The sequence below is a fragment of the Muscardinus avellanarius genome, assembly GCF_963383645.1.
Source record: "Muscardinus avellanarius genome assembly, chromosome: 5".
NCBI classification, from domain to species: domain Eukaryota; kingdom Metazoa; phylum Chordata; class Mammalia; order Rodentia; family Gliridae; genus Muscardinus; species Muscardinus avellanarius.
In genome coordinates, this window is record NC_137790.1 from 73,493,529 (window position 1) to 73,637,707 (window position 144,179).

Sequence of the window (144,179 nt, forward strand, 5' to 3'; positions counted from 1 at the left end):
GTGGTTGAGTATCATTAAGTAAATGAGAAATGTCAGCTTAGAATGGATAATGGCTAGGCAGAAGATGGGTTAGGGGAAAACATCTTTTTCTTCTTCTTCTCTTCCCCACATTGTTCTGGGTGAATTATTGCTTACCTCATTACCTCTGTGGGGCAGAAGAGGAACACTGCCAGTCCAGTGACACTGAATGCATAAATAATGTTATGGAATAGCTATCATTTGGCTGGCCTGGGGAGCAGCTAACAGGTGCAGATCAATGTTTTGACACTACGGGACTCCTCACCTTTATCCCAGTCCTAAGGGAGGAAGCTCTTGGGGAAGGGAAAAAAAAAAAAAAAAAAAACAGAGCTCAGGAAAGATACAGGAAACAGAATGGTCAGGTGCAGGCTGAGATAACAGAGGTCAGCATTCTCAAAAGTATTTCCTGTCACTACAGCCCCCCCGCCCCCCCCCAAAACTCATCAGAAGGAGTCTAAGAGTTTGGATTTCATTTCCTCTCTCAGGTATGCATTTGCTTATTTGTTTGTTTCTTCATTTATTTTTTATACTTGGGATTAAGCCCAGGGACATTCTATCTCTGAGCTATACCTCTAGCCCTATTTTATTTTTATTTTCAAACAGGTTCTTGCTAAGTTGCTCAGGGTCTCTCAAAGCTGTTGAAGCTGGCCTCAGTCTGTGATCCTGCTCTCTCAGCCTCTCAGGTACTGGAATGCATGTGCCACTACACCTGACCATAATGGACTTAATAGTCATGCTGGGAGCTGGAAGAAAACAGCGCAGTAAGTGCTGAAAAAAAAAAAAAAACGAGTTTACACCTAAAATTTTAGATCAAAACTGTAATGTCTAAATTTTCTGTCTCTTGTCTTACTCCCAGTTTTGCCTTCCTTTGAGATGCTTTCGTTTTCCTGAAGTTCTGCCAGCTGCTGCTTCTCCTCCTGTTAGCTCATCATTCTGTTTCTAAGCTCATGCTTCTCTGCTCAGTGCTCTTGACTTCAATAGGTATTTAATTGCTTAAAAAAAATCCATGGCCAAATACTTAGTCACAATCTAATATATGTTAGCACTTTACTTTTCTGATTAATGCTTTTAGATTTTCATATTTTCCTTCAAAATATTATAGATTTTCTTGGTTTTGTTCTCCTTTTCCTTCTTTCTCCATGACTCATTTTTTTTAACCAAATAAGGAAGGTTTTTCTGGAGCAACTGTAGAAGGCTTATAAGAAGGGCTAAGAATTTCTTTAATATTTAGTTTTATGCATTATTTTCAATATTTACTTCTCCACAAGGCCATAGGTACCTATGGTTCCCCCCCCCACACACACACACACATACAATGTCAAACGCATGGATTCTCTTCCCACTGTTGCAAAATAAGGATTTTTTTTTCTTGCTGTATTGGGAATGGAAACCAGGGACATTCTACCTCCAAGCTACACCCCAACCCTATTTTTTTTTTATTCTTTATTTTGAAACAAGGTCTCACTAAGTTGCGGAGAGCCTCACTAAAGTACTGAGGCTGGCCACGAACCTGTGATCCTCCTGTCTCAGTCTCCCAAGGACTGGAATTACAAGCTTGCGCCACCATGCACGGCCCCAAAATAAGGATTTAAAACTGTCCCCTCTGGACACTTTAATCTTTTGGAAGAGTGCTCTGCTATCTGCAGCCAGAGCATCCTATTTCCTCTCATATGCATTCTTCTTTGATAACTACTGTTTTGGGCTGTTCTTCCAGCTATTTTGTGGTTTAGTTTTAGAAGCTGTCTCCGGATCTCCCTGAAATGGAGTTTGTATTCTTTGTGTTGGGGTTTAGAAAGGAAAGGGGGGAAAGGGCAACTTTATACTACCATATTCACACGAAAAATCTATATAAACTATCATTTGACTGTGAGGATGAAATAAAAATATATAAGTCCTCAGAGTTACTAGACAAAGATACTTTGAAATTAACATCAACCAGAAGAAAAATATAGAGGGTGTCTAAGATATGAGTATGAAGGAAAACAGGCAGCACTCCAAAGTTAAGATGCAATATAGCACATTATCAGAGCTATGTGCCTAGCTTCTTGGGTGCTTATCCTTGGAAATTTAGCCCTTTGCACTAGAGAAATCCTTGAGATCATCTGTTCTCATATGGCAGGTACTGGGGCTCTAGGATCCTCAAGACACATTTTCGTATCTATCTTTAAATGCTTAGCACGTTTTGCTAGTGTAGAGTCTTTTGAGCTCTTTGTATACTCTGGATATTAGCCCCCTTTCCCATTCTGTAGGCTTCCTCTTTAGGTTATTGATAGTTTCCTTTGATGAGAAGAAACTTTTTAGTTTGATGTTATCCCATAATGAAGACTGATAATCACACTCTATGGTGTAAGGTACTAGGAATGTACCTAGTAAGTACATACTTGAGTGAGTGTCTGAGTGTTTTGTTTCCATATTCCATTTTTCTTATTTCCATTCTTTATGGCCTCTAGGAGTAGAACTGGCTTCAAGAAGAAGCACTTTGCATTTGTGGTAAAATGTGAGCTCTTCCTTTAGGACAGCTGATTACTTATTTGGTTAAAACTTTGAGGAAATGGCTCATTTCTACCAGGACATCAGAAAAGGACAAGCAAGATGGCAAGGGCTCTTTAAATGTTGTCCTAAGTCACAGACTGTATAGTACCCACAGTTTTATAGTACTTTGTCTATATTTATCCCTCCCATAGACTGGTGAAGAAGGCTGGTGAGATGTATTACTCTGCTCTGGAGACATGGTTTATAAAAAAAAATAGTGGGTCCTATCTCCCTTCCACAGCAAAATCATGTACAAATGTTTGCTAAACAAGTGTATTCTGATTCATAAATTGATAACAAAAATAAGTTATAAGGAGGCTAATGTTAACAACTTATATAGGTATAATAAAACCATAATCTATTTCAGGAAATTAATCCTGAAATAGAAAAATTATCAGGAGAAAATCTAATGAAGCCTAGGTGGCTGTCAGTTTTCAACAAATTCAGCAGGTTATTAAATATTTACTATATGGTAGTCACCAAGTGCCAGAGTCAAAAGTGAATAAATCCTGGTCCTTGTCATCCAAAAGTGTACGATGTAGGAAAGGCTGATATGTAAATGTGCATCAGCAGAGCAGCATAGAAGCAGTGCTGTGGGTTACAAGAATAAAGAACTTGGCAGGAGGAGTCTGGGCAAAAGGGTGGTCTAAGCAAAAATACACATGATGTGCTTGAGGTATAAGCAGTTGTAGGTGTCACTGTAGAATGAGATTCCTTCTTTGGGTATGAAAATGAGATATGTGGCTTCTGAAATTCAACTCATAAATCTTTTAGACATCTCTAATCTTACCATCTCTGGTAATTCTCTAGGAAGTCCAGTTCAGGCCCACTGCTTTAAATAAATTTGTGCTCTGTTCTCTATAATTGTGGTATATTAAAACAGTGAGAGCTGAGGACCGAGGATGCCTGTCTTGATCACTGTTGTATTTTCAGAACCTATTGTAACTGGCACAGATTAGAACTTTCTTTTCATTTACTGAATGGATGTTTAGCTGAGGGATCACCCCACAAGGTGAGCATTAGCTACATACTTAGCTGTGATTTGGTTGTGTGCCTTCCTACTCAAAACAGCTTTGCAACTCTGCCCTACTTTACGTGTAGGTGAAGCACTTGACATAAAACACCACTGTTAGTGAAAAGACTTCTGAAAGATTTGGTACACTCCAAGGGTGGAAGGAATAAGGGGGAAAATAGATATCAAGAATATCTTTGGTACTTTAGCCCTGCTTCCTTTTCTCTCCATGGCAGGCCATAAAAACTAGTTTCTTTTACCCAGGGTATATCATAGAAACTAAAAATTTACTTTAACCCCTACAACCACCTGTCTTGGAACTGGCCATTAAAAAAACCACAAAACTCAAACCTACCTTGTCTGATAGTAGATGGTAAGATTCCCATTTTAGTCCTGCCTCCTATCCAGGAAGAGGGAATGTCTTCTAGAGGCCAAGAAGAATCTGAACAGACAAGCCTTGCTGGGCTCCCCACTCATCTTTTAGCATTACATTACATCCATTGTGTCCAACATTTATACATGGTTGCTCATGTGTCAATTATGCTTATGCAAAGCCTTAATAAAACCTCGAAATTGAACAGAGCTCAGAGAACTTCTGACTTAGCACATGGAGAATTACAAGGTGAACAAGACCCACCCCCATGCCAGGATGGCATACCCCAGTTCTATGGGGACAGAAGCCCCTGCACTCAGGACCCTTCCAGATGTTGCCTTATGTATATATGCCATCTGGCTATTTATTTCTAGCCTTTAAAATATCCTTTATAAGTGAGTAAATGTGTTTCTCTGAGTTCTGTGAGCTGCTTTTGCAAACTGAACAAGTCTAAGAAGGGGGGGGGGCTAATTTGTAGCTGGTCAGTCAGCGCTTCTAAAAGACATGTCTTATGATTGGTGTTTAAAGTGGGTGCATTCTGGTGGGACTGAGACTTCAACCTGTGGGTTCTGACTACTTTAGGTAGACAGTGTAGTTGGATTAGAGGTTGTTCTCCTGGTGTCCACTGCAGAAATCAATGCTTGCTTCCTGATGAGGAAAAATCCCCATATATTTTGGGATCACAGAAGTGATCTGTGTTGTGAACATATAACAGGAGAGACATTTTCTTTTCCCCCTATGCTCCCAATTATCATGATACTCTTAAGAATTTGCTTCTGGCCGGTCATGGTGGTACATGCCTGTAATCCAGTACTTTGGAGGATGAGACAGGAAGATCACAGCTTCAAGGCCAGCCCTGGCAACATAGCAAGACCCTGTTTCAAAAAACGAAAAATAAAATAAAATAAAAAGGGCTGAGGCTGTAGCATGGAGGTAGAATATCAAGTCCAATCTCCAATACCACATACACATAGATTTGAGTACAGTTGGTATTTGGAAGTAGAAAGGTGATACAATTTTCTTCTTTGCCTTATTCCATTGTGTTCCTGACATATGTTGAAGAGATGTGGTCTATTGCTTCCAAATAAGAAGTCAATAAATTGATAGATGAATGCTGGAAGTAATACTATTTAACTGTTAAAGAACAACTCTGTAAAAGTAGTTTAGAACTCATTTAATACTTTTATACCTAAAAAAAAAAACACAACTGTACAATCTGGACAGGTCAGAGCATGGTCTTCAGAAGTTGTAGCACCAATTAACTAAAACAAGATCAGGAAGTGATTTGGGGACCAGCAGAGCACTCTCTAGTTCTAAAGCCTGTTCAAGAATTAAACACAACTGTACTAGGTAGATGACATGTATTAAATGCTAGAGACAGTATACGAGTCAGCTTTCTAAGAGTTAAAATGTGATCTTCACATGGAAAGTGGCGATACTGAACAGTTGAACAGTGAAGAAGTGATGAGAGAAAATAACATATTTTGTCATATTTATAAGATAGAAAATGTTCTTAGCTGAATGATGGGGGGGTAGAAAAACTGGTCCAGAAAGCTAGTTTAACAACAAATACTGAGATTTATAAACTCTATCATGTTCAAAGATAATAAGGACAAAATCCCAATTTATTTTAAAAAATAAAATTTTAAAAGTAAAGTTTAGCTTTTCTCTATCAGTGTGATTTTATTTTTTAAAATCATGCATTCAGGATTAAAATAAATGAAATGCCAAGGACTTTACAAACCATGTTAATTAAGGATGTTATCAACATTTTTTTTAATGAAGTGGAACTATCTGTCATCTTTTCTCATAGAAGAAATATTTATAAAACACAGTATCATTAAGAAACAAACAGGTATCATAAAATAGAAAGTAAACTCTAGTTTGAATATAAAATTGTTCACAGCGATTCCCCTTCCCATTATCCTTTAGGACAACCAGAAAATCCTTTCAACCTGCTAATTAGTTAAACAACTAATTAGTTAAATTAGTAAGGCAATTCTAATTGCTAAGTACTAAATTAAAACATTATAGTAATTTCCTAATCTTCCATAACTTTTTTCTTAGCAACAGTTAATTTCTTAAGATTACCTGTTTTTGTAAGCTCCAAAGAATCAAAATATCCCAACAGTACACTTACTACTCATACAATTTGTTTTATACATAATTAATAATGTAAAAAGTTATTTCTCTACAGGAATTAAAATGTACCCTCAATATATATACCCTCAAGTTCTACTCTTGTAAGGTGAAGCATTCAATCAGTTTTCTTCTGAATTCATTTCTCCAGAAGACCAGTCCTTAAGGATTTCTGGAGTCTAGCTATGTTGGCATCCAATGCCGCCAGGCCATTTCTGAAGTCTTGTTCATCACGAGATGTGAACGTTGAAAATGAAGAGAGGCTCCAGTCTGACATCAAGTCAGAATTTAGAAAGCTGCCATCACAGACCACACTGCGTTTCACTTGCACACTGGCAGTGTGACAAGCGGCTGGGCGGTGACTTGCAGCTTGTTCCTCTGGATCCTCAGGGGTAGCAGGAATCTTCTCAATCGCTTCCTTGATTATCTTGAGGAGCTGTTTGTCCTCTGTATCAACTGTTCTGGAAAGTTTTTCAGGTGCATCTTCATTTTTTGAAGAAAAAACTACAGGTGCACATAGTTTACTTTCTGTTTCAGAGACAAGTGCACTATTGGCAACTAGCTGTGTTGTAGGAATACTAATCTGTGGCTGGGGGGATATTCTCTTAGAAGAGTTTCTAGCAAAAGGAATATAAATTGTGTTATCCAAATTACACTCATCCTCTATTAAAGTCATGGTTTCACACTCGGCGTCAGAACCCTGTTTTGAGGGAGTAGAAGGAACCCCAGGTGCAGATGCTCCCTCCATGCCCCTAGCATCACTATGTCGAGGGTCTTTGGAGGGCAGATCACTTTCATAGGATCTGTCTGGCTCTATAGTTTTCTCATTTTTAATTGTGGAAAATGGCTCTGAATGTGTAAAACTGTGATTTGTTTCTAACTTATTTAGGTAGCTCATAATGGAAGTGTGGAGAGGGGCTGGGTCCTGTTGAAGTTGTTTATCATAAATGTTCAGAAGTGATGTGGTAAGATTAGTCCCAGGCTTGCAGCGAGCCGTGTCCACACTAAGATCTGACAGCAGCTTTGCCATACTGTTCTGTAAAGTTCTGTCAAGAAGAATTTAGCACAGTATTTTTTAAATCTGTTTCATTCACTCATATCTCCATTTTTTTTGTTGTTGTTGTTGCAATACTGGAAATTGAACCCAGGGGCTTTCTACCTCTGAGCTATACCCCCAGCCCTAATTTTTATTCTTTATTTTCAAACAGGGTCTCACTAAGTTGCAAAGGGCCTCACTAAGTAGCTGAGGCTGGCCTTGAACCGGAAATCCCACTGTTTCAGCCTCCCAAATACGAGGAAACCTCCATCTTAAAAAAAAAAAAAAAAGATTTGAGGTGTCTCATTCTTAATATGAATACATGGTACTAAACGCCCAAATCACAGAATATGCTCTGCCAAGAATAAATTAAAATAACAAAGGATAAAAGATCTTGATTTGCATCAAACCTCATAATATATCTGAAAGTAAAGGCTCTTATTTTTTATCTTAAGATATGAAAATGCTTTATTATAAATCTATACTACAAACTGAACCTTTGAGTAAAAAACCCCAGCATAATATAGACTAAGGGACAAAGCAAAATAAAAAAATATACTACTCATTTCTATGGATTCTGTTAAAAATTATTTTTTTCTCCAGGCATAGTGGCCCATGTCTGTAATCCCAGTTACTCAGTAGGTTGGGGCAGGAGGATCCCGAATTTGAGTCCAGCCTCAACAACTTAGTGAGACCTTGTTTACAAATAAAGACATAAAAAAATAAAGGGGTTACCAAGCTACCAAACTAATGCTTGTGTATTTTGTAGTTATACAAGATGTCCATCAACAGATGAATGGATTACAAAATTATGGGATATGTACACAATGGAATTTTACTCAACCATAAAGAAAAACACAATTACATAATATACAGAGAAATGGAAGGAACTGGAGAACATTATGATAAGTGAAATTTTTTTGGTTTGTGTGTGGTACTGGGGTGGAACCCAGGGGCTTTTCTACCTCCAGGCTATATTCCCAGACCTATTTTATATTTTTTATTTGGAAACAGGGTCTCAGTAAGTTGCTGAGAGCCTCACTAAGTAGCTGAGGCTGGCTTCAAACCTGTGCGATCCTCCTATTTCAGGCTAAAGGAGATTAGTCAGTCACAAAAAATAAGAAATCGGATACTCTCCCTAATATGCAAAAACAAGGGAGAAAATGGGTCATAGGAGGAACTCTAGATGAAGAAGGGAATACTATAGATGAGCAAATAAGGCAACCTGAGGGGATGGGAGAAGGGGGGAAGAAGGAAATTCTCTAATTCATGATTTACATTAACAAACATATCAAAGTCAATCACTAAGCCAAATATGAGAAGCAGGGAGAGGGAGGAAATGGGGAGGGAATTGGGTAAGGGCTAATTGTGTGATGTGTGCATGTATGCCTCCACCATCTTGTATTCTATTAAGATGTATGACTACAATGCACCAAAAAAAAAGTAAAAAAATAAAATAAAATAAAATAAAGGGGTTAGAGATGTAGCTTAGGGGTAGCGGGACCCTGGTTCAATCACCAGTATTGTTAAAAAATAAAAGCCCAAATCCTCCATTCAGGGAACACACACACACACACACACACACACACACACACACACACACTGCTGGAACAATACTGAGGGGGAAAAACAGATGATTAGAGATAATTTCCTGTTTTAATTAGGTATAAGCAATGCCAGGTATTGGAAAAGAATGATATAAAGAAAACCATTCAGGGTTAGAAATTAGAAAGAAATGGAATCAAATCCCACTGCCATTATTAGCTGTAATCTTGGTCAAGTCAAGTAGCCTTTCTGAATCTCAATTTTCTTAGTGCTACAAAAAAGATACAAGTAAATAAGTTTAAATAGTAAGATACATGGTAGCCAAGCGAGCTTGGTGGCGCATGCTTGTAATCCCAGCATACAGGAGGCTGAGACAGGAGGACCTTGGATCATGGACAGCCTTATCTACTTAGTGAGGCCTTTTGCAACTCAGTGACACCCTGTTTCAAAATAAAGAATAAAAAATAGGGCTGTGGGTATAGTTCGGAGGTTAGAATGTCCCTGGGTTCCATGTTCCATCTCCAGTACTGGAAAAAAAAAAAAGTTTACATGGCTAAATTTATTAGCACAGTTTCAGCCCAAATGGTTATTCATTTGATGGCAGCTTTTATTAGTAGCCCTATTAAAGCCATTTAATAAATAGCCTGAATTTAGTTATTTAAATTGAAGCATGCATGTTCTTACAAATCAATGAGGAAAAAGTAAACATATCACTTTTAGAAAAGATACAAAAGGCACCAACAGGTAATTAACAAAAAATATTAACTGGGCATATTTTAAAAGTTCAGCTTCTAAACTTTTTAATTTTCAGAACTTAGGACCTCACACATGCTATACAAATATTCTACCCTTGAGCTATATCTCCAGCTCCTAACTATTTATTTATTTATTTATTTATTTATTTAGTGGTACTGGGGTTCCTGGAAGCCCTTCTACATCTGGGCTACACTCCCAGACCTATTTTATACTTTTTATTTGGAAACAGGATCTCTTAAGCCAGCGTGCTGGCTTTGAACCTGCACAATCCTCCTGTCTCCGCCTCCCAAGCGCGGGGATTACAAGAGTGTGCCACCACACCCAGCCCCAGCTCCCAACTTTTTAAATGTTTAATTTAAAATTTTATTCAGATAAATTTATTTTTACTTCATGTTTGCCTAATATAGTAAAAATAAGAATAGTACTGGGGATTGAACTCAGTGCCCTGCATATGCATGTGTTCTACCACTGGACTACATCCCCAGTACTTTTTAAGTTTTTATTTTGAGACAAAGTCTTGCTAAGTTTGTATAGGATGACCTTGATCAAACTTGTCATCTTCCTGCCTCAGCCTCCTGAGTGACAACAGAGATTACAAATGTGTGCCACTACACCCAGCATATCCCATATATGTTGACCCAGAAAACTGCACTTTCAGATTTTGTCCTACTAATATACACAAAGAGACTGCACTCAAATATATAGTTAAAAAGACATTTATAATAGAAAATTGATGGATGTATATTTATATTGGAAAATAAATGGGTAATCTCCATCTTTAACTTAGGTAAATTATGGATGACAGCATCATAGCCATTGTAGTCATGTTGTAAAAATTATTTGTTGATGATGGACATTATATAAATATAAAGAAGCCATAAATAATATTGATATAATAAATATCTTTGTAAAAAAGCAGTCAGACATGCAAATAAAAATACTAGAAGAAAATCTCTATATTAAATGGTTAGCAGTGATTATATCTTTGGATAGAAAATGATTTTTTTTCTTACAAAAGAAAAAATTAGAAAGGTAGGAGGAATAGGAATATCTCTGACCACATCACCCCATCCTCAGGCTGGTATATCACCACACAGGGAGGAATGCCTTGAGTAGGAAAAGAGCTGGAGGTGGATGCTCAGCATCTCTACCTGGCATCATGCTTCCCCAGGCCAGGGAACAATGCAAATCTCAGCCAGGAGGGAAAACCATGTTCAATCTCGGAACTTAGCATAAGGCACAGCCACTTGACCTCAGAGCTCAGGCAGCAGACCAGCCAACTTAGAAGACCCCAGAGAAAGGTCTGCCTGCTTATGTTTATTTATTACCTGCTAGTCCACCCAGAATCCCAGGCTAGACTAAAGGTCTATCACCACCACAGAATACCTAGAAAGGCCAGGAGAGATGGCCACTTCCTCAAATGAGCAGATAAAGACCCAGGAGCATAAAGAATCAAAGAAATACAATACCACCAACAGAAACTAATAAACTTCAGTAACGAACCTTAAGGAAATAGAGATACATGACTGACAAAAATACAGAACAATCCTCCTTAAACAGTTCAGAGAGCCGGGCATGGTGGTGCATGCTTGTAATCCCAGTACTTGGGAGGCTGAGACAGGAAGACTGCAGTTTGCAGACAGCCTCAGCTACTTAGTAAGACCCTCTGCAACTTAGTGAGACCTTGTTTCAAAATAAAGAATAAAAAAATTAGGGCTGGAATTGTAGTTTGAAGGTAGAACACTCCTGGGTTCCATCCCCCATACTGCAAAAAAAACAAAAAGAAAAAAGTGATAAAGCACATGCATGAGGTCATGAGTTTAATCCCCAGAACAAAATTAATAATAAATAAATAGATAGATAGATAGATAGATAGATAGATGGATGGATGATAGTTCAGGGAGCCAGGCGTAGTGGCACAAGCCTATAATCCCAGTACATGGGAGCTGAAACAGGAGGATTACAGGTTCAAAGCCAGCCTCAGCAATTTAGTAAGGTTCTCAGCAACTTAGAGAGACCCTGTTTCCAAAAAAAAATAAGATACGACTGAGGGTGGTTCAGAGGTAGAATGCTCCTGGGCTCAATTCCCATAGCTACAAAAAAGAAAAAAAGAGAAAAAGAAGAGCCAAAAGTTTACAATATTTTAGATACTTTTTTTTTTTTTTTTTTGCAGTATGGGGGAGGAACCCAGGGCATTCTACCTCTGAGCTACACCCCCAGCCCTATTTTTTTACTCTTTAAGACAGGGTCTCAATGAGTTGCAAAAGACCTCACAAAGTAGCTGAGGCTGTCCACAAACCACGATCTTCCTGTATTAGCCTCTTGAATGCTGGGATTACAAGCGTGTGCCACCACGCCTGGCTAGACACTGTCTTTCTTTAAAGGTCGATAATATCCAAGAATTAATTCATTTTTCAATTCCTATACTTCTATGTTAGGTAAATGTTAAGAAAAGGCAGGCTCCAGTTATAAGCCAAACTTAAACACTGAAAAGGCATACTGTATGTTATTGTGTAAAAATGAGCAGGTACATGTGTCTTTTCCACGGAAGTGGAAGAGTCCCTCAATACTGGCTCATCTTTACTCATAAACTCATCTTTACTCCTTATAAACAGGAGGCAAATCTGAAGAGAGAATTTGAAACCTGGCCCAGGTCCCAGTCCAGGAACCAACCAGCTGTGAAAGTCAGGTAAGTCATTTCATCTTTTTGGACTTTTGTTTATTTTCTAAAACAATATGCACTATTACCATGTTCTTATGTTTTTATTACCAAATTTTTGGTAAGTGAGCCACACATGTTGAACAGTATTTAGTAATGTTTATCCATTAAAAAAAAAGAAATACATCTCTCTCCATACGTAATTCAAGTACTAGAATAAGCTTTTTGCTTGATGATGTGGACATTTAGTAACTAAAATAATAAAATATTTCTATGTGGGATTCACACATTTATATTTGTAACACAGTATAAGTGTTTGTTGAATAAATGAATAGGCATACAAATCTATCCATTCATCCAGGTTAAAAAAAATGCTAAGCTTTATTTGAATTAAATTAAGCACAGAGCTTCTCGCTAGAAATATATATTATTTTAGCTAAAACCATGCCATGTGTGAGAGGGAAAGGACATTTGGCAAGGAATTAAGAGATTAGAATTCTAGCCCGAGGTTGGCATTAACTCATTTTCTTTTCTTCTTTCTCTCTTTCTTTCTTTCTCTCTCTCTCTCTCTCCCTTTGGTATGACGGATTGAACCCAGGGACATTCTACCTCCAAGCTATACCCCAGAGCTTTTTATTTTTTGTTTTGAAACATGCCTTGCTAGGTTGCTGAGAGTCTTGCTACATTGCTGAGGCTGGTGTTGAACTTGTGATCCTCCTGTCTCAGCCTCCTAAGTACCAGGGTTACAGGTGTGCATTATCACACCTGGCTTATTATTAATTTTTATTAGTACTTTAATTTGCATGGTCTTAATTTCCCCTCTATGAAAATGCAGATATTAAAATCTCTCCAGAGATGAAGACAAATAAAAATAACAGATATGGGAAAGAGAAGACTCTGAAAGAAATCAAAGTACTTTATAAATAAGATGCCAACTTTTGATTTCATGCCCATAAAACACTGGACTTACCCATATGCTGAAAAAGATTGAGAGAAGAAGAGAAAACCACCAGGGAACTAGATCTTCCTCTCTGTAAGAGTTTCTGCTTGGGGCTGAGGACCAGGGTCTTAGAAAGAGGCAGGAGATAACACAGCAAAGCCTAAGCAACCTCTCAAGGCACTGGACCACAATGACCTGTTCTCCATTTTTCCTTTCCTCCTTTTACTTTTCTAAATAGACTGTATACTATGTACACTTTAAACCCTACTAACACTTTAGTGAGAATTACATGCCATAAAATTTACCTCTTGAAAAGTACACAATTTGGTGGTTTTCATAAAATCATACACAACTATCTAATTTCAGAACATTTTTATCACCCACTCATTAGCAGTCACTCCCTATTCTGCCCCTCTTTTCTCATCCCATGATAACTACTACTCCACTTTGTGTTGCTATGAATTTGACTAGCCTGGACATTTTGTATAAATGGAGCCATACAATATATGTGGCCTCTTATTACTGATTCTTTTACCACAAATACTTGATAACTAACAAAGTCCTCACCCCAGTTAATCCTCAGACATTCCTTTGGAAACATTAAAAGTGCTTTCATAAAAAGGGAATACATTCTTTCTTTTGCTTTATTTTGAAGAAGAGTATTATAAGCCAATGTTTAGAAACTTGACCAGAGCCAAATCAATTATAATTCTATATGAATACAAGAAATGTTTTTTGCTTTTTCTACTGTTTAGTAAGTTTCAGTGAAATTATTCTATGAAATATAAATGTGAAAAAATAGTATTTCTATTTTAACATTAAAGTTATTTCAAATATATTTATAAAACTAAATATATTAAATAACACACCCACACCCACACACACCATATATATATATGGTTTGATCTATTTCCCTAAAAGTTTATAATTCAAAATGGTCTCCTCTATTTTCCTAAAAGTCTACAATTCAATATAACTCCATTAATTGGTAATATAATATAGATCGTTTTATATGTAGGTTTGTTTTATATTTGGAACTTTGAACTTCTAAGATCATTCAGAGGCATGGTCAGATCTGATGATTTTCAGGCCTAAAATAACTTCTTCTTTTGGGATTTTAAAGCACAGTTAAAAATCCAATTCTAAGGTGGGCATGGTGGTGCACACTTGTAATCCTAGTATTTGGGGAAGCTGAGACAGGAGGATTGCAGGTTTGGAGCCAGCCTCAGCAGCTTAGTGAGGCTCTCAGCAAATTGGTGAGACTCTGTTTCCAATAAAATATAAAACAGGTCTGGGGTTGTAGCGTGGAGGTAGAAGGTCCCTGGGTTCCATCCCCAGTACCCACCTCCCCCCCCCCACACACACAAAAAAAAAAACCAACAACAAAAACAAAACCAATACTTAGCAAATGTCTCAAAAGAAAACTTTTTAAGTAAATATAATAGAAAAATTGAATAAAGTAATATTACTTATTTGGGAAAAGACCTGTTAGGAGATAAGGGATCTTAGGGACTGCTGCCAACTTTCTCATTTTACTGATAAAAGGAAGAAAATTTAAGTTCAAAGAGGCTAAAAGACTTACCCAAGATCATATAGAATGAAGACTTCCCATTTGAAATGATTTTCATGAATTTTTAGTCCCCTCCACAACAATCCCATTCAAATCCCCACTTTACAGTTGAGGTTCAGAGAAGTTAAAGATGTGCTCAAAGCTACTTAGCTAATATGTGGCTGAACTGAGCTTCTACTCAGGTCTCTGACTTCAGAGCAGAGTTAATCATTTTGCTATACAAGTCTTTAGCTTCTCATTGCAGCCCATTATCTAGATCATGTGGTTTTTTTTAAAACCACCTAGCCAGTTTTGGAATTTCTAAACCAACTTAATTAGAACAGACAAAAACATTAGAAATAGAAAAAGACACAAGAATGATAGTCTGACATTACTTTGAAGTTTATAATACATCAAATAAAAGGTTTGGGTTATTCAAAAAAAGTCATTTTACCTGGTTAATTCTCTTAGTCGAGTCACCTCAGCATCACGCTGACGTAGTGTTATTCCCAATATCTGGTTTTCCTTTTCTGCAGTTTCTAACTTAAACTGGGAGTTTTTCATATTGACCAGGGCTTCCTCCAATTCTAAAGGAACAAAACATTTTAGTTTCTTCTTTTTGAAAAAATGTGACTCTAACTATAGTCCAAATACATACCAATTTTTATCCTTGTTATCTCAATGTCAAATTGCTGTTTATTTTCAAGAAGAACTTGATCTTTGTCTTTAAATATACTAGCAAATTTTTTATTTTCATCTTTTTGATTTTCAATCACTTTTAAGAGCTCTTCATTTTTACTCTGCAGTAATTCTTGGCTCTTCAGTAACTCCTGCAATTGATTTTGCAGTGACATGTTCAATGACTGAAGGGAAAACACTGTAAAACAAAACAAATCTAACAGTTGTTTTTCAATTTAAAAAATACAAACCTAGAAAAGATCTGTTGTTAGAAAAAGGCTTGAGATTTATTGATTTTGCTTAACAACTATGTGCTGAGATGTTTTATATAAATACTAATTGTATTTTTTAAACTGATTGGCAGATGTCCTGTCTTACTTATCCAATTGATAATGTGGGCATTATTTTTACCTTTTTAAATGAAAGTAAAAAATTCAAAGCTACAAAATACCAATGATACCAAGTGATTCTCATTAAAGGTTCTCCCTCTCCACCCCTCACTCTCCTCCCAGAAGCAATCGCTATTACTTTTGGTTATATTCCTGGAAAACACTTTTGTACATAATATTTTACATAAAAATACATATGTTTAAACATAAAATAATGATACTATACCCAGTTTCTAACTTTGTCTTTTTCCCCCATAAAGCTGTTATGTATTATTAGCACATAGACCTATCACATTCTTTTTCATGGCTATAACATTTCATTTAGCAAATACAGCCTTAAAAGAATGCTTGCGAGGAATGAAGCACTGGGTGAGCAGTAAACAACATAGACACAGTCCTTGATGGTGCTAACACTAAACAAGTAATTATAAATAGTAATAGTAATTATAAATACTCCTATAAAAACAACCAATAAGGTAAATGGATAATAAACAGAATCTTGTCCTCTTCAATCTCTTCTTGTCCTCTTCAATCTCTCTCTCACCCCCGTCTTTTGTTCACAGTGGAACTAGGATGATGTAACTCAAAGTACCTCATGAAAGTGTAACTCTGGTTGCTCTTATTTTTCTTATTTTTTGTGTAAGAGATATTTACATATTAAGAAAATTAAGCCTCTGTATGCCAAGTATTGCCAAAAAATTCTTTCCCATTTGCTGGTATTTTTAAAATGTATTTTACTGTTCAGAAATTGAAAAAAAAAAAAAAGTCTGGAGACATTTTATCAATCTGTTCCTTTGACATCTATGTTCAAATTAAGCTTAAGAAAATCTCTGATGAAAAAAGAGTTCTCATCTTTTCTTCTAATACTATTACAGCTTTTTTCTCTATTAAGCTCTGTGACCCATAAGGGCAATTTGGTAGCTCATGCCTAGAGTCTCAGTTACAGAGGGGGCTCAGGAGGGAGGATCACTTGGGCCCAGAAGTTTGAGACTTTGTCTTGAACTTGTCATAACATAGTAAGACCTTGTCTCAAAACAAAACAAAACAAGAACAATTTGGTAATATCTGTCAAAGTTGCAAATACATATACCCTTTGGCTCCTCAGTTCTTCCACTATAAATCTATCCTGCAAAAATGCTCATATATGTGCATAAATATAAGAATTTTCATTGTGCTATTGTTTGCACTGGGTAAAGGGGGAAGTACTCAGATATCTTTCAGAAAATCTTATATATGTTATGACTGAGACACATAAGCAAAATACTCAAGCAGCTATTCAAGAGAAAATGCATATTTATGTATTTTGATAGAGAAGTGTCTACTACATTTTAAACGAATAAATGTAAGCTTTGGAAGATTATATAGAGTATATTCTCATTTTTAAAAAAATAAAAGCACATATATAGTTCTATTATGCCTGGCACAATATACAACTTACAAGAAGTATATTATTGGGAAGTGATAGCACTGATCTTTTATTTTCATGCACTATCTTACATTTTAATATAAAGCATTATTCCTAGATTTTAAAAGTTGGCTATAAAGAATCTACTAAGACAAAGTAATTAAGAAAGTTAATGTTTAGTTTGTTTGTTTGCATTGGGGATTAAACTCAATGATGTTCTACCACTGAAATAAACTTTCAACCCTTTTTACTTTTTTATTTTGAAACAGGGTCTTACTAAGTTACTGTGTACTAGGCCTCAAACCTGCAATCCTTCTGTCTCAGCCTCCCAAGTACAGGGATTACAGGAATGCACCACCATGCTCAGCAAGAGAGTCCAATTCTTTATCAACATTTACAAAGCCACAAAATCTTTAACCTTAATTCTTAAAGTTCTTTTACCTACATTCAAGGTTACATTCCACCGGACCAGATGCCTTTCGAGTTTTTTCTTGTTCTTTGAGTCGCTGGTTCAAAATTCTCAATTGCCTACAGGAAATAATGAAGAATTATGAATGCAAGAATCCCAAGCCCATTTGCCAGTATACATTTGACAGCCTATCAAAAAGACAAAACATAAAGAGGGGTACACAAGCACTACCTAGTAGAACAGCAGAAGAAATATCCATCTTGTCCTCAAAACAAAAGAAAAAACTAAATGAACAAAACAACAACTACTATTAGGGGACTGGGATAATTTTGTAAAAGATTGCTTGGGATAGCATAAAACCTTCCCTCAACAGACTACTAACTTTTTGTGTATGTGTGTTTTAAGTGATTTTTAAAACAACTTTCCCTTCTTATCCTCTCTTGCTATTTTCTTCTGTTTTCCTTCTCTTTATTACTATAGTTAATCATCTACTTTTTCAAAGATCTGTCACTACTATGAACTAGTATACCTGCAGGCCACTGACTACTAGCATACATCTTTCTGCTTGATGTTTAATTTCCTTATTAGATGGAAACCTGAATGGCTATTTAATGAGAATGTTAATAAGTCACAACTATGCCCTAAAATGAACCCCACAATATGTAGCTGTATTGCCAACAAAAACATGTTTTTCTCAGACCTAAGAAGGTATTGTTTAGAAAAAGTTATCTCTAGCAACTTTTCAGAATTACTTACGTGAAAATATTCTGTGTTAAAATATTTTTGCCAGGTGTGGTGGCACACACTTGTAATCCCAGCACTTGGAAGGCTGAGACTGGAGGATTGAGGTTCAAGGACAGCCTCAGCTACATAGTGAGGCCCTTTGCAACTCAGTGAGACCCTATTTCAAAATAAAGAATAAAAAATAGGGCTGGGGGTGTAGCTCAAAGGTAGAAATGCCCCTGGGTTTCATCTCCAGTACTGCAAAAAAAAAAAAAAAAATGTGTGTGTTTGTGTGTGTAACTGAAACTAAAATGATAGTACCTTACCTCATATCATTCACATGTATTAATTCTGGGTATATTAAAGAGCTAAATATAAAATATACAAATAATGCCCAATTATTCAAATTTTGGAAGAGAAATCCAAATAATCTCCAAGTGAGGAAAGCATTCTTAGATCAAGACTCAAAATTCAGCAACCATCAAGGTAAAAAAAAATGAAGGACTTAAGTACATCCAAATTTGAAACATGTTCTAGAATTGAAGGCCTGGAAGAAAATACCTGCCACATACATGACAGGCAAAGGCTACACAATATTTAAAGAATTTCTACAAATGTAAGGAAGTCATCTTTTTTTTAAATTAATTTATTTTTTAAATTGGTGCATTGTAGTCATATATCAATCACATTGGAGTACAAGACTTGAGAGGATATACAAGCACACATCATCCAATTAGCCCTCCTCCAGCCCCCATCCCATTCCCTCCCCCTCCCTCCATCCCACACTTCTTTGGTGATTTACTTTGATACATTTGTTTATGTACCTCCTGCGTTTTAAAGAGGCTCCGTCCTCCAGTATTACATACCCTCTGATTGGTCACATTAGTTGCTTCACTATAGGGCCCTTTCTATAGCTCAACCTCTTCCTGTTGCCCTTTTCCTCCTAGTTATTGCTGATTAAGAGAAGCGTCTGATTTATATTTTCTGCGATATTTCTCTGTGCATGCTGCGTTGCAAGTACCGATCCCACTCTTGATGGTCCCAGTAGTGGCCTGGCTACTCAGTGGACTGATCCAGACCTCGCTGGCTCAAGCAGCGGCCTTGCCTCATGGGAGGCCCCAGGTCTAGTCTCGCTGGCCCCTGCACCGGTCTAACCCCTAAGCTGGCTTCGGTCCCGGCCTTGGAGGCCGCAGGAGTGGCCTTGCCTCACGGCAGGCTCCAATGCCAGCCTTGCTGGACCCAGCATCGGCCTCACCCCTCGGCAGGCTCCAATCCCGGGCTCAGAGGCCCCAGTACCAGCCTTGCCTCATGGCAGGCTCCGGTGCCGGCCTCGCTGGCCCCAGCACCGGCCTAATCCCTCAGCAGGTTCCGTTCCCGGGTTAGGAGGCCCCAGCACTGGCCATGTCTCACGGCAGGCTCCGATGCCGGCCTTGCTGGCCCCAGTACTGGTCTAGCCCTTCGGCAGGTTGTTATCCTGGCCTCGGAAGCCCCAGTACTGGCCTTGCCTCAAGGCAGGCTCCGATGCCGGCCTCGATGGCCCCAGCACTGGCCTAACCCCTCGACAGGCTCTTATCCCGGCCACGGATGTCCCAGTATCGGCCTTGCCTCACGGCAGGCTCCAATGCTGGCCTCACTGGCCCCAGCACCGGCCTAACCCCTCGGCAGGCTCTTATCCTGACCTCGGAGGCCCCAGTACCGGCCTTGCCTCAAGGCAGGCTCCAATCCCGGCCTCGGAGGCCTCAGCACCGGCCTTGCCTCACGGCAGGCTCCAATGCCGGCCTCACTGGCCCCAGCACCGGCCTAACCCCTCGACAGGCTCCGATCCCGGCCTCAGAGGCCCCAGTACCGGACTTGCCTCAAGGCAGGCTCCGATGCCGGCCTCGCTGGCCCCAGCACCGGCCTAACCCCTCGACAGGCTCCGATCCCGGCCTCAGAGGCCCCAGTACCGGCCTTGCCTCAAGGCAGGCTCCGATGCCGGCCTCGCTGGCCCCAGCACCGGCCTAACCCCTCGGCAGGCTCTTATCCTGACCTCGGAGGCCCCAGTACCGGCCTTGCCTCAAGGCAGGCTCCAATCCCGGCCTCGGAGGCCTCAGCACCGGCCTTGCCTCACGGCAGGCTCCAATGCCGGCCTCACTGGCCCCAGCACCGGCCTAACCCCTCGACAGGCTCCGATCCCGGCCTCAGAGGCCCCAGTACCGGACTTGCCTCAAGGCAGGCTCCGATGCCGGCCTCGCTGGCCCCAGCACCGGCCTAACCCCTCGACAGGCTCCGATCCCGGCCTCAGAGGCCCCAGTACCGGCCTTGCCTCAAGGCAGGCTCCGATGCCGGCCTCGCTGGCCCCAGCACCGGCCTAACCCCTCGGCAGGCTCTTATCCTGACCTCGGAGGCCCCAGTACCGGCCTTGCCTCAAGGCAGGCTCCAATCCCGGCCTCGGAGGCCTCAGCACCGGCCTTGCCTCACGGCAGGCTCCAATGCCGGCCTCACTGGCCCCAGCACCGGCCTAACCCCTCGACAGGCTCCGATCCCGGCCTCAGAGGCCCCAGTACCGGCCTTGCCTCAAGGCAGGCTCCGATGCCGGCCTCGCTGGCCCCAGCACTGGCCTAACCCCTTGGCAGGCTCCGATCCCGGATTTGGAGGCCCCAGCACTGGTCATGCATCAAGGCAGGCTCCGATGTTGGCCTCGCTGGCCCCAGCACCGGCCTAACCCCTCGGCAGGCTCTTATCCTGACCTCGGAGGCCCCAGTACCGGCCTTGCCTCAAGGCAGGCTCCAATCCCGGCCTCGGAGGCCTCAGCACCGGCCTTGCCTCACGGCAGGCTCCAATGCCGGCCTCACTGGCCCCAGCACCGGCCTAACCCCTCGACAGGCTCCGATCCCGGCCTCAGAGGCCCCAGTACCGGCCTTGCCTCAAGGCAGGCTCCGATGCCGGCCTCGCTGGCCCCAGCACTGGCCTAACCCCTTGGCAGGCTCCGATCCCGGATTTGGAGGCCCCAGCACTGGTCATGCATCAAGGCAGGCTCCGATGTTGGCCTCGCTGGCCCCAGCACCGGCCTAACCCCTCAGCAGGCTCTTATCCTGGCCTCGGAGGCCCCAATACCGGCCTTGCCTCACGGCAGGCTCCGATGCCGGCCTTGCTGGCCCCAGCACCGGCCTAACCTCTCGGCAGGCTCTTGTCCTGGCCTCGGAGACCCCAGTACCGGCCTTGCCTCACGGCAGGCTCCGATGCCGGCCTCGCTGGCCCCAGCCCCGGCCTAACCCCTTGGCAGGCTCCGATCCTGGCCTCGGAGGCCCCAGCACTGGTCATGCCTCAAGGCAGGCTCCGATGCCGGCCTCACTGGCCCCAGCACCGGCCTAACCCCTCGGCAGGCTCTTATCCTGGCCTCGAGGCCCCAGTACCGGCCTTGACTCACGGCAGGCTCCGATGCCGGCCTCGCTGGCCCCAGCACTGGCCTAACCCCTTGGCAGGCTCCGATCCCGGATTTGGAGGCCCCAGCACTGGTCATGCATCAAGGCAGGCTCCGATGCCGGCCTCGCTGGCCCCAGCACCGGCCTAAGCCCTCAGCAGGCTCTTATCCTGGCCTCGGATGCCCCAGTACCGGCCTTGCCTCACGGCAGTCTCCGATGCCGGCCTCGCTGGCCCCAGCGCCGGCCTAACCCCTCGACAGGCTCTTGTCCTGGCCTCGGAGGCCCCAGTACCGGCCTTGCCTCACGGCAGGCTCCGATGCCGGCCTCACTGGCCCCAGCACCGGCCTAACCCCTCCGCAGGCTTCGATCCTGGCCTCGGAGGCCCCAGCACTGGTCATGCCTCAAGGCAGGCTCCGATGCCGGCCTCGCTGGCCCCAGCACCGACCTAACCCCTCGGCAGGCTCTTATCCTGGCCTCGAGGCCCCAGTACCGGCCTTGCCTCAAGGCAGGCTCCGATGCCTGACTCGCTGGCCCCAGCACCGACCTAACCCCTCGGCAGGCTCTCATCCTGGCCTCGGAGGCCCCAGTACCGGCCTTGCCTCACAGCAGGCTCCGATGCCGGCCTTGCTGGCCCCAGCACCGGCCTAACCCTTCGGCAGGCTCTTATCCTGGCCTCGGAGGCCCCAGTACCGGCCTTGCCTCAAGGCAGGCTCCGATGCCGGCCTCGCTGGCCCCAGCGCCGGCCTAACCCCTCAGCAGGCTCTTATCCTGGCCTCGAGGCCCCAGTACTGGCCTTGCCTCAAGGCAGGCTCCGATGCCGGCCTCACTGGCCCCAGCACCGGCCTAACCCCTCGGCAGGCTCCGATCCCGGCCTCGGAGGCCCCAGTACCGGCCTTGCCTCACGGCAGGCTCCGATGCCGGCCTCGCTGGCCCCAGCACCAGCCTAACCCCTCGGCAGGCTCCGATCCTGGCCTCGGAGGCCCCAGCACTGGTCATGCCTCACGGCAGGCTCCGATGCCGGCCTCGCTGGCCCCAGCACCGGCCTAACCCCTCGACAGGCTCTTGTCCTGGCCTCGGAGGCCCCAGTACCGGCCTTGCCTCACGGCAGGCTCCGATGCCGGCCTCGCTGGCCCCAGCACCGGCCTAACCCCTCGGCAGGCTCCGATCCCGGCCTCGGAGGCCCCAGCACTGGTCATGACTCAAGGCAGGCTCCGATGCCGGCCTCACCGGCCTAACCCCTCGGCAGGCTCTTATCCTGGCCTCTGAGGCCCCAGTACCGGCCTTGCCTCATGGCAGGCTCTGATGCCAGCCTCACTGGCCCCAGCACCGGCCTAACCCCTCAGCAGGCTCTGGTCCCGTCCTCGGGGGCCCCAGCACTGGCCTTGCCTCACGGCAGGCTCCGATGCCGTCCTCGCTGACCCCAGCACCGGCCTAACCCCTCAGCAAGTTCCGGACCCGACCTCGGAGGCCCTAGCACAAGCCTTGCCTCATGGCAGGCTCCAATGCCAGCCTCGCTGGCCCCAGCACCGGCCTAACCCCTCTGCAGGTTCCAATCCCGGCCACGGAGGCCTCAGTAGTGGCCTTGCCTCACAGCAAGCTCCGATGTCGGCCACTGGCCCCGGCGCCCGCCTAACCCCTCAGCAGGTTCTGATCACTGTCTCTGTGGTTATTATTTCAAAGGTTCCAGGTGTAATGTATCAGATCTCTGCCTCCCCCGAGTATTGGCCACTGGTATTGCCACTGCCTCCACCATTTCAAATCCTTCCCAGGCTCTTTTTCCACTCTGAATGTTGTCCAGTGTTCCTAAGCATGCGTGATGGTAGCATTCGACATTTGGTGTAATTTCTCCAAAAAAATAAAGTTGGTAAGATCCGGTTTCTGCTTCTCCTGAATACAAGTCTCCACCACCATCGCGGAGAACTCTTTCAACACCGCATTTCTCCTTGGTCTCTGCTAAACTCTCTCCTTATATGTGATGTCTGAGATTCTTAACAATATAGAGAAATAGCAGTCCTCTTTCACGGCGAATTTTTCCATAAGTTCCAGTGCATTTAGATAAGTTTTGTCTGCATCTCCAGTGTCCTGGCATCCATAACGGCTTTCTTACCTCCTCTCCGATATTTTTCTTTATCTTTTTCTGTTCTGGGCCCGGTTTCTCCAGGGGTCTGGCGTGCTACTCGCAGTTCGGCCCGGGGCCCAGAGTCCCGCGACCCGGGCCCCATCTGGCGTGCCCAGCCTGCGACCCCCGCCCAGAACCCAGCGTCTTACTGGGCCTGGTTTCTCCAGGGGTCTGGCGTGCTATGCATCGGAGCCTGCCGTGAGGCAAGGCCGGTGCTGGGGCCTCCGAGCCCGGAATAAGAGCCTGCTGAGGAGTTAGGCCGGTGCTGGGGCCAGCGAGGCCGGCATCGGAGCCTGCCTTGAGGCAAGGCCGGTACTGGGGCCTCCGAGGCCAGGATAAGAGCCTGCCGAGGGGTTAGGCCGGTGCTGGGGCCAGCGAGGCCGGCATCAGAGCCTGCCGTGAGGCAAGGCCGGTGCTGGGGCCAGCGAGGCCGGCATCGGAGCCTGCCTTGAGGCAAGGCCGGTACTGGGGCCTCCGAGGCCAGGATAAGAGCCTGCCAAAGGGTGAGGCCGGTGCTGGGGCCAGCGAGGCCGGCATCGGAGCCTGCTGTGAGGCAAGGCCGGTGCTGGGGCCTCCGAGGCCGGGATTGGAGCCTGCCCTGAGGCAAGGCCGGTACTGGGGCCTCCGAGGCCAGGATAAGAGCCTCACGAGGGGTTAGGCTGGTGCTGGGGCCAACGAGGCCAGCATCGGAGCCTGCCGTGAGGCATGACCAGTGCTGGGGCCTCCAAGGCCGGGATCGGAGCCTGCCAAGGGGTTAGGCCGGTGTTGGGGCCAGCAAGGCCGGCATCGGAGACTGCCTCGAGGAAAGGCCGGTACTGGGGCCTCCGAGGCCAGGATAAGAGCCTGCTGAGGGGTTAGGCCGGTGCTGGGGCCAGCGAGGCCGGCATCGGAGCCTGCCGTAAGGCAAGGCTGGTGCTGGGGCCTCCGAGGCTGGCATCAGCCTGCCTTGAGGCAAGGCCGGTACTGGGGCCTCCGAGGCCGGGATAAGAGCCTGCCGAGGGGTTAGGCCGGTGCTGGGGCCAGCGAGGCCGGCATCGGAGCCTGCCATGAGGCAAGGCCGGTAGTGGGGCCTCCGAGGCCAGGATAAGAGCCTGCTGAGGGGTTAGACCGGTGCTGGGGCCAGCAAGGCCGGCATCGGAGCCTGCCTTGAGGCATGACCAGTGCTGGGGCCCCCAAGGCCGGGATCGGAGGCTGCCGAGGGGTTAGGCCGGTGCTGGGGCCAGTGAGGCCGGCATCGGAGCCTGCCTTGAGGCAAGGCCGGTACTGAGGCCTCCGAGGCCAGGATAAGAGCCTGCCGAGGGGTTAGGCCGGTGCTGGGGCCAGCGAGGCCGGCATCAGAGCCTGCCGTGAGGCATGACCAGTGCTGGGGCCTCCGAGGCCGGGATCGGAGCCTCCTGAGGGGTTAGGCCGGTGCTGGGGCCAGTGAGGCCGGCATGGGAGCCTGCCTTGAGGCAAGGCCGGTACTGGGGCCTCGAGGCCAGGATAAGAGCCTGCCGAGGGGTTAGGCCAGTGCTGGGGCCAGCGAGGCCGGCATCGGAGCCTGCTGTGAGGCATGACCAGTGCTGGGGCCTCCGAGGCCAGGATCGGAGCCTGCCGAGGGGTTAGGCCGGTGCTGGGGCCAGTGAGGCCGGCATCAGAGCCTGCCTTGAGGCAAGGCCAGTACTGGGGCCTCGAGGCCAGGATAAGAGCCTGCTGAGGGGTTAGGCCGGTGCTGGGGCCAGCGAGGCCGGCATCGGAGCCTGCTGTGAGACATGGCCAGTTCTGGGGCCTCCGAGGCCGGGATTGGAATCCTGCCAAGAGGTTAGACCGGTGCAGGGGCCAATGGCCAGCATCGGAGCCTGGCGTGAGGCAAGTTCACTCCTGCGGCCTCCAAGGCCGGGACCAAAGCCAGCTTAGGGGTTAGACCGGTGCAGGGGCCAGCGAGACCAGAACTGGGGCCTCCCATGAGGCAAGGCCACTGCTTGAGCCAGCGAGGTCTGGATCAGTCCACTGAGTAGCCAGGCCACTACTGGGACCATCAAGAGTGGGATCGGTACTTGCAATGCAGCATGCACAGAGAAATATCGCAGAAAATATAAATCAGACGCTTCTCTTAATCAGCAATAACTAGGAGGAAAAGGGCAACAGGAAAAGGTTGAGCTATAGAAAGGGCCCTATAGTGAAGCAACTAATGTGACCAATCAGAGGGTATGTAATACTGGAGGACGGAGCCTCTTTAAAACGCAGGAGGTACATAAACAAATGTATCAAAGTAAATCACCAAAGAAGCGTGGGATGGAGGGAGGGGGAAGGAATGGGATGGGGGCTGGAGGAGGGCTAATTGGATGATGTGTGCTTGTATATCCTCTCAAGTCTTGTACTCCAATGTGATTGATATATGACTACAATGCACCAATTTAAAAAATAAATTAATAAAAAAAGGAAAAAAAATAAAAATAAAATAGATGTTACACATGCTGTTTTAATATATCATGTTAAATTTAAGCATACTTATTTTTAACAAAGGAAAGGAAGAACTGCTGACATTTAGGTAAATATTTTTTCAGTTAATGCATTTTTACATAGCTAAATTGAGATGAAATTTACTTAAACTGCATGTAAAGTGCATCATTTTATACATTTTGATGTATGGTGTAGTGAAACCACCACCATGATTAAGACACTCACTACCCTCAAGTTTTCTCATGCCTCTCTGCATAATCTTCCCTTTCAGGACACCCACTGATAGTTTGTATCTTCTAAAATTTCATTTATCTTCTTTTACTCAGCAAAAAAGTTTTAAGATTCATCCTTTCCATTGCATGTATCAATAATTCCTTCCTTTTGATTACTGAGTTATTATATAAATATACCACCATTTGTTTATCCATTATTGACAGATATTTTGTTTGTTTCTTATGAATATACATGACCAAGTTTTTGTGTGGACATATGCTTTTAGTTCTCTAGAGAAAACACCTAGGATTAGAATAGCTGGGTCATATGGTTATTATATATTTAATTTCTAAAAAACTGCCAATCTGTTTTTCAAAGTAGTCATACCATTTTATTCCTTCTAGTAAAGTTCCAGTTCTTCCACATCATCACTAACACTTGGTACAGTGTTTTGAACTTCTGCCATTCCTGTGTGTATGTTTTGTTCTTAATCTGCATTTTCCTACTGGCTAATAATTATAATAATCTTTTCATATCCTTATTTGATATTCATGTATCTCCTCTAGTGAAGTACCTGTTAAAATATTTTACCCATCCCCCACCCCACCCCCGGGGTCTGAGGATGGAACCCAGGGGCATTCTACCTCTGAGCCACACCCCCTGCCCCATTTTTTATTCTTTATTTTGAAACCAGGTCTCACTGAGTTGCACAGGACCTCACTAAGTAGCTGAGGCTGTCCGTGAACCGCGATCCTCCAGTCTCAGCCTCCCGAATGCTGGGATTATAATATTTTACCTATTTTTAAACTAAATATTTAAAATTGGCAGGCTTATTATTGAGTTACAATAGCTCTTTATATATTCTAGACACAAGTTTGCTGTAATATGTTTTGCCAATATTTTCTGTTAGGTGGTTGCCTCTTCAATTTAGTAATAACATCTTTTGAAGAGCAAAAGTTTTAAGTTTTGAGAAAGTCAAATGTACTCACTTATTCTTTTCTAGTTTATATTTTTGTGTTGTATTTTAAGAAATCTCCCAATTCAAGGTCACTAGGACTTTCTCCTATCTTTCCTTCTAATTTGTATTCAGATTTGTGATTAATTTAAAATTAACTTTTGGGTATGGGGTGATCTACCACCAAGCTATACTCCCACACTATTTCACTTTATATTTTGAAACAGGGCTTTGCTAAGTTTCTAAGACTAGCTTTAAATCTGTGATCCTCCTGTCTCAGCCTCCCAAGTATATGGCGCCACCATGCCCGGCTAAAGTTCTCTTTTGTTTAAATATGTCTCTCCAACTGTATATTCAGCACTACTGGTTGAAAAATATAAGATTATTCTTTGGCCAGGGGTGTAGCTCGTGGTAGAACACTTGCTTATCAAGCAAGAAGTCCTGGGTTCAATCTTCAATACCAAAGGGGGGAAGGCAAACAGAAAAGACTATTCTTTCCCTCACTGAATTCTTTAATATCTCTGTCAATAACTAATTATTCAAACAGGGTATAGCAGCACAATTCATAACAGCCAAATTATGAAACCAACCTAAGTATCCATCAACAAATGAATGGTTTACAAAATTATGGGATAAACACAATGGAATTCTACTCAGCAATAAACAAGAACACAATAATGTCATTTCAGAAAAAATGGATGGACCTGGAGAATGTTATGTTAAGTGAGATTAGCCAGTCACAGAAAATGAAGGGTCATATATTTTCTCTCATATGCAGAAGCTAGAGAACAACTGGGATACTAGAGGAACTTTAGATAATGGAACTTTAGATAATGGCTCCAGTGGAGCCAGGGAGGGGAAGCCAGTTGAGGGTGGATCAATGAAGGAATTATTTCCACTGACCATATGTACATGTGTAAGAATACCAGTGCCAATTTTAATATTCTGTATGGGGAAGGGAGGAGTGGGAGGGAGCCCAGGGAAAGCCTACCAAGTGCTATGTGCATGTATGTACACAATATAAAAGTATAAAAATGATAAAATAAACATTTTGAAACAGGAATATTATTTCTTTTTTTTTTTTTTTTTTTTTTTTTTTTTTGGTGGTACTGGGGTTCCTGGAAGCCCTTCTACCTCCGGGCTACACTCCCAGACCTATTTTTACATTTTTATTTGGAAACAGGGTCTCCTAAGCCAGCGCGCGCGGCTGGCTTCGAACCTGCGCGATCCTCCTGTCTCTGCCTCCCAAGCGCGGGGATTACAAGCGTGCGCCACCACGCCCGGCAAGGAATATTATTTCTAAATAACCTAAAATTAAGGAAACAAAAAATATTGAGTTTGGAATTTATATTGTCAAGATTGCTAACATATTCTATTCTGTAACCATAACTTCTACAGTTGTCTTAGTTCTATGTATACATACAGATTCAATATTCATCTCTAATCTACTCTTTTATTTGCATTCATCTCTTGGTTGACTGGACTCTGACATTCAAGAGATTACCGTTTTGTTTTGTAGAGTCCAATGATTCTGTATTTCCTAAGTTCTTGCTCATTTGAGAATATGACTCATGCCTTTAAACTAAAAGGACCACAGAAGAGATTCTTGTGGCATACTTCTTTCCCTTAGGATTTTGTAAATGATATTCTATGATCCTCTGGCACTAAATAGCACCATAAAAAGGCAAATCCAACTTAATAGTTTTTTCTTCACATATAATTTTTTTGTTTATTTTCTTTTGTACTTTTTTGTGTGAGTTTTTCTGGGATCTTTTGTTCTGTTTTCAAAATTTTGCCTCTTGTTTCTTTTATGTATGTATCTTCTTTCTAATAATATAGTGTGTGTGTGTGTGTGTGTGTGTGTGTGTGTGTGTGTGTGTGTGTGTTACTGAGGGTTGAATGCAGAGGCATTCTACGTTTAAGCTACACCCCCAGCCTGATCTTATTTGGAAACAGTCTCGCTAAGCTAGGTTGATCAGTCTCCCTATTTGCCGAGGCTGTCCTCAAACCTGTGATCCTCCTGTCTCAGCTTCCCAAGTACAAGGATTATAGGTGGGTTCCACCAAGTCTGGCTCTTTATAATTTTTAGACTGTCATTTTTCTAATTTGCTTTGTGATATTTCTCCAAGGTTTTATACCATCCATTCACTGTAACCAATATGTAACAAATACTGAGTACAGTGAAGGCTAGGTATAATTCTCAGCACTAAAAATATAGAAGCAAACCAATGAGATTAAAAAAAAAAGTCAGGCTTCACAAGTTTATAGAGAAAAAAGAATATAGCTTACAGAGGCTGAGGTAATGGAATTTACTTCTGAAAGAGTTACTGTTTAATGGGTAGAGTTTCTACAGGGGATAAAAAAGTCTGGAGCATAGTGATGAGAGGAACATATCATTGTGAATGTACTTAATGCCACTAAAATGTGTATTTACAAGTGGTTGTGTGTGTGTGTGTGTGTGTGTGTGTGTGTGTGTGTAACCACAATAAAATTAAACAGGGTTGAGGAAGAAAAACAAGCTAATATTGTTAGAAGACATGGAACTATAAATTTAGTAGCAATTAAAAAAGACTTGGGACAAATAAATCCCCAAAACTAATACAACAATTCAGTCTTCATATTGCTTAAGTTCTAGTGGACTATAATATCTTAAACTTCATGTTTATTTATTGTTGATTTGCTTTTTAAAAATTTTTTTAAATTAGTTTTTAAAATTATTTTTGTTCATTTTGAATGGAGCTTTAGTTTTAATAATTTTTCTCTTTTATTTTTCTGAGCACACCAAATTTATTGTTTTCCTCCTTTTACTGTCTTCCTCTTTAAGCACTCTTTCAAACTCTCTTTCCTCCTTTAGGGAGAGCCAATTATCTTTAGTTTCCTTGCAACTATGGGATACTATTTCAATATTTGGTTTTTGTGGTACTCCAGATTGAACCTGGGGTAAGGGGTGTCTAACACTGAGCTACAACTCTAAACCTTTTTATTTTTTATTTTAGAACAAGGTCTTTTTTTTTTTTTTTTGGTGGTACTGGGGTTCCTGGAAGCCCTTCTACCTCTGGGCTACACTCCCAGACCTCTTTTTACATTTTATATTTGGAAACAGGGTCTCCTAAGCCAGCGCGCGCGGCTGGCTTCAAACCTGCGCGATCCTCCTGTCTCTGCCTCCCAAGCGCGGGGATTACAAGCATGCGCCACTACGCCCAGCTAGAACAAGGTCTTTTTAAGCTGCCCAGGCTAGCCTCAAACCTGAGTTCCTCCTCCCTAAGCTAAGCTACATACCCATCTTTGTGATACTTACTCTGGACCCATCTTTATCCTTGCTGCTGATTGTTTATTTAGAATGTTATGTACACACAGATCTCTCTGATATATTTTTTCTTCCCAAAGCTTTTATAACACTAGTCTCTCTAGTTTTCCTGCTATTCCTTTCATTGTTTCTTCTCAGTTTTATTTCACAGGCTTGTCTTTATTCTTTCTTACAAAGCTGTTATTCCCCAGCAATTCATCCTTGGCTGTTCTTGGTTAATTCACCATTTATACACTAATAACAAATTACATGCTTTTAATCACCATTGTCTCCAGTATTTTTAACAGTGCCAGATCCACAGTAAAAGCTCAATAAAAATGTGTTCAGTGAATAACTCTCAAGTCTATATTTCTATCTTGGATCTTGTTCCTGTACTCCAGACTCACATCATATGTATCTCCAGATCGTCTAAATGACACATTCAGTATGTCTAAATCTTAATTCACTGACTCTCCCATTATCTCTCCTCTCTAAAAAATAACATGAAAATTTAAAAAATCAAATCTATTCTTCCTTTAATAGCTTCCATCTGAAGGAACTATGTAACCATTTATCAAATTATAAAGACAAAAACCTTAATGCCCCCTTGACTCCTCCCATTTACTCCCAATTACATTTTTTCTGTTCTGCATGGGTACTTAACGGTCTTATATTTGAGTCTATAATCAGGAAGTAGTCATGTAATATAAATATGAAGACATTCTCTAGCTTGATGGTTCTTAACAAAAAGCAATATCCTGTTCCCAGCTCCCCCACCCAGAATATTTGGGGATGTACTAGGGGTCTCAGTAGTCAAAATGAATGGGGGACTGCAGACACCTAGTAGGTGGGGAAGATGAAAGCTAAATACAGGACAAAACAGGATAACTGTTAAATGTTCCATATAAAAACTGTACAGTTCAAAATGCCACGATGCCATAAAAATAATGCTCCTGGCTATTCTTATAAGCCACAAGATGGCAATAAACTTCAAGAAAGTACTGAAATAATTTTCTAGCTAAAAAACCCCACATAGTTTCCAAATGTCTAACTATAAAATTTTGTATTAAAATTATAAAAATCATTTCTAAATAAGCCTATGCATTGTAGCTTTGTGAACTGTGATTCTTTCCAAATAAAAATTAGAAAGTGGCAAAAAAAAAACCTCCTACACTACTACTAGAAACCTCATAATTCTTTAGGAGCACATATGACAAATTCTTCACTTTTCAGTAATTTCATCTTTTTTTTTTTTGCAGGTCTGGGGATGGAACTCACGGGCATTCAACCTCTGAGCTACACCCCCTGCCCTATTTTTTATTCTTTATTTTGAAACCGGGTCTCACCGAGTTGCAGAGGGCCTCACTAAGTAGCTGAGGTTGTCCGCGAACCATGATCCTCTGGTCTCAGCCTCCCAAATGCTGGGATTACAAGCGTGCACCACCACGCCCGGCTTTAATTTCATCTTTTAAAAGGTCAAGTAAACAATAGTGGTAAGACCAAGACATGCTATACAGTCATTATCTTCTTTTTTATGTGTGGTACTGGGGATTGGACCCAGAGGCATTCTACCATCAAGCTACATCCCCAGCTCAAAATATTTCTTATTTGGAAACAGGGTTCCACCAAGTTGCTGAGAGTTTCACTACTTGCTGAGGTTGTCCTCAAACCTGTGACCCTCCTGTCTCAGCCTCCCAAGTACTGGGAATACAAGTGTGTGCCACCACATCCAGCCAGTAATTGTCTTCTAAAGACAGACAGCCTAAAAGGCTCTAGTGCCAATTAAGTTAATACCTTCTAAAAAAAATTAAAAACAATTGGTGGCCAATAATATAATAGGCTTCATTTTCTTGGGTGGCTTACAAATTAGCCAGTTTATATGATGTTCTAAGGAAATAAATAAAAACCATTGATATTTCTATTGTAACAATGTTAAAATATCTGAGACTAACTTCTAGTATGCTTAGAAATCAATTATTTGATTTTCTATTATTCCTTTAAATATAATACATGTTTATATTAAATAGATTTATAGCATTATTCTTATGTTCTACAAAATAAACCTACATTGTGATGTATCAATGTCAGTCTATTCTTCTTAGCAAAGATGGTGTCAAAGTTTACAAGTTAGGATTCTTGTGCTCTGAAATCAAATTACCTTGGGTTTATTCCCTAGTACTGACTGATACCACCGTGGCAAAATAACCCAAAAGACTGAAAACGGTCACAGAGCCTCATCTTAAACAGTGAGCGGCGCCCACACTAGAATCCTGTGTGCTCACCAAAGACGGGACCAGGCGGCATCCCGTCTGGATCAAGGAAGCCAGGTATCGGAGTGTGCCCAGAGAAGCTGCGAGTCTTAGCGTGCGCCCCAGGTCTGGCACTGGTCCTAGGCATCTGTCCCCCGCCCCAGAACTCAGCACTATCCTGTACGCCCTGTCTGTGCCCCTGCTAGTTGCCTGTGACTGTGCCACCCCCACCCCTAAACTTGGCACTCACCTTGTGCGCCTAGACCCTGCCCCCCGGTGGAGCCCGGGCACTTACCTCAGGGGCCCTGCCTGCTTCCAGGGCGGACAAAGCTCGGTGCGCCCGTGAGATATCCTCGGGCCTCCAGGTCATGCACCGGGTCCACGACCAGCGTGTATACCCGCCGCACGCCCTGGCCCCTAGTGCTAATGTCGTGTGCCTTGTGCGCCCTGCCAGAACCAGAGACCAGTGCTGGGCCCTACGCTGCACCTGCGCCCCCGGACCGGACCCATGTGCACCCACCCCGCACCCCTGGCCGACCTCTTTTGGTTGGTTTTTTTCTTTGATTACATAATAGTCTTGGGATTTGGTGTTGATATTTTATTTATGTTTGTTTGCTCCTTCCCCCACCCCTCTTACAAACTTCCCCACACTAATCTATCTACTCTTTTCCCCCAAAACTTTTTCCCATAATATACCTCCTTGTTTAATACTCAAAGTATTTCATATCTCCATACTTACTCTACTAACTACAAGACTCCTACTAATTAACTCTCTCTCATTCTCAGCAAGATAGTACCTTATCATACTTAAAGTCTTTCTCAACCTAAACATATCCTCTACCTTATCCGACTCCTATACCCATCACCCCAGCTCCTCCCCCATCACCCAACCCTCAACATTGGAAAAGCACTGCTGACCTGCCAATACCTCTAAACTCCTAATACTAAGATTGAACTAAACATAATACTCACAATCGATGGGTAGAAATCAGAAAAACAGGTCTGAGAATGCTGAAAATACGAGAACCAGGAATAATGAAGAGACAACAGAAATCACGAATACTGACCTACATGAGATGCAAGAAGGGGAGTTCAGAATCTTGATCTACAATATGATGAAAGGTTTTAAAACAAGTCCACAGGAAATGAAAGAGGAAATTGAAACACTAAGAAAGAATCAGAAAGAGGTCTGGAATGAAATGAAAGTCAATAAATGAAATGAAGACAGCAATAGAAAGAAATTCTGGAAGATTAGATGAAATGGAAAGTAGAATATCACTGTTAGAAGACAGTTCATTCAAACTGAAAACACAGTCAACAGTATACAGAAATCAGTACAGCAACAAAAGCTAAGCAGCCTGCAACTATGGGACAATATGAAGCATCCTAACCTATGGATAAAAGGCATTGAAGAAGAGATAGAATTACAGACCAAGGGCATCTGTAATCTCTTCAAAGAAATAATTTCAGAGAATTTTCCAAACATGGAAAGAGATTTGGATCTTCATGTTCAGGAGACATACAGAATACCACTAAGACAAGATCAAAGAGCATCCCCACGTCATATAATAATCAAAATGACCAACATAGATGTCAAGGAAAGAATCTTAAAAGCAATGAGAACAAAAGGACGAGTAATATATAGAGGCAAAACAATAAGAATCACTCCAGACTACATATCCCAGGTCATGAATGCCAGGAGAGACTGGTATGATGTGATCCAGACTCTGGAAGAAAACAACTTCCAACCAAAACTGCTATATCCAGCAAAACTATTATTCAACATTGATGGAGAAACAAAAGTATTTCAGGATAAGCAGAACCTCAAAAAATTCATTAATTCTAAGCCAACACTAGAGAAAATACTCAAAGAAATAAACCATAAAGAAGAAAAAAGAAGCAGACTCCAGAACCAGAGAAGAGATTAAGTTGATCAGCAGGGCATCTAAATATGAAGAAATAATACTATATCCAACAGAAGATAGAACACCAAATGACAGGAAATAAACAACACATTTCAATAATATCACTGAATGTCAAAGGACTTAACTCGTCAATGAAAAGGCACAGACTGGCAATATGGATTAAAAAATATAATCCAAATATATGCTGTTTGCAAGAAACACACCTTACAGCAAAAGACATTCACAGACTGAAAGTGAAAGAATGCAAAAAGATATATCATGCCAATGGGGACCAAAAATGGGCAGGAGTAGCAACACTGATATCCAACAAAATAGACGTTAAGCTAAAACACATCAGCAGAGACGAAGAAGGGCACTTCCTTTTATTAAAGGGAACAATCCACCAAGAAGATATAATGATAGTAAATGTTTATGCCCCGAATGTGGGTGCAGCCACATTTGTAAAACAAACCCCCTTAGACATAAGATCTCAAATAGATCCTAATACAATAATCGTGGGAGACTTCAATACAGCTCTCACGCAACTAGATAGACCTTCAAGGCAAAAGATGAGTAAAGACTCTGCAGAATTGATGAAAACTATAAACCAAATGGACTTAATAAACATATACAGAATATTTCAACCAGGAAAAACAGAATACATATTCTTCTCAGCAGCCCATGGCATCGTCTCCAAAATAGATCACATTCTGGGGCACAAAGAAAGCACCAGCAAATTCAAAAGATGAAATATAATTCCCTGCATCTTTTCAGACCATAATGGAATGACAGTAGAAATCAACAATAGGAAACCCAAAATAAACTATTTAAATACATGGAGATTGAATGATACACTCTTGAATGATGAGTGGGTAAGAGCGGAAATTAGGGGAGAAATAAAGAAATTTATGGAATTAAATGAAAACAGAGAAACAACTTACCAGAATCTATGGGACACATTGAAGGCAGTGTTGAGAGGAAAGTTCATAGCATTAAGTGCCCACATAAGAAGAACAAAAAGCCACCAAGCAAACAACCTAATGACACAACTCAAGGACCTAGAAAGACTGCAACACTCTAATCCCAAAGCAAGAAGAAGGCAAGAAATTATTAAAATCAGAGTAGAAATGAATGAAATAGAGATCAAAAAAAACAATTCAAAGAATCAACAAAACAAAAAGCTGGTTCTTTGAGAATTATTAATAGTATTGACAAACCCCTGGCCAACCTAATCAAAAGAAAGAGAGAATCAACTCAAATTATTAAAATCAGAAATGAAAAAGGAGAAATCACCACAGACAGAGGGGAAATTCAAAGGATTATTAGAAAGTATTTTGAGAATTTATACTCCAACAGACTGGAAAACATGGAAGAAATCGATAGATTTCTAAGCACCTATAACCTACCTAAACTGAACCAAGAGGACATAGCAAGCCTAAACCAACCAATAGCAAACAAAGAAATATAAACAGTAATCAAAATTCTGCCAACAAAGAAAAGCCCAGGCTCCGACTGGTTCCCAGCTGAATTCTACAAAACTTTCAGTGAAGAACTAATACAAATACCTCACAACTTGCTCCGGGAAATTTAAAGAGATGGAATTCTCCCTAATTCCTTCTATGAGGCCAGTATCACATTAATCCCCAAACCAAATAAGAATACTTCAAAAAAAAATTACAGACCAATATCCTTAATGAACATAGACGCAAACATTCTAAACAAAATTCTAGCTATACGCATTCAAAACCATATCAAGAGAATTGTACACCATGACCAAGTTGGTTTCATCCCAGAAAAGCAAGGCTGGTTCAACATACGCAAATCAATATATGTTATTCACCACATAAATAGAACTAAGAACAAAAACCACATGATCATTTCAATAGATGCTGAAAAAGCATTCGACAAAATCCAACACCCATTTATGTTAAAAACACTGCAGAAAATTGGAATAGAAAAAACATATTTCAACATCATTAAGGCTATATACAATAAACCCAAAGCCAACATCATATTGAATGGAGAAAAACTGCAAGAATTCCCTTTAAAATCAGACACAAGACAAGGATGCCCATTATCACCTCTCCTTTTCAATATAGTCCTTGAGACTCTTGCCACAGCAATAAGACAAGAGAAGGAAATCAAAGGAATTCAAATAGGAAGAGAGGAGCTGAAACTATCCTTATTTGCAGATGATATGATTCTTTATCTACAAGATCCAATGAACTCAACCAAAAGACTTCTGGAGATGATTAACCAATCATCTTTCAGCAAAGTTGCGGGATACAAAATCAACCTAAAGAAATCAGTTGCTTTTCTCAATGCCAACAATGAATCCACAATGAAAGAAATAAAGAAAACTATTCCATTTACTATAACCTCTAAACCAATAAAATACCTAGGAATAAACCTAATCAAAGATGTAAAAGACCTCTACAGAGAAAACTACAATACATTAATGAAAGAAATTGAAGAAGACCTTGAAAGATGGAAAGATCTCCCTTGCTCATGGATAGGCAGAATCCATATCATCAAAATGGCCATTCTGCCAAAAGTGATCTATAGATTCAATGCTATCCCCATTAAAATACCAACAACATTTCTCATAGACCTGGAAAAATCAGTTATGGATTTTGTATGGAGGAAGAAAAGACCCAGAATAGCCAAAACAATTCTCAGCAACAAGAAGGAGGCATCACAATCCCAGACTTCAAATTATACTATAGAGCAATAGTAGTAAAAACAGCATGGTATTGGCACAACAATAGGCAGACTGACCAGTGGAACAGAATAGAAGACACAGAAACAAACCCACACATCTATAGTCAACTGATCTTTGACAAAGGGGCCAAACTCATATGCTGGAGAAAAGACAGCCTTTTCGACAAATGGTGCTGGGAGAACTGGCTGTCCATTTGTAGAAAGTTGGATCTGAATCCTTACTTCTCACCATGCATAGGAATCAACTGGAGATGGATCAAAGACTTAGAAATTAGACCAGATACTGTGAAGTTATTAGGGAAAGGTATAGGATCATCTACACTACAACAAATAGGTACAAGGAGTATCTTTCTCAACAAGACTTCCAAAGCGCAGGAAATTAAAGCAAGAATTAATAAGTGGGATCTCTTCAAACTAAAAAGTTTCTTCTCATCAAAGGAAACCATCAAGAACCTAAAGAGGAAGCTTACAGAATAGGAGATCTTTACCAGCCACCACTCTGATAGGGGGCTAATATCCAGAATATACAAAGAGCTCAAAAGACTCTACACTAGCAAAACAAACAATCCAATCAAGAAATGGGCAACTGAAATGAATAGACATTTCACAAAAGAAGAGATACAAGTGGCCAATAGATACATGAAACGATGTTCAACATCACTCACCATCATGCAGATGCAAATCAAAACTACTCTGCCGGGCGTGGTGGCGCACGCTTGTAATCCCCGCGCTTGGGAGGCAGAGACAGGAGGATCGCGCAGGTTCGAAGCCAGCTGTGCTGGCTTACAAGACCCTGTTTCAAAATATAAAAAAATAGGTCTGGGAGTGTAGCCCGGAGGTAGATGGGCTTCCAGGAACCTCAGTACCACCAAAAAAAAAAAAAAAAAACTACTCTGAGATTCCATCTAACCCCTATCAGAGTGGCAAACATAAAGAAATCAAACAATAATAATTGCTGGCAAGGATGTGGGGAAAGAGGAACTCTTTTACACTGTTGGTGGGAGTGCAAAGTAGTTCAGCCACTATAGAGATCAGTATGGAGATTCCTTAGAAAACTGGGAATAGATCCACCATTTGATCCGGCTATACCACTCCTGGTTATCTTTCCAAAGGGGTCGAAATCAGAGAAGTACATTAACATATGCATACCCATGTTCATAGCAGCACAGTTTGCAATAGCCACAATATGGAACCAACCTCGATCTCCATCAACAGATGAAATGGATTGCAAAATTATGGGAAATACACACAATGGAATTCTATTCAGCTATAAAGAAAAATAAAGTAATAGCATTTGCAAGAAGATGGAAGGAACTAGAGAACATTATGTTAAGTGAGATTAGTCAAGCACAGAAAGAGAAGGAACATATGTTTTCTCTAATATGTTCAAGCTAGGGAGTAGTAGTAATACCAGAGGGATTCCAGATGATGGAGGGGAAATCTCAGCAAAGCTTGAATGGAAGGATAGGAGACGAAGAAAGCTGAGGTTGTTCAATGGAGGAGCTATATATGAATATGTGTAATAGCATAAATACAACATGATTAACCCGGACACTCTCTATTGGGGGGGAGGGAAAGAAAGGGGTAGGGCATGAAGCACAATGTAAATGTACACCACTCTCAATATGTTCCAGTTATAAAAAAATAAAAATTAAATTAAAAAAATTACCTTGGGTTTGAATCTTACTCTGCCTCTTTTTATATATGTAATCTTGAGCAAATTGCATAACCTGTTAGTTTTTCCATGTATAAATGAGAATAACATAATGCCTACTTCACAGGGCTATTGTGAGGACTACAGATGGCACATATAAAGGACAACAGTCTGGCATATAACAAACATTCAATAAAACTAGGGGTAACTGCTGTTAACTACTGTTACTATTATTTTATTTTGAAAAAGTAATACTTAAGAGGGATCTTATATGCCAGGATCATATTAGAATTTAAACTTAGCAATTTTTTTTTTTTTTTTTTTTGCGGGTCTGGGGATGGAACCCAGGGGCATTCAACCTCTGAGCTACACCCCCTGCCCTATTTTTTTTTTTAATTTAAAATGGGGTCTAATAAGTTGCAGAGGGCCTCACTAGGTAGCTGAGGCTGTCTGCGAACCGCAATCCTCAAATCTCAGCCTCCCAAATGCTGAAATTACAAGCGTGCACCACCACCCCCAGCTTAAGCCCAGCCATTCGTACACACACACACACACACACACACACACACACACACACACACCCCATAAGGTCTATAGAGAAATAATCTCAAGCAAGTAAATCTCACTAGGTATCATGTCTGCATAGACTCTGGATTTTAAATTTAAGTTACTCTCCAACTAGAAATCCTATTTTTTTTTCTTTCTATTTTCTTGAAAAGCTGTGCAGGTCCTTACAAGGCCCATCTTATATAATAGCTCATGCAACTGTAACACTCTCTCAGGGCACATTCATAATGTAGTACTATAGAAGCACATGAAAATATACCATTTCTCTCTGAAGTGAGGGAGAAATAAATTTCTGCTGTACTATGCCACTGAGATTTAGAAGTCTGTTCCTATAGCATAACCTAGACTAACATGACAGATACACTAAGGCACTTCATTTTCCTGTCTATACACTATCAGCCAAGTGACAATAGAGGTTAAGAGAGGTGGAAGAAAATATGTACTAATGTGCAGAATAGAAGAGTTAGAGAATGGAAAAAGTAGAAATACAGTAAGATAGAAAATTTATTTTGGTTATAAAGTCCTAGATATCTCATTTAGCACCTTTGTTCTGGTTGTGAGATATCTTTGCCTACAGATTAAAATATTCAAAAAGCAATTCTTACCTTCGCAACTGAGCATTTTCACTTCTCAGTGGTTGCATGGCCAGTGCTATTTCAACTTGAATATTTGTGTTTCCACTTACTGCTAACAGCCCAGACATGCATGCTTCTACTTCTGTTACCAATCTCTGAATTTCTGAGTCTTCTACAGAACACAGAAGAAATGAGTAAAATCAGTATTTTGCATTGGTTTTGGACAAGATAATTGCAACATGCAAATAAAACAAAACCTTTATAAATGTGTACATACTTAGCTATAAAGGTATTTTAATTCAATTTTTTATGGCCTTACACAAATCCTATTTTCTTCTTTCCTGCTGTCTGCATTTGCTTACTCATAATAATTCTAAATAAATTAAGTCCAGTAAACTAAAGGTTAATCTTAAATCACAGGATTATTTTTATTAGTGATTTTCTTCAGTTGAATCAAGGAGGAAAGTGGTTTACACATATCTCCGAGTTCATACTTACCAAAGATCTATGGTGGAGACTCTTAGGATTGTTATAGGCTTTCTTATAATTGGGTACAGTATTAACACTTATAATACAACCTTTGACTCTAAATTATTAAAAATAATTTAGGTGATTCACTTAGCAAAATAGATGGTCTGATAAAATAGTTTTTTTATTTAATAAAGTAGATTTCATACAACTAGCCAAATCTCTACCACTTTTATTGACATGGAGATGCCAAACAGGTACAGGTACAAGGTAGATATTAGATCTTTAGTCCTTTCATTTTTGTCTCCTCATTACCATTCAAATTTTCTCTGTACTGAAAATATTTTAATTTAAATATTACCTAACATCAAGATATTGAGAGCATATTCAAATTACAAAAATTTACTCAATTCCATAAATATTTTTATCTCCTAATGAAATGTACATGTACACAGTAAGTATGCTCAATTATTGAGCAGCTATCTTTGTAAACTGGTTTTGTTCATGGGCTTTCAGGATAGACTTGGGCTCCACCATTTTCTAGAGTATAACCTTAGTCAAATCATTTGACTCCTTTTGCTTTTCTAAATAAATTAATCTTTAAAAACACAATGATGCTGGGCACGGTGGCGCATGCTTGTAATCCCAACATTTGGGAGGCTGAGACCGGAGGATCATGGTTCAAGGACAGCCTCAGCTACTTAGTGATACCCTTTGCAACCTAGTGAGACCCGGTTTCAAAATAAAGAATAAAAAATAGGGCTGGGGGTGTAACTGAGAGGTAGAATGCCCTTGGTTTCCATCCCCAGTACTGCAAAAAATAAATAAATAAATAAATAAATAAATAAATAAATAAATAAATAAATAAATAAATAAAACAAAACACTATGATACTTAAATTGAAAAAAATTACATATATATGTTATGTATAACATGTTTTGAAATATATATACATTGTGGAGTGGCTAGTTAGAGCTATTTCACATATCCATTACTTCACATACTTATTCATCTGTTGCCCAGACTGGCCTTGAACTTATGATTCTCCTGCCTCAGCTTCCCAAATTGCTGGGATTACAAGCATGTGCCTAGGTAAGTGTGAGTTTCTTTATAGTTGAATGAAAATAGTAATAATACCTTCTTGGCCTGCTGAGAAGACTGCATAAGATATTATTATCCAAGCCTCAATTTCCTTTTTTGCAGAATGAGGGCAGTAATAGTACCATATAGTTGCTTTAAGGATTAAATGAGGGAATTCATACCAAATACAGCATAGTGCTCCATACAGCTGGGCACATAGCAAATGTTTAATAAGTAGCATTGTTACTACTGTTATTATTGTTATTATAATAAAGTATTTAATTAATAGAATAATATTAATTTGAGGGTATGAAAACACCAATTTTAATACACTAACCCTGCGGCTTAATGGTGCTATGGTCCGATAGCATTTTGGGATTCTGTGTGTTAGTCTGCAAATTTTAGATATTCCATCAGTGCTTCTACAATCAACAACTTTTCCATAATAACAAATCTGTAACTCATTCCAAGTGAAAGCCATAGCTTTAGAATATATATGCATTTATGTGTTCTATATATAATGCATGTATATATTCTATATACATGCATATATATAGTTTGAAAACAAACTAATAACAACCTAGCTCAAAGATATTTTTCTTGATTTAAGAGAAAAAAATAAATTGAAAAGGACATAAAAAGGTTTGGGTAACTTCTCATAACGAGATTTGTTAAATATAACAGTTACTTAAGAAATGATGGGAAAGAAATTTCCCTATCTCTTTTAAATAGGAAAAGTAATCAGTCCATTCTAAAGAGTTGATTAAGGAGTCCTTTTATCACTATAATTTTATCTCTAAAAATTCTTTTTACTGAATTTTTTCAATATTCATTTTGATCAGATAGAGTGAATACACACTTGCAAGCAAAAACTGAATGCTTGATATTCCCCAACACATTTCAAACCCACAGGAAAGAATCAAAACCTAAAACATAAGAATATCATAGGCAGAATCTACTTCCTGATTAGCTCAAGACATAGTTCTGTGGAAAATACCAAAACTCCAGAGCAATTATTCTAAATCGGAATGACAGCTAAACAATACGACACTGTTATTTAGCATAACACCACACTAAAGAAAATTATAAAGTAAGTACTCCTATACCTTGTTCTGCTACCAGGGCCTTGAGCTCTCTCAACAAATACTTTATAGTTCTAACTCTGTCAGCAGTCTTGTTCACATTTTTTGCCTTCTGTACATTCTTGACTATTTTTGCATCTTGCACATGTATGTTTAAATACTTTTCTTCATTTGTGGCCTCTCCAATTTGTTCTCTGGCACATCTTTCTTCATTAGTGGCCAAGAAAGCTGGCTGTGATTGAATGGGGCTTCGGTGTGTCTGACTGTCCGGGAGAGTTTCTTTTCCATGAGATTGAAACAGAGACATCTGTGTTTGAAAACACTTCAGTATATCTGCTTCCTTAAAAACTCCTTGTTGCTGCAGAATCCAATTAGCAAGGCTTGGCTGCTGAAATGCTGGAATATCTGCTTTGTCAGTCTGGGGCAGGCAACATGGAACTCCAGGACTGGTATTAAATGAATTCCTTGGGATGTCAGGATAGTTTACAGAAATTGTTTTACCTTGTGATGCAAACTGTTTATCACCATCAGTTTGAACTTCCTAAAGCAAGAAAAATTAGCCATAAAAAAAATGTGAACATTCATTTGCAGGCACTAATTTTAAGAAACAATCCAGAAATATTAAAAAATAACTGATATTAGAAATTTTCATGGTTTCCTAAACCTTAATTAGATCACTTGGCAATATGGGAACATTATAAGGCCATGACTAAAATAGATTGTTTAAAAATACTATATACTTTAAAGGCATCAAAAAATTAGCCAACTATAGCTGGGCATGGTGGCACACGCTTGTAATCCCCATGCTTGGGAGGTGGAGACAGGAGGATCGCGCAGGTTCGAAACCAGACGTGCTGGCTTAAGAGACCCTGTTTCCAAAAATAAAATAGGTCTGGGTGTGTAGCCCGGAGGTAGAAGGGCTTCCAGGAACCCCAGTACCACAAAAAAAAAAAAAAAAATTAGTCAACTTTGAGCTAAAACAAACGTTTCTACTTTGGGAAACTGTACTGTAAGAAAATAACCTCAAACATACAAAAAATTTTTGCGAACATATACTTCATAAATGTTGCAGTAGTGAAAGAACTGGCTATTACTTAAAATATCGGAGTAGACACAGACTATGGTATATCCACAAAATATAGCATTAACTATTGACTCATAAAAGGTACATAATAGAGAAACATGCTTATAATAACATATTAACTGAAAAAGGAATTTAAAACTGTATACAATTTATAACTTATTTTCAAAGGAAAGCAAACTTAAAAAACAAAAAACAAATCTATACAGAATAACTTGAAAGCATTATATCGGAGTGCAACTGTGGCTGGGTGTTGAATACGATTGATTTCTTTTTTTATTTATCTCTTCCCCCTTTACCTTCAGTATTGTCTTTAATAAATTGATAAAATTTTCCTAACTAAAAATAAGTTGATTAAAAACAATTGGTCTTTATAGTCTAGTACATTAAGAATCAATCAGTAAATTCAATATTCACTCCTAAGATGACAATTCTATAAGCAAACTATTATTTGCATAATATACAAACTGTACCCACAGAATGAACAACTGGAGGGCAGGGTAGCTGTTGAGATGACCAGACTGGGGTGGAGGTACAACAGCCATGACTATAATGTGGTGTTGCTTGAGATTCTAAAAGTGGGAGAAAAAAAATCATTCAAATTTCACAATGTTTATAAGCAATTTAATGTCAGCTTATATTCAGTCTTAAAAACACCATTCACACTAACCAGAACCAGATCCAGTATGGCAAGGTACAGCAGGAATTCCATTAGGGCCATTCTTTGAAGCCATGTTATTCATCCGTGACATTTGAGTCTGCACATGTTCACAGAGGGCTTGGTATATTATTGGTGAATACATTCTATAATGATCTTGTAATGACCAATTTTGTGCTATGTCTGATGTGTCTCTTTCAATTCCAGCAGAAGCTTCATTATGTATCTGTTTCTTATTATCTGAAGATACTAACGTAGAAGAAAAGTTGTTGAAATATTCTTCAATAGATTTTACCATAAGATCTTAAAGGGAAAAGACTCTCAGAAATATTTATTTCACAATACACTTCACAGGGGGCTCTACACCACTATCACCAAAAGTCTTTTTGAAAGTAATAAGTTCCTCCATTAAAAATTATTTATACTGTAAGCCGGGCGGGGTGGCACACGCTTGTAATCCCAGCATTTGGGAGGCTGAGACCTGGAGGATCATGGTTCGCAGACAGCCTCAGCTACTTAGTGAGGCCCTCTGCAACTCAGTGAGACCCGGTTTCAAAATAAAGAATAAAAAATAGGGCAGGGGGTGTAGCTCAGAGGTCAAATGCCCCTGGGTTCCATCTCCAGACCCCCCCAAAAAATTATTTATACTATAGCCAGGCAGGGTAGCACACGCTTTACAAACCTACCTAGCATTTGGTAGACTGAGACAGGAAGATCGCAGTTCAAGGCCAGCCTCAGCTACTATGTAGTGAGGCCCTTTTAACTCAGTGAGACCCTGTTTCAAAATAAAGAATTAAAAAAAAATAGGGCTGGAGGTGTAGCTTAGTACCACACACACACAAAGAAATTATACTAGCTGGTCATGGTGGTACACACTTGTAATCCCAGTACTTGGGAGGCTGAGACAGGAGGATCAATCACAAGTTTGTGGCCAGCCTCAGCTAATTAGTGAGGCCCTCCAGAACTTAGTGAGACCTTGTTTTACAGGGAAATGGATAAAACTGGAAAACATTATGCTAAGTAAAATTGGGCAGTAACAAAAAAATAAGAAAACAGATGCTTTTCTTAATATGCAGAAGCTAAGGAGAAAATGGATCAAAGGAGGAACTCTAGACAAAAAAAGAGATACTACAGATGAGCAAATGAGGCGACCTGAGGGGGAAGAGAGAATTTCCCTAACATACATTAACAAATATATCAAAGTCAATCACTAAGCCAAACATGAGGAGGGAGGGAGAGGGAATGAGGTGGGAAATTGGGGAAGGGCTATTTGGGTGATGTGTGCATGTATACCTCTAGCATCTTGTACCGTATTAATATGTATGACTACAATGCACCAATAAAGCAAAAATTTTAAAAAAGAATAAAAAATAGGACTGGGGGGTGTAGCTCAGAAGTAGAATGGTCCTGGGTTCAATCCTCAATTCTGAAAAAAAAAAAAAATTGTACTGATTCTTATAGAATCCCAGTGATTGCCCGGGGGTGGTGGCACACGCTTGTAATCCCCGCGCTTGGGAGGTGGAGACAGGAGGATCTCGCAGGTTCGAAGCCAGCCTTGCTGGCTTAAGAGACCCTGTTTCCAAATAAAATATATATATATAAATAGGTCTGGGAGTGTAGCCCAGAGGTCTGGGAGTGTAGCTCGGAGATAGAAGGGTTCCATCCCCAGTACCACCAAAAAAAGAAAAAAAACAAATCCCAGTGATCTATTTGTAAAATCCTTTAAATTTTAACACCTGCCTTAAGGGTACTGTATTCTCCCTAAAATCCAATGAAAATCCTTCACCTGGCCTCTCATCCAGTTGAAGAAAATGAAATAGGAAAGACAGAATATTTTATAACAATTCTGATACTTTGACAGTTTTATTTTTTTTTAAAGCAAAGCTTTGAGATCAATCAGTTAGAAAAATGAACTTAATCTACAACGGCGCTTTCAAAAATCCATTTAACCTGGCATTTAAAGTTTCCTAAAGCCTGACCACAACCTCTTTTTAAGCTACTGCACTCAAATTATTCATTCTAACCAAACCAACAAGGTTTTATCACCTTTCTGTAACACTGAACATGATGAAATGTTTCTTATATTTCAATTCTATCCACTCAACAAGGCTCCTCCAAATTTCCCTCTTCCAGGCCTTTCCAGTCCAGTGACTGTTGCCATTCCAGGGCTCGTATTGTCTATTTAAATCATATGCCACTGACATAGTGCCCTATGTTGCTTAACTTTCATTGCCTCTTCTTCTTTACCTTTTCTAGGCAGGAGAGTTTCTTATATTTATTTTCTCTTAATAGTCTATGTACAAATCTGGTATTAATAAAGTATTAAGTGGAAAACAAAGATTTATGTGCTCTTTTTTTTTTTTCCCTTGGTGTGGTACTATTGATTGAACTCAGGGGCGCTCTACCACTGAGCTATATCTCCAACCTTTTTTATTTTATTGTTGAGGGTCTCACTAAGTTGTTTAGGCTGGCCTCAAACTTGCAATCCTCCTGCCTCGGCCTCTCAAGTAGCTGAGATTATATGTAAGTACCCCAGTGCCCAGATAAAATAAATGTTTTCTATACAGCATTACCCTGTAGATATAAAAATCTGGATTTTATTTCCTTACCTAAAAAGATCCCTTCTCCAAATGTTTGCTAAATACCATTAATAGAAATGTGAGCTCACGAGTAATCAGGGTACAAAATAAATTTAGAAAATATGTAGTTTGTGGCAGCACTTACCAAACATACATATAATCTGTGATACAACAGTTCCACTTTTGTATTTACACATAACAGAAATGAGTGTTCTATTAAAAGATGTGCATAATAATGTTCAAGACCTGCTAGCTGACTAGCTTTGAGCAAATTACTTAATCTCCTCTTTTTCATGAGAAAAATGGTGACAAAAAAAAATACTTCATTAAATTGCTGGAGAAGTAAATAATACTTTGAATAACACTTATAAAGTTCTTAAATTAATATGTAGGAAACAGTAAAATCCTCAATAAATGTTCTATCACCAAGTGGCTCCAAATTCTTAAGAAAGACAAGTAAATATTTCATATTCATAAGTATTGTTAATTGATAATACACCTCCAAACATGTTCCTTCTGAGATGAATAAAATCAAAAGTAATAATAGTTGTTCTCAAAATCTAAATGAATGAATTATAACAAAACTGGATGAATTATAACAAAACTGGATAATAAATCTATAAAACAAGCATGACTTCTTGTTGGAAACATAATTTTATAATAAATCTAGTGGAAAGTACCCTCTAAAATATTTTAACTTTGGGCCAAACACTGTAGCACATGCTTGTAATCCCAGCATTTGGGAGGTGGAGACTGGAGGATCATGGTTCACCAACAGTCTCAGCTACTTAGCAAGGCCGTTCGCAACTCAGTGACACCCTGTTTCAAAAAAATAAAAAGACTAAAAAATAGGGCTGGGGGTGTATGTAGCTTAGAGGTACAATGCCCCTGGGTTCCATGCCCAGTACTGAGAAATAAATAAATAAATAAATAATTTTTTTTGTGTGTGATACTGGGGTTCCTGGAAACCCTTCTACCTCCAGGCTACACTCCCAGACACCTATTTTTATATATTTATTTGGAAACAGGTCTCTGGCTTTGAACCTGTGCGATCCTACTGTCTCTGCCTCCCAAGCGCGGGGATTACAAGCGTGCGCCACCACTCCCAGCTTAAATAAAATATTTTAACTTTGAAATCTAAAATAATGGAGGAGGAAATCACAGCTAATGCTGTCCAGCACACTGACTGTCCTTTCCTTCAGATTGTGGGTCTTTTTTATTGTTGGATTTCTTTTGTTCTCTTAAGACACCATTACCAAGTATGAGGAATTCTCAGATTTTACTCAAAGGTCTCAGGCATTGACTCTTATTCACCTTCTCAAGATAGTTTTGTAGTCTCTTGATCAAGCTGAGCTATATACAATATTATGCCTCTACCAGTAGATGTCATCATCCAACATAAATTAATAAATTCCAAACTTTTCTTTAAAAGACTAATTCTTAGTCTTTGAATTAAAGACTAATTCAAAATCTTTGAATTAAAATAACTAATTTTTCTTCTTTATAAACATAGTCCATATGAAACTCTACTGATAATGTTGAGTATCTGAACAAGGTAGAAAGTCTTAAAGCCAGTGAATCAAGAAACCAAAAATGGATACAAAAGACTGTATCACTACAACTTTAAAATAACAATAAATGGGCCTAATGCTACAAAAACATGATGAAGTATATGGTCTTGTTCTTATTCATGACACCAAAGCAGCCTCCATGAAAATTTTACGTAACAGATCAGACAATATGCTTAACTGGTATCAGCTGATGATAAGAATTCATGAAAGGAATGCATTCATTTATTTGGTCCAATTTGGTGCATGGGATTCTAGCTATTGTACAAGCACTGGCTGTTGCTTAGATGTATGAGCACTGTCACAAGTAAGTCCTGCCAACCAAATATAGAACGAACATCTAGCACAGCTAACAGCCACTGAATGACTATAAAAATTTGAAATACATAAGAAGATGTGTCCCTGATCAGTGCTCAAAGGATTCTGCCTATAGTGGCTTATTTCTCAAGGTGAAAGCAACAATACATGTATACATTTGGAACACAGCTTTATAGTGACTCAACTTATGACTTTTTTTTTATATTACAATGGTATAAAGCAATATGCATTCAATAAAACTACACTTTGGCCGGGCGTGGTGGAGCACGCTTGTAATCCCTGCGCTTGGGAGGTGGAGACAGGAGGATAGCGCAGGTTCGAAGCCAGCCCCGCTGGCATAAAAGACCCTGTTTCAAAAATATAAAATAGGTCTGGGAGTGTAGCCCAGAGGTAGAAGGGCTTCCAGGAACCCCAGTACCACCAAAAAAAAAAAAAAAAAAAAACCCTACACTTTGGATATTGATTTTTTAATCTTTTCCTGGACTACTGATAAGCTATACAACATTCTCTTGTGATGCTGGGCAGCAGTAGAGCATCCATATATGTTATTGCAAACAGAATCATGAAAGCAGGGGCCCACCAAATGCTGAGTGCATGTATGTCATTGTCAACATGATTTACATGATGTGAGGCTATACTGCACCAGTAAAAGCACTATATATATAATCATGACAGCATTCAACACAGTTCTCAAATCTAAAAACTAAAAACTCTTTAAATAAACTTTTTGCCAGGCATGGTGGTGTAGGCCTATAGTCTCAGCTATTCAGGAGGCTAACAAAGGAGGATCTTGAATTCAAGTACAGCCTGGGCAACACAGTAACACCGGATCTCAAAAAGACCTTCTTTGTCAGTGTCAGAAGCACTCCATGTAAAAGCTCAATACAGTTCTTGAACTGCCTCTCTGCTTCTTTATTCCAGAATACACCAAGCTAGGTTTACTTGACTCCACAGGTATTCAGTGATCAAGTATATGCCAGACAGAAAATATATAAGGAGGTAGTACCTTAGAAGATAGTTGGGGGGAGGCAAGACAGTGTGTATTTAAATGATAGCTATTAGTAAACATGCTATATCCTTTAAATTTTATTTATAATTAACTACATTGGAAGAAACAGAAAGTGCTAGTTTTTTAATATTGCTGAACACACACACACACACACACACACACACACACACGTACATGCCAAAGAGAAAGAGGCTTCTTTTCTGATGTGTTAATCTTAGCAGTAAATAAATGAGAATTTTTAATATTATAACCCTAATGGAAGAAGGTCCTTCTTTCTGATGATGAAAGAATGGGAGGGGGAAGGACACATGCCAGAACTGATTTAACTATAATTCAATAAGAATTTAACACAAGGAACCCCAAATGCCAGGTATCTTTCACCTGCCACTCTAAATTCATCCCCTACTGATCTCTACCCTGCTCTCCCAGGGATAGTGATCTTTATGGAATACATTGTTAAGAGATAGTCCTTCATGGGTCTCTTTTGCTCTTCCTCCCTGTCTTCTTGAGTATGCCAAGAAAGCAAGATTTTTTTGACCTAAGTTCTTTACCTGAGTCATTTCTCAGAGCTGTGTTTGTATTCAAGCAACTTTGAGGGGTGAGGCAATGTTCCTATGTATAGACTTGTTTATTGTTTATTACCATACTGACATATTTCCCAAGTACAGTGTTCCTCAGTTGCTATCTAAACTCAAAGCATGTGCAGCATGCATCTGGGTCCATCACATCACCCCAGTGGGAGTCAGAGGTGAGGGAAAACCAATGCAAATATGCTAATGCACATGCTACCTGATTTGCTCCAATCCAGGAAACTTGTGTTTTCTGCCAGCATCCCTGACACAATAATATCCATTCACTTATCAGCTTGTGAGAATAAAAATCAGTCTTGATACCCATCAGTGGGGTTTCACTTGGCTTCAATCCAGTAAGTGTTGGCATATCAAGGAAAGGAAGCATAAAGTCAGAGTCCATCTTCTTGCTTCTCTTCATGAGGGCCCTTGAACTGGCTCTGTCCTCCCAGTGAAGCCAGCTGCTCTTCTCAAGGCAGTCCACTCTACTGAATAAAACCTCTTTTCCCCCCAAACTCTTAAGGCCTAGAGCTGATAACAGCCCTGCTGCTGCTGCTAGCACTAACACACCCTCTTATGGTTTATCTCTACCTGACTCACTCCTTTGTGATGAAACCCTTCTCAAATTATTTGCCATCTATTTCTTACTGGAACTGTGACTGACAGAAGTCAAGATTCAACAAGTTAGCCAGGCATGGTGGTGAGTGCTTGTAATCCCAGTACTTGGGAAGCTGAGACAGGAGGATTGCAGGTTCGTGACCAGCCTCAGAAACTTAGTGAGGCCCTCCTCAATATTGGGAGATTCTGTTTCAAAATAAAGAAGTTTAGCTTGGAGACACATGGCCTCTGGGTTTAATCCCCAATACCAAAACAAAACAAAACAAAAAACAAACAAATTGCTACCATGATACTGTCAGCCATATATATCCCAAATGAATTCCTTTAAGGAATAGATGCTAACCTTCTTTTCTTTATTTACTGGGTTCTCATATGTGAGGCCTCTGTGTAAATGGTTAAGACCAGGAGTTAGCACACTTTTTCTTACAAGGCCATCTAGTAAATATTTTAGGTTTACTGGGCCAGACAATCTCTGTCAAAACTACTCAACTTACTGGGCATGATGACACATGCTTGTAAGCCCGCGCTTGGGAGGTGGAGACTGGAGGATTGCACAGGTTCGAAGCCAGTCTCATTGGCTTAAGAGACCCTGTTTCCAAATAAAAATATAAAATATAGGTCTGGGAGTGTAGCCCTGAGGTAGAAGGGTTTTCAGGAACCCTAGTACCACCAAAACAAAACAAAACAAAACAAAAAACCAACAACTACTCAACTCTGCCACTGCAGCACAAAAAGAGTCATAGAAAATACACAAATAGCCAGTCGTGGTGGCACACACTTGTAATCCCCGTGCTTGGGAGGCAGAGACAGGAGGATCGCACAGGTTCGAAGCCAGCTGTGCTGGCTTGAGACCCTGTTTCCACATAAAAAAGTATAAAAATAGGTCTGGGAGTGTAGCCCGTGAGAATGTAGCCAGACGCAGAAGGGCTTCCAGGAAACCCAGTACCACAAAAAAAAAAAAAAGAAAAGAAAAGAAAATACACAAATTAGCAGGACTATGTTTCTAATAAAAATTTATTTACAAAATTAATATTTATAAAGTAAAACTAGCTATAGTATGTCAACTCCTGGAATAGACTAATATTGTCCAATAGAAATATAACCCAAGTTATGTAATTTAAAATTTCTAGGAGCCACATTCAAAAGTGAAAAGGAGCTGGTTGTGGTGGTGCACACTTACAATCTCAGGATTCAGGAGGCTGAGACCAGAGGATGGTGGTTCATGGACAGCCTCAGCTACTTAACAAGGGCATTCCTAACTCAGTGACACCCTGTTTCAAAAATAAAAAGACTAAAATATAGGGCTGAGGGTGTAGCTCAGAGGTACATGCCCCTGGGTTCCATCCCCAGTATAGCAAAAAAAAAAAAAAAAGTGAAAAGTATAGGTTATCTCTCTCACACACACACACACACACACACACACACACACACACACACAAAAGTATAGGTCAAATTGCTTCTTATAATATTTTACTTAAATCAATGTAGTCAAAATATTAACATGTCAATGTGTAGTACAGAGAACTGAGATATTTTATTTTTCATATCTTTGTATTTACTTCTTTTGTACTAGGACTTTAAACCAAGGGGCATTTTACTTCTAAGCTACACTCTCAGCCCTTTTTAGTTTTTTATGTTAAAACAGGGTCTTGCTAAGTTGCTGAGGGTCTCACTAAATTGCTCAAACCTTCAACATTCTTGTCTCAGCCTCTCAAGTACTGAGATTACAGGTGTGTACCAACACACATCTGGCTGAACCAATATCTATTTTATACAAAGCATATCTCAATCTGGATACCTGATCTGATTTAGACTTAACATAGTATACAGTTGAAAAAATAGACACGCCCACATGATTCTAAACATAATAAAAATTTTATAATAATTAGATCAAGTTATTTTCTTTCTTTCTTTCTTTCTTTTTTTTTTTTTTTTTTTTTTTTGGTGGTACTGGGGTTCCTGGAAACCCTTCTACCTCCGGGCTACATGCCCAAGCCCATTTTTATACTTTTTTTTAAAAAAAAAAAAAAACAGGGTCTCTTAAGCCAGCATGGCTGGCTTCGAACCTATACAATCCTCCTGTCTCCACCTCCAAAGCGCGGGGATTACAAGTGTGTGCCACCATGCCCAGATAGATCAAGTTATTTTCAAACTTATTAAGTAACATTAAAAATTCAGCTCCTTGGGATCTTCAGAAAAATGGGAATGAACCTACCATATGACTCAGCAATACCAAACTATCAGAGTAATGCATGCATACCTATGTTTATAACTGCACAATTCACAACTGCCGAACTATGAAACCAGCCAAGATATTCTTCAACAGATAAATGAATTACAAAACTATGAGATATGTACACAATTGAATTTTACTCAGCCATAAAAGAAGAACAAAGTTATATCATTTGCAGGGAAATGGGTGGAACTGGAGAACATTATGCTATGTGAGAACAGCCAGTGACAAAAGTAAAAAGTTGGATGTTCTCCCTAATATGTAGAAACTAGGAAGAAAATAGGATATAAGAAGGATTCAAGACAAAGAAGGAGAAACCTTAGATGAGTCAAGAAGAGGACCTAACTAAGGGAAATGGGAGAGGGGAAGAGGGAAGCACCCTAATGTGCATGATGTACATCCACAAACATATCAAAGTCACTAAACCGCCGGGCGTGGTGGCGCACACTTGCAATCCCCACGCTTGGGAGGCGGAGACAGGAGGATTGCTCAGGTTTGAAGCCAGCCGTGCTGGCTTAAGAGACCCTATTCCCAAATAAAAAAATATACAATAAGTCTGGGAGGGTAGCCCTAAGGTAGAAGGGCTTCCAGGAACCCCAGTACCACCAAAAAAAGAAAAGAAAAGAAAAGAAAGTCACTAAACCGAACTCGAGAGAAAGCGGGGAGAGAAGGAATGGGGTGGGAATTAGGGAAGGGCTAAATGTGAGATGTGTACATGTATGACTCTACCATTCTGTACCTCACGATGAGGTATGATGAACCAATAAAATTTTTTTTTTAATTCCTGGGTAAATAGGAAAAAAAAGTCAGCCCCTTGGTTTCAACATTCAAGTGCTCAACAGTTACATGTGGCTATTTCCTACCCTCCTGAACACACAGCAGGTCAACATAATATGAGGCTAGATGCAACTAGCCTCCAAGGTGGTGGAAAGACTAAAGTTGTTTCTCCTTTGTTCATTCTCTCCGGACCATTTGGAATAACAATGTCTAATCCTGTGAATGTTCTACCTTCATTTTCTTGGACTCTTTGAAGAGATCCTGATCGCTTAATATCCAGGGCTATTGTCTTTGCCGATTTTCTAGACTTCATCCCTGGCACTAAATATAAGCATACATTGAAATGCTGACATTTCTGGCTGACCTGAACTGTGGAACAAGCTAGACTCAGTCAGAATTCTCACTGTAATTGATTTGATCAGTAGATACTGTACACAAGTGTTGAAATATCACACTGTACCCCACAGATATGTACAATTACATGTTAATAAACAGAGAGAGAACACTGGGCATGGTGGGACACACCTATATCTCAGCTACTTAAGAGAATGAGGCAGGACAATTTTGAGGCCAGCTTGGGCAACACAGCAAGACCTATCTCAAAATAAATAAAAAGATCTAGAGACGTAGCTCAATAGTAAAGCATTAACTAGCATACCAAAGGCCCTGAGTTCAATCCCCAGTACACCAAACAAAAAAAAAGAAAAAAGAAAAAAGAAAAAAAATTAGACAAAGAATTTCTATTGACGGTTTTGTCCAACTCTATTTTGGACTATCTTGTCCTATAGGCCTTTAGGAGACAACACAATTAAAACTTGCTTGTTCCATACTGTCTATTGAATTACTACATTTAATTAAGTCAACAAAGTTAATTCTGAGGGTGTAAAATATCTTTGGCTATATTCATCACCAATCTCTAGCAGGCTCTTTCCTTATCAATCCAACTTAAAATTTTACCTTCTTATATACCATGTGTCCTAATTATAGCTCAAAAAGTTAAGCTCTTTAACCAACTAAGAATATATCTAAACACAATAATTTTTAATCATGATCTTTAAGTATATAACTGAAATGCAACCAATTTATGATTATCCATAAAGACAAGTGGCAAGGGAAACAAAGATAGTTATATAAATACCTCCTAAATGTTGAGCCTTTTCTCCTACAAACCCAGAGACTTATTTTACTTTTCTTTTTAGGAATGTGAAAGTAAACAAAGTGACTACCCAGCAATTAGAAACTAAATAGAGAAAGAGAAGCATAAGTGTATATATATACTTAACATGTTATTTAAATGAAAGGCAACTACATATCCTGATAATTTATCAAAATCCCCAGAATTAAGAACTATCATTAATTAGAGAGGAAAAAAGGCTTACATGTTTCTTTCCAGACAACTGGAGGAACAATATGTTTTTCACGTCCTTTCTTCTTGGTTCCATATTTTTTGCCTGCTAAAGGTTTGAAATTACATCTATTTTCTGAACATGCTGTTTCTGAACCTATTAATAATTAAACAAAAATTTCTTAACATTTAAAAGAAACTGCTTAGTTGAAAAAAGATGACCCATGAAGAAGCATTTAAAAAAATAAAACCTGAATCTTCATTTCTCAAAATGTCCCGCAGCAAGGAAGCACAACCATCAAGGCCCTGTAGAGGTTCAGTCTATAAGAAGAAAATAATTTAGAATGCATTTGAATATAAAGTTATAATACAGGGAAATATATGTGCATGTGTATACATATATATACATACATATGTTGAATATATTTGTAAAATGTAGTTTTAAATAAATTTCCTACTAGCAATTTATTATCAGAATAAAATATACAATAAAGCAACAGCCTTCATACTTCCTTAGGGGAATTAATATTTCACCTTTGCATTTTATTCCTACTTTTTGGCTTTTACCTGAAAACTAACTAAATTTGAGTATTGTAGCTATTCAATTTAATCTTACCTGACTTTCTGAATCAGAATGGGTGGGATAGCATGGATCTGCATTAAAACGTGCTATTTTTCTTAAATGGCTCCTAGAAAACAAGATTAATGTTACAAATAATACAAATTTTTCACAAAATGTGTTAGTAAGGAGTCATTTTCTTTCCAGCAAAGGCTGGTAAATTAAAGCTTGCCTAACTATATATAAAATCAATAGGACATTACAAAAACTATAAAAAATATTAAACACTATAATGATTGACCTGGGTAGTTACTCCCAAGAGTTTGTGAAGGTTGAATCCCATCTAATTTTCTGGGGTAAGTAAAATGTAGTCTAGCCCAAAGCCCTGAAAAATTTCCTCATGTTATTAACTTCTATTAAGTACTTACCCTTTCTTTCCATTTGTTAATTTAGCAGCTCCAGGATGCCTTCCTGAAGATAATACCTATGACATAATGTATTATATTAGGTATACAAATATTTTTCTACTATATTCCCAATACATCATCTTGACAAAACCTAAAATGTCATATTTTTTATTCCATTTTCCCAAACTGAAACTCTGAGCCTATCAACAATAAATTGTTATCCCTTCTCATTGTCCCTGGCAACCACCATTCTACTTTCTGTATATCTGACTGCTCTAGGGATCTCATAAAAGTGAGATAACACAGTATTTGTATTTTTGTGACTGGCTTATTTCACTTAACATAATGTTTTCAAACATATTCCAGGTTGTAGCATGTCTCAAAATTGTCCTTCCTTTGTAAAGCTAAATAATATTTTATTATAAGTATGTAGCATGTATAAATGAGATATATCCTAAAAAGCCACAACTATAATTTAACTCTAGTACAATAAATCTGTTCCATATCAAATGTGAAGCAAGATGCACATGTATTTGTGCTTTAAAGTCTATTTAGCCGGGTGTGGTGGCGCACGCTTGTAATCCCTGCGCTTGGGAGGCTGAGACAGGAGGATCGCACGGGTTCAAAGCCAGCCTCAGCTACTTAGTGAGGCTTTCAGGAACTTAGTGAGACCCTGTTTCCAAATAAAATATAAAAAAGGTCTGGGAGTATAGCCCAGAGGTAGAAAGCCTCTGGGTTCCACCCCTAGTACCATAAATAAATAAATAAATAAATAAAGTCTATTTAGCCTGGCTGAAAATTGAGATATTTAAATCTATTACAGGTTATGTTTGAACTACACTCAATCCCTGAATATATTCTACATTCCTCAAATTCCTGGAAATGTACAAGATAGTTCAAAATATAGGACAGAGTTCATAAGTCTGGCTCCATTTGTTCATATTCTTTAGAAGACCTGATAAGACCAGCACATAAAAACTCTACTACGCCTGGCGCATACTTGTAATCCCAGCATTTGGGAGGCTGAGACCTGAGGATCATGGTTCACGGACAACCTCAGCTATTTAGTTAAGCCCTCCGCAAATAAAGAATAAAAAATAGCCGGGCATGGAGGATCGCGCTGGTTCTGAGCCAGCCTCGCTGGCTTAAGAGACCCTGTTTCCAAAAAAAAAAAAAAGGTCCGGGAGTGTAGCCCGGAGGTAGAAGGGCTTCTAGGAACCCCAGTACCACCAAAAAAAAAAAAAAAAAAAAAAAAAAAAAAGAGCAGGGGGTGTAGCTCAGAGGTTGAATACTCCTGGGTTCCATACTCAGACCTGCAGGGGAAAAAAAAAAAAAAAATCTCTACTGCTCCTCTGTAATCTTATTCTTTCAATCTTTTTAAACTCATGATACGATAATAATTTTTTAGATTTTTATTTTAAAAGTAACATATGCAGGCCGAGTGTGGTAGTGCACACTTGTAATCTCAGCATTCAGGAGGCTGAGAAGGAAGGATAGCGGTTCGCAGACAGCCTCAGCTACTTAGGCCTTCCAGAATTTAGTAAGACCCTGTTTCAAAATAAAAAATAGGGCAGGGGGTATAGTTCGAAGATCAAATGCCCCTGTGTTCCATCCCCAGTCCCGCAAAAAATAAAATAAAATAAAAAATAACATAAGAGCTGGATATGGTGGTGCATGCTAAGACAGCGATTGCAGGTTTGAAGCCAACCTCAACAACTTAGTAAAGCTCTCAGCAAGTTAGTGAGAACAACTGGGCATGGTGGTGCACGCTTGTAATTCCAGCATTTGGAAGGCTGAGACCAGAGGATCGCGGTTCGGCGGACAGCCTCAGCTACTTAGTAAGGTCCTCTGCAACTCAGTGAGACCTGGTTTCAAAATAAAGAATAAAAAATGGGCAGGAGGTGTAGCCTGGATGTCAAATGCCCCTGGGTTCCATCCCCAGACCCGCAAAAAAAAAAAAAAAAAAAAAAAAAAAAGTTAGTGAGAACAGGGTTGGTGGTGTAACTTGGAGGTAGAATGCGTAATGCGTCTGGGTTCAATCCATAGCACCAGAAAAAAGAAAAGTAACATAAGTGGGCTGCCTTATATAGAAAAAAGGGTCAAGATAGCCTTTTCTTTTACATGCATCCAATAACTTGGGAGTTATACAAGAGAACAATTAAATACAGTTGCCTCTTGGGAGGGAAATTTGAGTATCTGGGGGAGAGAGCAAAAAGAAAGACTTTCTATAGCACATTTTATTAATATAAATATAATAATCTCCACTCAAAATATAAATTGAAGACATTAATGCCCCTGCTTCTCTCCTCTTATTCCACCCTCTGGATGCAGTCACTATTGGCTGTTTCATTTGTGATTTGTCTTGACATGTTTGCATATTTCCTTCCATATTTATTTAGCTTTGAGCAGTAAATAAAAAATTTTCTTTTGTTACATTCCATTATTTACTTAAAAATGTACTCCTTCAAATAATGCTACTGAGAATACATTTGTGTGTGTGTGTGTGATACTGGGAGTGGAACCCAGGGGCTTTCTCCCCGTATACTCCCAGACCTATTTTATATTTGGAAACAGGGGCTCACTAAGTTGCTGAGAGCCTCACTCAGTAGCTGAGGCTGGCTTCGAACCTGTGCAATCCTGTCTCAGCCTCCCAAGCACTGGGATTACAAGCATGTGCCACCATGCCCAGTGAGAATACATTTTTTAATACTAGTCTGATATACTTCTTGAGATAATTTGGAATATGATAGAGGGCCATAAAGCCAGCAGTGAGAAGCAACATAATAGAAAATAAGATGGTATGCAACATAGCTCCACTAGTCTCTGCATCATACTCTCAGGTCCTTTTCTTCAGTATATCTATGTTGGTGTACTGGCTGGATCATAATAAAAATAGAAGCCATGTTACTATATACCAGATCAATTCCAAAAACAAACACCACACTCACTGCCTTTCAAAACTAAGGGGAAAAGATCAGTCTGGGATAAATGTATATTAGATATGGCATAGTTGTAAGATTATCTATATATTTCTCCAAAAATTATACATCCAAGGCTACATTATAGACAATTTGGCAAAGAAAATTATCATCTTGATAAAAAGCACCCTGAAGCAGTAACTATTCAAATTGGAGCATTTCCTCTCCACTTTGAAGAATATTTTTTGAATTTTGAAATAAAAGTACAAAAAATATGCTTTAGCCAGATTCCACACTTGATATTACATAAGAGAAAGGACATTATCAAAATTATCAAAACTGAAAAACACTGACATAGTATTATAACACTGTGCACTATAATATTGCTATAACATTACTTGATTTATAGACCTTATTCACATGTTGCCCATTATCCCAGTAAAAAACTGGGATTACACTTGTAATCCCAGTACTTAGGAGGCTGAGACAGGAGTACCTCAGGTTCATGGCCAGCCTCAGCTACTTAGTGAGGCCCTGTGCAATTTAGTAAAAGCCTGCTTCAAGATTTAAAAAAAAAAAAAAATAGGGCTGAAGATGTAGCTCAGAGGTAGAATGCCCCTGAGTTCAATCCTCAGTTCCACACAAAAAAAAGAAAAAAAGGTTCAAGTCCAATCTAGGATCACATGCTGCATTGTTATACCTCTTAAGTCTCCTTTAATCGGGACTAGTTTAAGGTGTCATTGTCTTTAAAATCTCTTAAATTTACTCTCTAAAGGCTAATTATTTTGTAGAACATCCCTCTAGATATTTAGTTCTATAGTATTAGTTGAATGTCAATTAATATAGTTGATACTCGACTTACAGAACTAATTAAGGAATAATCACTTTTCACTTTTCCTTGTTCATTTGCTAGTATGGATTTATTAATTCCTATTTCCATGGGTTATAATCCAGTATCAACGTTTATTGTGCTAAAATTGTCCCACATTCAGTCAGTAGGAGCCTCAAGTTGACTTTTTGCTATGATTTAGATGAAGAATGTTCTTTGAAAGACTCATGTATTGATGTTCAGTTGATATAATCAGATCTTGAGGGTTATAATCCCATCAATAGATAGACCCATTACTGGACTTATTGGGTGGTAACCTAGGAAGCTGGTGTGTGGCTGGAGAAGGTGGGCCACTGGGGGTGTGGCCTTGGGAACTGTACTTGTGTCCCTGAACCCCCTTATTTGCCAGCTTTCTTGCCTCTGGCCTCCATGACATGAGAGCAAAGCCCTTGCTCATGCACGTGCTCTCTCCGCCTCCTGTGCCATGCCCTCTCTGAGCTCTGCAGACTTCACCTGCAGAGTCCAGGCCTAACATGGACTCAACTCCAGAATTCTAAGCAGATATATCTTCTTTCTCTTTGTTGTAGTCAGGTTTTTTTAGTCAGAGTAGTAAGAATGCTAACTGAAAACTTCCTCATTTTAACACTCCCTACTATTTCTTGAGCTGTCCCTTACTTTCTACAACAAAGTGCTTCAGGCTAATTTTTTTTTTTTATATTGCCATAAGAATACTCAACGTGAGCTCTACCTTAATGAAATACAGTATTTTTAACTATAGGCACAAGGTTGGTAAGCAGATCTCCAGAACTTTTCATTTCATATAACCTAAACTTTATACCTGCTGAACAGCAACTCTGATTACCCTTCATCTCTGCAACCATCATTCTATTCTATTTCTGAGTCTGACCTACTTTAGACACCCATATGAGATACTGAATTAGGCAGTATTTATCCTGGGACTAGTTTAGAGAATCCACTTAGCAGAACTTTCTCAAGGTTCATCCTTGTTTTTACATAAGGTAGAATTTCCTTAAGACTGAAAAGCAGTTCACTGTATTTATATACCATATTTTATTTATTCATCTGTAGACAGCCATTTAGGTTGCTTATACATCTTGACTATTGTGAATAATATACCATAAATATGAGTACAAATATCTCTTCAAAATCCTGACTTCAATTCTTTTAAATACCCAGAAGTTGGATTTGTTGGATCATTTTAATTTTTGAGGAGCCTTCATACTTACCTATAGCAATTGTACCACTTATATTCCCACCAACACTGTACGAGGGTTCCAATTTCTAAACATCCCCACCAACACTTATTTTGTGAGGTAATATTCCATTTTAGTTTTAATTTGCACTTCCCTGGTGATTAATGATACTGAGTATCTTTTCATATACATGCTGGCCATCTGTGTATCATCTTTCACTTCTTAATTGAGTGTGTGTGTGTGTGTGTGTGTGTGTGTGTGTGTGTGTGTGTGTGTTACTGGAGACTGAACTCAGAGGCATTCTACCTTCAAGCTACACCTCTAGCCTGATTTTCTTATTTGGAAGCAGGGTCTCACTAGGTTGCTGAGAATCTACTTGCTGAGGCTGTCCTAAGCCTACAATTCTCCTGTCTCAGCCTACCAAGTACAAGAATTATATATATGCACCACCACAACTGGCTTAAGTCTATTTTTATGTTTAGTTTGAGATGTACAGTTCCTCATATACATATATATATTAGATATTAACTCTTCATCAAATATATGGCTTAGAAATATATTCTCCCATTCAACAGGTTGCCTTTTCACTATTCATCATTTCCTTTGTTGTATAGAAGTATTTTGGTTTGATGTGTCCAGGCTCATCTTATAATGCCCCTGCCTCTACCCTAAAAATGGCCATTTTTCCAAAAAGCCATGGTTCCTTTAGTGGTATTTGAAAACTGTTTCAAAGTGCGCATTTTTACTACTGTAATCTAAATACTGATGAGAACAACTTAAAGTAGATCTATTTGCTCATAGTTCTAGAGATTTCAGGGATTCAATTCATGTTAGACCAAGGTTACAATGGCAGAGCTCAGGGCATGGCGTGGGGAGAAGGAAAGAGCACAAGAGCTTGCCTCTTACATCATGGAAGCTGGCCACAGAGCAAGGAGATCCAAGGACACTGCACAATCCTCAAGGCCACATGCCAATGACCCACCTCCTCCAGTCACACCATAGCTGCCTAGGTTACCATTCAAAAAATTCATTACAATGGATTCATCCAATGAGATAAGAACCCTTGTTTCATCCTATCACCTTTGAAAATTAGTACATGGGCTCTTTCAGGGTATGTTCTATACCTAAACCATTAAAAGTAGCCAAGATTTAAGGACTAGATGTACTCTTTGCTAGTCAGTCCTTCCATCTTTTTCATATGTAATTTAACTGATTCATGACTAGATAGTTGCAATTTTGAATCTTGTGGGGGTATTTTTTAGCTTTTGGATATTTTTTCATATTAATTAAAAAATTTTAATGACTGTTTCCTTGAATAGATGTAATATGCCCTTGATTTGCTTCATATTATTCAGAATTAAGAACAAACCTGGAACAATTCTTCCTATATAGTGAAAATAGCCTTTTTATATTTAGAATTGAAAGTATAATTATTTGGCTATTAGTAGTTTAATGACCCTTGATACAAACTGCAAAACTGTTCTCCAGGAGTATCCCAGATCAAAATACAGAAGAGAATCCATTTAGTTTTCCTTACACTTATCTTCACAGTTTTCATTAAACTTTTTTTTTTTTTTTTTTTGCAGTACTGGAGATGAACCGAAGTGCATTCTACCTCTGAGCTACACCCTCAGCCCTATTTTTTATTCTTTATTTTGAAACAGGGTTTCACGGAGTTGCAAAGGGCCTCACTAAGTAGCTGAGGCTGTCCACGATCCTACTGTCTCCGCCTCCCAGATGTTGGGATTTAACTGTTGTATTTCCTACTAGGTACAATTTTGCCTTTGTAAAATGATTTGCATGTATTAAAGTCTTTCATCCACTTATTCCACACCATGTGAGTTATCATTATTTCTATGTGGTACAGAGTTTAGAAATGTGGCTTGTTCAAAGTCATACATCTTTGTGTGATATTTCAGAGAAGTATGCACTCTAGTACTAGCTATGTGATTCTGGATCCTGTTTCTTAGGCTACACAGCTGGCTAAGATGTGTAAGTCATTAGTTGGAAAGTTATTTAACTTCTCCATCTTTTAATCTCATTTTATAAAAAAGTTAACAGTATCTTCTTCATAAGGCTATTGTAAAGATTAAGTTATATGCAATATACAAAAGCATATATGCAATATACAAAAGTTATATACAATATAAATACAAAGTTATATGCAATTTACAAAAGTAATACTTGCCACATAATAATCACTACCTGAATGTTTGCTATTATTATTATCAGGATGATAACAGATGTTATTAAGGGAACTGATTTTGTTGTATATGTTAGCTTTGTGGTAAGATATTTTACCAGGCTCTTTAATTTACCTATCTTATAAATTGGTAATAGCAAAGTGATACGAGGCTCAGAGAAGCATACTTTACCTATCATTACAATAGCGCCAGAATTTGAACTTGATGACTATAACCACAAAAACCATGTTTTTCCACCTTACTAAATGCGCATATTGAGTTGACTCAATATTAAAAAAAAAAAAACTATAAAGGTGGAGCTGGTCTGGAAATACTTATGAAGAAAGGAAATCTCAAGCCAGGTCTTGAAAAAAGTGCAAACTTCACATTAGCGGGGATAGATATTGATAAGTGAAAAAAACAAAAAAGTTGACAATTTACTATATTCCAGGCACTATCCTTAAAAGATACAGAGATAAAATAATCTAGAAGTGGAGGTAGACTAGCAACATCTCCAGCCTGAAAAGTGGTTTGATAAAAGTTATTATAAGAGGTAAAGGGGGGGGGTTCTAAAAAGCATCCAACAAATGGAAACGTGAGTTGTTAGGCAAGGGTTCTAGAGATGGCCCTTGAGCTAAGGACCAGAAGGGGCAAAGTGGTGGTATCAAGCCTAAAAGGGTATTTCTGGAAAACCAGAACCTGGAAAGGCATGACAGCAGGAGGGCACAGAGCATCCAGGGAAAATAAGTTGTGCTGGACATGACTGGCTTGGAAAGGGGCGGAGACGCTGGGAAAAGATATAAAATGGCAGTGTTGCCAGGCCAAAGAATGGCATTTACCTTGCAAAAGATGTGTTCACGTGTCGGATTTAAGCAAAATCATTTTGTTACAAGGAGGAGTGTACAATTGAGAAGTGCGGTGCTAAGGGAAGAGACACTAAATGGGAGACTTTAAAAAAAATATATCAGAAACAGTGACAACTGGTGGAAAACGAAGCAGCTGAATCTCATAGGACGATGTACTGAAGCTAGGAGAAAGTAAGTGCCTGGAGCCGCGGCGAGGGCAGGGCGCCGCCTGGCCCGGCAGCTGCGCGCTGGGCGCCCCGCAGGCCTGCAGCGCCGCCGCGCTCGGAGGGGGCCGTCCAGCCCGTCCTTGGCAGCGCCGCCACGCCGTCTTTCTTTTCTTCAAGCAGTTTTCCTCGTCCCGGGCAGAAGAACCCCCTCCATCTCCCTCCACGCCCGCAGGGGACCCCTCAGGTCCGCAGCCCTCACCTGGCCGGGTCGAGACCCGGACCTGACCATCGCCGGCAGCCTCAGAGAAGCCCAGACGGAAAGGAGCAAAGCCGCTCGGCAAAAGGAATCAACCGCCGCGGGCTCCCGGGCCGCTTTGGCCCGCCCCCACGCTTCCGCTTCCGCTTCCGGCATGGCTTACGCCGAACGCCGCGCCTCAACGCCGGGCCTCGTCGCCGCCCTCGCGCCACGGCAACCTTTCACGCGTTCGCAGCTCCGCGCCTGGAGCATGCGCAATAGACCCGGGCCCCCGCTCCGCTGTTTCTCATTGGCAGAGGTGGGAGGAACCCATAGAAAGGGACAGGAGCGGGGCGGGGCCTGGTAGGCGAAATGAGTGTGATAGGCGGAGCTTGTGGGGCGGGGCAAGGGGGAGGGAGAGGGCGGGCCCTTCCTGGTGGGCGGGGCGGAGCTGGGGCCGCTCGCACCTGTGAGAACTAAGCCGGCGGTCTTAACTCGCCTTCAGTGAGCAGCACGGTAGCTCGAAGACCAGTCAGGGACAGAGGAAGGGTCTGCATAGGGGGGCGAATAGGTTTCTCAAGGAATTGGGCTCTGCTCTGGAGTTTTATCGCTTTATTTTTCGTTCGGAGTTTTGTGTTCTTTTTTTTTTTTTTTTTGCGGTACTGGGGATGGAACGCGGTATTGGGGATGGAACCCAGGGTCATTCTACCTCTGAATGACACCCCCAGCCCTAATTTTTTATTCTTATTTTTGAAACAGGGCTTCACTAAGTAGCTGAGGCTGTCCGCGAACCGCTATTCTAAGGTCTCCGCATCCGGAATGCTGGGATTACAAGCGTGCCCACCACGCCCGGCCCTTCTGTATCCTTTTTGAATGATTCTGTTATTAATAAAAATCAAGCCGGGCGTGGTGGCGCACGCTTGTAATCCCCGCGCTTGGGAGGCTGAGACAGGAGGATCGCGCAGGTTCGAAGCCAGCCTCAGCTACTTAGTGAGACCCTGTTTCCAAATAAAGTATAAAATAGGTCTGGGAGTATAGCCCGGAGGTAGAAAGCCTCTGGGTTTCACCCCCAGTCCCACCAATAAATAAATATATAAATAAATAAATAAATAAATAAATATCAAACCTCGGTGTCCTTCGTTATCTTTACGTAATTCTAATGGCAGTTTCAAAATTATTCTCTGTGGCCAGTTTCAGAACGGTGCTCGTTAGTTGGGCTTTTATTACTTATCTATTGCTGCTGATAAAGAACGACAGCATTCTTACCAATGACAAGCTGCACTAATTGCAATAGGGATTTTTAGGCATTGCGTTTGGGCTTAATGTTTCAAATCAAGTTTGGGAAAAATTAACTTGGTGGATCCCCTATATTATGGAAAATAGAGCTCCCTTTAAAAAAAATGTGTGTGTTGGCCCACACTTGTAATCCCAGTTACAAGGCTGAGACAGGAGGATCTAGGTTCTCGGCCAGCCTCAGCTACTTAGTGAGGCTCTCCCCAACTTAGTGAGACCCTGTTTGAAATAAAGAAACAGGGAATGTAGCTTGGAGGTAGAATGCCCCTGAGTTTAATCCCCAGCACCACACACACACACACACACACACACACACACACACACACACCACATGTTACAATTCCTATTAAAGCCCAGGAACTAAAATCTTTCTACGAACATATTATACATTTATACTGAAGGATTTTAGGAAACTGAGTATTTGATAAATTCAGGTATGAATTTGATTAGGCTGTGAAATTCTGACCTTCCCCATTCCACTAATAAGTTTTAACATATTCATTGAGATTTCAGGTGTTTTTCTTAGTTAACTTGCCTTTTAAACATTGCTTTTTCTTATTTATTTTAGAAAATGTAGAAAAGAAAAAAGAAATACACCACCCATAATCCAACTATATAGGGACTACCACACTTAAGAGTTTGGTGCATTCCCTTTTAGAGTTTTTAATACCTGCATATGTGTATATATTGCATATGTGTGTATAATATTTTAAATGGTAAAATATGACACATTTTACTGTAATATGATTTCTCTTAATATTCTATCAGCATTGTTTTCTCATTTATTTACAATTATATGATGGCTGGGTGGTGTTCCATTGTTTCTCTACTATTTGGAATTTTATGCTCTTCTCCATTTTTGATTTGTTATTTGCTATTATAAATAATACAGTAAGTTGAGATCTGAAAGTGAACTTGATGGAGCAAGGAGTGAAGAGTATCCTGAATGTGTGGAGACAGCCTGATGTTGATCAAGAGGGACTGGGAGAGGCCCTTGTGGCTGAACATAGACAATGGGGATGGAGATGTGTATGGGGATCAGATTCTGAAGTCCTCATAGATTAAGGCTTTAAGTTATTGCCTAAAGGCAATGGGAATGTCCAAAGGTTTCAGCAAGGGGACAAAAAAAACCCAAAAACAAAAAAACGGCAAAGTGGCACATGCCTGTAATCCCAGTGACTCAAGAGGCTGAGGCAGGATTCACAGCCAGCCCTGGGAAGAAGAAAGAGAAGGAGGAGACGGAGAAGGAAGAAGGAAGGAGAGAAGGAAGGAAAGGAAGGAAGGGCTATCAGTAGAGTGCCCTTGGATTCAACCCTCGCTATCAACAACAACAAAAAATCTATATTTGTGTTGTGAAATTATATGACATTCATGTGTCACAAAGTTTTATAGGAACCAGTGCAGATCATAATCCCCAAAGACAATCCTAAATGCCCAAATTCAAAATATTGAAAACTTAAAGATCAAAATCCCTAAAATTAAAAATTCCAAAAGTCACAATCTCAAAAGATCAAAATCCCAAATGTTAAAATCCTGAAAACTGAAATGCCGAAAATGGCAATTTTCATTTAAAACAAAGAAAAAGTCTATATTAAGAGGAATAGACAGCCAAATTCTAGGGAATGGATGAGTGCATTTTAAGTTATACATGGAATAGTTGCATCATGTTAGGCAGAACAAATACCTAGAAGCCTGATAAAGCATTATTTTGGGGTGTCTGTGAAAGTGTCTCCAGAGGAAATCAGTGTGTGGGTCTATGTGGACTAGGCTGGAAAGACCCTCCCTCAGTGTGCAAGGACCATTCCCTATATGGACACCCTCACTCATTTGTGTATGTATTGTCCATGTCTGCTTTTGTGTTACAGCTACAGAATTGAATAGTTGCAACAGAAACCCTATGCCCCCCAAAAACTAAAATATTTCCTATCTGGATCTTTATAGTATAGAGTGTGTTCTGGGGAAAGGCAATCAAGGATCTGTGTTCTCCTTCCACCCTTGTCTAGTCTCATTCTTGCCCCAGGGACCCACCTGTAATGGTGATATCACTCAGACTTGCCCTTCAGTTTCAGTTTTGTTTAGCCAATAGGATAATTAGCATAAGATAGGAGAGGAGGAAAGGGATTAGCTATTTTTTTTTTTTATCTTACCAGCTGGTTGACTCAGTGGCTCTCTGCAACTATAACTCCTCAGGGCAGTCCTTAGAGCTCTAGTTCTGTATAGACTTCAATGAGCTGTTTTCCCTTGCCCCTTCAGTCTAGAAGGTGATAATGATTTGCTAGTCTCTGGGTGCCTCCTTGGCATCCCTTGGTGGTTTCCTTGTCCACAGTTCTGTAAACTTTTTGATTATCTTCAAAATCTCAGCTGAGTGTCCTCTGTTTCCTACCAGGACCAGACTGATAGAATGCAATTTGAAGGCATTAGGGGGATGATGGAAGGGATAAGAGTGGTGAAGAAACATGGAAAAGACCGATTTGAGAGAGACATAGAGGGTCATATGGACAGGATTTGGTGGTAAATTTGAGAAGTAAGGCAAGAAGTATTTATGTTGGCTCTGATTTCTGGCTTTTGTACCTGGATGGAAAAATGCAAACCAGGAAGTCATTTGGGGGCATATTGAATTAAGGAGGTCTTGGAGTCATGGAACCAAGGGAGAGACTTGACTGAGTCAGCTCCTGAGTATTGAGTTAGGAGCTTGCCAAGGGGATACGGACCACAGATACACATTTCTGTTATCTATGGTAATGGATGTTGCAGGCTTCCAAGTTTGCCCTGGGATTACTTTCTCAAGAGAGCTGTCCCTTCCACATCTGCTGCTGCTGCTGCTGCAAACTAGGCTGTGTGACCCTGCCATATAGTGGAGCAGTACCATTTCTCACCATTATAATTGTGGTTATGGGATGTCTATCTTTCCAAATAGGATTAATCCTTATGAAAGCAAGGACCTTAACTCTTTCCATACAATGTCCCCAGTGCCAAGCACAAGGCCTTACACATAGAAGGATTCTTTAAATTACTTGTTAAGAAAATGAACCAACTATTGTGTGGACCACTGTGGTGCATTGGGGCTGATGTCCAAGTGGAGCTCAGTTCTCTGTGTCCCCAGGTGAGACCTGCAGTGGCTGGGAGTTGCCTGTCTCCAGTGGGGCCATAAAAGGGAAGGTCTTGCAGTTCTAGGGAGAATAGCAGGGAAGGCTGGAGCCCTTCTACTACTCGAGAGGATTGTTCAGGTTTAGTCCTGTGGGCCGGATCTGGAGGTTCCATAGTCCCTCTGGTATCTGGGGTGCACTATTCTACTTGTCTGTACGTGTGTGTGTGTGTGTGTGTGTGTGTGTAATTGGGGATTGAACCCAGGGCATTCTACCTTGAGCTACATCCCTACCCCTATATTTTATTCTTTATTTTGAAACAGGGTCTCACTAAGTTGCGGAGTGCCTCACAAGTTGCTGAGGCTAGCTTTAAACTTGCAATCCTCTTGTCCCAGCCTCCCAAGTACTGGGATTACAAGTGTGCGCCACCACACTCGGCTCTTTTATAACTCAGCACCCAACAACTTTTCCAGTTGTTCATGTTTGACCATATTCCAGTTTGTAGGAGACAACCACAGTTGCAAATACATGATAATCTAAACTGAAAACACAGATTTATAGCCAGGATATAAGATTCAAAAAGCAAGAGGCTGTAGAGAATGTCACATATTGGGAGCCTGAGCTCTGTTTTGCTTGGGAAGGTTTGAGACATTATTCGGCTGCCTTTTCTTAAGCTGTTTGGTGCTTTCTGGGGCTACTTCCAAACCTAGGGCTTTTGACCTTTTTGAGATCACATACAACTTTGAGACTTTGCTGGAAGTTTTGTATTTTTCTCAGAAAGAATGCTAATTACACATTTCTGAAACATATTTATATGTAATATTATCAGAGGCATTCGGGGGCCACTCGAAGGATTTAAGTGAAGATTCCACTTTTAACCTAATTCAAAGCCAGCCATTCACACTGGAGTGTCCAGGTCTTTCTGTTGCAGGGCCTTGGTGATCCTGGGGGAGTTGGCAGCTAGGAACGGTTGCACCCTGATTGAACACCATCAGGGAGAAGAGGGACATGGAGCACAGTGAAAATGGAATCAAGCCACAGTTTTTTCATTTTCCACTGAAGCTTTAAATGTATCTTGCAGTCTTCACTTTAATCAAAATAGCTTAATTTAGGAAAGAAAAGAGCCCACTTCTTTTTCTTTATAAAATCCTGATTTTATTGCTTCCTGAACATTTTTTTTTCTTTTTAAAGGAGAAACACAAACCATCTGTTCCAAAGATCTGAGTTTCACAGTTTAACTGGGGTCATGCTAGGGTTCAGATATTGGCAGGCATGCTAGGAAGGCCAGTGGGGAGGCTCTATTAACAGCAAAGACCAACAGAGCTCTTGGAATGATCTCATCCTAAGGCAGGAACAGTTACTGGGGGGCAGTATTCCTGGTTTGTGGGTCAGGTGCATGTTTAATACAGTACCATGTCAGTCACTTACTGCCCTGCAGCTTCCATGGATTTCTGCCTGACCCAAGGAAAGAAGCAATAATAGTGATTAGGATGTCACAATTTGATTTTATTAAGTTCTCTATAAAGCACGATGGCAGAGGCTGGTGGCTGCTCACTGTGAACACCTATGACTTTCCACCCAAAAGCAGCCATTTTTCTAGAGCAAAAGGGTTGAGCTCAGGTGAACCAGAAATGCAGAAAGTTAATGCCCCTGCAGCCCGCAGACAGTTAACAGATGGGGATTTAGTGAGGAAACAGCCCTTAGCCAATGATGGATAAAGAGCTTCTTCACCCTTAGTTTGATAGAACTCTGAGACTTGTTGTATGCTGTCATAAATATCGTATTTCCCCAGAAATGTTTTTGTCCAGGGATAACTGACTGGACAAAACACACTTTATTTGATTTCTTCCAATCGTTACAGTATTATTATTATTATTATTATTATTATTATTATTATTATTATTATTTTGGTGGTGCTGGGAATTGAACCCAAGGCATTCTACCTCCGATCTTCACCCCAGCCTAATTTTTAATTTTTTATTCTTTATTTTGAAACAGGGTCTCACTAAGTTGTCAAGGGCATCTCTAAGTAGCTGCAGCTGGCTGTGAGCCTGGATCCTTGTCTCAGCCTTCTAAGTACTGGGATTACAAGTATGCACCACCACGTGCCCGGGTTCGTGCATTATTCTTCCTCCCCCCTTTTCACGGTTCCTGGGATTGCCTCTCAAATAAACTATTTGAAATTAAATTTACCATCTCAGGGATTTGGGTTTTTTAAATTTTTTATTGGTGTATTATATTCATACATCATATTGGGGTAAAAACTTGTGTGTACAAACAGGTACACATCACTGATTTAATCCCTACCCAATTCCCACCCCATTCCCTCTCCATCCCTCCTTCCCTTGCTTGGCTTAGTGGTTGACTTCGATATGTTTAAGTACATTGTGTGTTTTAGAGATTTTCCTCTTCCCCCCTCCCATCCCCTCATTTAGATTGTCTTGTTAGCTCCTCTATAGAATTTACTTTTGCATCTAGAGTTCCTCCTATGACCCATTTCTCTCTAGCTCTCACGTATTAGGGAAAGCATCTGATTTCTTATTTTTTGTTACTGACTAATCTCACTTAGCATAATGTCCTCCAGTTCCATCCATTTCCCTGAAAATGATGTAATTGAGGTTTTTTTTAATGGCTAAGTAAAATTCCGTTGTGTACATATCCCACAGTTTTGTAATCCATTCATCTGTTGATGGACATCTTGGCTGGTTCCATAGTTTGGCTATGGTGAATTGTGCAGCTATGAACATAGATACACATGCATTAGTTTGGTAGTTTGGTTTCCTATCTTTTGGGTAGATACCCAGAAGTGGTATTGCTGGATCAAATGGTAGCTTTGTTCCCATTCTTCTGAGCATTCTCCATACTGTTTTCCAAAAGGGTTGCACTAATTTGCAATCCCACCAACAATGTCTCAGAGTTCCCACTTCTCCACATCCTCGCCAGCATCTGTTGTTGTTTGCGTTTTGAATGATTGCCATTCTAGTTGGAGTTAGGTGAAATCTCAGGATAGTTTTGATTTGCATCCTCTGATTGCCAGTGATGTTGAGCATTTTTTTCATGCATTTATTGGCCATTTGAATTTCTTCTTTTGTGAAGTGTCTATTTAGTTCACTTGCCATTTTGGATGCTTTGTTTTCTTAGTGTTGAGTTTCTTGAGTTCTCTGTATATTCTAGATATTAGTCCTCTATCGGTGGTGTAGGTGGCAAAAATCTTCTCCCATTCTGTTGGCTCTCAATTGAGGTTTTTGATAGTTTTCTTTGCTGAACAGAAGCTCTTCAGTTTCATGCAATCCCATGTATTGATTCACCTTTTAATTTGTTGTGCCTTTGGGGTCTTGTTGAGAAAGTGTTTATCTGTGCCTATGTGTTACAGTGTTGGACCTATGCCCTCTTCAAGGAGCTTCAAGGTCTCTGGTTTGATTTCCAAGTCTTTGATCCATCTTGAATTGACTTTGTACAGGGTGAGAAAGTGGGATTAATTTCCAATTTTCTGCATATGGTTAACCAGTTTTGCCAACAACATTTGTTGAACAGGCTATCTTTTCTCCAGTGTATGTTTTTGTCCCCTTTGTCAAAAATCAATTGGCTGAAAGTGTGTGGACTTGTTTCTGGGTCATCTGTTCTGCTCCATTGGTCTATGTATCTGGTTTTTTTTTTGCCAGTACCATGCTGTTTTTATTACAATGGCTTTGTAGTATAGTTTAAAGTCAGGTATTGTGATTCCTCCTGCGTGATTTTTGTTGCTGAGAACTACCTTGGCTATTCTGGGCTTTTTGTTATTCCAGATAAATTTAAGGACTGATTTTTCTATGTCAGTGAGGAATGATCTTGGTAGTTTAATGGGCATTGCATTAAATCTGTAGATCACTTTTGGGAGGATGGCCATTTTAATGATATTTATTCTGCCAATCCAAGAACATGGAAGATCTTTCCATCTTCTAAGATCTTCTTCGATTTCTTTTTTCAGTGTTTTATAATTTTCTTTGTAGAGATCTTTTACCTCCTTGGTCAAGTTTTTTCCTAAGTATTTTATTTTCTTGTGGGAGATCCTGAGTGGAAGTGTTTTCTGAATTTCTTTTTCAGTGGATTTATGGTTGGTGTACAGGAAGGCTTCTGATTTTTTTATGATTGATTTTGTATCCAGATAATTTTCTGAATTTGTTGATCAGTTCTATAAGCCTTTTGGTTGAGTCTGTTGGGTTTTCTAAATGGAGTATCATGTCATCTGCAAATAGTGAAAGTTTGAGTTGTTCTTTCCCTATTTGTACTCCTTTGATTTCCTTTTCTTGCCTTATTGCTCTGGCTAGAGTCTCTAGTACTATATTGAAGAGAAGTGGTGATAATGGACATCCTTACCTCATTCCTGTTTTTAGGGGGAATTCTTGAAGTTTTTCCCCATTTAATATGATGTTGGCGGTGAGCTTATTGTAGATTACCTTAATAATGTTGAGATATGTTCCTTCTATTCCAACTCTCTGCAGTGTTTTTATAATAAATGGATTGAATTTTATCAAATGCTTTTTCAGCGTCTATTGAAATGATCATGTGATTTTTGTCTTTGATTCTGTTTATATGGTGAATTACATGGACTGATTTTCGTATGTTGAACCAGACTTACATCCCAGGGATGAACCTTACCTGGTCATGGTGTATGATTTTCTTGATGTGGTTTTGAATGCGTGTTGCTAGTATTTTTTTTAATAGTTTTGTATCCAAGTTCATCAGAGATATAGGCCTGTAGTTTTCCTTCTTTGAACTGTCTTTAGTCAGTTTGGGTATTAGTGTGATGTTGGCTTCATAGAATGTATTTGGGAGAGTCCTGGTTTTTTCTATTTCACAAAAGAGTTTGAGGAGTGTTGGGGTTAGCTCTTCTATAAAGGTTTTATAGAATTCACTTGGGAAACCATCTGGTCCTGGGGTTTTCTTTGATAGTAAGCTCTTTATTGCTGTTTCAATATCTCTGATTGTTATTGGTTGGTTTAAGTGTTCTATATCTTCTTGACTCAGTTTAGGAAGATTGTATTTATCTAGGAAGTTGTCGATTTCCTCCAGATTTTCCATTTTGTTGGAGTATATTTTTTCAAAGTACTTTCTGATAATCCTCTGGATTTCTACACTGTCAGTAGTAATTTCTCCTTTTCCATCCCTTATCTTCATAATTTGGGTTGATTCTCTCTCTCTTTTTTTAAGTTAGGTTGGCTAGTGGTTTATCTATCTTGTTAATTTTTTCAAGAAACCAGCCTTTGGTTTTGTTGATTTTCTGTTTTGTTTTTTTATTCTCTATTTTGTTAATTTCTGCTCTAATTTTAATAATTTCCTGTCTTCTACTGGCTTTGGGGATTAATTGTTCCTGCTTTTCAAGGGCTTTGAGGTGTGTTCTTAGGTTATTTATTTGAAGATTTTCTGTTTTTCTTATGTGAGCACTCAGTGCTATAAATTTTCCTTTAATACTGCCTTCAAAGTGCCCCAGAGGTTTTGATATGTTGTATTTTTATTTTCATTTGTTTCTAGAAATTTCTTGATTTCACCTCTTACATCTTCTATAACCCATTCTTCATTCAGAAGTGTGGTGTTCAGTCTCCACATGTTTATGTTGTTTCTCTGGGTCTTCTTATAGTTGATTTCTAGTTTCATGCCGTTATGGTCTGAAATGATACACGGACGTATGTAATATTTTTTTAAATTTGCTAGTGCTCATTTTGTGTCCCAGGATGTGATCTATTTTGGAGAAGGTTCCATGAGCAGCTGAGAAAAATGTAAACTCCGCTGTAGTTGGGTGAAATATTCTATATGTGTCCAACAGGTCCATTTGGTTAATGGTGTTCTTTAGTTCTAAGGCATCTTTACTGACCCTTTTTCTGGAAGATCGGTCTAGTGTTGTGAGAGGTGTGTTGAAGTCTCCCAGTATTATTGTGTTGGGATTTATGTGTGACTTCATGTCACAAAGAGTTTGATTTATGAAAGTAGCTGCACCTATGTTTGGGGCATAGATGTTGATTATTGTTATTTCATCCTGCTGGGTTATTCCTTTTACCAGTAAAATATGACTTTCTTTGTCTCTTCTAATAAGTTTGGGTTTGAAGTCTAACTTGTCTGATATCATAGTTGCTACTCCTGCTTGTCTTCGAGTACCATTAGCATGGATTACCTTGCTCCAGCCCTTTACCTTGAGTTTGTTCCTATCTTTACTTGTAAGGTGTGTTTCTTGTAAGCAGCAGATGGATGGATTCTGGGTTTTAATCCATTTTGCCACTTTATGTCTTTTTATTGGGGAGTTGAGGCCGTTTACATTCAGTGTGATTATAGAGAGATAATTTTTAATTCCTAACATGTTAAGATCTTATTTCTGTTTGAGATACTGTTTATTCTTCTTTGCTTAGTTGTCTGCTGGATGGGAAATCTTGTTTCTTTGCATCTGGAGTGTATTACCTATTTCTTCTTTGCAGTTAATCTCTTTGAGTATTTTCTCTAGCGCTGGTTTTGAAGACATAAATTCCTTCAGTTTGTTTGTCATGGAAGCTTCTTATTTCCCCATCTAATTTGATAGATGATTTTGCTGGGTAGGAAATTTTTGGCTGGAAGTTATTTTCTTTCAGAGTTTGGAATATGTTACTCCAAGCCCTTCGGGCTTTCATCGCTTGGTTTGGGAAGTCTGGAGTGATTCTAATTGGTTTGCCTCTAAATGTCACTTGGCCTTTTGGTTTTTTTGTTTTGTTTTGTTTTTTGCCTTTAAGATTCTCTCCTTGGCTTCCACATTAGTCATTTTGACAATTATGTGGCATGGGGATCCTCTTCTCTGATCCTGTCTAAAGGAAGTTCTATAAGTTTCCTGGACCTGTATATCGACCTCTTGCTCTGTTTGGAAAATTTTCTGCTATCACTTCCTTGAAGAGATTGTTGATCCCTTTGGTTTCACCTTCTTTTCCCTCCTCTCTTCCAATTATTCTTAGGTTAGCTCTCTTGAAATGGGCCCATATTTCTTCAATGTCAAATTCCTGCTGCCAGATTATTTTTCTAAATTAGAGACTATGCGTTTATTTTCGGAGTGATCATCTTCTAGGAGCGAGATTCTATTCTCCATGTGGTCTAATCTGTTGTTTGTACTTTGAATTGAGGCCTATATTTCAATGATTGCATCCTTTATCTCTTTTTGACTCTCTCTGCATTCTTTTCGAAAGTCCTCTATTATTTCTACAGTTATTTTCCTGATTTGATCTTCTAGAGATCTCTGAATTTCTGTGTTATCAGGTTCTGATGTTGTGGGGCTGTGGGCATTCATTGCTTCATTGTTATTTCTCTTTCTTATGATTTCAGAAGTTTGTTCCTTCTCTGGGTTCTTCTCTGGGTCACTACGACTTCACTTAATGTGCTCTGGATCTCAAGTCTGTGGTATCTTAGTCACCACTACTCCTTTACTGGGTTGCATCGCAAAGTCTTAGACCCAGGGAGTCAATCAAGGCTGCATTAGACCATGGGGGTACCAGGCTGGGCATTATCCCACAGGGAGCTGCGACTATGGTGTAATATCTCTGCTGCCGCCACTCCCCCACTGGGTTGGACTGCAAAAATCTCCGACCCAGGGAGACTATCTGCGCAAATCCCTGGGAGTGCAGTACTGGGATTTCTCCTCTAGTGGCCTCAATTTTTGTTGTTGTTGTTGTTGGTACTGGGGTTCTGGAAGCCCTTCTACCTCCAGGCTTCACTCCCAGACCTATTTTTTATATTTTCTTTATTTGGAAACAGGGTCTCTTAAGCCAGAGAGGCTGGCTCCGAACCAGCGTGATCCTCCTGTTTCTGCCTCCCAAGCGCGGGGATTACAAGCGTGCGCCACCACTCCTGGCTAGTGGCTGCAATTTGATTCATGGTTGTTGAGTGCGCTGATGGAGCTGTAGTGGACTCGGTGAACTCACTGCTGCTGCCGCTGGCAATACAATGCCGCTGCCATGCCCTGGGCTGTGAGGCTGTTGTATTTCTTCTCCGGTTTTGAGCTCCGTTCTGAGTCCCTGCAGGGTGTGCTGAGCCCAGCCCCTGGGAGCTTTAGACGCTCCTTACACAGAAAAAACTGCTAAATTCAACCTGGCTGTTCCGCAACTGCTCACTTCAGCTCGCTGTCCCCCCCACCCCCTCTCTGGAGCCTGGTGGCTTGTTGAGTGCGCTGGTCTGGAGCCGTCCAGTGAACTCGCTGCTGCCGCCGGCAGTATGGCGCTGCTGCTGCGTCCTCAGCCGTGAGGCCGGCTTATCTCCTCTCTGGTTTTGAGCTCAGTTCTGAGTCCCCCTCCTCTCTGGAGCCTGGTGCTGCAAGGGAAGATGGCACCAGCATGGCTCTGCACCGCAGCTCTGGCTGCGGCACTGCAGTTTGGTTTCTTTTCTGGTGTCTGGTTGTTCTTCCAGCCCTCTTTTTCTCTGTCCCTTGTATTTATAGTTTTTATTTCTCTGCTGATGATGTTTTCTGGCTATGAAAGGCGCTGATTTTGTGGTAATAGAGATCAATTGTTAGCGGGTCTCGCAAACGCCGCTTTTCTCTGCTGCCATCTTCCTGGAAGTATTCCTCCCAGGGATTTGTTTTACAAGGGACATCCCATATCTAGACTTGCATTGAGCATACACATGCAAGGCAGTAGTTTTGGAGTCAGAGAGACCTGAATTCAAATTCTTTCTCATTTGACATGGAACGAATTAATTTCTCTATGACTGTTCTTTCCATCCATAAAATGGGGATAATGGCCAGGCGTGGTAGTGCACACCTATAATCCCAATATCTGGGAGGCTGAGACAATAAGATCTCAGAATTAAGGCTAGCTTTGGCAATTTAGTGAAATCCTTGGCAAGTCAGTAAGACCCTGTTTCAAAATAAAAAGGGCTAGGAGTGTAGCACAGAGGTAGAATGCTCCTGTGTTCAATCCCCAGTAACTCCCCCCATCCACCATGGGGATAGTGTCACTGATTCCATGTGGTCTAGTTGAACAGAAAGATTTAAGGAGGTATGCAAAGCATTGTACACAGTGGCTTGCATATTGTAAGTGCTTACTAAATGTTGGCATGTATCATTAATATAACATTATAGTCTCCCTCGGGGTGACAGTGGAAGCAGGTTGATTTGGCAGGTGTACTGTGAAGGCTGTGTTTCTGTAGAGCACCTGTGTCTTAGCAACAGGAAAAGGTTAGAGGGAACATTGCCGCGGTGAGGAAAATAGTGGTACCAAGGGTTGGCTCAGAGGACACCACGGGTTGGCTTAGAGGACGGGCAGTTGGCGGTGCAGCTGTGGCCTTGCCTATTGTGCTAGTCTCTGCTGACGGCTGCAGTACTACCAATAGCTTCTACATCTGTGTCCCATATACTCTTTGATAGCTGGACTTTCATTAGCCTTCCTCTTGAGAGATTATGCTCAGGGCTACTGAGATTGAGTTTCTGATTTCAAAAATCCACAAAGGACCCATTTGCTTTTGTTATGCTTATGAACTTAGTTTGTTACTTTAGGGTCTTTCAAATTAGGGATTCTCCTTCCCCCTGCTTCACTCTCCACTGCTGACAAGACTGTATTTTATTTCTTTGATCACAGTGAAAGAGAAACTGAGATGCATCAAGACAATGAGACTAAAGATTTAATTCATTTAATTCATTTTCTAAACCTGATGAATTACAGTGTCAGGTTTCACCTGCAAAGCTTCAGCCTTTCGAAAACAGCCTTTGTTCCAAAATGGGTAAAAATGATGGACCACTCTGTCTAAAAAAGGTAGACATCAGGAAGATCCCTTGTTGCCCACCTGCTCCAGGTGCAGCCAGGCACTCTGGGCGAAGAATTTGTTTCAGACCTTTTGTTTCACTCTAGGTAGGAACCAAGGGCCCATGGCGACTTCCCATCCCATTATCCTTGATCTTATTTAGACACTAATAGACTAATTTCTCCCCAATCTATGTAGAGAAACACATGCAAGCCAATGTGATGTTTTATTTTGGGTGAGGGGTACTGAGGATTGAACCTAGGGGCATTCTACCTCTGCTCTATCTCCCTAGCCACCCTCCCCTGACTTTTTAAAATTGAAACAGGGTTTGAGAATTTAACTAAGTTGCTGAGGCTGGCTAGCTGTCTCAGCCTCCCAAGTACAGAGATTACAGGTATGTGCCACCACATCTGGTTCCTATGTGATTTTTGAGCAAAAACAACTTTTAAGACAAAATAGTATTAGAAGTGGAAGGAAACAATTCAAACCTTGTTATACCTGGCATTTAGAACAATGATCACAATCTATTCATCTCATCTGCTTCCTTCAAGAAAGAAAAATCCTTAAGGCCTCCTCAGGAGGTCTTGCATGCATGCAGGGGGGCTTTTCCTAGAGGGTCCCATTACATACATAATGTTTCAGAAAAATCAGTTGACATCAGTACTTTGATACTGATATCTGGAACACTATTAGTACTTCTCAGGTCCACTTGCACTAACGTGATTCCTATTCATGTCTTAATGTTAGATTATAAACTCCTGGAGGGCAAAATTTAGATAGGATGTATTTGTATATACCCAGAAGCCATAGATCCTGGCTAGGGTTGCCAGGCTTAGCAAAACAAGCCACCGAAAATTCTATTATTTATCTGAAATTCAAATTCAACTTGGAATCCTATATTTTATCTGGCAACCCTATTCCTGGCACGGGGCTAAATGTCAAATATTGATGAGTGAGTGGATGAGTGAAAGACTAGCATAATACCAACAGTGTTGCAACAAACTGGTAAAAATGATATGTAAAAGATACTTAAATAAATTGCAATAATAAGACATCAAAACTGTGCCTGGTTAGTATTTTACTTCTTAAAATGTAAGCCTGGCTTCAGCTCGAGATGTGTTTTCTATCCATGCTCTATTGGCCACTTTTACTCAGTGTCCATGTGGGAAGAATACTAATCTTGTAACGTAGGTGTCTTGTTCTGACAGTTTTGTTATCTTAATTCCACACGTTTCTGATTTCATATGTTTGCCTAATTGTTTATTAGTGTGTACCAATTGTACAAGAAAATTGAATGATGTATGGAGTTCAGCAATTGTGAAGTACAATTGTCTCTGTATCTTCTTTTAAAATTGCCAAAACGGTGCTTTTATTCCAGCCGAACTCTGGGGTTTTGGGTAAAGTCATTCACCTTGATTAAACCATCAGGACCGATTCTGTTTGGAGAAATAGATATCGGGGTTTAGTTTGTTTAGCAATTAAGCTTAAGAAAGACAATATGTAAACAACTCTCTTACTCCAAATTAGTTCTGTTGCTGTTCCTCCTCCCTCCTCCCTCCTCCCCCACCCCTCCCCCTCCCTTCCCCCTCCTCCTCCTCCTCCTCCCCCTCCTCCTCCTCCTCCCCCTCCTCCTCCTCAGTCAAACCTGAACTGCCTCAGAGGCACCTGGAGGGCTAAGACACAGATTCCTGGGCCCCACCCCCCAGAGTTTCTGATTTAGGAGGTCCTGGGTATAGCCTGGAATTTTACATCTCTAACATGTTCCCAGGTGCCACTGCTGCTGCTGCTGCTGCAGGTCTCAGTAGCCTTCCAAATATCATTGTCCTGTACCATTCTTTCTATTCATGCTTCTCACAATATTTTCGTGTTTCAAGAACAGTGTAATATACAGATGCTCCTTGACTTAAGACAGGATTCCATTCCAATAAACACATTGTAAGTTCAAAATATCACAAGTTGAGAATTCATTTAATGCACCTGACCCACAGAACATTGTAGTCTAGCGACGCAGTACACTATAGTGTATCAGTTGTTTCCCCTCGGGGTCCAAAGGCTAACTGGTTCATCCACACAAGAGAGTGTTGAACTGTACATTTCTAGCCCAGGAAAACATCGAAATTCAAAATTTGAAATTTAGCTCTACTAAATAGATAATGCTTTTATACCATTGTACAACTGAAAATTCATAGGTCACACCATTCATCAAAAGTGGGGACTGTCTGTAGTAACTAGAACTTAGACTAGTAGATATTTTTATCCAAGTGTACTTTCACCGTCACTTGGTAAAACTTGCCAGGTGTGGTGGTGCACACCTGTAATCCCAGTACTTGGGAGGCTGAGTCAGGAGGATCACAGGTCCAAGGCCAGACTCAGCACCTTAGTAAGACTTTGTTTCTAAATAAAAAGGGCTGAGAGTATAGTTTGGAGGTAGAACTATAGTACCTTTTTGTAGTACAAAAAAAAGTTTTTAAAAAGTCTACTTACACTTCCTGCTCAATGTAGTTTAGCATTCTGCTGACATGGGATGCAGAAATCTCCCCGTCAACTTCAGCAATATACGTGTAGAGAAACTGGAAAGTACTGAAAGGGATTCGGGGAGGTCCACTATCATGGTCAGAAGATAAAACTTCACATACTATCTTGAGAGTTTTGGCAATGGTCTGTAAAACAGTAAGATAAAAATGAGAAGGTCACTTTTCCAGGCTAAATTCCTGAGATCAGTTTAGATATGAGAAAGAAAATATACTGCTCTCATAAAATGAAGTGAGAAAAATTTAAGATTCTGGAAAGTTTTTACACTCAAATGACAATTCATTCTAAAATAACTATTTACTGGGTATATATTTTTTCTTTCTTTGTTGCAGGGCTTTTCTCACAAAATTAAATTTACAAATTGCTGAATACTTTAAGGTATTTGTTACTTTAATCAGAATACCTCAGTAAAGACAAGAGATTGATTTTACATTCTATAAAATTAGAATTATTTATTTCCAATATTATCTTTAAAGAGTTGAAGTATTTCTTCTAGCCTATATACTCCATGAAAATACTCGGTGCAATGCCCCAGGAGGTGAGAACAAAGTAGCAGAAAGGTCATGTCTCTGGGAAGAGAGGCATTCTAGATGCTGGAAAGATGGTACTGAAATCAGGATGACCCCATTCTTCTAAAACATGTGGATTCATCCAAGTAGAATCATCATGTACTTTAGGTTACATAATACTACCGCTGGTGTTGCTGAGGGAAAATTAGTAGATGAGAGTGCCAGAGGTTTTAACAGAAGGGTTGCTTCAGCAGCAAACTCTGCTTACCATGAAACTTGAACATTAAAGTATCATGTGCAGATCTAGTGTCTTTAAATAAACCTAGCCTTTGCATAAATTTTTACAAGTGAAAGAGTTGTGAAGTGATGGGGTAAAGGAAAGAATGCAAAGGAAAGATGGCTGATCTGTGAATTAGCAAAAGTAAGTTAGCACATATTTCTTGATGGTTTATTGAAACTGATGTTGGCAGATGCCTTACATCCTCCAGGAATCAGGGAAATATTAGTCCTGAGTGCTGAGACAGGAATGTTTAGGTGAAGAACAAGCAGCTGGTGTGTCTCCCCATGTGGCTGGCCAGAGGAGAATTGCTCTTCCTTGCAGCTGATGTTCCTGCTCTGCTTTCATCTGCTCCCTGAGTATAATGAGTGTCTACACGGTGCTTCTTTAACCGTGGCACATATTATGCAGGGTTGTAAGTCTGTACATCAGGAGGCGCATGAGGATGTAAATAAACTTGGACCATCTTCCTGGGGTGGCAGTGTTACTTGATGCCAATAAATTTAAATGTTACTTGCATTTGTTCATTATGGTTAATTCAGCTGAGTTAATATTTAAGTGTTTATTTCCATTTAACTGACATTGTTATTTTCAAACTAGAATCTTCAGTGTACAATCACTTTAAAGAGATAAACCATTGCTGGGCATGGTGGCGCACACTTGTAATCCCAGAGCTGAGACAGGAGGATTGCACAGGTTCAAAGACAGACTCAGTTATTTAGTGAGGCTCTCAGCAATTTAGTGAGACCCTGTTTCCAAATAAAGTATAAAATAGTTCTGGGAGTATAGCCTGGAGGTATAAAGCCCCTGGGTTTCAACCCCAGTACCACACAAACAAACAAAAAGTTATAAACCATGTGATGGCAAAGAATGGATTTGCAGCAGGCTGCTTTCGTGTGAATTCTCTCCTGCTCTGGGGGAAAGCACTGGGAAGCACTGTATGAAGCAATGCTCTTAATTCAGAGCAGTGGAGGGCAGCAGACACCAGTGAGCCTGGGTTGGCCTGGGAGACGTGAGGTCAGCGTGCGGGTGGCGAGGGGTAGGTTTGCAAGCATGAGTGCATATGAACTACTCACACTCATTCTCTCCACTTCTCTAAAACATACCCACACCCCTACTTCCTTTGTCCTATCATCCTCTTTCTTAGATTACTGTTATGAACGGTCTCACCCACCCCCAAGTTCATATGTTGAAGCTCTAAGCTTCTCTAGATCTTGAGAATGTGATTATATTTGAAGACAGGGCCATAAAAAGGAGAACAGAGTTAAAATGAAGACCTTTGGGTAGGTCCTAATCCAATATTACTGGTCTATCTTTAAGAGGAAGGAATTAGAACACAGAGGAGTCAGAAGGACACAGGAATATGATGGCCCTTTATAAACCAAGAAAAGAGGTTGCAGTGGAAACCAGCTTTCTTGACATCTTGATCTTCTACATCTGACTTTCAGAACTGTGAGGCAATACATTTTTGTGGTTTAAGTCACCAGTGTGTGGTATCTTGTTATGGCAGCCCTTGTAAACTTATATAACAGTAGGTGTTTTTAACCACAAATGCCATCACTCGATCATTCAAACTACAACCTTTTAGTTCTAATGCCCTCATAAGATTTTTTAAAGATTTAATAAGTGGATGGATGGATATGGAACTCTTTGGACTGCAGTTTTTTTTTACAAACTCAAACAAATCTAAAATAAACATTAATTTTCATTCTCTTGCATAAGACTTTTCGGTTAGATGGGGATCCACTTCACAGAGACAGCTTTAAGCATCTTATGAACCTTATTTTCAAACTCAGATGAATTGTTGGCTAACAATGTAGACACTATTTCTTCAGATGAACATAATTACTCTTTTCTTTTCTCTCTCTCTCTCCTCTCTCTCTCTCTCTCTCTCTCTCTCTCTCTCTCTCTTTCTCACACACACACACACACACACACACACACACACACACACACACAGAGCAGGGCACTAGGGAATAAACATAGGGACATTCTACCTCTGACCTACACCCCAACTAAGTTGTGGAGGACCTTGCTAAGTTGTTGAGACTGACCATAAACCTACAATCCTCCTGTCTCAGCCTCCCAAATATTGGGATTACAAGCTTGTGCCACCATAGCTTGCTGATCTCTTTCTTTTGATAATTAGTCTCAGTGGTGCTGGAGGTGGCCTAGTCCAGTGTGGAGGAAGAAGTACTGAAAGGGAAGAGGAGCACAGGTCTACATTGTGTAATATTTGGAACCACGTGTGTTATTTGAGCCAGAGAGCTCATGACTGGAGTCAATGTCCCTGTTCCCCACTGGAGTAAGAGAGATCACTACACAGAGATCATGGCTTACTTGCAAAGAAAGGAGAACTTCCTGTGCTTATCTCTAAGGATATGTGGATTAACTAAAATGTAAGACCTCTGCCAGATGGTGACACCCTGACTGTCGTAGTCTATTTAGGCTGTGATAACAAAATACCTTAGAGTAAGTTACAAACTATAGAAATGTGTTGCTCACGGTGGTAGAGGCTGGGAATTCAAGGTCAAGGTGTCAGCAGCTTCAGTGCTGGAGAGGGTCCATTCCTCATAGTTGGTGGCTTCTCATTGTGTCTTCCCTCCCAGTTAAAGAGGCAAACAGGCTCCCCAGAGTTCTTTTATAAGGCACTAAGCCCATTCAGGAGGTTCTACGCTCATGACCCAATCGCTTCTCAAAGGCCATGTCTCCTAATGTCCTCACAATGGGGGTTAGGTTTCAACATATGAAGTTTGAGAGGACACATGATTTCAGACCATAGCACGGACTAACTTCACATTTAAAGTCCCAGAAACAAGCTAGCATATACAAGTGCTGTCAGGGTATTGGTTCCTAGACTCAGGGAGTCCTTTATTCATAAACTAGAACTCCAGGCTGACTTCACTCTTGATTCTTCTCTGACAAGGATGGTGAGGGGAAAAATCAGACATCTCTGGATCTCTGAGAAGTGGAGGAATTCACTCTTATTCAGAAGGAGGCTAGAGAGTGTTTTGATGGAAGCAGGGAAGTAGGAATGAAATCAACAGAATATAACAGGGGAAAGAACTCCATGGAACATTCAACCCAGCCTATTTGTTTTAAAAGGGAAGTAGAAAGATACAGCTCAGCCGATGGTTTCCCTCTTCAATATGGGAGGCAGGCACTTCAAAGGAAAATTAGCAGCCACATGGTGTGCTAAACACAGGAAGGATTGGAGTGTGGCTCTCCAAAGTTGCTTTTGGCTCCTGAGAGGTGTGGGGCCAGGGGATGACCTGGGCATCTCATGAGGCCATGAGGAGCTATGATGTGGACGAAAGCCATGGATTAGATGAGGACAACCAGAGGGGCTGGAGATAACTGAGGGATGTGGGAAGAGTCCTTCACCTGGACCCTCCAACGCACTCGATCAGCCCTTTCCCCAAATACTCAGTTGACACCTTGAAGAAGAGAGTGGTCAGATGAAACCTGAGAGATGGGACAAGTTACCTGTAGGCTATTTCAGTTATTGAAGCAGACTAGATTCCTGGATTGGATTAAATCTGCTTATTTTCTTACTCTGACCTTTGTGGGTGCCATAGGTCAAGGAGATCAGAATTAACTGATAAGTAGAAAGGTACATCTCCCCTTGCCAAAAAAAAAAAATCTCTGAATGCAATATGAATCAACTTGCTGCCTTGTGAGAATTTAATAAAATGTATCAATTTTTTATTTTCCCTTTTGGGATTTCTCCCAATCCTTGAGGCTTTTTTCCCCCACAAAAGGAAGATCAGTCCTAATTGACAGCTCATTTGTCCCCAATATGTTTTCCTCTCCTCTTTGAAAGATAGTAATTTATTCATTATATAATGTTATTATAAAGGACAATAAAGAAAAACTCAACCACAGTGGGCTCTCCTTTCTTTCTCTCTAAACAAATAATGAAGGTCGTCAGGGAACCCAAACGTTGGACTACAGTATTTCCACAAAATTTTCTCAGAAACAAAATGTCAAATGTGCATTCCAAGCATATTGGAGAAGAAGGAACATAATGGTGTTTAGATGTACTGAATTATTCAAACTATGTCTTCCTACCATTTGGTTTGGGCAGAAGCGATGATTCCCGCATTGATGCTAAAACTTGTATACATTTCAGGGATTTAAAAAAAACATATTTCTAATTTATTCTCATTTAAGCTAGTCTCACAATGATTCACAAGAGGGAGTCCACATATAAGATACCTAAGCTTTAAATATGTGTAAGAATTGGTTTTCACACCTTTCTCTTGAAAACAGGAAAATGGCTTTTCCAATTGCCAAACAAGTCACACTTGGAAAAGGCGTGGAAGTGATGAACATTCTGCACACGGTGATGTCATGGCTGCGGTTCTAGAGACAGCCCCAACTTGCTCTCCTTTCTCTCTCTCTCTCTCTCTCTCTCTCTCTCTCTCTCTCTCTCTCTCTCTCTCTCTCTCTCTCTCTCTCTCTCTCTCTCTCTCTCTCTCTCTCTCTCTCTCTCCCCTCTGATTTTTACATGAAATTATGTTTATCTCAAATGTATCAAAGTAAATCACCAAAGAAGCGTGGGATGGAGGGAGGGGGAGGGAATGGGATGGGGGCTGGAGGAGGGCTAATTGGATGATGTGTGCTTGTATATCCTCTCAAGTCTTGTACTCCAATGTGATTGATATATGACTACAATGCACCAATTTAAAAAATAAATTAATAAAAAAATAAAAATAAAAAAATAAAAATAAATTTAAAAAATTATGTGTATCTGACATTAGTAGTTTTCTATAAGACTACGCTGCATTTTAAGAGTTGCTATTAGTGTGTCTTCTTGGTATATCTGGAAGTCAGCAAGTCTTATTCTACAGCTGGCTCTTAAGAATGAAAGGGGTGGACTGGAGTGAAAATAAACCTGAGGACAATGGTTGAAATTCATAAATAATCCAAAAATGATAATACTTTGGTCAACTATGCCCAGCGCTTGAAGAGTCTCTCTCTCTATCTTCTCTGTCTGTCTCTCTCTCCCTCCTTCTCTCCCTCCTCCCAACTCTTGCTTCCTGTTGATAAGCATAAAAATACATTTCTGAATTTGGAGAGAAGACAAGAAGAGGCCGACTCATCATCAGCTCTAGAGAGGGACTGCGTGCAGAGGGCCTGCCCTTCCAGGCCTAGAGAGAGATCGTTCCCTTAAGGAACAAAAAAATAAGAAAAGCTAACTTACGACTCCAAGAGAGCTGCAAGACAGGGCTAAAAACTTCATCCACTCGATCTCCTCTGTGAAGCGACCTACGTTCATCACACTGTTAAAAAGATCTGTAGGCAGATTCAGCACCTTCCACATCTGGGCCAGCTCATCTGCATGGATGATCAGTCTACCGCCAACCTGTGGGACAGGGACAGACACAACACAGAGCATGAGAGAGGAGAGGAGAAATGCCCTGAGAGTTACTGTCCCAGGCCAGGCCCCATGTGCTCCCTGCGCCCAGAGAAGGGAGAGCTACGTGGGCCCTAGGGAGGCCACAGGACCCTGTTTGGCAGTTTTCTTCCTAAGGCCTAGTGAAGAGTATGCTGAGATAAAGTTTTGTATTTTTAAATCCAGGTGTCGGAATTATGGGAATGGTATATAATACATTTTAATTTTTTATCATGTTTGTTTCTGATAGTTTATTTCTAGATTGTCCCTATATGGCTAGATATATAGATTGACCTGCCTGAAAACAAAACCAAGGGACAGAAGACTCTCCAGAGGTCACTAATTCATGGTGAAAGAAGAGCAAGGGATTGGGTGTCTTGCTTCCACATTCACTCATTCTTTAATTTTTTTCATTGTACTGGAGATTGAACCCAGGGGACACTACTTCTGAGCTACATCCTCAGCCCTATTTTATATATATTTTAAAATTTGAAACACGGTCTCCTTAAGTTGCTGATGGTCTCACTAAGTTACTGAGGCTGGCTTTGAACCTTTGAGCCTCCTGTCTCGGTCTCCCAAGTGCTAGTATTACAGGTGTGCACCACCACACCTGGTCACTGAGTTCTTTGCACTAGATCTTAAGAGCATCCTTCCTGTGTTCTAGGAATGAAATGGGTGCGTGGCTGTCCTGTAGGGGTTTCAGCTGGATGCCTACTGTTGCTTGATCCCAGGCATATTACAACTCTGCCATGCTCACTGCAGAAAGGCCTCAGCAATTAAAAGGACAGGAGCCCTTTGCTGGCTGCAATGAGCACAGAGGCCTCAGGGGAGCACCCTGCACCTTTCCCGGCCCTCTCATTCATGAAATGCTCAGTCTCTGGGCGGGAGGTGGTTGGCCAAGTCAGTCCTGAATCTCCCCAGTCCTCTCTATCCTGGTTAGCAGGAAGTGGTGGTGCCAACCCCTATTTCCTGGGAATTGGTCACATCACAAACTTTCTGCAGCCAGTTCCTCTTCTTTCACTCATCAGGCAATTTCCAGGGTGATCTGGCCATCGGTGCCAAGGCTGTCCCTAAAATCTAGCCTATGTCTGCACCTGAGATAGCAGGGGAACTACCATGTGCCCCTCCACAAACTGACCTGCCTCATATCATGGTTTTGAAACATCTAGGAGGTGCTATGGAGAGATCATGGACCCGCATTTTTCCGGAGGGAAGAGACTACCATTGCATTGAGCCACTGGACACTCTGCCAGCTTTGGGGGATCCATGATGACCCTGTGACACCCCTGGCTACAGCCTATTCCAAGATGGTTCCTGTTCCCCAAGGGGAAATTTACCTTCCATGTAGAGCTTAGCAAACTTTAAGGCAGTGCTAAGTGGCCAGCTGGTCGGCAGGGTGACAGAGGGCTTCTGTCTGCACCCACCCCTCCTCAACATTGTCCCTGTGTGGCCCTTACCCGAGAGTGCAGAATCTTCAACAGCTCAGGTGTCAGCTCTGCCCAGTTGGACAAAGCCACTCGCTCAGACCTCTCCCTCACCGGAGGGATCTCTCCACGGGACATGGCCCCAAAATAACTGTAGGAAAAAAGTGAGCAAGTGAGGGAGTGTCCTGTACTCCAGTGGCCTCCGGATACTTTAAGCCCCTCCCCCCCTTGAGGGAAGTGGGAAGCCGTGGAGGAAAAGAACACTTGTTAGGTGTTTAGACATTGTGCTTCGTTCATTTGCATAAGAGAAAAGCCTGCTTGCGTTACTTTCCACTAAAGGAATGGAGGAATAAAAAGTTTTGCTCCTAAGGATAAGAAATAGCCAAACAAACAAAAGTTTGGTGTGCAATTCCCTGGGCATATTTGGTTAAGTTCTCTCCCCATTTCTCTCAGTGTTTTATATATACAGAGAGAGACATATATATCCTAGGATATATATAGAGACGATATATACATATATACATATGTATGGCTGTGTTTGGTATTAGGCAGTAGGTGGGGAAGAAAAGTTGGAAGAGAACAAAGTGACTTGCATGAGAAAGGAGGGGAACAGTGTAGGGGTAGTGAGGCCTGGGGCTTCGGCAGGAAGAGAAGGAAGGCTGGCAGGGCACTGAGAAGGCTCAGGAGAAAAGACAAGCAGAAGAAAGTTTGAAATGACCTTATGTGGTGCATGTGAAGCAAACTTCTTCTCTTTCTTCCTTTAAAATTTTTAGTAAATTAAAAATTCCCTCTATTTCATAGAGTGGACTTTGGAGACAATGTGGAAAAGAGAGGGTCTTGGAGGAGACTGCCTGCAGCAGGGAATGGGTATGAGCCGTTGACATGTGGGTTGCTGAAACGGCATGGCGGGGTTTGTCTCCATCAAGAGTCTTGTTACAAATGACATCATTTACAAAAAAATGGATGGAACTGGAGAACATTATGCTAAGTGAATTAGTCACAAAAAGTAAGAAATCAGATGTTTTCCCTAATATGAGGAAAATAGGGAGAAAAGGGGTCTTAGAGGAACGCTAGACGAAGAAACCATAGATAAGCAAATAAGGAGGCTTAAGTGGGGGTGATGGAAGAGAACAAGACGGAAATTCCTTAATGTACATGATGAACATTCACAAACATATCAAAGTCAATCACTAAGCCAAACATGAGAAGGAGGGAGGGGGAGGGAATGGGGAGGGAACTGGGGAAGGACTAAATGAGTGATGTGTGCATGTACGCCTCTACCATCTTATACTCCATTAAGATGTATGACTATAATGCACCAATAAAAAATTTTTTAAAAAGATTCTTGTTACTTGTGGTACCTTGCCTAGGCATGGACAAAGGGGAACTGTGCATCTTGTATCAAGGGGAGAAGAGAAATAAGATACAAAGGAGACCAAAGAGGGAGAAAAAGCCACACCATGGCATGACTGATTATCCCTGAATTAGTAACTTCTGCCCACCCCTTCCTCTCCACCCCCATTACCTTTTCCAGATTCAGGTAGCATAAAAAAACTACAGAGGGGAATTTCATAAAAGCCCATTTTTAGATCAAGACATACAATGGAAATAATCATTTTGCCTGTCTCTAAGACACAGCATTCAAAGCTTAAGCTACAGAGTGAAATAGCACCTTCCAGTTCCCTCTTGGAGGATGTTGGTGGGAGGAGCAGAGAAATACTTTAGGGGCATTGGTTAACAATATGCATGAGACATCTCCACAGACAGATCAGTGCTGTGGCAGGTGTGAATGAAGCCTGACAACTGAAGGTGGGTGTGGCCTCAGGCTTCATGACCAGATCTGTGTGATATAAATGGAGGGACAGCAACACCACAGGACTTCATTCTGCAGAAGTTGACTGCTCAGGTGGAGACTGACACAGCAGTTTCCAAACTTCCTAGTGGAACTGGTTAGAGAACATGGAAATGAAGCTGTAGTCATGGATTTAGTTCTGGGCTGTGGAGTTTTATTTGCAAGCAAATGAGTCCATGGTTATAACTGTAGCAAATGTGTGGCGTCACACATGCTTACTACAGGATGAAATAAGTACTTGTCCTGATGCTGCCTGGTAGGTGGTTTCTTCATAGATGGCACATGCTCAAGGACATTCTTACTTGCAAAGAATTAAATGCATATTTAATCTTTGAAATGCTTTATGGAATTTTTATCCTCTAAAATGCTACAAGTTCGTAAGTCACATAAAACGATCTGATAAGTGTTTCCATGTCTAACTAGGATGGAGAGTGTGCTTAGGTCGTGCTCTTTTTCATTATAGTTAAAGTACAAACTGATTTTTCACGATGTCTAAAAAATTTATAGCACATCATACAATATGAGAACAAGCAGGCTACAATCGCAGAATGTTTTCTTCCATAAATGTCAGGGGCAATATGAAGAAATGGCATTTTTCTTACCATAATATGGTAGCACAAGAACAATAAATGGGAGTTCTAAACAATTGTATAGTATAAAACAAAGTATATCTGGCTATGCCCAAAGAAATCAGTCTTCTGATGCTAAAGTCCAATCTTACAGGACATATATAAAATTTAGAATGGAAAACAGGATGCATTACGTAGCAAAACAACACCATTTATGTCTCTTTTTATGGCCCCGTTGTCTTCCATTCCTTCCATTTGGAAAAGCATCCTCTTAGCCCAGCACAGAAGCTGGCCCTCCTGGATGCTATCTGTGCCTTCTGAAAGGTGTTCACAACTCTCACCCCTCTTCAATGTACCCACTCACACCCGCAGACTGAGGACATTCTTCCCCCAAACCACAGACGCCCCCTCCACAGCCTCCCTTCTTCCTCCTTCCCCATTAAAGCACTACTAAGGAGCTCATCCTCCAACAGGAAAAGAGCTGGGAAAGGGCTGGAGAGGTAGGTCTGTCTGCTCCCAATTCCTGCCCCAACCCCAGTGCTGCTCAGTTTCCAGCAGGCGAGTTTGTCTAAGGCGCAATTTCACGGCTCAGCTATCTGCATAAAGCTGCTTCGGTGCAAGCCAGCAGCTATAGTGCAAACTGCATCGACTGAGCCTCTTCTGCGGGCTCCTGTGCTCATGGGTTATAGCCAGGCCGGGCCCCAGCACTTTGGTCCGCCTCCTTCTCCTGAATGCCACGTGACTGCGTGACCATCTTGATGTTGAGAGAATAGATCCGTTCAAAGAAAATACCAGTATTTCCCCCAAAACATAATATACAAAGTGTCTGGCCAGGAGCAAGTATGAGTTTCACAGCGTGGAGGAGGCTGTCTCAATAAAGGAGTGAACCAGCTCCGTTACCCTGTCCCTTTCACCCGGCGCCGGCACCTGGTCCCCCCTCCAGGTTCACTGCTGCCATCTAGCGGCAAAACAGGAGACCGAGGTCAGGTTTAACACAGGGAAAGGCCGGCTATAAACTGCCTATAAGACTCTTGAGCAGAGCCGCAGGACGATGGGAAGGGGCGGGCGGGCGTGTGCTGGTGTGTTGTGGCAATTTAACTCTTGCGGTCTGCCTCTGGACACTTGGCCTATTGCCCTGCTCGGCCTGGCTTGCTTAGGGCAGGTCATCCCATCCCCACCTAGTTTGATGTATTTATTTGAATGTGGATTTAAAGCATGAAAGCAATGCTAGGGCTTTTTTTTTTTTTTTTTTTGTGGTACTGGGGGTGGAACCCAGAGGCTTTTTACCTCCAGGCTGTACTCCCAGACCTATTTTATATTTTTTGTTTGGAAACAGGGTCTCTAACTAAGTTGCTGAGAGCCTCACTAAGTAGCTGAGGCTGGCTTTGAATCTGACCGATCCTCCTGTCCCAGCCTCCCAAGCGCGGGGATTACAAGCGTGTGCCACCACGCCCGCCCGGCTCAATGCTAGGGCTTGAAACATCACCAAGATTATGCTAATCAGTCCCGACTGCGCAGCTGCATCCATGGCAACCTTCCCATTTTCAGTGACCCTCTGGCCTCACCCCTGCCCTGCTCTGAGGGCCCTGGAGGTGAGAGAGGAACACATACTCGGCTGCCCATTGGATGAGATCCTGGGGCTGGGTCCGGATGGCTGATTTGGTAAACTGCTTCAGCAATTCCGGCAGGTCCGGTGGGATGCATATTTGCTTGTCTGTCTGAGGCATTGATTGCTTAACCTGTGTGCAAGAGAGAAAATAAAACGGAGATATCTGAATGATAGATGACAGCAATCTTGGACAGGCCATCACCCAGCCTGTTTGACACTTTAATTTGGGGGAGATGCCATGACCCCACAAGATAAAGGCATACCAGAAAGTGGTTTACTAATCCTTGCTTTTTGTTGTAAATAATTATCTTTTCCATAAAAAAGCACACAGTAGAAACCAACAAAAGTAAACAAAAATAGCCCCCAACGATATCACCCCAAAACATTGGCTGTCTTTGCCTCCCCATTTTAAAAGTCTAACTATATGTTTTTTTTTTAAGTGAAACCTGGGGTTATACAAACCACCTTACTTACATAATAGTGCATTCTGAACATCTTTCTATGTTGCTTCAACTCTTACTAGCTGGATAGGAGTTGTAGCAAAATTTGCTCCATGAATCCTTTGTGATTTGATATTAGGTTATTCCCAAATAAAAATAATTATCTAGCAGCCATCTGACAAGCAGCTCTCTTTGTATGTTCTTTAGCTATTCTAGTTGTAAGAGAGGAAATGTGAACACTTTCGCACAAACAGTGCCGGGACAAATTGAAACAGAACATGAGAATCTATAGATGGTCTGTAATTCTATGCACAAATAAACAGATTAAATGATCCTGTTTATATTAGAGAAAGGGACAGGGTAAAGATGCTGAAAATCCCCCTACTTCAAAATACCTAGAATGCCAGAGGAATCTTAGTAAATATACCTTTCGAATTGACTTGCTGAGCTTGCAGTAGAGTAAGAGAAATCTCCAAGTGCCAAATAAAGTCAGCGAAGCAGAGTCTTGGCTGCTGAGTGAATGAGGACCTTAGGGCTGAGCTGGGGCACATGTGGACAGCAAGGACTTACAACTGGGAGCTGAATGGCCAGGCAAGGAGGGAGGAGCCCAGGGCTTGGCCCACAGAGTAAATGAACTCAAGCACTCTTCTTCTGGCCTAAAGTCGGGACTCTCCAAGGGACTATGCCCTCAGCATGGAAAGGAGCTGAATGCATCTGTGTACAGGTAGGACGAGCAACCAGGAACTGTCGCCATGGCTGCTGCTTGTTGGGGGAAATAGCCCCCCAAGAGTTTGTAGCCACAGGCAAGATCTAAGTTTAGATCTAACAGCAACCTAAATGGGAAACCCCAGGACAAGAAACTAAGGTGGTTGGCCGTTGGTGGTATTCCACGACCCTTTATTCTACGTTCTTGTGTTTGGAAGGAGAGGAGGATAAAGACAATGGATAATTTTAGATTTTATAAATGGTCAAGTATGTGTAAACTACTATGCATTCTTGACTTTTTACAAGCTATTTAAAAGATATTATTACAAAAGTAGTGTTATAAAAGTAATATAACAACCAAATCTGTATAGAGGAACAAGGTATTTAACCAAACCCTCTTCCATCTATTAATAGGCAAACTCAACCAATCCAAGAAAGAAACAAGTAACATGGTAGAAAATAATCCATCCATGTCAGCCCTCACAGTAAAAAGAAATGATCCTAAATATGTCAGTTAAAATATAGAAATCAAACTGAATTTTTTAAAATCCAGGTGCAGTCATATTTGAAAAAATATGAAGACACAGACAGACTGAAGGTAAGATGATATAAATAAGCAAATGACCAAAATAAAGTTGATATAGACATAGTAATACCAGACAAAAGAGACTTCAAGGCAAAATTCACTATTAGGAATGAGGAGTTTCACTATGTGGGGGTAAAAGCGTCAACTGTGGGAAGGCAGCGCGATCTTCTACGAGTCTGCTCCAGACATCGACAGGCAGAAACCTCAGAGTGCTAGGTGGAAACGAAGCATACTGCTTGGGTTGAGCATACAAACACATGTAACTACCTTAGGTACCATGTGTAGGTGGAATCATAAACATTTGTCTTTCTGGGTCTAATTTCACTTAGCATAATTTTTCTTGCTTCATCCATGTTATAGCATTATCAGATTTCCCTTTATTTTTAAGGTTGAATAATATTACATTATATGTACCTTTTTATCCATTCATTTGTCAGTGCACGTTGGGTTAATTTTGCTATGAACATGGGTGTGCAAATATCTTTTTTATTCTTTATTTCAATTCTTTTGGGAATATACCCAGAAATGGAATTGCTGAGCCATATAATAATTGCACTGAATTTTTGAGGAACTATAATACTATTTTTCATGGTGATTGCACCACTTTCCTGTTTCCATGTTCCTCCTCCTCCTCCTTCTCCTCCTCCTCCTCCTCCTCCTCCTCCTCCTCCTCCTCCTCCTTCTTCCTCTCTTCCTCCTCCTCCTCTTCCTCCCCTTCCTTCCTTCCTTCCTACCTTCCTTCCTTCCTTCCTTCCTTCCTTCCTTCCTTCCTTCCTCTTTCCGGCACTGGGGTTTGAACCCAGTGATATTCTACCTCCAAGTTACACCCTTGACCCCTTCTTAAAATTTTTTATTTTGAAACAGGGTCTCACTAAGTTGCTAAAGGTCTTGCTAAGTTGTTTCTATGTATTTTAATAGGATCTTTTATTTGTTGTGTAATTATTTCAACTCTGAAGGTTGTTAAAACCTCATGTAAATTAAAATATGGCCCAAACCAAATCAAAGAGGCTCCCATGACAGGAATCACAATGATAGCCTTCAATCATTATATGCAGACTCAAGGAAAGCCTCCCTGCTACTGTGTTTTCTAATAACTTTTCTGTGATCTCTCTAAATCTGGGGGCAAAAAATCTCTAGATAAAGTTTCTCACACCTATTATCGCACTCAATGCCCAGTCTTTCACTCTGCATTTTCTTCTCTTACCATTTTATTGTTTCCTTAAAAGTCATCATTTATATCTATTTAGTACAAGGTATCATGCTAGGTGATCTGTATGCATTTCCTCTTCTAATCCTCAAAATATCCCTAGAGGTAGATTATAGGAACATTGTTTTACAGATGATGAAATTAAGAAAGGGAATACTACTTTTGCATTAACTGGTGAGTGGCAGAGGCAGGGTTTGAGCAGACAGGCTGATGGGGCAGTTGCCCGTTACACTTGTCTTTTGCTGCTGACCTCTCTCCTCCTTTGTGGCATACACCTTCCTTGTGTTTCTGTTTACCTTAGCACTGCTCTTCTACCTTCTCCCATAATTCTTCTTTCTCCTTCTAAGTAAGAGTTAGCCATCTTCCCCGGTCTCCAACATTTGAGCTTAAATCCTCCTGTTTCTCTTCCTGGAGAGCTCACACACATCAGGACTTCATCATGGCCATTCTTGTTTGCCCACCCTGATCCCTCATTTGTGCCTGAATCCTGCATTCCCATTCCTTCCAGGCACTTGTCCACTAGAATTCACTAAGTCCCCCCTTCTCAAATTCTTTTCTTCCCCCGCCCCACCAGTGCTGGGGATGGAACCCAGGGCTTGGGGCATGCAAGGCAATCTCCTTATCACTGAGTTACATCCCTAGCTGCCCAGATTATCTTTTGAACATACCACCATTCTTCAGTCTGTTGTTAAATCTCACTAAATTATTCTATTTCCTTTGAAACCCATCTCTAATTTCTCTCCCCTCCCCCATTGAATCCAGGGGTCATCCTACCTCCAAACTATACCCTGATATATATATATATATAGATATATATATATATAGATATATATATATATCATATACATGTATATGTACATGTACATACATATATATGTATGTATATGTGTATATATATACACATGTATATATATGTATATATGTATATATACACACATATCTACATATATATACACAGATACATATATATACACAGATACATATATATACATATATGTGTGTATATATACATATATACATATTTTATTTTGAAACAGGGTCTCACTACCTTGATGAGGACCTCACTAAAGTCATTGAAGCTGGCCTTGAACCTGTGACCCTCCTGTCTCAGCCTTTCAAATCCTGGGATGATAGTTCTTTGCCACCACACCCAGCTTCATTCCCTTTCTATCTCTACCTCTCCGCTCCTCTTTCTCTGGCTCAGTCTTGTATCACTTTTTGATAGGTTGTACAGCTTCCTGTTCATTTTCTTTTTCTTTTTCTTTTTCTTTTTTTTTTTTTTTTGTGTGTGTATGGTACTGGGGATTGAAGGGAATTCTACCTCTGAGCTACATCCCCAGCCCTATTTTTATTATAAAACAGGGTCTCACTAGATTGATGAGAATGTCACTACCTGAGGCTATCTTTGAACCTGAGCTCTTCCTTTCAGTATTGGGGTTACAGATATGTGCCACCGCGCCTAGCTCTATTCTCTCTCTCTCTCTCTCTCTCTCTCTCTCTCTCTCTCTCTCTTTCTCTCTCTCTCTCTCTCTCTCTGGTTGTACTGTGGGTGGAACCCAGGGGCTTTCTACCTCTAGACTATACTCCCAGACCTATTTTTTTATATTTTATTTTGGAAACAGGGTCTCACTAAGTTGCTGAGAGCCTCACTAAATAGCTGAGGCTGGCTTCAAACCTGTGCGATCCTTCTATCTCAGCCTCCCAAGTGTGGGGATTACAAGCGTGCGCCACCATGCCTGGCTATTTTCTCTTGTAAGATATCAGAGAATCCTGTTCACAAAATGGCATTTGGACCCTGACTCTCAAGGTTTTCTGTGATTTACGCATCTCATTCTAAACTACAAAATTTCTACTATTATTTACCAACACAAATCTGACATTCTACTTTGGCCACTTTCCAAGAAATTGTATATCCAAAGCTTAATGCAGTCTCACCTAGTGTTAACAGCACTCTTTCCTGCTTTTCTCTTTTTTCCACAGTAGGTTGTTATAACTTGAATTCTCGCCATCTTCTTTCATCTATTCTAACCCTACACACCCCCAGGGTTTAACTTGAGTCCTCACTGTGCTTTCCTAAAAAACGTGGGTAGCATCAAATATTGTTTTTAGTAAGCACGTTACCATTCAATCCTAATTTGCCTTTGACTACTCGCTAAAGCTGAGCTCCCTACCAGCAGCCCTGGGAGAATGGGTTACAGGTGTGCCCTGAGAGATTGATGGTTGTAAACTTTTTATAGTGACACGAAATTTACTACCCTTTTACAACCATTCACCAGTTTACAACAGTTCAAATGATGTTTGGTTACTGTTTGACACAGTCAGTAAACTTCTAGATTTCAGTACTTATTGTTTATGCGTTAAAGGTTTTATGCACAACACCTGCCACCAGAGACTCTTACAAAGGACTTTCCCATTCATCCATCTCATTAAAGAATCCCTGTAACTCGGCTTACTGCTCTAATTGCAGTGAATTTATTAGCAGTGATCATCTTTGTGCATGTGTTCCAAATACTTTGTTTTTCCTTTGATTTAATTTGCTCTTAGTTTCTACATTATTTTCCCCAACAAAGTACATGATCATCACCATCATCATCATCATGTGTCTCTAATAAAAAATTAGTTTTGTTCATTTTTCTCAGTTGAGTCTTGATTTGCTTCTTTGCTTTTGGCTTTTGATTTTAACAGATGTCCAAAATCTGACACAATGTATTTCTATAATGGCTTGTTCATAGAAATACAAATGTTTGCTTTTATAAACAAATAATAATGTAGAATAATTTGACTCAGTGAAGAAGGCTATAGGCATTTAATATCTTATGAAAAACATTTTTCAAAATATTTTAATTAGCCAGGTATAGTAATGCATGCCTGTAATCCCAGTACTCAAAAAGCTGAGACAGGAAGATCACGGGTTCAAGGCCAGTCTCAGCAATTTTGCAAGAATTTAGTGAGACCTTATTACAAAACAACAACACAAAATAGGGCTCTGGAGAGGTAGCTCAGAGGTAGAATGACCCTGGTTCAATTCCTGGTACCACATACACAAAAAATTAATTAGTAGGGCATTGTAGCATACACCCATAATCCCAGTACTTGGGAGGCTGAGAAAGAGGATTGCAGGTTCAAGGACAGCCTCAGCCACTTAGCTTGACTCTCAGCAACCTATGATGCTCTGTTTCAAAACAAAAAAATAAAAAAGGTTGGTAGTATAGCTCAGAGGTAGAATTCCTCTGAGTTCAATCCCCAGTACCACATAACATAAAAAAAAAGTACTACTTAAAATAGGTAATACTTATATTGTGTCAAAAATACAGAATTTTAACTTTTTTTTTTTTCTTGGTGGTACTGGGGTTCCTGGAAGCCCTTCTACCTCGGGGCTACACTCCCAGACCTATTTTTACATTTTCATTTTGGAAACAGGGTCTCCTAAGCCAGCGCGCGGCTGGCTTCGAACCTGCGCGATCCTCCTGTCTCCGCCTCCCAAGCGCGGGGATTACAAGCGTGCACCACCACACCCGGCTCAGAATTTTAACTATTAAATTAGATATTTCTAAGACTTTTCTCTTTAATTAACAAATGCTTAATTTTTCAAATGTGTTGTGTTTTTTAAAAAAAAAACCTATTAAGAAAGGAAAACCATATTTTAATTTGTTATAGCTAAAAGGCCTATAATCTTCTAAAATACTTTATATTGTATTTATTTTCCACTGATAGTCCAAATAAGTATTAATAAATTACAGTAATTATTTCAATACTTTTTAGAGGTTCACAAGACAGTAGAAAAAATACAAATTGCTTATTAGCAAATATAGTGAGGGTTATTTTAGATTTCTATTTGTTTGCCTAATTCATTCTTTTGGTCTGTTTAAATTTACTATTTTCATGGAAAAGTTATCAAAAGAATAAAATGGTGCCAGAAAATTATGTTAAGATCTTAAAATAAAATACCTAATAATAAACAGATAAATTGCCTCTTCTGAAAATTCTTAAACTTAACTTTTTAAAGTTAAACTTTTACCTTAGGCCACTTTTATTTTTTTTTCCCTGAATTGGGGATGAAACCCAGGGGCATTCTACCTCTAAGCTACACTCCCAGTCTTATGTTTTATTCTTTATTTTTTGTTTATTATTAGGGAGAACAGAGCCCGATGTACAGCAAGACAGCAAGGCCGGTGCCAGGGCCTCTGAGGCCAGGATAGGAGCCTGCCGGGTGACTAGGCCGGTGCAAGGGCCAGTGAGGCCAGGATCGGAGCCTGCCATGAAGCAAGGCTGGTGCTGGGGCCTCCGAGGCCGGGATTGGAACCTGCCGAGGGGTGAGGCCGGTGCTGGGGCCAGCAAGGCCGGGACTGGAGCCTGCTGTGAGGCAAGGCTGGGGCTGGGACCTCAGAGGCCGGGATCGGAGCCTGCCAAGGGGAGAGGCTGGTGCTGGGGTCAGCAAGGCCGGGATTGGTGCCTGCCATGCAGTAAGGCCATAACTGGAGCCAGCGAGGCCAGGATAGGAGCTTGCCTTAAGGCAAGGCTGGTGCTGGGGCCTCTGAGGCCGGGATCAGAGCCTGCCATGAGGCAAGGCTGTGCTGGAGCCAGCGAGGCTGGGATCAGAGTTTGCCGGGTGGCCAGGCTGGTGCCGGGGCCTTCAAGAGTGGGATCGGAACTTGCAATGCATCATACACAGAGAAATATCACAGAAAATAAAAAATCAGATGCTTTCCCTAATATGCAAAAACTAGGAAGAAATGGATAATAGGATGAAATCTAGTGGAAGAAAGGGCCCTATGGAGGAGTAATTAAGGTGACCAATCAGAGGGGATGAGATGGGGGCAGATGGAATCTCTTTAAAACACATGATGTACATAAACAAATATATCAAAGTTAATCACTAAATCAAGCATAGGATTGAGGGAGGAGGAGAGAGGGGTGTGGGGATTGGATAAAGGCTAATTGGATGATGTGTGCTTGGATAGCCTCACAAGTCTTATATTCCATTGTGTTGTTTGACTACAATGCACAAATAAAAATATGCTTTAAAAAAAGAAGTAATCCTATGGGGAGTTTAACTGGTTTTCTAAACTCTGAAAACTAATAGAAAAACATCTAAGTGTCACATTACTTGGACATTCTTTTTTTAATGTGTGTGTTGTGTGTGTGTGGTATTGGGGATGGAACCCAGGAGCATTCTACCTCTGAGCTACACCTCCAGTCCTAGTTTTAGTATTTTTAGTTTTGAAACAGGATCTCACTGAGTTGCAAAGGGCCTTGCTAAGTAGCTGAGGCTGTTTGTGAACCGGGATCCTCCCATCTCCACCTCCCAAATGCTGGGATTATAAGCATGGGCTATCATGCCTGGCTACTTGGAAATTCTTGATGTGAAAAAGTTCAAGTGAGCCGGGCATGGGTGGCACACACTTGTAATCTTAGTACTTGGGAGGCTGAGACAGGAGGATCCAGATTCGAGGCCAGTCTCAGCTACTTAGGCCCTCTACAACTTAGTGAGACTCAAAATAAAAAATAGAGTTTCAAAATAAAAAAATAGAGGTTGTAGCTTGGAGGTAGAATGCTCCTGGGTTCCATCACAGCACTACAAAAAATAATAATAATAATAACCAAAAAACAAGAAAAAGTTAAGTGCATTAGAAATCCATTTGTATTATCCTAAGAATTTCAATGAAAAAGATCAAATTATTCAAATTCTGGTTAATAGTGAGAAATTCTGTCAATTAGAGAAAAAGCAACAAATACCCTTCCATTATTTGCTAACACCCATCTGTGAGGCAAACTTTCTTGCTGATGGTGACTATAAGAAATTTGAAGGGAATGTCATTTAAAGACTTTGGTCAGGAATTGCATGTGATAATTTCAACACAAAACTGAAATGATATAATACAAATTCATGGTAAGATGTAAGCTTGACTTCTCTTTAAAAAATCAAAAGATGTTTATTTTAAAGTTTTGTTCAAATTAAACACCTAATATTTCACAATGCCCTGTGTTTTATTTTTATCATAATTATGTAATAAGAATATGTTGAATATTTTTTTATAAACACAGTATGGACCATCAAAGTGCCTCCTAGTTTACCCCAGTGCTGTATCCTCTGTCATGATGAAGTTTAGTGAAACTCTGCTCCAAAGCCAACAATCAAGCACTTCTGCTTAAAAACATGTAAATTTTATTTCAGTGTTTTAACATTATTTGTTTTAAAAAAGATTCTGGTGGTTAATGAACTTAATTCTGGTAAGAGTTGAGATTTGTATAATGTAAAAATAATGTTTGTTATAAAATAAACTAAAAATACTGGTCATTAAGGGAACAATTAGCTTTTAATTTCCATTACTCTACTAAAGTATTGATTAGAATCCAGGAAGGAAAGAGACAAATTAACAATGCTTTAAATAAAGTTCTTTTGATTGCAAAGGAGTAGACTCTACAAACCATCATGCTGGCCAAAGACACCTGGTACTTTCTAAGCAAAATGGAAGCCAAAGAAAAAGTATTGAAACATCCATGAAACCTCAGGCAGAATTTCCTTGTGGAAGGAAGCAGTATAAGGTGATGTAATATTGCATTCGCTTTTATTTATTTTATTTTTTATATTTATTTATTTATTTATTTATTTATTTATTTATTTATTTTTGTGGTACTGGGGATGGAACCCAGGGGCATTCTACCTCTGAGCTACACCCCCAAGCCCTATTTTTATTTTTTATATTGAAACAGGATCTCACTGAGTTGCAAAGAGCCTCACTAAGTAGCTGAGGCTATCTGAGAACCACGATTTTCCTGTCTCAGCCTCCCAAATGCTGGGATTATAAGTGTGTACCACTACTCCTGGCTGCATTCTAACTGGGATTCCCTGAAGGAAACTGAAGCTGCTTGCTGAGGTTGGTGGGGTGATGGAATTTTTAATGTTTCCGATACCTATTGGATTTCTTAAAACACCAAAGCATAAAGTAAAGTTGAGATGGCCATTGAGATAAACTGTGTGAGTTTGAAAGAAACCATATATAATAAGTGTATATCAAGTAGGATGTACTGGTTCTCTATTCTTATTTTATCAGTAGGTTTATATCAAGTTAGGCTTAATTGAAAAACTACATTTTGACCCAGGCTATTTTTTAAGCCTCGCTTTTTGTTTTATAAAACAATAGCAATGGTAATCTTTACAACATCATCCACAGCAGCCCACTCCAATCTTGTTATCACCTGTACTCTCTAGCTCCTTCACTACTGCTTCTCTACCCATATTTGCCATTCCCCAACAACACTTGGTCCTGTTCTTCATCTCTAGCCTTCATCCCACCCAACTATTATCCTCACTACTCTCAGTAAATGAAGCCACTTCCTGAGTGGATTCCTGAATGGATTCAAGGAAGTCAGAATGAATCAACACTGCCATCCTTTTACTAGCCATGACAGATCCCTTTGATCTCATATTCCTTCCTCCATTGAGTTTTTAGGTTTAGTTCTATCTAAGACCCAAGGAAATCACATTATGACATTTATCCCTTTACATTCTCCAGAGAAATTACATCTTGGCCACCTCCCTAGCACTTTATCTTCTATCAAGTAGTCAAAATCTGCTCTTATTTTACAAACATGTATTTTTTAAAATCTTACTACTTCTTCAATGATTTAATTCTATTTTTTGCTGTCAGACTTCTCAGGTTCTCTAAAGGCTGGCTTATCCTATAATCTCCCCATAATAACTCCCCCTTAAACTCTTAATAAGTCTCCATCCTAATTACTGTGTTGAAATTAATTTGGCAAATATAAATATCACCAATAGCTCCCTAGCTTCTAAATCTAGTGATTTTTATAACATTTATTCTTCTAGGATTCTCTTTTGCATTAAAAATTGTTCTTTTGAGAAATACTTTGTTTCATAAAATAATGGTTATACAGTCTTATTTGTTCTTTTTTTGTGATACTGGGGATTAAAACTAGGGGCATTTTACTTCTGAGCTACACATCCATCCCTACTTTTTATTCTTTATTTTGAAACAGGGTCTCACTAAGTTGTGAAGGGCCTCACTAAGTAGCTAAGGCTGTCCATGAACTGCAATACTCCTGTCTCAGTCTCCCAAGTTTGGGATTACAAGTGTGCAGCACCATGCCTGGCTTATTCTGTTTTAGTATAGTCTTGTGCTGACACCCTTTAGTTTCTGTTACTCATTTTTGTTTCTTCCATCACTTTTTAGAAGCATTTCCTAAAGGGTCATTCCCTGGTCATCTTTGTTTTACGTGTGTGTGTGTGTGTGTGTGTGTGTGTGTGTGTGTGTGTGTGTTGCTGAGGATAGAACCATTCAGGGGCATTCTACTTCTGAGCTACATTCCCAGACCTATTTTATTTCTTATTTGGAAACAAGGTCTCATTAAATTGCAGAGGCCCTGTTTAAATTGTCGAGGCTGGCTGGGAACCTGTGATCCTGTTTCAGCCTCCCATGTACTGGGATTACTCATGTGCACCACCATGCCCAGCTTTTGCCATTTTTCTCAAATAACTTTTATGAATTTTGGTGAATGTTCTGCATGCACCTGAAAAGAAAGTTGAGTGTGTAGGTGTTGGGTGTAATGTTCTCTATATAGGGAGAGGTTTAATTATGCAGTTTAAATCTTAAACAAGCATATTTACTTTTTTGTTTGCTTTTTATATTAGTAATTGAAAGAGGTCTGTTAAAATCTGACTTTCCATTGTCAGTTTTTGCAGGTTAAAATTTTAAACTGTTATAAGACATATACATATTAAGGTTTTAAAATATTCCTATTGAATGGACTTATCACTATGAAATGCCCTTCTTTGTATCTAGTTTAACTTCTTGCCTTAAGTCAACTTGGCTTATCAGTTTTCTTTAAATATTTGCAAGGAATAGGAAATGAAAGAGTCAATAAATGAAATGAAGACAGCAATAGAAAGAAATTCTGGAAAATTAGATGAAATGGAAAATATCACTGTTAGAATACAGTTCATTCAAAACCGAAAGCACAGTCAACAGCATACAGAAGTTATTATAGCAACAAAATCTAAACATCCAACTACTACGGGACAACATGAAACATCCTAACTTACAGATAAAAGGCACTGAAGAAGGGATAGAGGGACAGACCAAGGGTATTCATAATCTTTTCAGAGAAATAATTTCAAAGAATATTCCAAATATGGAAAGAGACTTGGACATGCATATATAGAAGACATACACAATATCATTAAGACAAGATCAAAGAAGGACGCAATGTAATAATCAAAATGACCAACAAAGAGGCTAAGGAAAGAATTTTAAAAGCAGTGAGAACAAAAGAATGGGTGAAATATAGGGGCAAAACAATAAAAATCACCCCAGACTTTACAACCCAAGTCATGAATGCCAGGAGAGACTGGTATGATATAATCCAGACCCTGGAAGGAAACAACTTCCAACCAAAACTGCTATATCCAGCAATGTTATTATTCAAAATTGATGGAGAAACACTAAGTTGCAGAGGGCCTTCCTGAGTAGCTGAGGCTGGCCACGAACCTGCGATACTCCTGTCTCAGCTTCCCTAGTACTGGGATTATAGGTATATACCATCACACCTGGCTTGTTTTAATAGATACAATGTCTGTGCTAAAATTCCTTCTTTTTCATCCATTTATACATCTTTTATTTTTAATTTCATGGACACATTATCTATAATTATTTAAAGTTATTGTCTATTAACTCCAATAGCTAAATCTACCTGTGGCTTTCCTTTTTGATATACATTTTCTTCTTAATCGCTAGATACATTCTTTTGATTTTTTTTATGTGTTCCCCATATTTTTTAGATTGCATAACAATAAAAACTAGTGTGCTTAGGATACTTCAAATTTCGAATCTGTTCTGCCAGAGCTGTAGATAACTAAAAACCTTTCTGGTTTCTCTTTCTCTTAGAAAATAGATTCTCTACAAAGGCCAAGCACAATCCTTTGTCCATATACAAAGTTGACAAATATCCCCAGGGAAGAGAATGGTTTGTGATCATTAAGTTCCTTTCCCACAAAAGCATCTAAAATGAATTTCTTTTATTGTCTCATTGCCCTGTCTGATACATCATGGCCATTTTGGGTTCATCCTTTATTTCATTCCTCATTTCAGCTTCAGATAGACTTTTAAAATTTGTACTCAGGAAAATAAAAATGAACATCATTTTCAAACAACAACAATGAGGAAGCTTAACTTATACTTCAATATCATTAATTTACAAATGAGACAGTTGAGGTATAAAGAGGTCAATGGTTGGAACAAGTTTGCAGTTCACTTTGGAGCTGAATTAAGAGTTAGATTTGCTTCACTGTTCTTTCCACACTATCCATGCTGCCCCACTCTGAACAAGGCAATTATACATCAAAGGTTTTCTCTAAGACAACCCAACTTCAAATATCATGTCTTTCTGTTCTTATGAGTCACTGAAGTATCCTGGATAATCCCATTTGCATCATGAAATTTTATTTTTAGCATCTTGAAGTGGAACAATTATTGTCAGAGTATGTCCTGATTATTTTTGGTCCTGAAAATATAGTCACTGTCTCTTTAACCATATTCTATACAATCACTAAAAATTAAAGAATGTCCAGAATAAAACAGGCATAAGAGCAGCCCTTGCATATTTAATATCTTAGTCATTACAACAAACTATGGGGAGGTAGGTTCTAATATTAGATTTTTTTCTAAGACCAGGAAATTGAGGCTTAGCTTTGCCAATTAAAATGTTAGCCACTCAGGTTATCACATTACTCTCAAAAGTCTTTAGTGGATCTTCATTTTTTTCCATCAAAATGTGTCCTGTCTTTCAAGATTTCCACAATTTGTCTTACTCATGTTAGCTTTGCTTCTCCAACTATGTCTCACAGAAGCCTGGATCTTTTCCTATTCTGGACCAAATTCATAATTTAGCCAACCCAACATTTGAATGTCAATAGCAATATTGCTAATAGAAGTCCTAAGGACCTCGTCCTTTCTCTGAGCAGTAGTTTTTGGCTCTGTTATTAGCAAATTTCCCAAATGTGCTTCTATATCATGCCAGGACCACCTCTGGAATGTCATGAGTTTCACAGAATTTTTATTTAAGAAGTGAACAGTTCCCTCTGATTTATCCTAACTTAGTCACATGTGTATTTCAAAGGTTTCCCCATGTTTATATCATGGTCCACAATCCCAGGCATAATGGCTTGTTGACAGACTGTCACGTGCTTCCTGAAGTTGTGTGATGTGTTTTCCTGATTCTGGGATCTGATGCACATACTTGGGGGTCACCTTAGCTTTTCCTTAAGCATATCAAAGTCTTTATCTTGTAAGAATAAATATCCAAATACCCTACAACATTCTTTTTGCTTGCCCTCCCTACTTGTGATTCAATTGTAGCATTCCTATGTGTCAGACGCTCAAAGTACACAAACACTGAGGTATGAATGCCACTGTAGTTTTCAATATCAGACCAAGGCTATGCTTCTCTCTTGTTTCCACTATCACTCCTGCTGATACTTAACACTGCACTTAACACTGATACTTAACACTGTTTTGTGTCTTTACAACACAAAACACAGAGCTGCTGTCCTTCACAGTCAGATGTAGGATAACATCCAAAGGAAAGATGAAGCTCTAGCGAGGAAGTGCTCTTGGCCAAGGCAGGAGACCAGGATTCTTTCTGATTCTAGTTCTATCTTTGACTACATAAGCCTGGGGAAAATTCCTAATCGAATACTGTCTTTATCAGAATTGCACAGAATACTGGGATACAGATAATAACTAAGTCACAAACTCTGAATTCATACAGTGTATAGGCTAGTGGCAGTGTTGAAAGGAAAATTAATGATTAAAATAGGGTATGGTAAGTGTCAAGAAGTCTGCACTATATAAGAGGAGATCAAGAGAAAAAAACCCAGATGGAACATCTAGAGGTAGTAGAGGTGGTCATAAAATGCTCTCCAAAAAAATATTTAATCTGGGACTTGGGGAGGCTGGGTTTGCTATGTTCCAAGCCTCCAGAACAGTGCCAAGTGCAGGGTAAGTATTCAATAAGCATCCATTTACTGAGAGTAAGGAGGGAATTCCATGTGGTTAGAAGGACTCAGACAAAGGTGTAGAGGTGTCAGACCTACCAGGAGTGTGGGAAATTGTAATTATAGAGCGCTAGAATGGAAGAAGGCTGTTTTGTTGGATCTAAGACTGAAATATAACCCGAGACCAGAATATAAAAGACCTTGTATGTCTGGTAAGGCTTTTGAACTTTATCATACAGCCTAGAGGATTTAAGCACCAGAATCAGTGTTTTGCTGTTAGCTTGTTGTGCCAATTATTAATTTATTGCCTCTCCACTCCAAATGTACCATGCATTACCTCAGCAAAACAGGAACTAGGTGTTTTACCTATTTTCCCTTTTCCAGCTGCCATGATGTTCAGCTTTGTCATTACAGAGTACTGGGGGATGTACAGAGTGCTGGAGGAAGCAGTCTCTCTCATTCTGCTAAGTGCACTCCTCTTGCTGAGCTCCATGAACCTGCAGGTTTGTCAGTGCCAGCATCATACAGCATACAGCTTCTCCAGCATACAGATTTTTTTGAGAGCCTAACTGCTGTGGTACATGCCCACAGTGCCCAGTGGTTAGCAGCTTCTCCTGTGCTGTGGTCTCAATAGGTGTCTCCAGGGTGGTACTCTCGGGAGATGGTGGAACCATTGAGAAGTAGGGCCTCATGGAAGGTCTGTAGGTCATTGCAATGTGCCCCTGAAGGGGACTGCAGGGCTTCAATCTCTTCCTTTTTTTCTCTTTGATCCCTGCCTCTTGAAGTCATCATTTTGGTCTGCCACACATTCTGGCCATATATGTTGTCATCACTGATGCCCAAAGCAATGGGACCACTTGATCTTGAACTGAAACTTCCAGAACTATGATCCAGAATAAACTTTCTGTCTTTATAATTGCCTCAAGTATTTCATTATAGTGATGGAAAGCTGACTAACACATCCTGGCACCTCTCTCGGGAAGCTCTGGAGCTGAGTGCAGCCAGTGAGTCACCTTCTTATAATGGCTTCTCCAGCATTACAGAGTAGATTCAGCCTGCATGGCACCTCAGCAATTCCTCTGCCCTCCAGTGAGCTGTGGCTACACTATCTGAAACAATCCCTGCGAGAGGCCTCTTCCTGGGGCAATCTATCTCAAGGGTAGTGGTTGCTTTTCGTATGTGTTTTCTGTATGTTTTAGATCTTACCTTCCATTTTATTAGCCTGTCCTCCATTACTCCAATCCTATCATTGCTCAGTTTGTGTGTGTGTATTGAACCTTCCTTGTTAACATTTTTAGATGATTTATTTCTCTTTACTGAACTCTGAAGCACACATTCCTTAATGTTATATGGGTGGACTAAGGGGATGTTGTGAGGCTTCAGGCAGGGAGCCTGGTTAGAAAGAAAATATGGCAGGACTTTGGACAACAACTCTTGATAGCTTCTTTACTTTGGAAGGTAGATAGATGCAACGGGGAGGCATAGGAGGCAGGTGTTTTGGAAACAGGATCTTTAGGACTTGGAAATCACTAGGAGAGGAGGTGATGAGAGAAGAGTCTAGAGTGAGTGACTCTGAGTTTTCAAACTTGGATGACTGCGTGCATGTGGTGGAGTCATTGCAGAAAGAGCAAACAATGGGAAAGGTCAGGTCAGATTCTCCGCCTATGAGCTAGGAGTGGTGGCACACACTTGTACTCCCAGCATTTGGGAGGGTGAAACAGGAAGATCGTAAGGTCCTTTGCAACTCAGTGAGACCCTGTTTCAAAATAAGGAGTTTTACCCTCATGAGTTCCGTGCATGCTTGAGTCACAAAGACTTGGAATCATACACTCCTTGGATTGAGAGGCACCAAACTCAACTTTTCTACCTTTGGGCAGTATGGCCATTAGTTCACATCAGATATTAAAAAGTGAAGGAAAGGACCCTAAAATCCCACTCTTCCAACATTTTAAGGTTCTTTTCCATTCTTAAAGCTCTTCAATTATACATTCCAGGGCTCACCTCCAACTCTTACAATTCAATAAATTTCCTGTTAAGTGGAACCTACATGCCTCCCAATGGGGAACAGCAGGCCAACACATACTTGCTAAGTGCTGACGAATATAGGTCTTATCAAAGAGAAACTTTAGGTTTGTTTCTGGAATTTCTCATTTGTTTTATTGGTGTGGGCTAATCAGGAGTTCAGTTGTAGAAATGAGAACCCTCCAGTTTCATGAATAAAAGGCTCCAGACACCAGGATCTTAGGGGCAGTTTCTGTGAACAGCTCTTAGAACCTAGGACCAACTAGGCAACTGCACATCCTTACTTGGGTTTGGAATAAATAGGTGGAGGGTTTGGGATACCTAGTTACTTTTGTTTGGAATGCACTTCTTAGTCTTCACAGGCTAATTCTTCCCCATCCCTGGCCTCCCTGCCAGTTCCATTTCTACAGTCATGGTTCATCATTTACCCGCCTCTTGTTGGTGGCACTTAGCTCCAATTTTACATCATTTGTGATTCTTTAACATGTGTCTCCCCATAATCAATATAAACCCCAGGGCAGGAAGGGTCGATTTTTGTTCACCACAGAATTCCAATGCCTAGCCCAATGTGTACCTGGAACTTGGGGTCTAGTAGATATTACTAAAAGTGAATGGATGGTATCAATTTATAGTGTGCTAGCTACGCCCTTCAGCCCTCCCAACATCCCTCCAAAAGTATCCTTACTCCATGTTTGGCTCTTTAGTGGGGGCAAAGCACTGTCCTTGATGTAAGACATAAAATAGTTCTAAGTACAAACTGCATGTGTGATATGGGCAGAAACACACACACACACACACACACACACACACACACACACACACACACAGTAGGTTCTATCTCTGAGCTACACTTCCACCTCTATTTGATTTTGAAAGAGGATCTCACTAAGTTGTTGAAGCCCTAGCTAAATTGCTAGCCTCAAACCTTCGACCCTCCTGTCTCAGCCTCCCAAGCGCCGGGATTACAGGCAAGCACCCCAAGTGCGCACTCTCTTAAAAGGGCTCCTCCCTCAGCCGGTGCAGTCCAGGGATGGTCAGGGCGCTCCCCTCCACTTCCCTTCCGCGGTCCTACCTCAGGCGGGTTCCCAAACGGGCTGTCTGGCCTCAGGCGGGAGATGCGAGAGCTCCCGAGCCTGCCACCCTAGGCGGAGGGAGAGCGGGGACCTGGGCGGGGAGGGCGGCGCGGGCCAGGAGGGACAGGGCAGCGGGCAGCGACCGGGCTTTGTGAGCGAGGTGCCTTCACATGGCAACTGGGCTCCCCTGCGCAACCTGGGTGAGGACGTCACAGAGACGACCCCCCCCCCCCGCCGCGCCGCCGGGGAGGGGACCCGGAGCTTGTGGGGGTGGGGGGAGCTGCAGACTGCCCTGGCTTTGCTGGTCTAGATGGTCCGGCGGGTTCAAGACCTGGCAAGTCATCAGGAACCCTGGGGCAATGTGTAGCAATTGATAGTGATCTTTTGGCTTGTGCCAAAAGATGGGCAGGTGAGAAGTCCCGAGAGTAAAGGTCGACACTTGCTGCGTGGCTTACTCGTCTGTGCCAGGACCTGGTCTTAGTGCATTACATAGATTGTCTCATGTCACTCTTGTGCCACCACTCTTATTATCTCCCTTTTTAAAGATGAGAAGATTCAGCACAAAGCGCTAAGTAACTTGCCCAACGATGATGAAAATATTCACTCTGTAAAGTGTAGCCACTGTGCAGGGCACTGTGACATGATATCAGACTCGCACAGTAACTCTGGAGGTGGTATTACCTTCATCTTAGGAACAGAAACAGGGTTGGAGCCTTGAGTAGCCCGAGGGCCCAAGTCTTCTGATTTCAAGTTCCGCAGCCCCTCTTATTCTTTTCCACCCCTTGTCACATCACACCTATTTTTAAGGTGTCCGTTGCATCCAATCTTTCGATCCATTTATACAGTCGTGTGTTTAGTCTAAATCAATGAGTTATTTCACCCAGGGCCTCCAGAGGTTGCTCTAGTTGGGAGATGAAAGCCATTGTCTCTCCTTAAAGCAATTTCAAGCATCAGTGAGCACTGGGGGAAGCCGGGCTTTGGCTGATGTATGCAGAGGGCTTTTCACACTTGCTGCCATCCATTGGAAAGCCCCGCCCCCAAGGGCATTTGTCAAAGTCCTGCAGCTCCTTGCACACCTGGAGAGTCCTAGATGATTTGGGGATGACCACCTGCCGGCAGACAATAACAGAGGGATGAAAGAAAGCAAATCACTGTCTATCGCCTGCCTATATTGCCAGCCCAGCCTCGGGGAGGAGCCGCCAGGTGTTCCTAGAGGCACTTGACCCCCAAGGTGTGCCTTAGGGCTGCAGGTGTGTCTTCCAGGAGAAAAGGAATGCTCTGGCTTCTGGGGTGTGTTGTGTGTATGCACAGGGGAAGGTGTGCTGGTCTCTTCCTGCCTTAGAATAAATAATACAGGCAAGAATGAATAATGCTGAGTGTCATGCAGAAGGAGGGGTTTATCAGGCAAAGCAGTAGCCAGGTAGAGATGGAACATGAAAAAGTAAAATTTTAGCGTGATGGTTTAAATGTGAGCGGAATTTCATGATGTAATCTGACAGGTGGTCTGATGATGTCTGACTGTAGGAGGCCAGGCTGAGACTGAGACTTAACAGTCTACAAATGCAACAGGATATTAGTAAAGAGGATCCTACTCTACAAGGACACACTGACCACAACATCCAGGGAAGCTGCTTTCTTTTAAGAGAGAGGCAGGGGTAGGAAGGGGGTGAAATAGACTGGTGCGATTAATGGTGGTCTAGCTCTTCGAGTGGGTGGTGGGTTTGTGGGTGTTCAATATGTTTTAGAACTCATGGTGGGTTTGTGGGTGTTTAATATGTTTTAGAACTCACAATGGCCCTTCCTTTCCTTCCCTCCCTTCATTTCTTCTTTCTTTCTTTCTTTCTTTCTTTCTTTCTTTCTTTCTTTCCTTTCTTTCTTTTCTTTCTTTATTCTAAAAAATTCCTTCCTTCCTTCCCTGAGGATGGAACCCAGGGGCATTCTACTTCTAAGCGGCATACCAGTCCTATTTTATGTTTATTTTGAAACAAAGTCTCACTAGGTTGCTGAAAGTCATGCTGCTTGCTTTGGCTATCCTCAAACTTGCAATCCTCCTGTCTCAGCCTCCCAAGCACTAGGATTACAGGCATGCACCACCATGCCCAACTTCACATGGACTTTTTAATGTTTCAAACATTAGACTTAAATCTTTTAAATTGAATCTATCTATAGTCACACTCTGTCCCTGTGTTTTCTTGAGTAGTGGAGAATCGACCATATCCTTTCTCATCATTTCATTTTTTCTTTTCTACTAGGTCATTATCATCAATGTACAAACATGGTCTAACTTCTCCCATCTTATTTCCCTCCATTCCTGCCCTATTTCTCTACACCCTTTAGTGCTGAGTTCTCTAAGGGCATTGTCTATGCTTGCTGCCTCTAATTTTTGTCCTCCCAATCACTCTTGAATCTGTTGAATTAGGCTTTTCCCCCTTTTCATTTGAAACAGGGTCTCTCTAAGCTAGAGCTGGCTTCATCTTTCCACCTCAGCCTCCCAAGTACAGGATTACAGGAGTAATCCCCAATGCTCCTTTTTTGCTTTTCTATACCAAGTACTATGTATTTTTAAATTTTAATTTATTAAATTTTCTGCCTGAGGATTTTTTTTTTGTACTGGGAATTGAACCCAGGGGTACTCCACCACTAAGCTACACTCCAACCCTTTTTTATTTTGAAACAGGGTCTTGCTGAGTTGTTAAGGTTGGTCTTGAACCTATGACCCTCCTGTCTCAGCCTCCCAAGTATTGGGATTACAGACCATTGGGCCCAGCTAATGGGATTTTGTTCACTTTATTACTGTTTAGAAAAGACTGTACACATAATGGGCACCATTAATATTGCTTCCTAAATAAAGAGCTCTCTTTTTTTCTCCTTCCACACATTTTCCTCCTCCTAAGCACCTTCCTGAGAAAAGATGCTTCAGTGCCCATTCAGCTTTGCTTGTCCAGCATCTTTGGGGCTACAGTTATATTTGGCCAAGTAAATTACCAGAGCCACAGGGTAGGAATTCTGACTGGCTCTAATGCCACTGTCATCTCTGCTTTATTGAAGATACCGACTGTCCCATACTAGCTGTGTGCTCAGAACCTAAGTTCTGTCCTGTGTGGCCCCTCCTGCCTGCTGCTGGAGTCACAACAAGGCTGGGGCTGAGTGGTGGCCATGGGTACTCTGTAGTCTAGACGTGACTCAGGCCAGCATTTCTGGGATGTCGCTGTGGAGTGTGGTTGTCAGTCTCCTCGTGGAGCCAATGTACCCGTGTGCATAAATTCCCTTCACATATGCATTCATTTTCTTTCTCTGCAGAGCAAAGGAACGGCAAACGTAGCAGCTGAAAACAACACAAGATTCCTTGGTTCTTGTTTCCATGGGATACAGTTAGTCAGGATGCAGGCTGCTTGGGTCCTCTGCTAAGGGTCTTGCCAGGCTAAAATCCAAGTATCGGCTGCCTGTGATCTCATCCGAGGCTCAGGGTCCTCTTCCATGCTCACTGGCTCTTGGCAGAATTCAGTTCCTTGCGTTGAAGAACTGAGGTTGCCGTTTTCCTGCCAGCTACTGGCCAGGGGGTGCCCCCAGCTCCCAGGAGCCCCCTCAGGTCCTGGTGACACGGCCTTTTCATGGCAGCTCACAACAAGGCTTTCTGCTATCTTCCTGGCCAGCAGAGGCAACTTGAGCTTGCTTTTTGTCTATTTTAAAGGCTCACTTGGTTAGGTCCAGCCCACCTGGGATAATTTTCCTTTTGACTAACTTTAAGCCAACTGATTAGGAACCTTAATTACATAAAAAACTCCTTTTTTGCCACATAAAGTTAATCATGGGAATGATATTACACCCTATCAGTGGGTCTCACTCACACTCCAAGGATGAGATTGTCCAGGACACATACACCCACAGTGGGGAAATGATGGGGGCCAGCTTAGAATTCTTTCTACCACAGCATGCGCTTTTGTGAGAAAATGACAAGATCCATCCTCTCTCTTCAGAGACTGTTGCCACTGAGACAACAGGCACAGCTGCCCTCTGAGGGTCTGGATCTCCTCCTCCTCCTGACACTTCCAAGGTCGCATTTTCCTCAGAACCCTGGGGGTGACGCTCCTGTGACCACTCACTGGGGAAGAACAGAGGTCTGTTCTAAATGAGTGAAAATGTCTGCCTCATCAGACTCTGCTTCTTGAAGGGCTCAAGTGGTGAGAGCAGGAAAGTATGAACCAGTGTGGTAGGGGATGAGGACACTGCTCCCGTGACACCTGTGTCGCCTGTGGCTGCTCTGATTGTCCTCAGGAGTGCCCTGACCTATTCATCTCCTTTGCTTACATTAGAAAAGGTGGTCCTGGGGCACGCACAGCTCTGGGGCATGTGTCTGGACAAGAGGGGCAGGCGCTGGACTTCAGCCACTCTCATCCCTCAGAAAAATGCCTGGTTGGTGTTCCTGCCTCCAGAGCCTTCTATTTCTATCCCACATTATTCATCTTCTAAATATGCACAACACTCCCTTCCTCCCCCACCCCCAAGAAAAGAAAAAAGAAAAAAAAAACCCTCCCCAGTCCCTGATTTTCTCTATCTTCCCTTTATGAGAACTCCTATCCTCCTGTGGATAGTTTTCTAGCTGACTCTCTGTGTAGAAGACTGGATCTACACCTCTAATCCCCAGCTCCCTCCTCATCTCAGTCGCTCCTCTAAGTGTCCTAGACTTCCTTCAAACAAGTCCACAAAAACACCTCCCCCTAGCCAGTCCCTAAGGCCCCTAGCTTAGAGACTGCTCCTCTCCATTATCACTACAAACCTATCACGGCCCTTCCCCCACCTCTGCTCACTCAGCCCATCTGCTCTGCATCTATAGATCCCACCTGACCATGGTCCTCTTCCTTTCCTACTGGTTCTCAGCGGGGGGAAGGGGGATAGTCAGTGTCTCCAGAGAAGGTGTGTCAGTGTCTGGTGACATTTCTGGTAATCAACCGGGAGTAAGCAGCTGTTGGCAAATAGTAGGTAGAGGCTAGAAATTTCTCTAAACATCCTACAAAGCACAGCGCAGCTCCAAACAATGAGCACACCCCAAAATCAATTATACTGAGCTAGAGAAACTCCGATCGAGGCCCATTCCTTCACACGTCCTGAGCATAAGAAAATGTAGTTTGCACATTTGAGTATTGCTTCCTCACTGAAAAAAATTCCCATTTCTTATATCCCTATTTCTACCACCCCCTTTCTTTTCTATGCCGATACATCTTCCTTTTCTCTTAAAACCCATAGCAAGATCTCTAGCCCAGGTGCTTACTAGTCTCCATTTGTTCCTGTGGCTCTGCTATAGTCTTCTCCATCCTGGAGATGCAGCAGAATTGCATTTCCTGGGTTCCCTTGCTCTCCGTTATCTGGTTGGCTTTGGCTTATGGGAGGCATCAGCAACTCCAAACCCAAGCTTCCTGCTTTGCCTTTATGGCCTCTGCGTCTGTCCAGCACCTGTCTTCCATGCACCAGTCCCCATGGTCCACAGTAACATCGGTCCCTTCCTTCCCTTCTCAGGTGAGTGGTAACAGCTTCCCACTATTGCTGGCCCTGAATTCATCTGTGGTTGCCCTGATAAGCTCCACCCACCTTGCAGTACATATTTCCAGAGCTAAAGCTGAACTTCTCTCTCTCCCTCTCCCTCTTTCTCCCCCTCCCTCCCTCCTTTCCTCCTCCCCACCCGCCTTACAGTACTGGGAATTGAACCTGGGGGCATTCTACATCCAAGCTACATCCCCAGCCCTATTTTTTATTCTTTATTTTGAAAAATGGTCTCCCTCAGTTGTGGAAGGCCTCACTGAGTAGCTGAGACTGGCCACGAGTCTTCGATCCTCCCGTCTCAGCCTCCCAAGGATGTACTGGGATTACAAGCGTGCGCCGCCACACCTGGCTATCTAAACTCTGTGGAGTGTGCCATCTGCTGCCTTCTGGATCCTGAATGATGCTGTCCCTTGAGGATTCTCTCTTCTCTTGACTCCCACGTGGAACTTGCAGTGGGGACCATTCCTAACATTCAGCATGTAGGCCCCCAGAGGGCTGTGGTCCATTTATATGTAGTATTTTCTGAGTTTTCCAACCACAATACAAACTCCTGTGGGTTGGGGCTATTTTATAGTCTCTTGGCATAGCATCATGCTCAGTAAATGTTTACTAATGAATGTTATAATAGAATACATTGAAAAGTGACCAGATTCCAGAAACAAAAGTGAATTTAAATTTGTTATTTTCTTGGGTACCAAGTTATTTGAAGTGACTGACTTGAACTCAGTAACTTTTCCGTGATATTTCAGAACTGGCGAAGGCCTGGCCTCTGTGGCTTGAATTTCCCTGCTCAGACGCTTGGTTCTGCTTACGTCCTGGTTCTTGATGGCATCCTGTGTATTTGTGGCTGCTGAATCAGGGACTCTAAGTAAAAATGAGGGTTTCTATATTGTCTTCCTCCTTTGAAACCAATGTACTCTTCGAAACTCTGCTGCCCAACTCTATTGCAGGTCTGCAAGGAGCGAATGTTCTGCTCGCTCCCTCGGTCTGCAGCCCGGTGCTGCATTGTGCCCAAACACGTGCTTAATAGATGCCTTTCTGTCCCATGATCCACTTCAGTGAGTTTTTATTTTAATATTTAATGATGTAAAAATTGGTATAAGTGCCTCCTTAGGGAATCTTGGGCAAGTACAGGGATGTAATCAAATGGTTTGCAAATTGTACTTTTTATTCATAACTCTAATTTGAAAAGGAGGACCAGAGTTTTGAAAGATGTTCACATTTCACACAAACCTTATCCTACAGAATGGAGGGTAAGCATTCTTAACAAAAGGGGGAAATGCCAGGTCCTTGTCTGGAGTTATTGTCTAGAGTTATTTTTCTTAGCCTTCCAGTATGGTAATAGTTATTTGTGTGGGCAATTTTAAAAGCAATTTCTTTTACTTGCTGCTGCATGTGGTTCCATCTGCCTGATTCTGCCACGGGGGTCTCAGTTTAACCTTATGGCTCTCATTCTTTTCATGCCCCAAAACCCTTGAGTTCTGTTTCCTCTGTACCAGGATAATGAAGGACAGGAGTAATGAGGGATAGTAGGTATCTGGGGCCACAACCTACCTTGCTGATTTCCTGGCAGGGTTTGGAAACTATGAAACTGATATATGCCAAGAGGCCAGGGGCACATTATAGTCTTCATGGGCCCTAAACACTTTTGCCTTCATGGGCCTCTCTTCCTTTAAAAATATAAGAACATATATTATGTCTGTGTTGTATGACACATACATTAGTATTCTATATGAAAATATTTGTGTGGACCTCTAAAGTGTTTTGGTCCCTAGGCACTGGGTCTCCTGTGTCTAATGAATGAGTCAGGCCTGTAAGTGAATGATGGGAAAGAAGACAGGTTAGCTTATTAGCAGACTCTACGATACCTGTGTTCCAGTCTATTCTCAATGATGCCTGAGTTGGGAGGTTATGATCATAAGTAAGGCAAATGAATGTTCTTCCTCTGAGAGGCTGAGGTGAGCAGCCATGGGCCTCTCCTGTATGGGCTTATTATCTTTTTGCATGTTCTGGAGGGGTATCATATGATCTCCATATGATAGAGATGATGTTCCAGCCTGGAAGGATGCAGGGTAATTGTCCCATTTCATAGATAGGGACCCCTGAAGCATGAGGAACATACTATTCTTTTCTGCAGCAGCTGAAAGAGGAAGCATATTAAAATATTTTTTTCTGACCACAAAAGTGATACTGGTTTATTATGAAATTTGGGAAAATATGAGATATTGAGAGATTTAATAAAACCCTAACACCCTTAACCCTATTTCCCAGAGCCAACAACTGCTTGCCTGAGATTGTATAACTGCAAGGACATGACCACAGAAGGGACAGGAGCCTGTCAGCTTCCAGGAGCCTCCCCAGCTGTGCCTGTCACTGAATTTTACATTCTCTCAAATGTAAAATGGCTGGATTTTACTCGAACACCTTCCTCTCAAATGCTTATAAGCTATAGTGTTAACTGAAAAGGGCAGATTGCAAAATTTATGTACATTATAATCTCATTTGTGCAGAAGCATGCACAAAAATTGAGGGAGGTGATAGGTAGGTGTCAGCAGTGGTATTAGTTTCCCACAGCCATAGATGTTACTGTGTGGGTGAAGGGCAGTTTTTCTGGGGTGTGTGTGTGGGGGATGGTAGCTTCTCAGAACAATCTAAACCCTCCCTGAAGACAATTTCATGTTCCTAGGAATAGAGTTGCTCCTCTTTATACTCCTTAGAAGAAAACAAGAGGGACAGGGATGCCTCCATGCTGAAAGCCCAAGCCTTTGGAGGCCCTTGTCCTCTCTCATCTCCTTTTCTGGTGCCCACCCATGAAATGTGGTTGCTGCAGGCTCCCATTTGTATTCCAGGCTGGCAGTGGGTTTTCCCAGCTATCCTCCTGGGAACATGATTCTATTCTCTGCATAAAAGCAAAGATACAATTAAAGCTGTGCATCAGAGAGCAATCAAGGGAACTAGCAACTCCACATTATTATGGAGAGGATGCTACTGAAGGCAGTTTCTGCAAACAGTCTCTTCTCACTGTTGCCCCAAATGCAGAAGAGCCACTCCTGGTGCTCTGCAGCCACTCAAGTCTGGGTCATCCCAGAGAGAGAAGGATCTGCAGGCACAATATGTTGTCTTCCTCAGTGACATGGTCCAGTGTCTTACAGTGTTTTCCTTGGTTCGTACCTACTTCTTGCCTGCCATGGAATCATCCCCTGTTTGTTTTCCTTGATGAAGACAGAAAGCATTGGCTCGTGCGCCCCTGCCTGATAAGGCTCCTGAGATGAACCTGGTGGCTTGTTTTTCTGCAGCTGATGCAGATTGTAATGTCTTGATGCGTTCTCAGAGGCAAAATTGACGTTTTGGTTTACAATCTACTTTGATGATATCACGGGAGTGCTTGCAAGCTGCTATGGTTTGGATCTGAAATGTCCCCCTGAAAGCTCATGTGTTGACTGCATGGTCCCCAGTGCAGCAGGGTTGGGGGGCATAGTCGGAGGAGGTGAGTAACTGGGGGTGTGGCCTTGAGAACCTATGTATGTCCCCTGCTCCTTCCTCTTCTTCCGCCTTCCCAGCTGCTGTGAGTGAGCAGTTTTCATTTACCACGCCCTGCCACCATGATGTTTCTGCTTCAGAGCTTGCTGACAGTGCAGTGAATCTCTGAAACTGTGAGTCAAAATGAACCTTACCTCCTCTAACATCTTCTCATCAGGTGTTTTGGTTACAGTGATACAAAACTAACGCAAAAGTGACCGGGTCACATTATGATTTTCATGGGCCCTAGGTATTTCTGCCTTTATGGGCCTCTTCACTAAAAATGTAAAAACTTATATTTTATGACTGCATAATACAGCTTACCATGACTCTTTTTTCTAAAGTGTCTACATCAAGTCCTAAATATTAGAATAAAACTGGGCTTAGAAAGTTGGAGTCTAAATGGTACATTCAGTAATTTAATTTAACCACTATTTAGTTGAGCACCTACTAGGTGCCAAGCAGGCAAGAAATACTCAGAGGGAAACCCGCGGATGACAGCATATTGTACATCTCATGCTGTGTTCAAAGGCCCAAAGTCTAGGCCGGGCATGGTGGCACCCGCTTGTAATCCCCGCGCTTGGGAGGCAGAGACAGGAGGATCGCGCTGGTTTGAAGCCAGCCTCGCTGGCTTAAGAGACCCTGTTTCCAAATAAAAAATATATATATTAAAAATAGGTCTGGGAGTGTAGCCCAAAGTGAGAAGGGTTTCCAGGAACCCCAGTACCACAAAAGCCCAAAGGTGTGGTGGTGTGTGTGTGTGTGTGTGTGTGTGTTGCTAGGACTGAACCCAGGACATTCTACCTCTGAGATACACCCCCAGTCCTATTTTATCTTTTATTTTAAAACAGGGCCTCACTAAGTTGGGGAGAGCTTCTCCAAGTTGCTGAAGCTGGTCGAGGACCTGTGATCCTCCTGTCTCAGCCTCCCAAGTACTGGGATTGCAGATATGTGCCACCATACCCTGCTTCTCAATTCAGTTTGTAAAGTGATCTTTGAAGTCAGATAAACTTGAGTCAATCTGGTTTTTTTTTTTTTTTTTTTTTTTTTTTTTTTTTTTGCGATACTGGGGATGGAAGCCAGGGGCATTGCACCTCCGAGATATACCCCCCAGACCTATTTTTTAGTCTCTTTAATTTGTGTGTGTGTGGGGGGGGGCGCTGGGGATAGAACCCAGGGGCATTCAACCTCCGAGCTACATCCCCTGCCCTATTTCTGTGTGTGTGTGTGTGTGTGTGTGTGTGTGTGTGTGTGTGTGTGTGTGTCTGAAGATGGAACCCAGGGGCATTCAACCTCCGAGCTACATCCCCTGCCCTATTTCTGTGTGTGTGTGTGTGTGTGTGTGTGTGTGTGTGTGTGTGTCTGAAGATGGAACCCAGGGGCATTCGACCTCCAAGCTACACCCCCTGCTCTATTTTTTTATTCTTTAAGTTGAAACAGGGTCTCCCTAAGTTGCCAAGGGCCTAAGTAGCTGAGGCTGTCCGCGAACCACAATCCTCTGGTCTCAGCCTCCCGAATGCTGGGATTATAAGCGTGTGCCACTATGTCAGGCTCCCCCTGCCCTATTTTTTATTCTTTATTTTGAAACAGGGTTTCACTGTGCTACAAAGGGCCTCGCTAAGTAGCTGAGGCTGTCTGCGAAATACAATCCTCCTGTCTTGGCCTCCCAAATGCTGGGATTTACAAGTGTGTGCCACCACGCCCGGCCAAGTTAAATTTGCTTTTCGCCACTTACTGCTAATGTCGTGAGGGCAATCTTCTCACCTGCCTCAGTTTTGTGACCCACAGAATGGAGATAACAATGCTTATTTCAGAGGTCATGGAATAAGCAGAATTATCCAGGCAAAGCACAATTCCAGAAGTGGATCGTGCATTGTAAATGTCAATCTGTTCCAAATTAATTAATTAATTAATTGGCACTGGGGATTAAACCCAGAGGCATTCTACTTTCAAGCCATACCCCCAGTCAAATTTTTTTTTTTTTTTTGGTGGTACTAGGGTTCCTGGAAGCCCTTCTACATCCGGGCTACACTCCCAGACCTATTTTTTTATATTTTTATTTGGAAACAGGGTCTCTTAAGCCAGCGTGGCTGGCTTCAAACCTGCGCGATCCTCCTGTCTCCGCCTCCCAAGCGCGGGGATTACAAGCGTGCGCCACCATGCCCAGCTAAATTTTATTTCTTATTTGGAAGCAGGGTCTTGCTAGGCTGATAAGAGTCTCACTATTTGCTGAGGCTGTCCTCGAACCTGTGATCCTCCTGTCTCAACCTCCCAAGTACTGGGATTATAGGTGTGTACCACCATGCCTTGCTTCCATTCAGGTTTTATTTATTTATTTATTTATTTATTTATTTATTTATTTTTGCGGGTCTGTGGATGGAACCCAGGACCATTCAACCTCCGAGCTACACCTCCTGCCCTATTTTTTTTTTTTATTCTTTATTTTGAAACCGGGTCTCACTGAGTTGCAGAGGGCCTCACTAAGTAGCTGAGGCTGTCCTCGAACCACGATCCTCCGGTCTCAGCCTTCCAAATGCTGGGATTACAAGCGTGCGCCACCACGCCCGGCTTCCATTCAGATTTTAAAATGATTTGATAATAGGGACATCAGAGACTTTGGTTGTAATATGAAATTGAGTTTTAATTTAAAAATGGAATTTTTTACATATATTGTTCACTTCATGGATCTGCTATAATTCCAAATAGACTTCTCACAAACTCATTTTATGACATTATTTAATATGTCAGCATTCATTCACTCACTCAACAAATCTTTAAGTATCTTTTGTGGCACAGTCAAGATATACTTAGGGAATCAAAAACCACCTTTAACATGAGCTCGGTCCAGACATTTTTCAGGAAGAAAATTCTTTATGGGAGGAGTTTCCAGGACAGTGGAAGACGGGTTAGGGGAAGCACAACTGCTAGCAGATCCATTCTCCAGTGCTGGCAGGAAAAGTCCTGACAAATGCCTGGCTGCAGAACCCCAGGAACTGGACTTGACTTTCATTCTTGAATTGCATTTATTCTGGGAACCAAGCAGAGTGCTGTGTCAATCTGCTACGAGGGAGGCAGAGTTATAAATAGAAAATGTGCTGGAAATAGGAAATAAGATGAAAGATGGCATTTGGGGCTTTCACAGCCCCCCCCCCCCCTTAGCAGAGAGAGAAAAGCCATCCAGTTTTGGTGGAGACAAGAAATTCAGGAGCCACTGTTCCAAGAGAAGTGGAAGGGAGGGAGGAAGTAGAAAGTAAGAAAGTGGCAAAGAGTGGGGAGGTGGGAAGAACTGAGTGAGATGTGAGCAGAGGGGCGGAGGGTAATCTGGCCCCATGGGCAGATGAGAGGAAGTTGAAGAGAAAAAACCAGCACTAGGACAAAGAGTAAAGATTTGCCCAGCTGGAGAGAGACTTGAAATATCAAGATGGTAATAACACATGGCCAGCAAGAGAGATTGGGTAGGAAAGGAATTAAAAAGCTTAAGCTATCAAGTGGAATTGAGCAGGAAGGCTGGTAAGAGAGAGAGATAAAAGACCCAGGCCTGATCAGTAGCATTCAAATGTAGCTCCATTTACCTGAACCCCCAAAGCAGCCCTTGACCCTTAGCCCTGAAGGTGAGTGTCTTCAAAAGTGTTGTTGAATCCATAATCCCAAGTCTTTCATCAGGCTTGGGAAAGGGTTTTGGAGCCCTGGCTAAGGAAGACCGTAGTGGAATGTCTTGTATTTAGAGGTGAGTTCTAGTCCTAGTGTTGCCATCAACTGGACATGTGACCTTGAGCAAGTCATCTGACTAATGTCTGAACTGTGTTTGAATATAGAATCTGTCACAAGCTTCCTGTGAGATTAGGTAGACATATTGGTGGGGACTGAACCCAGGGCCTTGCACATAATAGAAAATGATCTGTTACTGAACAGGAACCCAGCCTTTTATGCTTATCTCCATCTATTTACTTTCCTTTTCAAGATTTCTTTTTTTTTTTCTGGGCATAGTGGTACAGGCCTGTAATCCTAGTACTTGAGAGACTGAGACAGGAGGATCCCAGGTTCCAGGCCAGCCTCAGCAACTTAGCAAGGCCCTCAGCAACTTAGTGTGACCCTGTTTCAAAGTAAAAAAATAAAATGGGGCTGGGGGTATAGTTTAGAGGCAGAATACGTCTGAATTCAATCACTAATACCACAAAAACAAAGATTTCACTTTATTGTTGCAATGATGGGTATTAGATGCTGTCTCAGTCAACAATTTTTACTACTGTAATCCAAAACAACTGACCACACAATTTAAAGGAAGAAAGCTTTATTTGCTCAGAGTCTTTGGAGATTCCAGAGTTTGGTCTGTCATGCCAGGTCCACAGAGCTCAATGCATGGTGGCAGGAAACAGAGAGAGGGAGAGAAGGCAGCTCTGCTCTCACATCAGGGAGGCCAGAAGCAATAGCAAACAAACAAGGGGATTCAAAGACAACAGCACAGTTCCTAAGGCCACACCCCTAGGGACTCACCTTCTCTAGCCACACCTCATCCACCTAGGTTGCCATCCAGGAAGTCTATTACAATGGCTTTATCTATTGATGAGATTATAAACCCCATGATGTAATTATGTCAACTCTGAACATTAATACATGAGCTCTTCAGGGGTCATTCTATATCTAGCCATAAGAGATGCTATGTCTTATTTTTCAAATACTTCTATTGGTACATTATAGTCTCCCATTATAATGTATTTCACTGTGATAGTGACTGACATGCACACAGTGCTTGGTGGGCTTTCCCCTTGGCTTCCTCCCTACTCCCCTCTTCCCTATACAGGACACTGAGATTGACATTGGCGTTCTCACAAATGCACAAATGTCAGTGGAAGTTTCCTTCATTGATTCTGCCTCTCCCCATCCTCCCCCTAGACTACCTCCCTGGCTCCACTCGAGTTTTTCCTCCATTATCTGGAGCCCCTCTGGTATCTCAATTACTCTCTAACTTCCACATATGAGAAAAACCACATGACCCTTTACTTTCTGTGACTGGCTGAGCTCACTTAAAATAACGTTCTCCAGGTCCACGCATTTTCCTTCAAATGACATAATTGTGTTCTTTTTATCGCTGAGTAGAATCCCATTGTGTGCATATCTCATAATTTTGTAACCCGTTCATCTGTTGATGGACAATAGGTTGGTTCCATAATTTGGCTACTGTGAATTGTGCTGCTATTAAACATGGATATGCACATATTACTATAATATTCTGATTTCAATTCCTTTGGAGATATATTCAGGAGTGATATAGCTGGATCATTTGGTGGATCCATCTCCACTTTCTGAGGAATCTCCACAGCAACGGTACTAATTTGCAATAATACCAACAGTGTAGAAGAGTTCCCATTTTCCCACATCCTCACCAGCATTTATTGTAGATGCTATGTCTTAAACGCTGCTGCCTCGTCTAAAACTCTTTGCTTTAATATTTAGATGAATACTTGGAGTGAGAGAGAACAGTGACTTCTAATTTAATTTGTTCCCAGGAAACCAACTGTCATGGTGATCATCCAGCTTAAATGATGGATAGATTAATAACTCTAGGTCCTGGTCTGGCTAGAGTACGTCTCCTTTTTGTAGAGTCCTCTACCGTCTCTCTGTACTGTGGGGGTGCCAAGTTTGGATCCGTGCTGGTTAAATGGGGGAGCTCCAGCATGTTAACCCATATGAGAGATTTTATCAGTTAACTGTACAGAATAAAATGGGAAAGAGGGATATAGATGACTTAAAATGAAGTTTACCCCCCCAAAAAAAAACAAAAAAGAGAAATGATTTTTTTACAGTATTGTCAAGGGCATGAAATGCACCTAGTTATCTTTTAAGTAGGAGGTATGGAACTATAGGTATGGTTCTGTTTTGTTGCCCCAGCAATCAGCCTTTCTGAAGTCAAAACAAGAATTTTGAGAATTCATGGCTCAGAGTAAAACTAAATACATCAATGTTCAGAAGTGTGCTCTGAAGTGGCCCTGCCCAAAGTCACTAATCTGGAACTGCCATGGGATGAAGATAGGAAATTGTATCACAAACCCTCAACTCCTGCTCATCTCTTCCTCATCCTTGGAGGAGCTACTGTGCAAAACCCTACAAATCATCAGATCATCAATTGATAAAATAACATGTCCTCCAGTGGTCCTTGAACTTACTAAGGATGTTTCATTGGTCAGAGTTCCCTTGTGGCCCTATAAAGTTTACCCAACTGACCTATAGAGATTCTACTGCTTCTGCTCTGGCCTCCTGCTCATCTCTTCCTCATCCCTGAAGGAGCTACTGTGAAAAACCCTATCTCCTCTAAAGAGATGATGCTTTATCTTCTTACTTTATTACTTTGTCTAGTGCTTCAGACAATCTGTCCAGAGACACTATTGATTTTACCAAATCTTTTACAGTTTTTGACAATAAGTACGAATCTAGATATTGGGACACTGAGTCTTTGGGAGGCATAGATCTTAGATGTTGAGAGTCCTGGCCTAGGAGACAGAAGACTCCCTGCTCTGTCCAGCATGTTTCTTGTCTGGGGATGAATGTGAATCTTGATCAGAAACCATGCATGCAGGAAGTTCAGACCACTGCCAGTAGGTAGAGCATCCCCTCTGCTGCCAGCATTTTGTCACAGTGACAGAATGTTGTTCTGGGAAACCTGGAGACTACCATTGCCTTTTAGAAGGAGGCAAACTCATTCTAAGGATTGGTTGCTGGCAGGTTCAGACTGACTATTGCTTAGGATTTGTGTTACTATAGTCCCGGACAGGCAGCAGCACATCGCCAGGAAGTTTGTCAGAAAATCAGATTTTCATATGCCTTACTAGACCTCTGGGGTCAAAACTGCAGTTGGCAGGCTTCCCAGGCAATTTGTATGCTCATAAAGGTTTAAGAAGCACAGGGTTAGCTTTTCTTTTGAAAAGAATGTAAATGTCTTTTCTAAAGGGTTACCATAGGTCAGTCATTTACTTTGTAATAAGAACAACTTGATCATCTAAATTCTCATTTATCCCTTAGCCAAAATGAGCCAGAATGGAACTTTGGGTTGAAAGGGAGAGGATATCACAAACCTCCAATTCTGTACCTCTATTGTGACTTTAGTCCTTACCATCAGGATCTGTTCATAGTAGGATTGAACATGTTTTGTTTTATTTTGGTTTGGTTTTGGTACTGAGGATTAAACTCAGGGGCATTCTACTTTGAGGCTATACCTCCATCCCTTTCCTACTTTGAAACAGGGTCTTGCTAAGTTGCTGAAGTCCTACTAAGTTTCTGAGGCTGGCCTTGAACTTGTAGTCCTTCTGTCTCAGCCTCCCAAGTACTGAGATTGAAGGGATATGTGACTATGCCAGGCTTTTGACATGTTTTCTTATTGGGCTAAAGAACTAGTTTACAATAAGAAAAAATATGTGATTCCGTGTTTTTTACTGTTGGACATGCATTTTGGTTTGGTAGGCAGAGTAATGGACTTCCAAATGTCCAGGTCCTTAATCTGTAGAAGTGGTGAATCCCTACCTTACATGATAAAGGGGAATTGAAGTTGCAAATCAGCTGATATCAGGATAAGGAGATTAACCTGGATCACCCAGGTGGGCCTAATGTACTCACAAAGGTCCTGAAACATGGACGAGGAAGCAGAAAAGGTCAGAGAATGAGATGTGAGAAGGATGGACCTGCCCTTCTTGCCTTTAAAGCGGGAGAAAGGAGGCCAGAATTGAAGGACGTAGGTGATCTCTGCAATGTTGAAGAGGCAAGGAAACAAATTCCCTCCTTAGCCTTCAGAAACGAATGGAGTCTTCCAACACTTCGCATTTTGCCCAGTAAGAGATGAAGATATGTTGGACTTCTTACCTAAAGAACCATACAATAATAATGTGTGTGTGTGTGTGTGTGTGTGTGTGTGTGTGTGTGTTTCTTTTTGTATCTTTGGAATCCAGGTACACATGCCTAAAGTAATCCTCTTCATTTTATATTATCATCTGCCCATGAAAGAATCTTTTCTGTCTTTTAATTTTTGTCTCTGGCATTGGGTATTAAACCCAGGAGTGCTCTACCTTTGAGCTATACTCTTAGTCTTATTTTATCTTAAAACAGGGTCTCACTAAGTTCTGAGGGCCTTGCTAAATTGTTGAGGTGCTGAAGCGGGCTCAAACCTGCGATCCTCCTGTCTCAGCCTCCCAAGTATTGGGATCACAGGCATGTATTATCATGCCAGGCTTTCTCTGTAATATATATATATATACATACATACATACATACATACATACATACATACATATATATTGCAGTACTGGGGATAGAATTCAGAGGCATTCTACCTCTGAGCTAGGCATTCTACCTCTAGCTCTGTTTTTTATTCTTTATTTTGAAACAGGGTCTCACTGAGTTGCAGAGGGCCTCACTAAGTAGCTGAGGCTGTCCACGAACCACAATCCTCCTGTCTCAGCCTCCCAAATGCTGAGATTACAGGCATGTGCCACCATACCCGGCCATTTTTAAAAAGATTTTTAAATTTATTGTTTTCTACCCTTCATGTATCATTTCCAATCTTCCTGCCTTCTCCCATAGATATCCACTCTAATACATTTAATATAGTTCTTCCAATCCAGCTGACAGATGCTTATTTAGATATAAGAGCACCTTTACAAAAATATACAAGGCTTCTTTATGTGTGGGTTTGATACATAAATGGAATTGTGTTATAAATCTCATCCTGCCTTTGCTTTTTCCTCTGAACTATATTTTTGAGGTCATTCCAGGTTTCTGTACAGAAGTCTAGTCTGCTGCCCTGTTGTAACATGTACTACATTTTACCTGTACATTCCTAGAGATGAACACTTAGGTTTGCCCAACAAGGTGGCAGTGAAACTCCTTCCTCACATACCCCGTGTGCCCTGGCAAGAATTTTCCTGGGTCTATAAGCCCAGGAATGGGAGTGCTGGAATTAAGGTATTTGGTTGTTCTTTAGAATGGCTCTACCAGCAATGAGTAAGGGTCCTCTTTCTCCATGATTTTGTACCTCCTTTCCCCCAAACAATATAGCTTTGGGTAACAGCTACTTAGAAAATGAAAAGCAGATGATTTAGTGACAATCACGCTCCGACTGCAGCACGATCAGGAATTGGGGGGTTGACAATGTCTCTCGCCTTCACCCAAACTTCCCATTCTAGTTTATTTCAGCCAAGGGATAAAAGAGAAGTTATTCAGATGATCAAGTTGTTCTTATTACAAGGGACATGACTGACCTAGGAATGTATTATGCTAAGTGAAATAAGCCAGTTACAAAAGGACAAATATTATACGACGCCACATATGCGAGTCATCCAGAGCTGTCAAGTTTATAGAAGCTAAAAGTAGAATGGAGGTTTCCAGGGGGAAAGAAGAGATGTGGGGTTAGTTTCTAGGGGTACAGAGTTTCACTTAGAGTTGATGAAAAAGTTCTGGAGATCAAAGGTGGTTGCATAAAAGTGTGAATGTACTTAAAGCTACCGTGTACTTAAAAATGGTTAAAATAAGGCAGGTTTTATGTTATGTATATTTTACTGCAACAAAACCAGGTATAAAAGGCATTCTTGATATTCTAGAATTATTACTTTTCCTTAGATGTAACAGTATTGTGCTTATATAAGTTATATAAAAATAGGACAAAGCCGGGCGTGGCGGTGCACGCTTGTAATCCCAGCGCTTGGGAGGCTGAGATAGAAGGATTGCACAGGTTCGAAACCAGCCTCAGCTCCTTAGTGAGGCTCTCAGAGGTATAAACCCCCCTGGGTTCCACCCCCAGTACCAGTAAAAAAAAAAAAAAAAAAAGAATAGGACAATGTTCTTGGAGATACATTCTGAACCATTTGTGAGTAAGTTTCATGAGATATCTGACTTACTTTCAAATAGTTCAGAACAATTAAAAACAAAGAAAACTAAAACACATGCACATGCACAAACATATAGATAAAGCAAATATAACAAATGTTGACAACTGGTGAACTGGGGAGAGAGTAGACAGGTGTCCATTGTTTTCTTCCTGTACTTTTTCTTTCCTTGGAAAGAAACATGGGGCAGGAGGGGAGAGATGGCCACCAGACCTCGGGAACGCATAAGGCCTTCTCCAAACAGAGGACACAGAATTGTCTGTCGTTCCTATAAACTTCTTAAGGATAACAGCTGCACAGAGAGCAGGACAAAGAAAAGTAGCTCTGCTGTGAGCTTGTATTTAACAGCAAATGCCTTTTTTTTGGTGGCCCAATCATAGTCTAGGCCAGAGGCTTACCTGTGCTTTCCTTCTGCTTAGCATAAACCCAGGTTTGAAGACATTCTTCATGGGATGAGACCCTAGTGAGATGAAAGTACTCCAGAAAACATGACACAAGTGTAGCAGACTCCCTCTTCAGCAATGAAGAGTATTATGGTTCAAGTCTTGAATGTACCCAAAAGGCTTATGTGTTGAAAGCATGTTCCTAAAGCAGCAAGGTTCAGAGGTGGGAAATGGCTGGAGGGGGCCTGGGCCTTGAGGACTATATGTCCTTAGATACTTCCTGTCCTTTTCTCAGCTTCTCACCCCTCATTGAGCTGAGGTGTTATTTCCTCTTCTATGATGCCCTGAAGCCTTACTGCTGAGCTGCTCTGCCACTGAGCTGACTGAGCACGGACTGACCTCTAAAACGTGTGAACCTCTACAACTGTGAGCCCTACATAAACCTTTCTTCCTCTAAGTTGTACTTGTCAAGGATTTGGATCACAGCAACAAAGAACTGACTAAAACACAGAGGAAAGGAGGAGAAAGGAGCAGTGCCCACTTGTGTGTGAAATCTCTCCATCAAATTGGATAAGGTATGGAGTGAGGGGTGTGGGGAGAAGGGCAGATGGCTTGAACTCCTCTTCCCAGAGGCGAGGTGCCTAGGTAGTCACTCTGAGAAGGCTACCCTCTCACCCCTGTGAGTGTCCTTGGGACTTCCTTTAAAGGCATTCCAACAAAGAAGGTCCAACTTGGAGAAATCGGTGTCGGGTACAGCAGTGTTGTTGCTGCCTGCCTTCAGTCTGTGTTCAGCAACAAAGAGCTCAATCAAGAGAGGAGGTGCTTCAAGTTAAAACACTGAGGAGCTTGGGGGGACAATTATAAACACCAATGAGGACTTTCAGGAAGTGTGAAAGAACCCTATGATTGTAAACTTAGGAAAAGAAGCACCACTTTGGTGGCAGTATCATCTGTTTCTGGCTTTAGTGAAGGTGCTACCTTTCCTTCTCTTTAACCTGTTTTCTATAACATGACAAAAGAGAAGTCCAGGCCATGGGCAGAATTCAGGCCCTGTAATCTGAAATACTGAGGAGACAAAGTAATTGAGATCTCTCTGGTATAAATTGTTGGCATAATTACTCCCAATTTAGCTATTTTTGTAAACATTTTGTAATAGAGATGAATTCAGAGAAAGTGCAAATAGCAGCTGAGATTTTGGGGAGGTGGGAAGAGATTAGAAAGTCACAATCTCTTGAAATAAGAAAGCTCTGGCATCCAAATTAAATGGAATTTGGATGATAGTCTTCTGTCAAACCACCCCAAGTAGAGCCACCTACAACTTTTGCCAACTTCCTTAAAAAAATCAAACCCTCCTCAGCTCACAGTGAAAAAGACTTTCTTTGATACCTAACTGTATCTCTATATAAATGTTTAGAAAAAGGCAATGCCTTTAGCTGACATGGTTGCCTATCTCAGAGGATACTGTGTTACTTCATCTGATCAGGAATCCCTTCATCCAGTGTCCTATTACCACTCCTTACAATAATTCCCATGTAGGGACATGGTCTGGTGAGAGAGTGAGGCAGTTGTAAATACACATTTTAACACTCTGTGCCCCACAGATTGGGGAATGTGACTTCCCAACACCTGAAAAAGCTCATGAGACTCACTCTTTTTCTGAGAGATATTACTGATGTGGAACCAGAAAGTCTGATAGCCATTGCATCTGGGGGAATGAGGAACATGTGGTCATTGTGTCCTCATCTCAGTTTTCTTCTTGGCCTTAGATTATGAACTCAAATTCAAGTTTACACAGAGCATAGAAATACCTGGGATAGTTGCTCAAAGAGTTCCAGTACATTGAACTTCCTTCTAACATGGATTCTCCATCTGGAAGTATGGAAGAAGTATGAGAGGCACTGATGCAGATCTGTGTCCTTCAGGTACCACTTCACCATCAGCCACCTTTCAGATGCCAGTACCTGCATCTTATCTGCCTGAGGACTTGAATCTGGAACCCGGGGACATCACTAGGTCAAAGTATTGAAAAAGTATTGAAAAATAAATGGCTGCAGAAGTAACCTTCGATGAAGGATGGGAGATGATGGATAAATATCCCAGTGACCTTATCCCTTGGGTGGGATAATTCTGAGGTGTGTGTCTCCCACTATTTCCCAGAGTTTCTCCACAGGATTAAGCTATAGTTGTCCTCTATGCAGTTGGTTTAGTAAGCCACTTTTTACTGGCTGTCTTTTCCTCCCTGACTCATTTCCTCACTCTTGTGCTGATATTTCCTTGGATTATCTACCAAATAAGCCAGTTGTTCTCAAATCCTTGTTTCAAGAACAGATTCTAGGGGACCTCCAAGCTAAGACAATTCTTCAGTGATTAAGACAACTCCAGTTAGCATCATTAAACTGATGCTAGGCTAGCATCAGCTGAGAGGGGCTGGCCAGTGTCCACAGTTTTCAGATAAAGTATCTGTGGAAGGCAAAGCCTTCACATTTCTGGGAGCTGTTAAATGGGAGAGGACTTTTCTCCTTCTCTTACCTCTTTCTTTTTCCATCCAAAGCAGTGGGTCCTGTGCCCAGGGATGTGTGGGCTGTACTATAGGCATCCTCCTCCATGGAGAAGCTGGCATTGTGAAACCCACTCACAGGTGCTGGGGAGTCTCCTTGCTGTGATGTGAATTAATGGATAAAGGCATATTGATCACCAGAGGGACTGTGAGCCACCCATAACAATGATGGGTGAGAGTAGCTATCCTTATCAAATGTGACATCTCCCAAGCTGTGTGCTGTGGTGTTCTGGGAGATGGTAATAGAAAGAAGCTAAGAAATAAGGTTTTGATGGTAAAAGGTTTGGCAACTGCTAGATTAAGTGAAAACTATTTTCTGGTACAACTTCTTAGAAACTTTAATAAGACAAATTGTGATCCTCTGAGAGGGGATCATATATATGGTGTTTACCAAACTTCTCTGATAGAAATTTTGAGGAAACATCCATTAATACTTCATTTAAAACAGTTTGGAGCTGGGCATGGTGGTATGCATTTGTAATCCCAGTACTTGGGAGTCAAAGACAGGAATACTGCAGGTTTGAGACCAGCCTCAGCAACTTAGTGAGACACCCAGCAACCTAGCAAGACCCTATTTCAACATAAAAACTAAAAAAGGCTGGGGGTGTAGCTCAGAGGTAGAATGCCCCTGGGTTTAATCCCCAGTACCAAAACAACAACAATAATGGAACAATAAGAACAAAGCAAAATAAACAAAACAGGTTGGTAAGTAATGATAGAGAACATGTGTTTTCCCTCCCAAATGCATACCTTTCAATCACAAATATTTTGAAGTGAATTCTGGTCTTCATTCCAATGGTTGAAATATATTCTCCCTGCTCCTTTCTATGTGAAGCTAAACTTGAGTGAAACTTTTGCTCCTTTTTATATTTAAGGCACCTTAATCACAAGACCCAGAAATGCCTGGCCTTGGCCGTCTCTAGACTGCTTTCTCACATATTAACCATTACAACAGCCCTGAAGGTAAGTCTTGTTGATCTTTGTAATTTGAGCATCCCTCTGATCCCATCTGAATCTGAAATGTCCCCACATCCAAAGCCTGATGCTCTACAGGTTTCTAAATTTGCAGCATTCTGGATTACGGATGCTTAACCAATAAAGGCTAAGAGAATATCACAAAATTAGAAAAAAACTTCCAAATCTGAATGACTTCAGGTCCCCAGCATTTTGGATAAGGAATACTCAGCCTGTTCGTATTAATAGGTGAGGAGACTGAGAGCTGAGTTTTTCCAGTTCACTTGGTGGTACATCACTGTGGGCCAAAGTGACATGAAACAAGGAACAAAAGCTAAGGCTCTTATCTCCTCTACACTGACTGAACTTCGAGTAAATATTCAGTTAACATAACAGACTTTTCTAAGATGTGGGGATTTGGAAAAGTCATTGGACCAGGCCAAAAAAGGGGAGGATAAAACACATAGATTCTCAGGGTGTGATGCATGGATTCTTTCAGATGGTCTGTGGGCTGAGTCTGCTGTACCACAGAAGGTAGAGAGCATCCTGGATATATCAGGGCTTCCAAAGCCAATCCTGGGTTTGCATTTTTGCTTCACCACTAACAGCTGTGTGACTTTGGGTGGATTACTTAAACAATCTGAACCTCAGTTTTCTTATTTGTAAAATAGAGACAAGAGTAATATGTCTCATGGGCCGCCTATGAAGATAAAACCAGGTAATAGAAGGTACCTGCCATATAGTTAAAATGACAAAGAAGGGGTTCTATGAGCTGAGCCTGGTGATGGATATTTGTAATCCCAGTGACTCAGGAGGCGGAGGCAGAAGGATCACAAGTTCAAGGCAACTCAGATCTTGTCTCAAAAGTGGTAGAATACTCGCCTAGCATGTGTAAAGTCCTGTCTGGATCCAATTCCCAGTTTTGTGCAAAAAAAAAAAAAAAAAAGAGTAGCTTTTATTAGTGAACTCATATCTGTCACTTTTGTTTTTTGGCATGAATTAATAATTTAACAAAAATAGGTATTATTTTTGCTGGTGCCTTACTAGAAACAGTACCATTTTCTAATGACTTCCAGCAATAGCTATTTTTTTTATTTTGTGTAAAAACAGTGCTGAGATAAGTCTTTGAAATTTTTTCTCCAATCAAATAAACATGCAGTGCTCTCTAGCATGGCAACCTGCCCCCTGGAAAAAAGGAAAAGGAACAAATTGAGAACTTATGGAACCACAACCCCGAAACTTGAGTGTTTTTCATTTCAGCTACATTTGGGAAAATGACGAGAAGCCTCCGCTGTGGTTTTAAATGGCATTGGGATGCCCATCTTCTGTCCCTACTCCTAAGCTCCTGAGCATGATTTATATTTCCCTATTTTAAGCTAGTGCAGATTTATGAGACTTTAAACACCGTAGTTGAAGTTATTGGAGATTTAAAGGGATTAAGCTGGTCCAGCAGCACCTACAGGTAGGTAGGTTGTTTAAAAGATTCATCAGCATTTCCATGTTAAAACCTACTTTTTGAGAGTAAAGTATCCTGGGTCTGAATCTATTTATTTTGGGCCACGGAGTGAATTTTAGCGTTTCTTGTAAATGGAAAAAAAAAATCCATCCATCCCTCTAGTGCTTCTTCCTTTGGTTTTCAGACTTCCTCTGCCCCTTACCTCTCCAGCTTTCATATCCAGTCAGTTCCGTCTTCTCTGGGGTTTCCCTTATCTCTGTTCCTGTCCTCTATCCCAAGTGGTGGATCTCTTCAGGTTTCTCTCTGTTCATAAATTCAAACATAGAACCTCCTGATCCATGAGCCTCCTGCAGCCTGAGCCAGCCTGGTTCTTCCTTCCAGCCCTGGTCTCTCCACTGTCCTGGGAGGGCTGTAGTAGGCAGGACTGCCTGGTGGCAGGGGCGACAGATCTCCCTGTTTACACCAGAGGGAGCAATGACTCCGTGGCTGAGAGGGGCCAGCCAGCGTCCGTCCGGAGTTTCCAGATAAAGTATCTGTTGAAGGCAAAGCACAGCAGTTTGGTTTAGGAAGGAGAAGCTACATTTAATGACCTTGAAACTAAGTTCAGGGCTAAGGTGGGCACACACGGCTTTGTCATATTCTTCTAGTGCTGGGAAGAGCCAACATTCTTCTCATTGCCAGAGATTATGCTCAGCCTCCGCATCTTGCCTCGCAGGTTGCTTCCAAGTCCCAGCTCTGCCCACCCTGTCAAGTCAGCGTGGGAGTAGGGAACATGAACTCATTTTAATATCAGCCTGAACCAGACATCGCTGGGAAGGAAATCAGAGAAGCCATTCCAAAGTCAAGTAAAAATAACTCCTGTGAGTACATACTCTCTGATTCCATTTAGATGAAACCCTAGAAACGACAAATGTAATCCACAGTGACAGAAAGCAGATTGGAGGTTGCCTGGGGCCAAGGGACGGGGGCAAGTTGACAGAGGTGTGGCACAAAACAACTGCCTAGAACATGCTGTCTGTACCTTGAATGTGCGACTGGTTACACACATCTGTACAATTGTTAAAGCTCATTCAAGTGTTCTATTGAAATGGGTATAAACTACACCATGCTTTAAAAAATGTATCTGATGCATGTCCACACTTCATTAGCACAGATCATTGGAAGCTGAGTATAAATCTCAGAATGTGTCCCAGCCTATGGTGCTCATTCAGCCAACTGTGTATCCGCACAGGGCATGGGTAATCCAAAGTGGTAGATAAGATACCCGATCAGTTCTAATTGACCTTGGAATGTTTTCTGTGCATTTACATTCCCTGAGCAAAACCTGACTGAGAGGGACAGTGGGGAGCAGGCAGCCAAGAAATGTGGAAGGCGAAGCCAGATTAAACAATTACAGGGCAGAGACAACAAAGAGGGGACTGGCCACACAGAGGATGAAGGCTCGTTGACTTTGTAATGTGAACTGTATATTGTATAAAAGTGCAGAGGGATTGGTGAGATGGAGCGGATGCTCATTAGAAACAAACCCCACCACACTGAATGGTCCTGGCATCTGGATAACAGGAGATTTTCATCAACTTTGTCTCTTCCATCTCCCTAATTAAAATTTTGATATTACTTAAGCCAGGCACTGTGCCCTCTTCAATCTGACGTCCAAATATCCATTTTAAAGTTGGCCAGGCTCCCCCAGAGGATGATGTAAAGAGATCAAGAGATGGAGTTAAGATTTAGAACACTGGAATTTTGTCCCTGTTGTATGACCTTCTGGAAAATCACTTGTTCTGCTTATTTGTTCACTTATTCAATAAACTTATTGCACATCCATTACAAAGCAGGCAGTTTTCACAAGACACTTATGGATACAAGGCTCTAGACTTCACTTCCCTCATCCTGGGATCCCTGCATCAGCCTGGCCACCGGGCCAGTGGTTGTCATGGTCAGGCTCTGAGTCCCTCTGCTGTGTCTCAGTGATAAGGCTGACCTGGGGAGGCAGAGCAAAAAGGAGACCCCCTAGACTTCCCTGGTCTGTATCTTTCCCAAGGGTAGCTTCAGGCCACTTAAAACATCTTTCCCATAAAATTCCATGAAAAAAATTATGCATGTTATTTTTTGTTTGAAAAAACTCTTAAAAATCCTTCTGTGGTAGTTTTAAGATTAATTCCTTATTGCTTCAAAGCTCGAACTCACACATAATGATAAATAAAGTTAACATTTGATCTCATGCAGATCAGTAGACCAAGGTTTTTGACAAGCTTGCAGAGTTTCCTGATTTGAAGTGTTCTCTGATCCCTCCCCTCAGAGAAATTTATAAGTCAGTAGACACAAAATTGCCTCTGCTTTTGAAGTCCTCCTTACTATGATGGTTTTCAAGCATCCAAGATCTACAGGGTCTTTTCAAGTATACAAAATCTATTCCCTTCCAGATCATCAAACCAAAGGAAGAGTGGGATTCAAATTCCACTCTGTCCACTTATAATGTGTGACACAGGGGTGGGTGATAATAATATGCACTGTGAGTTGTTGTCTGGTTTCAATAAAATAATAAAAATGAAGCCACCTAGCATAATGTCTAGTAAGGAACCAGTGGTGGCTACTCCTCCAGCCTGGCAGAGATGAAGGCTGGAACGTGAAGAGAGAGTCTACTACAGAGTGAGCAGCTTTCCACTGATTCTTGGAATGGAGGAGCCAGAACCGTTGGCCTTCATTGAGTGAGAAGCTACTATGGGGTGGGGGGGTGATCAGACCTTTAGACACCTAAGCTAAAAATGTGCATTATCTGTCTGGGAGGATGGGCATTCAAAGAGGGAAAATAAGTCATTCATATGCTCTTGACCCATGAATAGGAGAATTGTTCTCCTTAACCTGATGTCCATCTATAGAAGGAGTGCATATGGAATAATGATGAAGAAAAAGTCATTCCCCAGCCAGCTGTGCTGGCCATATCAGCAAATGCCATAGTCAAATTACCTCCACATTCCCCCAGGAAAGTTTGACATCCCCTGGCCCTCTCCAGAAAAGGCTCTGCTCTGCCCAAGAGGTCAGAGTCAGTGTCAGGACAAGATCTGAGACCCTGAGGATGGAGTGTGCCTGCTGATCCAAGAACAACAGACAACTGGCTCAGGCTGCAATTCCAGTTGGTTGGAATCTGCAGCCAGTAGAACAATGGCCACATTCATGAGCTGAACTTCTGCTTACTCTCCTTTCCCAAAGCCCTTCATCTTCCTTCCACACAGACAGCCAACGAGGCTCTGAGATTTGTGGTGTTAGCACCTGGAAGTATCGGATGACCTTGATGACTATGTAGTAAAATCTAACATAAATATTTTAAAAACAGAATTATTGGATGCAAGCTTCTTTGTTATTACTAGGAGGCCCAAATAAAAGTATAGTTCTACATGGGAAGAACTATATCCATATTTTCCACTGTCCGATAGCAGACACGGAGCTTTTTTGGTTGGTTGGTGACTGACCATCCTGCTTTGCCCAGGACTCTACTAGTTTAAGCTCTAAAAATTCCTTTGTCTCAGGAAGTCCCCGAGTCACAGGTAACACGGCATGGTTGGTCACTGTAGACTTGGCTCATTATAAATGGCCAATCAATCCTTGATGATCAAAAGGAATACATCAAATAAGCAGTAGAACTATAACTGAAATTAAAATATAATACATTGAATTAACTGTTATGGATAGAAGTCTATCTCTCAAGTTACTGATTGGAAATTAAGCTTGTTGAAACCAGCATACTAATTTGATAATATATGGGCTGGGTTTTGAGATTTTAATTTCTTCTTATTTCTGTCTACTCTTTTGACCTCAGATTATATATCTGGGCAATTTGCAATAGGCCTCACAGTTACAAAACCAATCAAACATAGTCAAAACATGAGTAGGATTTTTAAAGTCTATTTTCCTAATTGTTAATTCTCTCACCTTTTCTACATAAGAGCCAGGCATTTAAATATGATCCATAATATACGCTTGGGAAGGGAAGAAATTTTGTTCAAAGAAATCCGACAGTTCTTTAGTGAGTAACTATTCTGGGCATTGAATCAGGTGCATCAGAGCATTTAGAACAAGTGAAATGGTATCATTATACTCAGAAGTTCTCAATCTAGGGGGGGAGGTATTGGGAATAAACATATAAGGATGTTTATGCCATAAAGCAGACTTGATATATGTATACTTACTTTAATTTTAATTGTGCCCTTCATGACTCTGGGAGAGGGAGAGATTGATTTTGAAATATTACAGAAGACCTTCTTATAGGAGGTGGGATTCAAGGTACACTTTGAAGCAAGCCTAGGACTTCACAAGCTGATTGTGGGGTACAGAGAAAGAGACTTTCTGGGTAGAAAGAAGAGTATAGGCATGACATAGGGCAGGGGTTGCATTAGGGCGTTCATGATATAAACCCAACTGTAGGGCCTTTACTACATAAAGGTGTATTATGCTCTTAGAACAAGAAGTAACTCAGGCGAACACAGTAGCTTCACGGGTCACCAGTGTCTCATCTCCCTTTTACCTCCTGCTTCACCAGCTTTAGCTTGTGGCTTTGTTGTCTTTATTCCCAAGATGGCTGTTCTACCTGAAGCCTCATGTCTGTGGACCAGAGAAAGGAAAGAAGAAAGAAAAGGAAGGAATAAAGAAAAGGTTATAGAGCTTACTTAAGTAGGGAAAAACATTCCCCAGATGTCTAGCAGAAGTTTCTTCTGTTATTTCTCAGGATAAGTAGTAGGTTACATAGCACCCCTGGCTGCAGGAATTAGGAAGGTGAGCATTTCATCTGAACACATTGCCCTCCCGAATTATCCAGCAGTTCTGTTCATAAGAAGAGCAGGGGGGTTGGGGGTAGGGAAGCTGCCATGCCTGGGCCTTTGAGCAGAAGCCTAGGGATGGGGACAGGGCAGGGACTGTTGGATAAAGGAGAGGAGGAAGAGCAGACCTGTGTCTGGAATGGACTAGTTGTAGAGTGTGTGTGTGTGTGTGTGTGTGTGTGTGTGTGTGTGTGTAAGCAGGACAAAATGGGTGAGATGCTTTATAGGATGTGGAGAAGAGACATCTAAGGAAAATACTGGAAAAATATGAACCAAATACAAGAAATACGGCTTCCTCTTGTCTCTTTAACTTCTATGTGAAAGCTTCAGGACATTCTGGATGCATTCTATTCCATAGGAAAGTTCATCCTGGACTCCCAAGCTTTCTTTCCCTCCATCTCATGTTATCAAGCACCTTGAATGGAGATGTAAAAAAAAAAAAAAACCCACCATTTTCAAGCCCATACTTGTATGTTGATGTCAGAAGAAGAGGATGGGAAAGCTTAAAGCATTTACTTTCCCTAAAGCTTACCTGTTATTCATATTTAAATTTCTGTTGTTATTCATATATTACATTGATCAACTCCTTTAATTTTCTAGGCTACCATACCATATCAATCGTTTCACCATGACACATTGTGATTTTAGTTGTGCTAGACACTAGTCAGGAAACTAAAATACATCTAGCTACAGAAACTTAATACTAGTCAGAAATAAATATACATTTATAAATATACCTTTCTGTATAAATATATATATATATACATTTGTAATTAGCATTTAATCATGCTAAAATAATTGCATTTTATACACATGCTGTCTTTTTAAGAGTCAGATTTGCTCTTCAGCTTTAAAAAGTCTTTTGTTTCTTGAGTCAATTTTACTTTGGTCACTCTCTAAGATATAGCTCTGAATAGTTCTCCTATTGCTTGTATCCAGCCTTTGTTGCTTTCCAGGCAATAGTTTCTGAAGATAACTTGAAATATAATGAATAGTTGAAGAGCTATAAAGAGCCTATTATTATTAGGGGTGGTTATAACATTGTTATTACTCAAAGTCAGGGGTCAGCAAACAGTTTTTTTTCAAGTTCCAGAGAGCAAATATTTTTTACTTTGCAGGCCATATGGTCTTCATTGAAAATATTCAACTGTGCCCTTATCCCATAAAAGCATCCATAGACAATAAGTAACCTAACGGGCATGGCTGTGTGCCAATAAAACTTTACTAGACCCCTGCTGTAAGTGAACATCAGGAAGAGATCCCTCGAGCACATGCTCTCGCTCTCGCTCTATTTCTCTCTCTGTCTTCGTATTTCCATCATTCTTCTGTTTTTGTCTTTATTCCTTTCTCTTCCTAATCTCTCTTTTTCTCACTTTCTTTTTCACATGTGTTCCTCTCTTGTCTCTTGCTGTGAGACATTTTCCTGAGGGGTACTTGGCGAATTCTCCTATCATGAGATGCCATCAGAAAGGCAACATTCTGCTTCCTTGGGTCCACTTGCTGGTGAGAGGCTCTGGGTCACCTGGATTGTGTGTCTCGACACCTGTTAAGTTGTGCAACTATTCTTGGGTAGCTTAAGATATGGTTTAACTAGTTAGTTGTGGAGTTCCTTCTGGCTTCCTTCGATTTGAATCTCTGAGGTGAGTGAAGGGGGCTTTCTCTTCAGAGGTTGGTGGCAGCTGAGGTATGTTTGAATGTTCTTTAATCTTTTTGAATTCCTCCCTCTCTCCAGGATAGGTGAAGGCTGGTAGGAAAATGGATGTGGAGTCTATCAGGGCAACTCCTTCTGGATCTGTAGTAAATCCACATCGCTTTACCTCCTGTGGACTTCTTCATTGAAGCACGTTTTGGGGTCACCACGTGCTTCCCCTAAAGGCAGGATGAGAGGTGATGGGCTTCTACTGCTGCAGGAAAGATTAGGAGTAGAAGTCAGGAAGAACTCCTGGACTGTCACAACTGTGTAGTAAGCAAGGCCAAGACCAGGGGATGTTTTGCTATTCCCTTAGAATTGTTAAAAGGACAGGACAGATTACTTCCTATCCTCACTCTAAACAGAAAATAGTGTGACAAAGGAAACAGCTTTCTGTTAGAAATTTCCTGTGCAGTACAGAATAAGGGTTGGGAATCAAGATTTGAGGCCCAAATATCTCCCCCCAGCTTCCTCCTCCATGCAGACCAACCCTCAGGATGCTGGCTGCTGGCGTTGACAGGGACAGCCACCAGCCCTTCCAGTTTCCAAGTGACTCTGATAGTCTTCCAGCTTCAGGATTTTTCTATCTCTTTCTCTCTCTGCTGTGTCCCACCCACCCCCAGCCTTTTAACTATGCATAGCTAGTTCCATTTTGAAAACAAAACAAAACAAACATTTGGAAATTTAACCATCCTGTCTAGCTACTGTCTTCATTTCTTTTTTCTCACAGCCATGATTCTGCTCCGCAGCTGCCTGTCCCTCATGGCACACTGGCTCCTGCCCTGACTGCAGGAGGGGGCTGCCCGGGTCTTACTTCCTCACCACACACTCTCCTACAATTGGTTCTTACTTCTCCTTCTTTCCTGAAGGCCACGCATCACCTGACACTTAGCCATACCCCATCTCCCTGCCTTAGCCCCACAGCCCCTCACTTCTCTGAGGCATCTGAAATTTTGACCCCTCTGCCTCCTGACACTATCTCCTCTAGTCTCTACCAGGGTGACATGCCCCTGTAACTTGTCTGTCTCTCTGGTCCATCTTTTCTCTCTATTACTGGCTCATTCCCCCACCTTGCCTGGGAAGGGACAGTTGGCAAGCTGATGGAGAAATTGAAGATCACACAGTCAGCCAGATGTGGCGGCCCATACCTGTAATCCTAGCTATTCAGGAGGTTGAGGCAGGAGGATACTTGGAGTCTACAAGTTCAAGACCAATCTGGGCAATATAGTGGGACCCTGCCCCCCCAAAAAACCAGCTCCCCAAAAAAACTCCAACAAAACTAAAGATTATAGAACCAAGGGCTGTTCTAGGATGACCTCAGAGGGAATAGGGATCAACAGATAACCCTTTGAAGAAAAACACTGGCTTAACTAACGATTGTGTGGGTGCAGGAAGAAGAGGAGCCCAACAAGTTGCAAAGTCTAGTCTGTGCAATTGGAATAATACAGTCAGGAAAGTGGAAAGAGGTGCCACTCTATGGCAGATTTGATTTGAGTAGGAAGCTGGATATGAGTGGATAATTCATCCAAGGGAAAGTTAATGGAAATGGATAGAAACCCTTTTATCTCATTTGCTCCTGCTGCTCCAGCCAGCTCTGAGCTCCTTCATCAATGTCTCCAGCTCCAGCTCCCAAGTCCTCTCCCAGGCTCTGTCCTGACCATTCTAATAGCTGATTGGACGTCACCACCCATATGCACATAATCATGTCAGACTGCCCCTGTAAGAGAGGAAATTTGTGTTGTAGGGAAACAGCACGAGCTCTCGTCTGGGACTAGTGGATTCTGGGGACTGCTGGGTGACTTTGGGCAAGTCACTTTATTCTCTGCTTTATAGTTTTATCATGGATGAAGATTATATATATATATATATATATATATATATATATATATATATATATTTGTGATACTAGTGATGGAACCCAGGGGCAGTGTATCTCCAAGCTACACCTCCAGCCCTATTTTTTAGTCTTTTTGTTTTTGAAACAGGGTCTCACTGAGTTGTGAAGGGCCTCACTACGTAGCTGAGGCTGTCTGCAAACCATGATCCTCCAGTCTTAGCCTCCCGGATGCTGGGATTACAAACGTGCG

General features: G+C 41.2%; 2 protein-coding genes across 3 annotated transcripts; both read right to left on the bottom strand.

Moving 5' to 3' along the window:
* Positions 1-6,213: 6,213 nt before the first annotated feature.
* Positions 6,214-65,048, bottom strand: CCDC14 (coiled-coil domain containing 14; the record flags this gene model as incomplete). 2 transcript variants are annotated; one of them, XM_080696800.1, is made up of 13 exons in its annotated part: positions 6,214-7,120; positions 15,014-15,146; positions 15,218-15,436; positions 17,477-17,559; positions 40,283-40,424; positions 42,907-43,423; positions 44,441-44,535; positions 44,634-44,870; positions 55,672-55,794; positions 55,889-55,958; positions 56,254-56,326; positions 56,625-56,680; positions 65,019-65,048. In XM_080696800.1, 13 exons carry the CDS (start codon positions 65,046-65,048, stop codon positions 6,214-6,216), a joined length of 2,685 nt encoding a protein of 894 aa, XP_080552926.1. The 2 variants fall into 2 exon arrangements, with proteins under 2 accessions (XP_080552926.1, XP_080552927.1); XM_080696801.1 differs by lacking the exon at positions 55,672-55,794.
* Positions 65,049-80,465: 15,417 nt separating this feature from the next.
* Positions 80,466-93,384, bottom strand: ROPN1 (rhophilin associated tail protein 1; the record flags this gene model as incomplete). The annotated part of the gene is made up of 5 exons (XM_080695804.1): positions 80,466-80,532; positions 81,581-81,756; positions 87,621-87,782; positions 89,270-89,387; positions 93,269-93,384. The coding sequence occupies 5 exons, from the start codon at positions 93,382-93,384 to the stop codon at positions 80,466-80,468; spliced, it is 639 nt and encodes a 212-aa protein (XP_080551930.1).
* Positions 93,385-144,179: the final 50,795 nt, after the last annotated feature.